Here is a 144,179-nt window from a genome sequence, read left to right on the forward strand (position 1 = left end):
TTCAATTTAAACCTAGATTATAAATGTGATATGGCATAGGTCATCCTTCGATCCATTGTAGAACTTGGAAACCCATTCAGGGAATATTCGTTCACATTTTTGTTGAACGCAGTTGGTTTTTATCATCCTGTATTAAAACATTTCCTTTTATCAATAGTGCAATTTATAAACAATGTTTTGTGAGTAGAATAAAATTTCCAATGGTAAACTTAACTGCTTTTTCGACGTTATTTTACCAGCTAACTAAAAATAGGAAAGCCTTGAACCCCATCCACTAAATTTAGTTAGTATTAAGATTCTTTTACAGGGAGTGCAGTGGAGCTGACGCTGAAATCATTAAGTATTTGGTTATATCATCGCTAGTCTCACTGAACTCTTCTGAACTCTACATCTCATGTGTGGTCTGGCGTCTCCTTACCAGCAACAGGTCCCAGGTTCAAACTAGTCAATTCCCTAAAAAACACGCTCAGAGCGTCGTTGCGCGAAAGTGATAGGGAGACACGACATAGAACAACAGACACTACGCAGAATGTTAGAACAGATAATTCAAAAACGTCTCTCACACAATTTCGCCCTGCGCGTATTTCGGGCAGTAAATGGACATTAAAGATTGGCACTGTGCCAACATTGTAATCACATGTTCAGTAACTAACTCTGACAGCAAACGTAACAGCACTGTGTAGTTCGTGCAGTGGATAGGGTGTTAGGTTAGCATACAAGCGAGGGCTTGATTCTGGGTCGAGGCTTATTTGTTTTTATTGTAATGTGCGTGGTAAGGTTGCTGGCGACTTAATTGTCGTTTTCATTGGTTAGCTTTTAAGGAAGCATTTTGCACGTCGTGATCGTGAGTTGTTTCGCGCCACTGCATCTACTAAATTCCAAACCTATTTTCTGTATACGCTCCCCCAATGGTCCCGTCGCAATTATTTGCAAGGCACTGGTGACGTAATGCCGTAACAGAATGTAATGGACCTGAAATTGGCAAGAATAATAGTTGGTATTAATCTATGGGACCACTGGGGGGAGGGTACACACGAAAGAAGTTTGGAATCTAGTAGATTCAGTGGTGGGAAACAATTCGCGACCACCACGTGCAAAAGGTTTCTTTAAAAGATGACCAATGAAAACAATGGTACTCGTATTTCTATTTCTGTGTTTGTAGTACGTAACTGCAAGTGTTTTGTTAAAGAATAGTAGATGTAGAAGAGGAAGTTACTGTACACGTGATTACTGTGTTGCCAGTTTGCCAGACATTAACGTCCATTTACTGCCCCAAATATGCTCAGGACGAAATTTTGAGAGACATTTTTGTATTGCTAGTACGTGGGGAATCGCACTGCAAAGTCAGAGTGCGCGAATTTTTCTTCACCCTGTATATACTGATAATACCTTGATTATTCTTAGGTACCTCCCGAAAATGAGCCATACTCGAAACTAGTAGCAATAAATAAAAAATATATATTGATAAGAACAGCTCTGGTGGCATATCATTACAATGCATTTTATCCAGTGATTTTCTACATCATACAACCCCGAACAGAGTATGCGCTATGTTTCTAATGTCTTCGCCATTGTTAAATCTTATTCTTCCCTTCTTCAGGAGGCAGGAATTATTTGATCTGGTACTTCTGATAGAACGACCTTGATCCTGCCAGCAAAACTTGCTTGTAGGTCCATGGACGGAAAATTTCTCTCTGAAGTTCAAAAGAGGAAGAAGAAAGAAAGGGTTTAGCGCTCCAGGAAAGACGGGGTCCTTAGAAATGGAGCACGGACTCTGATTGGTGAAGGATACAGTAAGAAGCCAATCGTGTTCTGTCCAGTGGAACAATCCGCAAATTTGCCTTACTCGATTTAGGTGTGGCCGGAAGGGGAATGAATCGGCGATCTCCCGAATGCGGCGCTGTCTAAAAGTTGAGCACAATCTTGGCCTTTGTTTCTCACGTTGCCGCATAGTTCCTAATTGTTGCGCGACTACCGTGACCCGTGGCAGCGCGACAACATTTTACATTCAAAATATATCACATTCCTGTACCACTCTAATTTTTGTAATTTGACTTATGTATGTGCTGTCAGACGATGAACCGTAGACATGGTGGAGAATCGTGAATCAATTATGCCACACTAGTGTTAAGGATCATACTTCAAACACTGGGATCGAATTTCTTAGTTACACGCGCTTTTTAAGGTAATGATTTTCAGATCTGTTCCTGAACAAACACGTTAGCAACTTCACTACATTTAACAAGGCAGCAAGAAAAATTGCAAGTGCAGAGATGGATGGCGTTTGATACGTATGATGAAAAAAAAAAATGTGATAGGATCAGAACACCTTTTGCTTCAAGAAAGTCTTACGACGGTAGCGGTCACTCTTCGTTCTCTTTCTTCACATGATAGACTGAATGCTGCCACACGCCTATACTAGTTTGTAGAGTGAAGAAGCAGTTATAACATGGTAAAGTGGTAGACTTGTGCTATCTGGACGTAAAAAGACTGCATCTGATATGCTGTTATCGGGAAAAATGTCAGAGAAAGGGATATTTACTTTGTCAGTATTAACTTCCAATGGATTTTCCCATTCCGTATGTCACACAAGAGTCGCATACATGTAGGATACGAGGTACTGGCAGAAGTAAAGCTGTGAGGACGGGGCGTGAGTCGTGCTTGGGTAGCTCAGCTGGTAGAGCACTTGCCCGCGAAAAGCAAAGGTCCCGAGTTCGAGTCTCGGTCCGACACACAGTTTTAATCTGCCAGGAAGTTTCATTTCAGCGCACACTCCGCTGTAGAGTGAAAATTTCATTCTAGAAACATCCCCCAGGCTGTGGCTAAGCCACGTCTCCGCAATATCCATTCTTTCAGGAGTGCTAGTTCTGCAAGGTTCGCAGGAGAGCTTCTGTAAAGTTTGGAATGTAGGATACGAGGTACTGGGAGAAGTAAAGCTGTGAGGACGGGGCGTGAGTCGTGCTTGGGTAGCTCAGTTGGTAGAGCACTTGCCCGCGAAAGGCAAAGGTCCCGAGTTCGAGTCTCGGTCCGGCACACAGTTTTAATCTGCCAGGAAGTTTCATTCTTGTCGTTACTGATTTCCATCATTGTCTATGTCACATTTTTTTAGTTTTAAGGCAGGTTGACAATAGCAGAGAAAACTTACACTTCCTAGTTTTCATTGCATAAATAGTTCAATTACTTTGTCCATATTCCAAATAACACTCTCCATATCGACAAGTCACGAGTTATTCATTGCTCCATGGTACTACAACATTTAATTATTCACTTCAGATCGCCAGTTACCCCGGTACACCGTCTCCCATAGTTCCATACTTTCCTACTTCACAACAAGATACCGATCAATAATATTACCGCAGCCTCCGCACCACTCGACAAATGTTATTTACATTTACAATATTCTTACGGTTCGGAAACAGTACTTCAATTAATTTCTTAAAACTAATGCACTAAACATAAACACAAAATAGGAAATAACATTTTGTACCAATACTATTAATCAGTACTTCGGTAGGTTAAAAAACGCTTTGACACCACTGTCGATTCTTGCTTCCTCAATGTGTTTTGCCCACATTACCTGTCGACACTTCTTTCTGTGCTACTTGTCAATACCACTCCTGTAAAGCTGAAAATTCAGCTTACCGTTACAGGCGATCTAGCGACATAAAACAAAACTTCAACGGCCTATTGCGACAAGCATTGGTCACGCAGCACGTGAGATCATATCGAGCACTTTTACTTTGGATGGTTATAGCCGTTGGCGAGGTCTGCTCTGGCGAGGTTGCAGCGTGCGACATTTTCCTCTCACAACCCGTTAGGCAATGAACTGGCAAACGCTCGTGCCAATTCCTATCGGATACTGCCGGAATTACGTATGTGTGTTAAGGGCGTGTTGCCAAGCAGAAATTTTCAAACAAGTTCTGCTGTCCAGAAAAGTAGTTTCACAAGAAACGAGAACTTCTATTGCCTACAAATACTTTGCCTTTGATGGTATTGGGAACTGTTTTCTAGCTATTTAACGATTGTGTTACAGAGAAAGGACATACCAGCTGTCTTTCCTAAGAGTCGTCTGGCGCATTTTCTCTTCTGTTTCGGCAGATGTTCGCAATATCGTTTCTGCACTGAGTAGATCGAGTCGGCTCAAACAAATACTACTTATCGCGTTACAAACAAAATGATTATTAAAGCAGAATTTTACGTGTCTTCGAAAGAGCGGACCCAAATCAGTCTAGTGAGATATCTTTTGTATTGTACACTCATGCTCATAAATTAAGGACAATGCTGATACATGGCGAAACAACGCTCTGGTGGGCGGTTTGCAGGTTTAAATCACTTCGGGGTATGACCATGCGGTGCATTTGACCTGCGGTCGTTGCACGGTGGCGCTGGCAGCAGTCCACATACGCAAAGGTGTGTTGGTGCATGTCAGAGTACGGTGCAGCGAGTAAGTGCGCAGACGTTTGCAGATGTGCTAATGGTGACTGTGTGTTGAAAATGGCTCAAAGAACACATATTGATGACGTTATGAGAGGTAGAATACTAGGGCGACTGGAGGCTGGTCAAACACAGAAGGTCGTAGCACGGACCCTCCGTGTGCCACAAAGTGTGATCTCAAGATTATGGCAACGATTCCAGCAGACAGGAAACATGCCCAGGCGCTACAGTACGGGACGTCCACAGTGTACAACACCACAAGAAGACCGATATCTCACCATCAGTGCCCGCAGACGGCCACGGAGTACTGCAGGTAGCCTTGCTCGGGACCTTACCGCAGCCACTGGAACAGTTGTCTCCAGACACAGTCTACAGACGACTGAACAGACATGGTTTATTCGCCCGGAGACCTGCAAGGTGCATTCCACTGACCCCTGGTTACAGGAGCAGCCCGTAAAGCCTGGTGTCAAGATCACAGTACATACTCATTCGAACAGTGGTCCCAGGTTATGCTCACGGACGAGTACAGGTGCAGTCTGAACAGTGATTCTCGCCGGGTTTTCATCTGGCGTGAACCAGGAACCCCTTAATGTCCTTGAAAGGGAGCTGTATGGAGGTCGTGGTTTGATGATGTGGGGTGGGATTATGATTGGTGCACGTACACCCCTGCATGTGTTTGACAGAGGAACTGTAACAGGTCAGGTGTATCGGGACGTCATTTTGCACCAGTATGTCCGCCTTTTCAGGGGTGCAGTGGGTCCCACCTTCCTCCTGATGGATGATAATGCACGGCCCCACCGAGCTGCCATCGTGGAGGAGTACCTTGAAACAGAAGATATCAGGCGAATGGAGTGGCCTGCCTGTTCTACAGACCTAAACCCCATCGAGTACGTCTGAGATGCTCTCGGTCGACGTATCGCTGCCCGTCTTCAAACCCCTACGACACTTCAGGAGCTCCGACAGGCACTGGTGCAAGAATGGGAGGCTATACCCCAGCAGCTTGTCGACCACCTGATCCAGACTATGCCAACCCGTTGTGCGGTCTGTGTACGTGTCCGTGGTGATCATATCCCTTATTGATTTCGGGGTACATGCGCAGGAAACAGTGGCGTTTTGTAGCACATGTGTTTCGGGACGGTTTTCTCAACTTATCACCAATGCCGTGGACTTACAGATCTGTGTCCTACGTGTTCCCTATGTCCATATGCTATTAGCACCAGTTTTGTGTAGTTCCACGTTGTGTGGCACCACATTCTGCAATTATCCTTAATTTATGAGCATGAGTGTACTAACAGTGACAGTAGAACATGAAGAATAATCAGTACTCCAGCTGGGACTCGTGTGTCGCCCTGGCCTGCGCTGACTGCAATCGCCATGCAGCAGCGCTACCCAATCACTGCTGGAGCACTGGCTATTTTTCCAGTTTTACTGCACCTGTTAATACATATCCATAAACCTAATATTGTGCGAGACTAATTTGCGACGGCTCTATCGAATGGACGTGTGCAATTCCACTTTAAAAATAACTTTGTTTGTAACGGTAAACAAACCGACGCTATCCGTCGACACTGGGCGTCAGTAGAGAAATGTGATGAGCAGTGTTTGTTTGGGCCAATTCCATCTACACAATGCAAAAACGAAATTGCGAGTATTTGCCGAAACACCAGAGAAAATGCGTCTGACGACTGTTAAGAGGGGCACCCTGTATATGAGCCAATGTGTGGATGGATTTGTTAGCTGAACTTCCTCAATTTTTATTTCATAACACATAGATTGTACATTTGAAAACTGTAGAAACTTATTAAACAGCAAAAGTAAGAAAAGGAAAAGGACATTGATTCAGTTGATTGTTAGCGAAGAAACTCTTCTGCCCTCACCCCATGCGACTATAATTAGGCAGATTGAGGCAGAGAACTCTGCACCCTTCCCCTTGATTCACTGAATGATGAGCTGTGAGTACCAGTGCTCTCTACTCTCATTCTGCTTAAGGCTGGACCTGTAACGCGACCGCTCATTAACTGTCATTGGGTGACCAGTCGTGGGAACGCGGATGCGTTAGTCGCTTACAGATTCAATTGCATTCAATTGCACCTCCACTTCACACAGAATAAAAGCTAGAATTACAGCCGGGAATCTAATTTTACTAAATGGTGAAGAACGTTCTATTTAAAATGAGTGTTTATTGCTACGGAATCGCTACTGTTGACTAGAGATCCAAGCAGTCCACTGCCCGAACCGAAGTTAACGTACAGGCTTGCACTTCGTGTGTTGGAATTTTTAGTAAAGTCTGAATATTACTGTATAAACGACAACAAATGTAAAAATTATGAACTCTGATTGTCCCAAAAAGACAGTAGACGACTATCCGCTAAATAAATAGAAGTACTCACTGTGGCTAAAATCGACACTACATTGCTAAGTTCCTCCACTCTGCAGTCTTCACCATTGTATATTTTCTGAGTTTGAATAAGCTGCGAATGTAAAATCGGCTCCAGTCTATGTTTACAATTTTCGAATAATAAAGATACACAAATCTAATAATAGTGTTAGATGTACTCTTGCACGTTGATTCTTTTGATATACATTTATTAGTTCGGTCACAGTCAATAAAAAGGTAATCAGCTTAATCATCCATTTTTCCAATCTTGCGATTTATGCTGAACATATACTATTTATAAGGTAGTGGTACATCATTCTTGTAGGAAACTGCATCACCTTTCCCGCTGGTGTAATCATATTTAACGTGAGTCCAAACAAATTTGAAAGAGGGTCAATCAGTTTATAACAAAGTTAAATGGTTAAAGAAATATACAGGTTGTTACAAAAAGGTACGGCCAAACTTTCAGGAAACATTCCTCACACACAAATAAAGAAAAGATGTTTTGTGGACATGTGTTCGGAAACGCTTAATTTCCATGTTACAGCTCATTTTAGTTTGGTCAGTATGTACTGTACTTCCTCGATTCACCGCCTGTTGGCCCAATTGAAGGAAGGTAATGTTGACTTCGGTGCCTGTATTGACATGCGACTCATTGCTCTACAGTACTAGCATCAAGCACATCAGTACGTAGCATCAACAGGTTAGTGTTCATCACGAACGTGGTTTTGCAGTCACTGCAATGTTTACAAATGCCGAGTTGGCAGATGCCCATTTGATGTACGGATTAGCACGGGACAATAGCCGTGGCGCGGAACGTTTGTATCGAGACAGATTTCCAGAACGAAGGTGTCCCGACAGGAAGACGTTCGAAGAAATTGATCGGCGTCTTAGGGAGCACGGAAAATTCCAGCCTATGACTCGCGACTGGGGAAGACCTAGAACGACGAGGACACCTGCAATGGTAGAGGCAATTCTTCGAGCAGTTGACGATAACCCTAATGCCAGCGTCAGAGAAGTTGCTGCTGTACAAGGTAACGTTGACCACTTCACTGTATGGAGAGTGCTACGGGAGAACCAGTTGTTTCCGTACCATGTACAGCGTGTGCAGGCAATATCAGCAGCTGATTGGCCTCCACGGGTACACTTCTGCGAATGCTTCATCCAACAATGTGTCACTCCTTATGTCAGTGCAAATGTTCTCTTTACGGATGAGGCTTCATTCCAACGTGATCAAATTGTAAATTTTCACAATCAACATGTGTGGGCTGACGAGAATCCGCACGCAATTGTGCAATCACGTCATCAAAACAGATTTTCTGTGAACGTTTGGGCAGGCATTGTTGGTGATGTCTTGATTAGGCCCCATGTTCTTCCACCTACGCTCAATGGAGCACGTTATCATGATTTCATACGGGATACTCTACCTGTGCTGCTAGAACATGTGCCTTTACAAGTACGACACGACACGTGGTTCATGCACGATGGAGCCCCTGCACATTTCAGTCGAAGTGTTCGTACGCTTCTCAACAACAGATTCGTTGACCGATGAATTGGTAGAGGCTGACCAATTCCATGGCCTCCACGCTCTCCTGACCTCAACCCTCTTGACTTTCATTTATGGGGGCATTTGAAAGCTCTTGTCTACGCAACCCCGGTACCAAATGTAGAGGCTCTTCGTGCTCGTATTGTGGACGGCTGTGATACAATACGCCATTCTCCAGGGCTGCATCAGCGCATCAGGGATTCCATGCGACGGAAGGTGGATGCATGTATCCTCGCTAACGGAGGACATTTTGAACATTTCCTGTAACAAAGTGTTTGAAGTCACGCTGGTACATTCTGTTGCTGTGTGTTTCCATTCCATAATTAATGTGATTTGAAGAGAAGTAATAAAATGAGCTCTAACATGGAACGTAAGCGTTTCCGGACACATGTCCACATAACATATTTTCTTTCTTTGTGTGTGAGGAATATTTCCTGAAAGTTTGCAGTACCTTTTTGTAACACCCTGTACATATTTGATTAAAACTACTTTATTAGGCCAAAAGACAATTACACATAATAGCTTGACAGTATGTGCTAAATGTTGTGCGACTGACATTTGCAGGCACATGGCTAGACGCTTCTTGTCAGCTCTTTAATTTGACTTACCGGCCGTCTTTGTTTTCGTTTCAAAGAGACATAATTAATTTTATGAGATATGACCATTACTCTCTGCTTTATTGCTAAAATACGTTCTTTATCTAAGTCATAAATGTATGCTCTTGATATGAGCATGTCATCATCTTCAAAACAGAATTACGAGTTTTTCTGTGTCCTGTATGGAAGTTGAGACACAAACAAATAAGTGAAAAACTGCGAAAATTGGCGGAACACACGCTCAAACGGCTGGCAAACCAGAATTTCTCATCACGCCTAAGCTTGACAATTCTACAGGTAAGCTGGCTGCTTCTTGTTGATGACTATTCTCCTACACTATGCAACATAGTCTCGAATTTTACTGAAAAAACTGTATCCATCTCTCTGTAGCTTGAGAGATCCAGTCTGTCCAAACTTTCTATCCATGGTGGTAAATTACCTCCAATTAGGATGACTCCTGTTGCAAAATTTTACCGGTTTTACGGCCACTACATGCAGCTGGAACATAGGTTAAATACATGGGTACAAGCTCTTTTAACGACCAACGCTCAATCGTCGCTAACTGTGACCCTCGTAAGCTCCACCGTGCTTGCAACACAGACCACTGAGCCTTGTTTTGCAAGGTCAGTGCAGCAGGCAGCTGTTTCTAATGCAACATAAGCAATTTACACTCACTAACTGATCAACCAAGACCTCCGATCGCGTGAAATATTTACCTCCACTCATTATTTCGTCTGTTGATTCTAATGGTTTGAGACGCGTAGTGTATCGTTTTGTGATCTCATCGTCTCACACAATCATGTACGAGGTGGCGTAGCAAATACCATTATATACACTACTGGCTATTAAAATTGCTACACCAAGAAGAAATGCGGATGATAAACGGGTATTCATTGGACAAATATATTATACTAGAACTGACATGTGAATACATTTTCACGCAGTTTGGGTGCATAGATCCTGAGAAATCAGTACCTAGAACAACCACCTCTGGCCGTAATAACGGCCTTGATACGCCTGGGCATTGAGTCAAACAGAGCTTGGATGGCGTGTACAGGCACAGCGGTCCATGCAGCTTCAACACGATACCACAGTTCATCAAAAGTAGTGACTGGCGTATTGTGACGAGCCAGTTGCTCGGCCACCATTGACCAGACGTTTTTCAGTTGGTGAGAGATCTGGAGAATGTGCTGGCCAGGGCAGCAGTCGAACATTTTCTGTATCCAGAAAGGCCCGTACAGGACCTGCAACATGCGGTCGTGCCTTATCCTGCTGAAATGTAGGACTTCGCAGGGTTCGAATGAAGGGTGGAGCCACGGGTCGTAGCACATCTGGAATGTAACGTCCACTGTTCAAAGTGCAGTCCGGAACCGCGGGACTGCTACGGTCGCAGGTTCGAATCCTGCCTCGGGCATGGATGTGTGTGATGTCCTTAGGTTCGTTAGGTTTAAGTAGTTCTAAGTTCTAGGGGACTGATGACCACAGAAGTTAAGTCCCATAGTGCTCAGAGCCATTTGAACAATTTGAATTTGTTCAAAGTGCCGTCAATGCGAACAAGAGGTGACCGAGACGTGTAACCAATGGCACCCCATACCATCGCGCCGGGTGATGCGCCAGTATGGCGATGACGAATACACGCTTCCAATGTGCGTTCACCGCGATATCGCCAAACACGGATGCGACCATCATGATGCTGTAAACAGAACCCAGATTCATCAGAAAAAATGACGTTTTGCCATTCGTGCACCCAAGTTCGTCGTTGAGTACACCATCGCAGGCGCTCCTGTCTGTGATGCAGCGTCAAGGGTAACCGCAGCCATGGTCTCCTAGCTGATAGTCCATGCTGCTGCAAACTTCGTCGAACTGTTGGTGCAGATGGTTGTTGCCTTGCAAACGTCCCCATCTGTTGACTCATGGATCGAGACGTGGCTGCACGATCCGTTATAGCCATGCTGATAAGATGCCTGTCATCTCGACTGCTAGTGATACGAGGCCGTTGGGATCCAGCACGGCGTTCCGTATTACCCACCTGAACCCACCGATTCCATATTCTGCTAAAAGTCATTGGATCTCGGCCAACGCGAGCAGCAATTTCGCGATACGATAAACCGCAATCGCGATAGGCTACAATCCGACCTTTATCAAAGTCGGAAACGTGATGGTACGCATTTCTCCTCCTTACACGAGGCATCACAACAACGTTTCACCAGGCAACGCCTGTCAACTGCTGCTTGTGTATGAGAAATCGGTTGGAAACTTTCCTCATGTCAGCACGTTGTAGGTGTCGCCACCGGCGCCAACCTTGTGTGAATGCTCTGAAAAGCTAATCATTTGCATATCACAGCATCTTCTTCCTGTCGGTTAAATTTCGCGTCTGTAGCACGTCATCTTCGTGGTATAGCAATTTTAATGGCCAGTAGTGTATGTAGCAGTTCAACAAAAAATTATCTCACAATTGCCTTACATTTAGAACAAGGACTATGTCTAGCAGGATTCCACGGTGCGTTGATGTAATAAAATCATCTCGGGATACGATCTGCGTTCAAGCGGGAGGTTACTCGCGATGGCTATGCATCGCTCACATACGGAATGCGGCGTCATGTCATCCCCGCCTGAACTGTTTGTACCAAGTAACACCGAGGGCAAACTCCTTATCCATATCAACGAGATGAGCACGCTTGCAGCCTAATATCGTTAATGGCGTCCAATCATACCGCCAGAGAAGTGCGGCAGCAACTTTGCAGGGTGCGGTGTGGCGGCAGCCGAGCCAGACGGCGACTGAGTCAGCGACCTCGTCCTCCGCATGGTCAAGGTCCCCGCCAGGCGCGCGCTGTGCGGAAGTGACCCACATGCCGCCGTTCCCGTCACTACACACCAGCTGCCACGTACCTTGCATAGCGTTATGTATGTTAGCCACGAAATGTACTTATGCGTCACGCATGAACCTGCGACAACATGTAAAAATAAGCTGAATGTAGACTAACAGAACTATGTAACTGTTGTAATACTGTGCGAATTTCTGTTCTATTATATTTGTGAAATCCTTTCCGGTTTTAAAAGCAAAGCAATACTTTGAGGCCAAAGACTTTCTGGTAATAGTCCAAGTTCCAAGAAATTAAAAGAGCTCTTAGTGGCTTTTTTAAAAAATTAGTGTAAAATTGTATTTCATTTTTCTCTGGTGAAGATCAGGCGCATTTCTCGTCCAACTTTTGTAACGTAAACAACTATGTTTTTACGGTATCTCGTTTTACCTTAAATGGAGAATATTCTAATAACAGTGTATGTGCAATTTATTTCGTAGTGTTTTACCTGATTAATTCCCTCACTGATAAAGATAATTTCTATCTAATACTGTACTTTTTCCTTTACAGACGAATGGACGAAGGGAAAAACCGGTAGAAGCCGACCTCGGGGAAGATCAGTTTGGATTCCGTAGAAATATTGGAACACGTGAGGCAATACTGACCTTACGACTTATCTTAGAAGAAAGATTAAGGAAAGGAAACCTACGTTTCTAGCATTTGTATACTTAGAGAAAGCTTTTGACAATGTTGACTGGAATACTCTCTTTCAAATTCTAAAGGTGGCAGGGGTAAAATACAGGTAGCGAAAGGCTATTTACAATTTGTACAGAAACCAGATGGCAGTTATAAGAGTCGAGGGGCATGAAAGGGAAGTAGTGGTTGGGAAGGGAGTGAGACAGGGTTGTAGCCTCTCCACGATGTTATTCAATCTGTATATTGAGCAAGCAGTAAAAGAACAAAAGAAAAATTCGGAGTAGGTATTAAAATCCATGGAGAAGAAATAAAAACTTTGAGATTCGCCGATGACATTGTAATTCTGTCAGAGTCAGCAAAGGACTGCGAAGAGCAGTTGAACGGAAAGGACAGTGTCTTGAAAGGAGGATATAAGATGAACATCAACAAAAGAAAAACGAGGATAATGGAATGTAGTCGAATTAAGTCGGGTGATGCTGAGGAAATTAGATTAGGAAATGAGACACTTAAAGTAGTAAAGGAGTTTTCCTATTTGGGGAGCAAAATAACTGATGATGGTCGAAGTAGAGAAGATATAAAATGTAGACTGGCAATGACAAGGAAAGCGTTTCTGAAGAAGAGAAATTTGTTAACATCGAGTATAGATTTAAGTGTCAGGAAGTCGTTTCTGAAAGTATTTGTATGGAGTGTAGCCATGTATGGAAGTGAAACATGGACGATAAATAGTTTAGACAAGAAGAGAATAGAAGCTTTCGAAATGTGGTGCTACAGAAGAATGCTGAAGATTAGATGGGTAGATCACATAACTAATGAGGAGGTATTGAATAGAATTGGGGAGAAGAGGAGTTTGTGGCGCAACTTGACAAGAAAAAGGGACCGGTTGGTAGGACATGTTCTGAGGCATCAAGGGGTCACAAATTTAGTATTGGAGGGCAGCGTGGAGGGTAAAAATCGTAGAGGGAGACCAAGAGATGAATAAATAAGCAGATTCAAAAGGATGTAGGTTGCAGTAAGTACTGGGAGATGAAGAATCTTGCACAGGATAGGGTAGCATGGAGAGCTGCATCAAACCAGTCTCAGGATTGAAGCAACAACAACAACAACAACAAAAACAACTGTACTTTTTCATAATTCTTGGAGAAAAGGTTAGAGACGAATTGTTCGGTGGGACAACGACCAAACGCATTACGTGTTCTTTTGTTATTTGTGCATCGTCGCTAACAAGGGGACCGTACAAACTTCCCCTCACTGGCTGGATTCGTATTGACAGAGTATGTAGGGCACGACGAACACTACAACCAATGAAAACAGGAAGACGCAACTCTCATTCGCTTCCGAAAAAATCGAGTTTAAACATTTCAGACGTGTCTTGTATGCTTTGTGTGATCGCCCTGAACCAAGGAGTCCGCAGCTCAGCGAGTAAGTGATTAGTTTCATAAGTGCGAGGTCTGTGGCTCATATCCCCCTGCTGGTTCATCATTTTTTTATTCTCACTTAATTCTGACAACAGATTTATCGTGACTGTGCAAATTATCAATATTTAATTATTCATTTATTATTTTCGTCATCTTTATCTTGGGCAAAGGAGAAAAATTTTACTGATAATGTTCATAGAAACTTAGAAAACAATTGTTACGACATACGGCACATATAATCAAAGCCGAATTTTGCACGGCCGTGCTGTGTTAAATGTTTATCTTTTCTGGTTCATCTTTTTTTTATTCTCACTTAATTCTGACAACAGATTTATCGTGACTGTGCAAATTATCAATATTTAATTATTCATTTATTTTTTCGTCATCTTTATCTTGGGCAAAGGAGAAAAATTTTACTGATAATGTTCATAGAAACTTAGAAAACAATTATTGTTACGACATATATAATCAAAGCCGAATTTTGCACGGGCGTGCTGTGTTAAATGTTTATATTGCAAAACGAACTTGTTTTACATTGATAAACGGTTCGTCGTCATCCCAAAATTTCATCGCGTACCGCGCATATCTGTTATCAGAATTACAGGGCAATGAAAGACGAAAAAATATTGGAAGCGAAATTCGATCCAAATACCTCCCGTTTATGGAACTAAGGGCTTACTCGCTTAGCTGCGGACTCCTTACATACTAGAAACCATAGCGGATATATAAGCACGCCTAAAATTTTTAACGTCGATTTTTGCGAAAACGGTATAGAGTTGCGTCTCGCTGTATACGTATGTCGAAGCGCTAGTCATGCCCTACACACACTGTCAGCATGAATGAAATTGGTGAGGGAAAGTTGGAACGGTCCGCTTGTAAACAGAACCTCCCTGAGATCGATTTGCTGACAGTTTATTTCAGTTTCTTGCATAAGAGCTCTGTCCAAAAAATTCCAGAACTTTGTCCACAAAATTTTTCTACGCTTCCCCTTCACTTACTGTGCATGGCCTCCTTCGAAATACCCTCCTCCGCAATTAATACACCGCTCCCCACGCCGTTTCCACTTCCGAAAGCATTCTTTATACGCCTTTTACTGGATCACACGAAACGCCGCCTGTGAATTTTCTTTTATCTCGTTTATCGTTGCATATCTTCGTCGTTTCAATGGGATTTTCAACTTTGGAAATGAGAAAAGTCCGCAGGGGCAAGGTCTGGAGAGTACCGAGGATGAAGCAGCACAGTGATTTCTTTTTTTCTGCAATAGTCACGTACCAACAGGGATGACAGTGAGGGTGCGTTATCGTTATGTAAGAGCCATGAATTGTCTCTCCACATTTCAGGCCGTTTACTTCTCACATTTTCTCGCAGGCGTCGCTACATGTCCCGACAGTACCATCGATTCACAGTTTGTCCTTGTGGCACGAATTCGTGATGAACAAACCCACAAAGTCAAAGAAAACTATCAGCATGGCTTTGATATTTGATTTGATCTGACTAGCTTTTTTGGTCTTGGAGAACCTTCCCCGACACGTTGTGAAGACTCAACCTCGGTCTCAACATCAGAGTCGCAGACCCACGTCTCATCACCAGTTATGGTTCTCTTAAGGAACATCTCGTTCCAGTTTGTGCGATCCAAAAGCTCTTCATAGATTACGAGGCGAAGGTCTTTCTGGTCTTGACTCGTGAGCCGTGGGACGAACTTGGTGGCAACACGATGCATTCCAAGATACTGTGTCAAGATTTCATGACATGATCCAACTGAAATCTTACATTCTTCTTCAATCTCTCGGACAGTATAATTAAAAATAATGTAAGTATATTTCATCAAAATATTGGGAGTTTAAAGAATAAAATAGATGAGCTTTTGGTTTGTTTAGAAGATTTAGAAGCTGAGGATGAAATAGATATACTATGCCTGTCTGAGCATCACATTGTTACTGATATGGATAAGGTAAATGTAAGTGGATACAAGCTCTATGCACATGTAATTAAAGAAAATATGGAGAAAGGAGGAGTTGCCATATATGTCAAAAGTTATCATTGTGCATAAAGTATAGAAACAAAAAAGTTTTGTGTAGAGAAACATATAGAAGCATGGGCCTGTGATCTTAAATTAAATAAAGGCACATTTATAATTGTAACTGTATATAGGTCCCCATCGGGAAATTTTCATCTATTTCTGAAAAAATTGGGCTCCTTGTTGTGCTATCTGTCAGACAGGGGGAAGCAAATTATTATTCGTGGGGACTTCAATGTAGATTGTCTGAAGGAGGGTGATAGGAAAAATGACCTTGAAATACTACTCGGTTCTTTCAATTTGATTCCCGTTATTGATTTTCCTACTCGGGTGGTAAAGGATGGCAGTTCACTGATAGATAACTTCTTTATAGACAAAGATAAGTTTAACCAGATAAATCCTCAGCCTGTTGAGAATGGTCTTTCTGATCATGGTGCACAGCTAGTTACAATATATGACATAGCTCCATTCAGCAGTACTAAACAGTCCTCCAAAGTAGTACGTTCAGTCAACGATTTAACAATTGCAAATTTCAGGGAAAGCCTACAGCAGTTAGACTGGGATGAGGCGTACCGTGAAACTGATGCCAATTTAAAATATAATTTATTTCATGACACTTTTGTAAATGCATTTGAAAACTGCTTCCTTAAGAAAGTAGTTAAATATACTCGTAAGAAACCATGTGACAAACCATGGCTTACTAAGGGTATAAAAATATCTTGTAACCGGAAAAGGGAAATGTATCTGACAGCAAGAAAGAGTAGTGACCCAGAAACTATCAAACATTATAAAAACTACTGTGCTATATTAAGAAAAGTTATTAAAAGTCCAGAAGAATGTGTATCATGTCTGAAATCAGCAACTCTGATAATAAAATTAAAACAATTTGGAATATTATTAAAAGAGAAACAGGTCAGCCAAGAGCACAGGAAGACAGTATTGTCATCAGATTGAATGAAAACTTTACGAATAAAAAGTCAGAAGTTGAAAATATTCTTAATAATCATTTTGTAAATGTTGTGGATATAGTAGGATCCAGGTGTTAATTAGAAGATGCTAGGCTGTTAATGGAAGAGGCCGTACCTATGCAATTTGATACAATTGAAATCTCACCCACTTCTCCCACTGAAATTAGGAAAATAATAAACTTGCTTAAAAGCAAAAACTCACATGGAATTGGTGGCATTTCCAGCAAAATTCTAAAAGCTTGTTCTCAACAGATAAGTAAGATTCTTAGCCACCTGTGTAATAGCTCTCTGGAACAGGGCATTTTCCCTGATAGACTGAAATATGCTATTGTTATACCTTTACATAAAAATGGGGATAGATCTGATGTCAACAATTACCGTCCAATCTCCCTTCTAAAAGCTTTATCCAAAATTTTTGAGAAAGTAATGTATTCAAGAGTAGCTTCACATATCTGTAAAAATGAAGTACTAACAAAATGTCAGTTTGGTTTGCAGAAAGGTTTTTCAACACAAAATGCCATATATGCTTTCACCAATCAAATTTTGAATGATCTGAATAACCGAACACCACCAATTGGAATTTTTTGTGATCTCTCAAAGGCTTTTGATTGTGTAGATCATGAAATTCTGCTAGACAAGCTCAAGTATTGTGGCATGAGTGGGACAGTGCACAAATGGTTTAATTCGTTCCTAACTGGAAGAGTGCAGAAAGTTGAAATAAGCAGTTCTCATAATATGTAAAGATCAGCACATTCCTCAAACTGGGGGACTATCAAGAATGGGGTTCCACAAGGGTTGGTCTTGGGTCCTTTGTTGTTCTTAATATATACACTCCTGGAAATTGAAATTAGAACACCGTGAAACCATTGTCCCAGGAAGGGGAAACTTTATTGACACATTCCTGGGGTCAGATACATCACATGATCACACTGACAGAACCACAGGCACATAGACACAGGCAACAGAGCATGCACAATGTCGGCACTAGTACAGTGTATATCCACCTTTCGCAGCAATGCAGGCTGCTATTCTCCCATGGAGACGATCGTAGAGATGCTGGATGTAGTCCTGTGGAACGGCTTGCCATGCCATTTCCACCTGGCGCCTCAGTTGGACCAGCGTTCGTGCTGGACGTGCAGACCGCGTGAGACGACGCTTCATCCTGTCCCAAACATGCTCAATGGGGGACAGATCCGGAGATCTTGCTGGCCAGGGTAGTTGACTTACACCTTCTAGAGCACGTTGGGTGGCACGGGATACATGCGGACGTGCATTGTCCTGTTGAAACAGCAAGTTCCCTTGCCGGTCTAGGAATGGTAGAACGATGGGTTCGATGACGGTTTGGATGTACCGTGCACTATTCAGTGTCCCCTCGACGATCACCAGTGGTGTACGGCCAGTGTAGGAGATCGCTCCCCACACCATGATGCCGGGTGTTGGCCCTGTGTGCCTCGGTCGTATGCAGCCCTGATTGTGGCGCTCACCTGCACGGCGCCAAACACGCATACGACCATCATTGGCACCAAGGCAGAAGCGACTCTCATCGCTGAAGACGACACGTCTCCATTCGTCCCTCCATTCACGCCTGTCGCGACACCACTGGAGGCGGGCTGCACGATGTTGGGGCGTGAGCGGAAGACGGCCTAACGGTGTACGGGACCGTAGCCCAGCTTCATGGAGACGGTTGCGAATGGTCCTCGCCGATACCCCAGGAGCAACAGTGTCCCTAATTTGCTGGGAAGTGGCGATGCGGTCCCCTACGGCACTGCGTAGGATCCTACGGTCTTGGCGTGCATCCGTGCGTCGCTGCGGTCCGGTCCCAGGTCGACGGGCACGTGCACCTTCCGCCGACCACTGGCGACAACATCGATGTACTGTGGAGACCTCACGCCCCACGTGTTGAGCAATTCGGCGGTACGTCCACCCGGCCCCCCGCATGCCCACTATACGCCCTCGCTCAAAGTCCGTCAACTGCACATACGGTTCACGTCCACGCTGTCGCGGCATGCTACCAGTGTTAAAGACTGCGATGGAGCTCCGTATGCCACGGCAAACTGGCTGACACTGACGGCGGCGGTGCACAAATGCTGCGCAGCTAGCGCCATTCGACGGCCAACACCGCGCTTCCTGGCGTGTCCGCTGTGCCGTGCGTGTGATCATTGCTTGTACAGCCCTCTCGCAGTGTCCGGAGGAAGTATGGTGGGTCTGACACACCGGTGTCAATGTGTTCTTTTTTCCATTTCCAGGAGTGTATTAATGACTTGCCATTCTATATTCATGAAGAGGCAAAGTTAGTTCTCTTTGCTGATGATACAAGTGTAGTAATCACACCTGACAAACAAGAATTAACTGATGAAATTGTCAATAATGACTTTCAGAAAATTACCAAGTGGTTCCTTGTAAACGGACTCTCACTGAATTTTGATAAGACACAGTACATACAGTTCTGTACAGTAAATGGTACGACGCCATTAATAAATATAGACCTTAATCAGAAGCATATAGCTAAGGTAGAATATTCAAAATTTTTAAGTGTGTCCATTGATGAGAGATTAAATTGGAAGAAACACATTGATGATCTGCTGAAACGTTTGAGTTCAGCTACTCATGCAATAAGGGTCATTGCAAATTTTGGTGATAAACATCTTGGTAAATTAGCTTACTACGCCTATTTTCACTCATTGCTTGCATATGGCATCATATTTTGGGGTAATTCATCACTGAGGAATAAAGTATTTATTGCACAAAAGCGTATAATCAGAATAATAGCTGGAGTCCACCCAAGATCATCCTGCAGACATTTATTTAAGGGTCTAGGGATATTCACAGTAGCTTCTCAGTATATATACTCTCTTATAAAATTTGTTATTAACAACCAAACCCAATTCAAAAGTAATAGCAGTGTGGATAACTACAATACTAGGAGAAAGGATTATCTTCACTATTCAAGATTAAATCTAACTTTGGCACAGAAAGGGGTGAATTATACTGCCACTAAAGTCTTTGGTCACTTACCAAATAGTATCAAAAGTCTGACAGATAACCAAGAAGTATTTAAGAAGAAATTAAAAGAATTTCTGAATGACAACTCCTTCTACTCAATAGAGGAATTTTTAGATATAAATTAAGAAAAAAAAGAAAAAACAAAAAAAATTATATAAATTAAAAAAAACAAAAAATAAAAAAGTTGTTATATTAACTTAATTATGTTGTTCAATTAACTTAATTATGTCATGTATTGGAAAATTTGACTCGTTCCACATCATTACGAAACACCGTATTCATGATCCATGGAACTAGCATTAATCTAATCTAATCTCATCTACAGTCAGTCTTCGATTAGCACCTTCAATTTCGTTGACGTTTCAAACACGAGAGTCGTCGGTAGACGTCGAAGGGCGTCCTGAACGACGGTCATCTTTAACTTCCGGCAGGCCATTTTCTAAAAGTGTAAACCATTCGTAACACCTAGTACTGCTTAAGCGCTCATCACCGTAGGCTTCCTGCATGATTTGGCGTGTCTCTGTAAAGGTTTTCTTGAGTTTCATGCAAAATTCAGTGCAGGCGCGCTGCTCTTCGAAGTCTGCCATCTCGAAATTCGCAAACTGTGCGACACAACGTTCTACTCAATACAGCTCTGAACAGTAAGTAACAGACATACGACAATAAAACTTCGGGTGGTTACACATTAAACACAGGTGTGTGCAGGGATGCCAACCACATTTCGCTCCAACACTCCATTAGCACGAAATTTCGAATGTTCCGGAATTTTTTCAGTGGACCTACGTAAGAATTTTGTAAGGTTGATCGGGCAACTGCCATCGAACAATGACAGCGGCAGCCGCTTTACTGACTTGATGTCTCGAGCCCCACAAAACGAATCAGATGGTGAACTGAAGTATTACGCTAATACGTCATTATCTGGTTTGATCGGTAATTATTACTTTCCTTTATCTGAAATTTTGGATCAGTTTCGCCGTCATTGGGGGCTTCTCTCTATCGTCGCGGGATTATACTGCAAAAAGTGCTTTGATAATCATATTCTATTATCGCCGTGACTTACTAAGAAAACTTCCATTTAAAACATCTCAGCTTTTAAAGAGAGAGAGAGAGAGAGAGAGAGACAGAAACACTTCCATCGGCGCCCAACGTCGGGCTTGATAAATGAAAAATTTCATTGTGTATGCCTACAAAGCCGCAACCAGTCACGATGAGGTAAGGGCACCACTGTCATATGCTTGCTCTTTACACTGCAGCGACTTTCAGACAGCGCCATACGCAGCCCATGTTCACTTCTGCATTCGCAAATATTTTATATTTTTCTTAAATAAAAAAACTGAATATTTATAAAGTCCGTTGTTGTAGAGAAAGGAGTCGTGCACAACATGACTGCTATCAAACTGTGTGAGAACAAGATGGATGGAGGTTGTATGTCGTAAGTTTAAATTTGAGGCATCCATCATATTGTGTATTAATTTAGCATGCTGCGTTCCATTGGTTTAAGCTATTTTCCTATGATGTGTGCCAACATATTCCAGAAATATTTATTATTTCGTAGTGTGACAAAAATAGGAAAAGTCGAAATCTCAGATGACATAGAAAACATTGCAACTAATTCAAATGTCGATGGAGATGATATGGTCAAACTGACAACGCGTGGTGTAGATTCAGATAATGTAGTGTGTGAAATAAATACGCAAGCTGAATTAACTGAGGAACTTCTGCAAGCGAGTGTTGCCCACGATCCATTCATTGCACTACATAATAAATTAGCTGATGTGATGATAGACAGTTTGCAATCCTTGGCAGCAAAACAGACCGAACAAACAAATACAACACTTGAACGACACCAGTTCGAGCAATTAGCATCCGATTTTGATAAGCTCTCACAACAACAACCCATGAAAATTAACACCACCCTCTAACATGTGTCTAGGGAACAGTCCGACAGCTGTGAGAAAATTTTCTACAGGTTCCCAAGTAACAAGCCGGACACATAAATATGAGCCTTGATCGAATTTTCAGAGAACAAGCAGCTAAGATTTATGAGAATTTTGGTGCGATACATACCGAAATAAATGAATTAAAAAATGCTTATAAGAGAATAACAGAAGCAATGGAAAGGTTATCGGTCAATGTCGGCACGCTAAAAACTGCGCAAGACACACTACAGGGAAATGTTACTCAAATTACACAGCATTTGAATGAATTAACAGTCAATCAGGAACGAAAAATCTGTGAGGGATTCGCAGGACAAAGTACGAAACGTTCAAAAAATGTGTGTGAAATCTTATGGGACTTAACTGCTTAGGTCATCAGTCCCTAAGCTTACTCACTACTTAACCTAAATTATCCTAAGGACAAACACACACACCCATGCCCGAGGGAGGACTCGAACCTCCGCCGGGACCAGCCGCACAGCCCACGACTGCAGCGCCTCAGACTGCTCGGCTAATCCTGCGCGGCAAACAAAGTACGAAATTTGAGTTTAATCGCTGGGTAGGGGAGAAGGATACTCTGATAAACGAAAAAATCGATATCGAATTACATATTGCTGCGCAATCTGTATCAGGCGCCGCGTGGTACAGAGTAAGCGGATATTAAAGAGCGAGTTGGCAAACTGGCGCAATAGCGTAAACGCACAGCTCAGTGAATTGTGTCGCGAGGTTGCTGTCATTAAAAATGGAGCAGAAATGAGAAGTATCCGATAAATTCACCTGGACGTTAAGTGTATGGGAATGCAAATCAGTATAACCGAATTTGCGGAGATGGACAGGATGAGGCAAGTCCATACGCGAATTACTCAACCGAATTGGTGGGGACAGCCCCGACTTTGACAATCGTAGTGTTAGAGGAAAGCTTCTTAAAACACCGATAGTTTAAGTCCCCCTCCCCGTAGAGGAAATCTCCTCACCCGGTAGTATTTATAAAAGCTTTTAGGGGAGTATTACCAAAGTCGTGGAATAAGAGACAGGAAATTCAGTTTGCAATCTCTCATATTCAGAGCCTTGTGGGTAACCGAGGCAGTTGAAACTTGTACAACCTATAATGAATTTGAGAAGGCTTTCCTCACCAAGTTTTGGTCGATACGCGTTCAAGAGAGACTGAAGAAATACGTTTTCCGTCTGGAAACTTACAACCCAAAACAAAGAAGTCTTCGGAAATATTTTGAAAGATATATTGCAAAATCCCACTTTCAGGATGAATCGATAGTGAAAAAGGACCTTTTTCGAATACTCAAAACTAAGTTACCCATACCAGTACATGAAAAATATATCAATGTGCCGGATATGAATACGGCAAATTTCTTACCTGTCTTGGATTCAATCGATTTGACCCAGGAGCACTTAAGAGTCGCAGCAGCAACGCTGGTAGAGGAAGGGGCGGGAGGACAACCTCTGCAGGCCAACGACCGCAACAACAAAACAACAATCAGATCCACTCAGCAGGGCAGTGTGGCAACGGCACAGCGCCATATCCCACAACGACAGCAAAATATGCATAGTCCGTCGAACTCAGCCAGGTGACAAAGACATAAAGGTAACGGACATCGTTTCACTCCAGAGTACAACACCCATCGAAATCTATAAATGTTATACACTGACGATCCAAATAAAATGGTACACCTCCCTAATATCGTGTAGGGCCCTCGCGAGCACGCAAAAGTACCGCAACACGACGTGGCATGGATTCGACTAATGCCTGAAGTAGTGCTGAAGGGAACTGATACCATGAATCTTGCGGGGCAGTCCATAAATCCGTAAGAGTACGAGGGGGTGGCGATATCTTCTGAACAACACGTTACATGCATTCCAGATATGATCGATAATGTTCATGTCTGGGGAATTTGACGGTCCACGGAAATGTGTAAACTCATAAGAGTGTTCCTGGAGGCACTTTGTAGCAATCGTGGACGTGTGAGGTGTCTCATTATCCTGCTGGAACTGCCCAAGCCCGTCGGAATGCACAATGGACATGAATGGATGCAGGTAGTCAGACAGGATGCTTACGTACGTGTCACCTATCCGAGTCATATCTAGACTTATCGGCAGTCCCATTCACTCCAACTGCACACGCCCCACGCCATTACAGAGCCTCCCCCAGCTCGAACAGTCCCCTGCTGACATAGAGGGTCCATGGATCCATGAGGTTGTCTCCATACCCGTACACGTCCATCCGCTCGATACAATCTGAAATGAGACCCGTCCGATCAGGCTGCATGTTTCAAGTCATCAACAGTTCAATGTCGGTGTTGACCGGCCCTGGCGAGGCTCACAGCTTTGTGTCGTGCAGTCACCAAGGGTACACGAGTGTGCCTTCGGCTCCAAAAGCCCATATCGATAATGTTTCGTTGAACGGTTCGGACGCTGACACTTGTTGATGGCCCAGCATTGAAATCTGCAGAAATCTTCGGAGGGTTGCACTTCTGTCACGTTGAACGATTCTCTTCAGTCGTCGTTGGTCCCGTTCTTGCAGGATCTTTTTCCGGCCGCAGCGCTGTAGGAAATTTGATGTTTCACCGGATTCCTGATATTCACGGTACACTCGTGAAATGGTTGTACGGGAAAATCCCAACTTCAACGCTACCTCGGCGATGCTGTGTACCATCGCTCATGCGCCAACTAAAACAGCACGATCAAACTCACTTAAATCTTGATATGCTTCCGTTGTAGCAGCAGCTACCAATCTAACAACTGGCCAGACACTTGTTGTCTTATATAGGCCTTGCCGATCACAGCGCCACATTCTGCGTATTTGAATACGCATACCTATACCAGTTTCTTTGGCGCTTCAGTGTAAAAATGGATGCATGTATGCCTGTGTTTCTATTTTCCACAATCCTCCTAAACCAGTAAACGGATTTCAACCAACCTTGATACACACATAACTCACCGTCAGTCAACAATTGCTGTGTGGTTAATAACTACCTACCTATTAGAGGGCTGAGGGTGGGCGTGAAAAAGAAGCGTAACCCATGACGAGTTATTTCCCACACTTTTTCCCCCAGTATTTGGGAACGAGATTACTTAGCGACTTGCAACAAACTTTACGCATAATGTCAACCCTTCATGAAATTTTCCCTCGCTGACAACCCCTTGAAAAAAGTTTATCTCTCTCTACTTTTCCGATGTTCAAGCACTGAAAGTACAGCATGAGGCATGTCATTATTTATTACGTCTTTACTAGTAATTATATTCGTGATAAATTCTGCAGACAGTTGCACGTACATCATTGAATGTAACTGTAAAATTATATCGTTGTACGACACATAGTTTAGGAGTTATGATATCATATATCATAAACAGTGAGGTGCGTGGAAAACTGCCGCATCTTGCGTGACGTTTAAATTTATTATTTCGTTGCTAGTAGCTCCATTCACAACACATTTTTAAGGCAGTATCCACATATGCCGCTGAATGTACTTACCAAATTATATCATTGTAGGAGACACACTTCAGGGGATATGGTGTCATGAACATTAGACGTTGCGTGGTACAGGCGTGGACGTACAGCTACAAGTAAATAGCCAGGCAACGCCTGATTTCTCTGCTAGTAATAATAACAACAACAATGATAGTTTCTAAATCTACAGAGCCAGAACCAACTTGTTTTGCTAACTTTGTTTTTCATTAAGGAACCTACAATAAACTACCAACAGTAACACACTCTTCAAAACAAAACAAAAAAAACAAACAATAATGATCCCTTCTGCGGATCAAGGAAATAACGACTAATTTCCTATAATCACAGTTCTCTTCGACTCTATACCCGTACAACTGTTCCACGTCGAAGTCGGCTGTTGGCAGCTGGTAGATAGCATACTACGACGGAAGCGACGTCTCACAATCGTTGCGAAAGAGAGGATTGTAGAGATGGCACACCGCTAGACCGGCCGATCTTCTCCGCACTTGGCGTGTCGAGAAATGCCTGCTGAACGACCGGGCGCCGGCTTATCTAGCCCCGGGCGGAAGTGTATTTCTGGGACTGTTTGCACGCACGTGATCGCCAGGAAATCGTCGGGCCCCCTTCCTCTGCTGCTGGTTGATGCCCTCTGATGAACGTTGGCCGTACCTACGTGTTTGTTGTCAACTGTGGTACTTGCTTGTAAACACTCTTGCGCCGGCCAGACTTCGCAGCGGAGTCGGCAACCCGCATCGCTGGTCTGTCTGCAGAGTTGCCGCTGCAGTAGGCGTCTATGGTGACTGTAGCAATAGTTATTATTATTATAGAACTGCCCCAGGTATACCTATGCAAAACGTAGGACATCCGCCTGATTGGGCGCCACCTACGCACAATCAGGCAGTAAGAATAGTTTAGTTTAGGTGTCTGAGGAATTGCCATCAACTAACACCGACACGTCAAACTAAAACCTACCCGGTCGGGCTCCCTAATGATGGTCAGAAAGGGATGGAATGGGAGTAATGATCAGTGTGAACAAATTCACAGGTTAAGATACAATGAGGAAGTCGACATTTGAGAAGAGCTTTGTGGCGATTTTGACTTGTGCACTGAACCTAAAGAAGACCAAGTTCAGACAACAGTAAATGCTGTAGTGGGAGGTATACCTAAGACCTTGGTGCTACACACAAGTACGAGTGTAAATGTTATTTAATCAAATTTCTTCAAGAGAATGACTGACAAAACTCGAGTACCGACGTTGCCTGTCCAGAAAGGCATAGTCTCTGGTGCTATTGGCGGCAAGGGACCATTAGTTAAATGGCAAGCACAGATAAGGGTTGCATCTGAGGGCAGAACAATAGAATGTACGTTCCTCGATGTTTGTATGTTCAAATGGTTCAAATGGCTCTGAGGACTATGAGACTTAACGTCGGAGGTCATCATTCCCCTAGAACTAAGAACTACTTAAACCTAACTAACCTAAAGACATCACACACATCCATGCCCGAGGCAGGATTCGAACCTGCGACCGCAGCGGTCGCGCGGTTCCGGACTGAAGCATCTAGAACCGCTCGGCTACTCCGGCCGGCGAAGTTTGTATGTGTTCTGTTTGTTAGGTATGGAGTTCCTGTGATGAGGGGAAAATGTCATTTAATAATAGGTGGTACTAAGTTAATTTGTAATTTGACAAAGGCGAAGGCACATGACTGCAGGTACTGTGAGAAGGTAAAAGTGAAATTATTAAAATATCAAATGCACGTAGCCCCATATATAATTATCACTTAGTGCACTGTTCAGAGTTCAGACGTTTCTCCAGTATGAAATGGTACAAATGGCTCTAAGCACTATGGGACTTATCATCTGAGGTCATCAGTCCCCTAGACTTAGAACTAAGTAAACCTAATTAACCTAAGGACATCACACACATCCATACCCGAGGCAGGATTCGAACCTTCGACAATAGCAACCGCGTGGTTCCGGACTGAAGCGCCTAGAACCGCTCAGCCACTGTGGCCAGCTTCCTCCAGTATGAAGTTTTTCTCATAGCAAGAACTAAAATACGAGCAGTATATGGTTATTCGATCATATTCACAATTAATATGTAATATAGTTTGTTAAGTTAAAGTTCCATAGTGTATAAATCAGCATGCTACACTATACTCACCTCTGCTGCAATTTAATGTGAAAGTAATCGCGTGACGTATCCACGAACACTTTTAATCCTGTATCTTTAATAAGAGATGTTGCCCAACGAATAAACACATGTCATGAACGTGATTCTGCTTCAAAGAACTGATGCCTGTTACCGTAATGGTAGCCTGCAACACTGTTGATTACAGCCATTATTGTTGCCGTATGTAGTCGTGCTTGTGTAACGTCCAAAAACATTAAGAATGTGCAAAAAAAACTGTACCCTGCCAGAACGCTTTATCAGTGTCTTTGGAGGACTCTTTTATAAATGCTATACACATTGTGGTGTCACCGCCAGACACCACACTTGCTAGGTGGTAGCTTTAAATCGGCCGCGGTCCATTAGTACATGTCGGACCCGCGTGTCGCCACTGTGTGATCGCAGACCGAGCGCCACCACAAGGCAGGTCTCGAGATACGGACTAGCACTCGCCCCAGTTGTACGGACGACTTTGCTAGCGACTACATGGACGAAGCATTGCTCACTAGCCGAGCCAATAGTTAGAATAGCCTTCAGCTAAGTCAATGGCTACGACCTAGCAAGGCGCCATTAGTAACATTGCATGTATCTAAAGAGTCTCACTTGTATCGCCACAATCTCCAGATGTACCAAAAGGATGGATTAAAGTTAAGTATTCCAGACGCTACGTACTTTTCTTTATAGCATTCATTACGTATCCTGTTACAGACCTATCTCGTGCCTGCGTAAACTAAACGCGTGCCTTTGGGCTACTTCCGTGGCGTGACTGTCTTGCTACGCCACAACAGTTGGCGACGAGTCAACGAAAAGGGTCTTGTTCTTTCTAATTGCTTACATTTACTTGTCATGGCTTCGCCAGATGTACTGTCCGAATTTTATCGCTTGCAGAATCAGCAGACGCAGGCGTTATTGGATGCCCTTGGACAGCTCGTCCAGGGTCTACGTGCACTGCAAAACGAGGCGGCAGCCGCCGCTCCACCGCTACCGCAGCCACAACTTGCAGTTGCACCGCCTTTTAGGCCGTTTGACCCAGCTACGGAAACATGGACGGAGTTGTCACGCCAGTTTGGATTTCATCTCGCCGCCTACAGAATTCAAGGTAACGAGCGGCAGCCTCATTTAATGGCGTGTGTAGGGGTGCAAACGTACCGTGTGATAGTGAAATTATTTCCCCGACGTGACGTAGCAACTCTGTCCTACGAAGAAATTTTGTCTGCTTTAGATGACTATTTCAAGGAAACAGTTAATGTAGTTGCAAAACGGTATACGTTCTTTCATACAAAACGTACGGCCGGTCAGACTAATAGGGAGTGGGTTGCAACTTTGCAAGGCCTTACAAGGGATTGTGCTTTTGAGTGTGAATGTGGACTCCCTTATTCGGATACTATGGTATGTGATGCAATAGCACAGAACGTTTCTGATGTTCGTATACGGGAGCAAATTTTGAAACTAGTCAATCCCTCCCTTCAACAAGTGATAGACATATTAGATAGACAAGACACACTTGACTTTGCACAGGAATCATTTGAAACTTCGCCAGCCGTGTGTAACATTAACCGGCCCGCCGGGCGCGCTGCACGGCCCGGTAAACTGCCCTCGCACACGCCCGCGCAGCTGCTGCCACCCTCTAAACCAGGTGTGCCGCGGCAGCATACAACTGCAGTGAAATCATGCCCGCGGTGTGCTACTAGACATTTGCGTGACAATTGCCCGTCACGCCAAGTTATTTGTTTTTACTGTAATAAAAAAGGACATGTTCAAAGTGTTTGCCAGAAAAAGCTCAGATCAGACAATCACAACCATTCCAGGCCCTTTGCTTCGCGCCAGAATCGAACCAAGAATGCTCAGGCTCGTGAACCTTCGCCCATGGACATTCATGTCGTTAATTCCACTTCGTCCAGTGCCTCTGTCTCTAACAATGACTGTGTTCGTCCCACACACACTGTGCGTCGACGTCGCCGGAAATCACGTCACTTAGCAAGTGATGCTGTACCTGTATCAGTTCAAATTGCACGGGACAGTCGCTCTTGTCGTCAGCAGGACAATAAACTTTTTGTAGATTTGGACTTTAATGGCAAGGTCATACCATTCCAGCTCGATACCGGAGCTGCAGTTTCATTGCTCAATCACGACACGTACAAACAACTGGGCAAACCTCCGTTGCATGCCGCAAATGTTCAGTTAAATAGTTATTCAGGTCAAAATATCCCTGTGTTAGGACAGTGCACTCTTCTTGCAACATACAAGGGACAAACAAAACTTGTGTCATTTTACGTTCTTCGTTCTTCTTCTGCAGTGAACTTGTTTGGTTTAGATTTATTTCAATTGTTTAACATGTCTATAGTAAATCAGATCCTATCAGTGAATCAGACTGTGCCTTCAGACAGTGTTTCTCGTCTGTGTGAAGAATTTGCAGACATTTTTGCACCAGGCTTAGGTTGCGCTCAGAACTATGAAGCACATTTGGAACTGAAAGTAAACGTGCAACCGAAATTTTTCAGAGCGCACAATGTTCCTCACGCATTGCGTGATGAGGTCGCAAGAACATTAAACGATTTAGAATCACAAGGTGTAATTGAACGTGTGCAAGCTTCTCTCTGGGCCTCACCCTTAGTAATTTTGCCAAAACCTTCCGGAAAACTGAGACTTTGTGTGGACTTCAAGGCAAACAGTGAATCCACAACTCGTGATTGCAACTTTTCCCTTACCCCGCCCGGAAGATCTTTTTGATAAACTGTGCCCGGGTAAATACTTTTCGAAGTTGGACCTAGCAGATGCGTACTTGCAAATCCCAGTGGACGCCGAATCCCAGTGCGTCTTGGTGGTTAACACTCATCTTGGTTTGTACCGATTCAAAAGACTGCCATTCGGGTGTGCATCCGCCCCTGCATTGTTTCAGCAATATTTACAAACTGTTTGTGCGTCGGTCCCTACTGCTGCGAACTATCTGGACGATATTGTGATCTCCGGAAAGACAGCAGACGAGCATTTAGCACATCTACGAACATTATTTCAGGTATTGCGACAAAATGGTCTTCGCTTGCGGAAGGACAAATGTGTGTTTTTTGCTCGTGACTTACCGTACCTGGGACATGTAATTAATGCCCAAGGCATACATCCGAGTCCAGAGCACCTCCGTGCCATACAAGACTTGCCTTCGCCTCAGAATTTGAAGCAGCTACAGAGTGTGTTGGGTAAAATTAACTATTATCATAGCTTTCTGCGCAATGCCTCTTCCATTTCAGCTCCGCTTCATAGCTTACGCCGTAAGGGTGTTCCGTTCGTCTGGACGACGGAATGCGAACGCGCCCTTCGCCAGTTGAAATCGGCGTTGCTTTCTAATACTTGCCTTACGCCATTCGATCCCCAGAAACCCCTTTTGTTGATGGTAGATGCATCGGATTTCGGGATCGGTGCTGTGCTTGCGCACAAAGATGGGTCGCATGATCGCCCTATTGCCTTTGCGTCCAAATTGCTCTCGTCTGCGCAAAGAAATTATTCACAGATAGAGAATGAAGCTTTGGCTCTCGTGTTTGGTGTTACTAAGTTCCATGATTCCTTGTATGGTCGTCACTTTACCATCATCACAGACCACAAACCTTTGACGTCGCTTTTTCATCCGAACAAGCCTGTACCTCCGCGTACAGCGCAGAAATTCATTCGCTGGTCTATTTTCCTCTCGCAGTACCGCTACGATATCTTGTATCGGTCCACTGCTAAGCACGGAAACGCCGATGCGTTGTCCCGTTTGCCTGTTGCTGAAGATAGAGCATTCGATTCTTCCGAACTTGCTTGCATGTTCATTGATGCGGAAACCGATGACGTGGTCGAATCGTTTCCGATTGATTTTCGTCGTGTAGCTACAGCCACAGCTGCTGACCCTGTCCTTGCTACCGTTTTGCGTTTTGTTGCTACGCAATGGCCTTTGTCAAAGTCTCGGATCGAGGATCCGTTGGTTCGCCGATTTTTTGCTCACAAGGAGAGACTTTTTGTACGACGTGGTGTTTTGTTGTTGCGTTCTGATAATGATCAGTCCAGAGTCGTGGTCCCACGTTCGTTACAGTCCTCTGTTTTACGGCTTCTTCACCAAGGACATTGGGGTATAGTGCGAACGAAACAACTTGCTCGTCAGCAGTGTACTTGGTTCGGAATCGATGCTGCGATTACGAATATGTGTTCTTCTTGCATGGCGTGTGCCGAACAACACTCCGCACCGCCGCGGAAAGTCTTTGCATGGCCAAAAGCCACTTCCCCTTGGCAACGCTTGCACATCGATTTTGCTGGTCCATTCTGGAATGCTCGATGGTTGGTTCTGGTAGATGCCTTCAGTAATTTTCTTCTTGTTGTCCGGATGTCTTCCACGACGTCCTCTGCCACCATCCAAGCGTTGTCTGCTATCTTTTGCATTGAAGGTCTTCCACACACTATTGTTTCCGACAATGGCCCGCAATTCATGTCTGCAGAATTTCAGTCATTCTGCAAGGCCAATGGTATTCAACATCTGACATCCGCGCCGTTTTCGCCTCAGTCAAACGGTGCCGCTGAACGATTGGTCCGGACTTTCAAGACACAGATGTTGAAGTTGAAAGAGTCGCATTCTCGGGAGGACGCGTTGTTGCTCTTTTTGTCATCGTATCGCTCTCAGCCCCGAGATGGTCGCTCGCCGGTTGAGTTGCTCCACGGTCGTCCTCATCGAACCTTGCTGTCTTTGCTGCATCCGCCGCATCAAGTTCCTGTGCAGCGGCAGACTTCTGCTTTTGCTCCAGGCGACGTTGTATTCAATCGCAACTTTCGCGGTTCACGGCGTTGGCTCGCAGGGCGTATTCTTCGCTGCCTCGGCCGCGCGATGTATTTGGTTTTGGGGGCCTCTGGTAAGGTGCGTCGGCATCTCAATCAGCTGCGCCTCTGTCGTCGCACGGGTTCTGCCGCTCCCCGTCTGCTTTCAGCGACGGTGCCGTCCGGTCAGCGCCCTGGGGACCCATCTACTGGCTCGCCTCATCCCCAGGTGTTACCGACGATGCCTTCCATTTTGCCCCATGGCGACGCGCCGCTGCCACCTCCGCCGCCGCCGCCTGTCCTCCAGCCGGCGCCGCCCGCAGTGGACGCTTCGCTGCAGCCGCCAAGCGCCTCCCTGGGTCACGCGCCGCCGATCGCTTCCCGTGACCAGCCGTCCTCCGCCATGGAACTCTTGCCCGCTCCGGACCACATGGCGTCTTCGCGCGTCGGGTACCCCGACGCAATGGAGGTCGACCCTTCGGCCCCTCCTGTCTCTTTACGGGCGCATACACCGCATGTTGACGTGCACCCTGGAGTAGGTTTTCAGGCGTTTCGTAGATCCCCTCGGACCGAATGGCCGGGTGCGGGTGGCACAGCCTCGCCTGTTGTTAGGCTCCCCACCTCATCGCATACGTCAACGTGGGGTCCTCCCCACGGCGGGCGGAAGCCTTATAACACGACCGTTCGCCGATTTGCGGGGGAGGAATGTGGTGTCACCGCCAGACACCACACTTGCTAGGTGGTAGCTTTAAATCGGCCGCGGTCCATTAGTACATGTCGGACCCGCGTGTCGCCACTGTGTGATCGCAGACCGAGCGCCACCACAAGGCAGGTCTCGAGATACGGACTAGCACTCGCCCCAGTTGTACGGACGACTTTGCTAGCGACTACATGGACGAAGCATTGCTCACTAGCCGAGCCAATAGTTAGAATAGCCTTCAGCTGAGTCAATGGCTACGACCTAGCAAAGCGCCATTAGTAACATTGCATGTATCTAAAGAGTCTCACTTGTATCGCCACAATCTCCAGATGTACCAAAAGGATGGATTAAAGTTAAGTATTCCAGACGCTACGTACTTTTCTTTATAGCATTCATTACGTATCCTGTTTCAGACCTCACGCCATCCTGCTTTAACTTAGCGCGTGCCTTTCGGCTTCCTCTCATTGTGTCTAGGCTGTCTTGTCTAGACACAACACACATCATACTAACAGTTACTGTTTGATTGAAGCTACCTACACAACAGCCTAGCAACAGTATTACCAATATAAAGTGAGTGAGAAACACAATTTCCCACTTCTTACAGATCGGATAATTGATAGCGATACATGAACCCATGAAACTTCTAACAACATGAATGTATTAATCAAAATTCCTTTCTGGGCCGAATAGCAAGAAGCAAAGGTATTTTTGTATCTCTGAAGCTTCCATTTAAGGAGCGCTTACCAATGTGTTGTCTGTCCTTCAGTACAGATGCACACCACGCTGGAACTCTTACGGAAATCGGCGAAACGCCGCGAGTTATGAGCATAATGGGCAGGGGCACTACGTCAGTAGTGTGGGGATATGTTGAGAATTTGGGTAAGACGGGACGCGTGCTAGGTTAGTCCGTGCAGGTGCGGTGCCCGTTGTCTACAGATGGCTTAGTGGTCAAAGCATCTGCCGAGCGAGCAGGAGACCTGAGTTCGAATCCCGGTGTGGCACAAATTGTTAACTTTCCTCACTGACTTAAATCTATGCCCACTAGCAGGTAAGTTGTTAATAATGTCTTTGTATCTTTTTTATGCCTTTAAAAAACCTAACTTCTTACTATACTACAAAGCTGAACCAAGATTTTAATGTGAAATGAATATAAGATGGGAATTTTATCCCCCACTGTGGTTTTTTTAGGCTCTTTTTCCTATTAGTTGTGCCCAAATGGAGTGGGGTGTAACTGAATTATATACAGGGTAGTCGGAAATTCCTGTTACAGACTTCTAGGACTTGTAGAGGGGAGTGAGTACATCGTATTTTGAATAGGAACCCATGTCCGGAAACGTCATACAACGACACTACAGAGCGTCAAAGTTATAGGCACGGGCGACTGTAAACGTACGTGTACACGGGATGATTCCGTGGTGATGTTACAGACTTTCTAGGATGGTGGAGAACGATAAATGTATTATTTTGAAGCAAGGATCCCTGTACCGGAAACGAACGAGCTGTAAGTTATAAACGAAAACCGTTCTGATACCTCTGACAGTTGAATACATGTACTGGTTCTTGTGTTGCGAAGAGTGTAGGGCTGGTAACTTTCAGTGGTGGTAGTGTGGACGAAAACGAGGAAAAGTGTCCAATAAACGTGGGCCCTAAGTTGCATACCTGAGGAGCTATGACCATTTGTGTGAAACACATCTCCTCTATTGAGCAAGTGTTCATAGCTGTTAAGTTAAGCACTTTAGAGCCCACGTTTATTGGACATTTTTTCTCGGTTGTGTCCACATACCACCACTGAAAATTACCAGCCCTACACTCTTCGCAACACAAGAACCGGTACATGAATTCGACTGTCAGAGGTATCAGAACGGTTTTCGTTTATAGCTTTCGACTCGTTCGTTCCCGGTAAAGGGATCCTTACTTCAAACTAATACATTTATCGTTCTCCATCATCCTAGAAAGTCTGTAACATCATCACGGAATCACTCCGTGCATACGTACATTTACAGACGCCCGCGCCTATAACTTTGACGCTCTGTAGTCTCGTTGGGTGACGTTCCCGGACATGGATTCCTATTCAAAATACGATGTACTCACTCCCTTCTACAGGTCCTGGAAGTCTGTAACGGGAATTTCCGACCACCCTGTGAAATGGTATTGTAATGGTTGACCACTCCTCGGCTGGAAACCCGTACTGTCTTGCCGGGATGAAAGCTGAGGCACCTGTGTGGCGCGGCTAGACGCTGGTGGCTTAGCAAGCCGGCGAAGAATCTGCAGAACCCAGCGGGTGGCTCAGGCTGCCGTAGTTCGCTGCAGCCGCCGGCGATTTCTAGCATGCAAGTTGCCACACGTGGTGTGGTAGGCACGCCCCGTGAGATGCTCTGCGTCGAGATGTCAGTGGCCAAGGTGCCTGTGTGTTGTGTTTCACACGCCATTCTGGAGTACTCTGTCTCTCCCAGGTCACTGTTCATGTTGTCCCCTCAGATGTACCACAATGTCGGATAAAGTGAGGTCGTGCTGAATGCTGATCCTAGCAACCGGTTCCGTATGCCATCTGTCCTAAACGACGCTGAAGCTTAGAGCAGTTTGTGCCGCATGTTGGAACGGCGTTGGTAGACCCCTGGACTGCCCATCCTCTGGTACTGGAGGCTGTCTTCTGTCATCCGTGGCTACGGATCAGTGGTCATCTCTTCAGGCGGCTGGATCATGACCGGTACTGGAACACTCTTGTACACATGAGGTTACAGTACAATAATCAGAGAGTCGAGTTTGAACGACATGAACGCCATCGATCCTACTGATCGACTGACTCTAGCCCAGCTAGGTGGAGTATTCAAGGCGTTGAGAAAAGGCTCTGCTTTTCGACATTATTCGTCATGACCAAATCGATTCTATTCTTTACAAGCTGTCGGTGGTCTTCTGTTCTGTTACATTTGCTTAACCAATTTGTTTCAATGTCTTAAATGCTTTGTCAAACTCCTGATATGTGTTGTTGTGTCCTCCTTAGCGTTTATTAGGTAATATTTTGAGAGTAACGGAGGCAGTTTGGTCAGTACTCGTCTAACAATTTTCCATTGAGTTCGCTCTCATCATACACAGAAGTGTTGATGTCGCACTCTTGTGGCTGACTAACCGTGACGAAATGTTTACTGCTAACGGCTACTTTGTGTTGATACTTTCGTGTGCTTAAGCATTGCCATTTTATTCGGACTCTGAAAATTTCATTCTCTTGTTTCCTTACTTTCTTGATGTGTAACACTCCCCTCCACTTTAGTAAAATTCATCCTGAATTTTACTCTTTCTTAGCCTACCAGTGAACTATCTTACATATTTACATTTGCTCTGAATCTTTGGTTCCTTTAACTACAAAAAATCTTATCTTAGTCTTAATACTATCTTACCAGTTTGCTTTTTAGTACATTGTATGCTGTCAAATCTGTTATTTACTGGTACGAACCCACTCCATGGGAATTTCGTGAACAGTTGCTTGTTTTGCTTGAGTGACTCTCCTTATTCGACGAAAATTAACAGCACAAATAAATGCTAGCATCCATGTAACAATAGTTCAAATGGTTCTAATGGCTCTGAGCACTATGCGACTTAACTTCTGAGGTCATCAGTCGCCTAGAACTTAGAACTAATTAAACCTAACTAACCTAAGGACATCACACACATCCATGCCCGAGGCAGGATTCGAACCTGCGACCGTAGCGGTCGCTCGGCTCCAGACTGTAGCGCCTAGAACCGTACGGCCACTCCGGCCGGCTATAACAATAGTGGTTGACACACTGATGGTAATATTCCATCTACATTTCTCTCGATATTTCCGTACATGCTGTAACATTTAATCTATCGAAATTTTTCCTTTCTCTGAAATCATTAATGCATCTATTGCTGTAGTAAAGTGGGATACAAGTTACTGTTCAGGTAGGGTTTTTTTTTCTTTTTGAATAACACATTCAGAGGGTTCTCCGGCCAATACAACATTAGTCGAGTTCTTGTAATTATTGTGATACTTGTAATTGCAGCAGGAAAGTGGGACTGAGTTCTGGCTGTGTCACACTTGGATCTATTAACTAATAACCCACTCTGCCTCACCTCTAGTTCTGTCATACTCATAAATGTTTTTTTGTTGGAGAACGTAGAAAAAAGTCCAGTGACTGGCAACCCGCTGGAAGGGGGGTGTGGCATTGATGCTGCCATTTTGCATGCTTGTGTTTCTATATTTCCTATGAATAATTGAATTTTATATGATTGGTTGTCGCTATGTACAACGTGAGCTGGACAAATGGGGACTAACTCCTTAATACAATTGCTAACATCTCTTACTGGCATAACAACTAGTGCGTCCCTTTGTTCCGAAACAAGTAACACTTAACCAATTTGAACCTGAACCCATTTACTGATAAGCTTTCATTTGGCTGGATCTTAGTTAGATCCGCTTCAAGTGCGTGTAAACACACTACGTCCCACATGAAATATTTTGCATCATCTTCGAAACCACCTAGTAGAAAGGTGTTAGGATGAAGGTGTGTCCTACCGAAAACTACACATATTGTAGTAAACTAAATAACATAACATTAACTTAGGTAATCCAACACAACATTAAGCACAATATACTGTTACTCTATCATTAACCCCTAGGCCTAAGTCCATGTGGTACATTCTGTGCTACTTTTGTTTCACGTAGTAACTTTTTCTTTTGCGGTAACTGTGATAGTAGTTGCGGTAGCGCATCAATGGTACCGTTAAAAAGTTTTATCCGACTAACATGTACTATCGATGCTTTTGTCGGCAACTGGAATTTGACTGGTGAAGTTATCTGCACTGCCTGATACGGTCGTTGAAACTTGGTCAAAAATTTCTTAGTTTTACTATGTGGGGAAGAGGGATTGGCCAATAGGATACACTGTCCTACTCTGTGCTGAGGTACCTTACTCGTACCCAGCCAAAAGAGTTTTTGACGTTCTAGTGCTTCAGTATTTGCACGTTTTACCCATTGCAACGCTTATTCTAACGTTTTCGCTTATTGCTTTACATATTTGCCCTGTGTATCCATCTTTGGCTAGATCACGTCAAAAGGTGACAGCATTTTTCGCGCATACACTACTTCTTATGGCGAAAGACCTGTTCCTGCGTGGATATTAGAATTGTACGCACACGCCACATGGCTTAAATACATACCCCAGTCTAAGTGTTGGCTTTTCACGTAACGACTTAACATTTTCCATATGGTACAGTGGATTCGCTCTCTACGACCATTTGCTTGTGGGTGAAACGGACTACTACACAATTTCTTCACTTTTAAAAGGCGACGTAACTGCTTCCTCAGAACAGACATACAATTAGTTCCTTGATCTGTGACTGTAGTTTCCAGTACAGAAAATTTAGGTACACAATTGTTAACCATGGCTTGAGCTACAGTGCTCGCTTTATGATCTGGTATTGTTATCATTACTAGGTATCTCGAAAATTGATCGAACATAATCAGTACATACTTATTCCTGATAACCTTCTATTAAAGTTTCCTAACAGGTTAATTACTACCATCTGAAAAAGTTTTTCTGATTCTGGTAATCTCTGGAGTGGTACAGTTAGTGACATAAATCTGTTCGTTGAGCACAAGGAATGCAATTCCTAACGTACTGCTGCACATCACTATATCTGTTTTCCAGGAAAATCTCTCTGCAACATGTCAGTCAGTAGGTCTTTTACCTCCATGTCCCGACAGCACATGGTCATGTGCTTGTCGTAACATTTCGGTTTGGAGTGTTGCCAGAGCGACGATGCATGGTCCTCTTTTGTTGAGCTACACAGTAAACTTTTGTGTATAAGAAACTGTGGTTCCTTGCTGTATAATTGGCGTTCCTTGTCAGCTGCTTGTGCCTTCTTCAAATCCATCAAACTTAACCCCGATACTTATAACACCACAATTTTCCTACTAAGTGTGTCCGTATTTGTGTGTGTGATACCAGGCTTGTGAACTACTTCATATTGAAACTCACTTAATTTCAGTGCCCATCTCAACTTCAAGCGTTCTTTAGTCTCAATAATCACTTCAAGGATTCATGCTTTGTAACTACTTTAAATTGACGTTCTTCTGGGCCTGCAGCATGATATTAGACCTGTAATGACATTATATATATACAGGGTGTCCCATTTATATTGACCAACTTAAATAATTGTTTGTCCAGATGCAAATTACAAAATGTTTCAAGAAAATTTTCTTTAGCAGCCAGGGGGACATCAGTCAGCATGATTGCCATCGTTGTAGCTTTGTTTTTTACAAAGGTGAACAGTGGTATGACTTTTTATTCGGTAATTCATTTCCTCTCCTAAAGACCTATTCAAAAATGTATCACAGTGTACCATTCACTGAAACACAACCGTATTAATTACATAACACAACATGGACTTTGAGCCCGGGATCACAAACTCGTCCATGTGCTGGAGTTGTCAGAAAACAAGTGAAAACCGAGTAAAAACATAACACAAAATTGGCTTTGACTCTCCTGGACCATTGCCCAGGAGTAGAACATTCAAGGTGCTCAAAGTGGTGACCTGGACACCGATACACTGGTGCACTCGGTGAATGAAAGAATTATTTACTGCTTCCAGTGTTGCCTGCTGAAGAGAATTACAAGCAAGCACGATACGTTCCTGCATGTCTTCTGAAGTTGTTGGAATATCGCGACAGACAACGTCTTTAATGCATCCCCAAAGAAAAAAGTCCAGAGGATTTAAATCAGGAGACCTAGCAGTCCAAGTAACTGTTCCTCCTTGACCAATCCATCTGGCAGGATACCTTCGGTTCAGAACACGACGTGCACGCAAGGCAGCCAGGGGGACATCAGTCAGCATGATTGCCATCGTTGTAGCTTTGTTTTTTACAAAGATATGAACAGTGGTATGACATCCACAGTGTTGATACCACATAAGCATTCTGATTCTTAGCGGCACTTCATCCAGAAGAGGAGGAATAATTCGTCTGAGGAAGTTGGCATACGCTGTGCCGTTTAGACTACCATTGATGAAATAAGGGCCAATAATTGTAGTACTAAGCGTTCCACATCAGACGTTAACTCTCCATTGACGCCGATGTTCCACCTGTCTAAGCCATCGTGTGTTGTCGATGGACCAATAATGCTTGTATTTACTTGTTCTTTGTTTGAGGAGGAACATTCATCGGTAAATAGAACATTGGAGAAGAAGTTCGGGTTAGCGATGATTTGCTGCTATGCCCACTAACAGAACTGTACACGATTCTGGAAACCATTCCCATGCAATTCTTGATGTAAGCGTACATGGTAAGGATGGAACCGGTGACGTGTAAGAATACGATGTACCCTGGTTTTAGGCATGCCAATCTCGTGTTCGAGCTGTCGTGTGCTCACACGTGGATTCATAGCAACGGAAGCGAGAACAGTAACTTCGGCAGCTTCGTCTGTACGAGTGCTACGACGATTGCATTGTCGTGGGTTGAAACTTCCCCTTTCCTGAAGCGTCGCAACAAGACGAGAAAACATCCGTCGGGAAGGTGGGTTCTTGTCAGGATATCGCTCTCTGTACAGTTCCGCTGCTTGCGTAGCATCCGCCTATCCTCAAGAAAAACAACAACAAACAACAACAATAAAAGAAACATTATGTCAATGCAGTTTGTAGGAAGGACAGCCTTTACTGTATGTCTACTCTACACAACAGTATTTAAAAGGAATAAACTACTGTACTAAATGTACCCGTTCATAAGAAAACAGTATTGCAGTTACTGTTCTGCTAACTTACATTCCCCATAGATGAGTAGTATTTCTACCTTCTCTTCGTTGGTGTACATTCTACTCACACAACTCTTCAACTGACGATGGTTGACGGAATGACGGGTGTGCATTCTACTTATATTTATATTTGTCCTCTGTCAACGTCAGCACGTGGATGTGATCCATTACCCCGAGTACCTGCAGTAAGCGCTGGGGGCGTCAACGTCAGTGTTGTGTTATGGAATTAATAACGTGTTTCAGTGAATGGTATACTGTGAATTTTTGAATAGGTCTTTAGGAGAGGAAATGAATTGCCGCATATAAAACGCAGGGTGCCATTTAAAAAAAGTCATACCGCTGTTCATATCTTTGCAAAAAAAAAAAAAAAAAAAAAAAAAAAAAAAAAAAAAAAAAAAAAAAAAAAAAAAAAAAAAAAAAGAGCTAGAACGAAGGCAATCATGTTGATTGGTGTCCCCCTGACAGCTAAAGAATATTTGCTTGAAACATTTTGTAATTTACATCAGGACAAACAGTTATTTAGGGTGATCAAGATAAATGGGACACCCTGTATACCGGGCCAAATATCTCACGAAAAAAGCGTCAAACGAGAAAACTACAAAGAACGAAACTTGTCTAGCTTGAACGGGGAAACCAGATGGCGCTATGGTTGGCCCGCTAGATGGCGCTGCCATAGGTCAAACGGATATCAACTGGTTTTTTTTAAATAGGAACCCCCATTTTTTAATACATATTCGTGTAGTACGTAAAGAAATATGAATATTTTCGTTGGACCACTTTTTTCGCTTTGTGATAAATACCGCTGTAAAAGTCACAAACATATGGCTCACAATTTTCGACGAACAGTTGGTAACAGGTAGGTTTTTTAAATTAAAATACAGAGCGTAGGCACGTTTTCTGAACATTTTATTTCGGTTGTTCCAATGTGATACGTGCACCTTTGTGAACTTATCATTTCTGAGATCGCATGCTGTTACAGCGTAAAGACCATATTAATGCAATAAATGCTCAAAATGATGTCCGTCAACCTCAATGCATTTGGCAATACGTGTAGTGACATTCCTCTCAACAGCGAGTAGTTCGCCTTCCGTAATGTTCCCACACGCATTGACAATGCGCAGACGCATGTTGTCAGGCGTTGTCGGTGGATCACGATAGCAAATATCCTTCAACTTTCTCCACAGAAAGAAATCCGGGGACGTCATATCCGGTGAACATGCGGGCCATGCTTCGACGACCATTCCACCTGTCGTGAAATATGCTATTCAATACCGCTTCAACCGCACGCGAGCTATATGCCGGACATCCATCATGTTGGAAGTATATCGCCATTCTGTCATGCAGTGAAACATCTTGTAGTAACATCGGTAGAACATTACGTAGGAAATCAGCATACATTGCATCATTTAGATTGCCATTGATAAAATGGGGGCCAAGTATCCTTCTTCCCATAATGCCGCACCATACATTAACCCGCCAAGGTCGCTGATGTTCCACTTGTCGCAGCCATCGTGGATTTTGCGTTGCCCAATAGTGCATATTATGACGGTTTACGTTACCGCTGTTGGTGAATGACGCTTCGTCACTAAATAGAACGCGTGCAAAAATCTGTCATCGTCCCGTGGCAGAACTGTACACGACGTTCAAAGTCGTCGCCATGCAATTACTGGTGCATAGAAATATGCTACGGGTGCAATCGATGTTGATGTAGCATTCTCAACACCGACGTTTTTGAGATTCCCGATTCTCGCGCAATTTGACTGCTACTGATACGCGGATTAGCCGCGACAGCAGCTAAAACACCTACTTGGGCATCATCATTTGTTGCAGGTCGTGGTTGATGGTACACATGTGGCTGAACACTTCCTGTTTCCTTAAATAACGTAACTATCCGGCGAACGGTCCGGACACTTGGATGATGTCGTCCAGGATACCGAGCAGCACACATAGCACACGCCCGCTGGGCATTTTGATCACAATAGCCATACATCAACACGATATCGACCTTCTCCGCAATTGGTAAACGGTCCATTTTAACACGGGTAATGTATCACGAAGCAAATACCGTCTGCACTGGCGAAATGTTACGTGAAACCACGTGCTTACACGTTTGTGACTATTTCAGCGCCATCTATCACAAAGCGAGAAAAGTGGTCCAACTAAAACATTCATATTTCTTTACGTACTACACGAATATGTAATAAAAAATGGGGGTCCCCATTTAAAAAAACGCAGTTAATATCCGTTTGACCTATAGCGGCGCCATCTAGCGGGCCCTGTATATACAGGGTGGTCGGAAATTCCCGATACAAACTTCTAGGACATGTAGAGTGTAGTGAGTACAGAGCATATTGAATAGGAACCCACGTCCGGAATCGTATCGCTTCCGTTCTACGACAGTTTCATTTCAGATGTGTACCTCGTCAACGTCTGCTTAGGGCAAGAGAAACGTCTCAGAGTTCCCTGTCCTGGTATACAACAGGGTAGACACTATGACGTGTACTACGTCAAACGATCCCCAGATGTCCCTTATTGTCCGCTTTGCTGTGAGACCGAGTCAATACCTGTGCATCACCGATAGAGGAAGGATAGAGGAAGAGTACACGTTTGCGGAATGCACAGCCATGCTCCTTGTGTATGGCGAAGCTGGAGGTAACGGAAGAGCTGCTAGTCGGCTGGATCACGAACGTTTTACACACCGTCACACTCCATCGTACAAGCTGTTTGCCCAAGTTACACAACGACTACGAGAAACGGTTGCCTTCGCCGTGAGGAGGCAGGACTGTGGTGCTCCACGGCGACGCCGCACTCCCGAATTTGAAGAAGGTGTATTGCGTCGCATTGAAGATAGCCCGTCAACGAGTTCGCGAACAATTGCGCGTTCAATGGCTGTTAGTCACAGTACCGTCTTGGACGTCCTGCATGAGCAACAATTACATCCGTACCACTTACAAAGGGTACACGCTATGGGTGCAGCACACTTTCCACAACGCGTCGCATTCTGCACATGGTTCCTGCACCGTTACATCGACGCGCCCCTGTTTCCACGTCGATTTCTCTTCACAGATGAATGTAGGTTCACAAGGAATTGTGTTCTGAATGCTTGAAATAGCCATGTCTGGGCGGACGAAAGCTCTCATGACACGCATGTTCAGGGATTTCAAGACAGGTTTGGAATTAACGTGTGGGCAGGTACTCTGGACGGTCATGTGGTTGGACTGTACGTCCTTCCATCCAAGCTCACGTGTTCCGCATACTTAGTCTTCCGATGACACGTACTGGACCCGTTCTTGGAAGCTGTGCCATTGAATGTCCGCCAGGAAATGTGGTTTCAGCATGATGGAGCACCACCTCGCTTTTCACTGGCTACCCGGAGACGTCTCAACAGACGATATGGTGAAAGATGGATAGGCCGTGGTGGTCCAACCGCGTGGCCGCCACGATCGCCAGATTTAATCCCTATGGACTACTTCTTGTGGGGTCGTATGAAGAGCCTAATTTATGAGCCACCTGTAGAGACAGAGGAAGATCTGCTGGCACGAGTTCTGGCCGCTGCACAAGACACTGAAGAGACACCAGGTGGGATGGAGAGTGTAGCAGAAGATGCTTCGGAGGTACAATGTATGTAACAACGTTGGTGGTCGCCACAACGCTGTTGTAATGCATCGGTACGTTGCGGCTGGTGCCGTAGAAATGGTTCAAATGGCTCGGAGCACTACGGGACTTAACATCTGAGGTCATCAGTCCCCTAGAACTTAGAACTACTTAAACCTAGCTAACCTAAGGATATCACACACATCCATGCCCGAGGCAGGATTCGAACCTGCGACTGTAGCGGTCGGGCAGCTCCAGACTGAAGCGCCTAGAACCGCTCGGCCACTCCGGCCGGCTGTGCCGTAGATGCTAGGTTCTTGTTGTTGTCGACTACTGTAAACCGTAAGGTGTAAGTTGTAATGCAAATGCGTAAGTTATAACGGAACGAGTCAGTATTCTTTTCAAATGTATTGCAACAATTGTACTGGGTCACGCCTAAGTACATTCCTCACGTGGGTGTGGATGAGATAATCATCTGCATTGAAACTGTCGTAGAACGGAAACGATGTCATGTACTCACTACATGTCCTAGAAGTTTGTAACGGGAATTTCCGATCCAAGTTCTCTACTTAAGTTTAATTTCTTTATTGCGATAGCCGGCCGTTGTGACCGAGCGGTTCTAGGATCTTCAGTCTGGAACAGCGCGACCGCTATGGTCGCAGGCTCGAATCCTGCCTCGGGTATCGATGTGTGTGATGTCCTTAGGTTAGTTAGGTTTAAGTAGTTCTGAGTTCTAGGGGACTGATGACCTCAGATGTTAAGTCCCATGGTGCTAAGAACCATTTGAACCATTTTTTATTGCGATACGCCTGTTTCGGCTACAATTCCCATTGTCAAGCTCTTTGCAAATAATACATACAATTTTATCATGTAAATATAAAATATTAAGCAAATACAGGGCGATTCAAAAAGAATAACCTGATTTCAAAACTCCATATATATTGACAAAAACATACTAAAAACAGGAGATAGATTGCAAAATACTCACAAAATCTTAAAGTTTCAGTTATGCTATTACAAATTCTCAATGTGACCACCAGCAGCTGCAAGAACAACACCTAGACTATAGCTAAATTCGTCATAAATTGTACGCAGTGTATCTGTGTAACTGGCGGCTATTATTCTGTTCTTCACGAGTTAAGGGGAAAATGAACACATTTTCCTTCAAATATCCCCACAAGAAAAAATCGCCTGGCGTCATAACTGGCGATCTTGCAGGCCAAGAATGCAGGGCAGTGCCTCGTGGTCCCATGCGCCCTATACAGTGGTGGGCTATCTTCAAATGCCGCAGAACTGTTTTTTTCCAGAACTTCAGGAGGACTCCAGTTACTTCATTTTCTAACAGGATGGAGCTCCAACATGCTGGCACAACAACATACGTCAGTTCCTCAGTGATACTCGTCCTCAGTGCTGGCCGGCCGGGGTGGCCGAGTGGTTCCAGGCGCTACAGTCTGGAACCGCGCGACCGCTACGGAATCCTGCCTCGGGCATGGATGTGTGTGATGTCCTTAGGTTAGTTAGGTTTAAGTAGTTCTAAGTATAGGGGACTGATGACCTCAGATGTTAAGTCTCATAGTGCTTAGAGCCATTTGAACCTCAGTGCTGGATAGGAACTGTCAATCGTCAGTGCCATCTTCCATGGCAACGATGCATTTCTCGACACATGTTCATGGGACCCTTTCCCTCCATTATTAGTCAGGAATCAGTCCTTGCAGTTTGTCGGTTTTATTAATGCTCACCCTGTATATATACCCAGGTTATCTGGAAAAATTGTTCCAATATTTACAGAGGATGTAGCATGCATCAAGGGAAGGGAAAAAGATCCTATAAACATTGGTCCTAAACCTCATATCTTCAGAGTTGCGGCCTGTGTTTGTACGAGACGCATATCTTACACACTGAACACTTTGCATGAGACAAATGAGGAAACAGGTTACGTTCTACATATGCAGCACAACGTGTTTGCGTTGGTATCAAGCATGCACCCAACACAAGAACATGTATAGTATCTCACAGTGTACTACAGTATGCAGTGTGTCTGTCAGGTATGTTATTCTATCTGGTGTACCTGTAGTGTTCATATGGTACACTGTTTGTTGTGGCACAGCAGTACATTACTGTAGTTTGTTTCCCTGTCCATCACTGGATGTATAACTCCCAGTTCAACACGTGAGATTGTAGATATGGTCTTCTGCTACAAGAAAGCATATGGAAGCAGAGAGTGCATGTTTGATGTCTGCGATACAATCCAGCAACAAACTGTCATGTTCTAGTGAAAGTGTCATCCCATCAGAAGGCTGCATTGCAGCGGATAGCAGTCACATTGAGCACATGATGTAAAGAGTAGCGCAGAGACCTTGTGATCATTGACAGTAGTGGCAGTAGACAATAACTCCGAAAATATGAGGTTTACAACCGCTATTTATAGGAAGTTTTTCCTTCCCTTGTTTCATACTACTTCCTATATAAATATTGTAACCACTTGCCCAGACACCCAACATATATAAACGGGTATTCATTGGGCAAATATATTATACTAGAACTGACATGTGATTATATTTTCATGCAGTTTGGGTGCATAGATCCTGAGAAATCAGTACCCAGAACAAACACCTCTGACTGTAATAATGGCCTTGATACGCCTGGGCATTGAGTCAAAGAGAGCTTGGATGGCGTGTACAGGTACAGCTGCCCACGGAGCTTAAACACGATACCACAGTTCATCAAGGGTAGTGACTGGCGTATTGTGACGAGCCAGTTGCTCGGCCACCATTGACCAGACGTTTTCAATTGCTGAGAGATCTGGAGAATGTGCTGGCCAGGGCAGCAGTCGAACATTTTCTGTATCCAGAAAGGCCCGTACAGGACCTGCAACATGCGGTCGTGCATTAGGTCGTGCATTATCCTCTTGAAATGTAGGGTTTCGCAGGGATCGAATGAAGGGTATTGCCACGGGTCGTAACACATCTGAGATGTAACGTCCACTGTTCAAAGTGCCGTCAATGCGAACAAGAGGTGACCGAGACGTGTAATCAATGGCACCCCATACCATCACGCCGGGTGATACTCCGGTATGGCGATGACGAATACACGCTTCCAATGTGCGTTCACCGCGATATCGCCAAACACGGATGCGACCATCATGATGCTGTAAACAGAACCTGGATTCATCAGAAAAAATGACGTTTTGCCATTCGTGCACCCGAGTTCGTCGTTGAGTACACCATCGCAGGCGCTCCTGTCTGTGATGCAGCGTCAAGGGTAACCGCAGCCATGGTCTCCGAGCTGATAGTCCATGCTGCTGCAAACGTCGTCGAAATGTTCGTGCAGATGGTTGTTGTCGTGCAAACGTTCCCATCTGTTGACTCAGGGATCGAGACGTGGCTGCACGATCCGTTATAGCCATGCGGATAAGATGCCTGTCATCTCGACTGCTAGTGATACGAGGCCGTTGGGATCCAGCACGGCGTTCCGTATTACCCTCCTGAACCCCCCGATTCCATATTCTGCTAACAGTCATTGGATCTCAACCAACGCGAGCAGCAATGTCGCGATACGATAAACCGTAATTACGATAGGCTACAATCCGACCTTTATCAAAGTCGGAAACGTGATGGTACGCATTTCTCCTCCTTACACGAGGCATCACAACAACTTTCCACCAGGCCACGCCGGTCAACTGCTGCTTGTGTATGAGAAATCGGTTGGAAACTTTCCTCATGTCAGTACGTTGTAGGTGTCGCCACCGGCGCCAACCTTGTGTGAATGCTCTGACAAGCTAATCATTTGCATATCACAGCATCTTCTTCCTGTCGGTTAAATTTCGCGTCTGTAGCTTGTCATCTTCGTGGTGTGGCAATTTTAATGGCCAGTAGTGCACATAGGGTGATTTTTTCCACCGTGTACAAACTCTAGAGATTGATCGATGAGAAGGTACAGAACAAAAAAGGTCTAATGGACTTTTGTTTGGATATGCCATACTAGAGACCGCTTATTCAGTCATACCCTCTTACAGAGACTGCGGTCTAATACGCACTATACCATGCAGTCACAGTTACATTATGCATGGTTTCCTCCTAGAGGGTGGTACTGTTCCTCGTACGTTATGCCCTAGCACCCTCTGTTGCCATATTTTTGGTAATGTTGTGTCCGATTCATTCCTATTGCTGACTTACCTTGTAGTGGATGTGATACAGTGTCGTACAGAATGGTTTAGAATCGAGGGCTTGTCGACATGGTGTTTAATTATGGAAAGGCAAATGGCAACAGGTGGCGGGCGGCAAGGTTGTATCAGGAGACCTATCCCCGCCGACAACACTCTCAGCGTTCAATGTGTGCAACAGTATTTCGCCGTTTGTCTGAGGCAGGCTTGTTTCAGGGAGTAGGAAATCATGAAGGACGTATCCGTAACGTTTGGACACAAATGTGATTATCCATGTGGAAGGCGACTGCCGTGTCAGTAGCAGGCAGTTGGCCCTCCAATACAGCTTAAGCCAGACGACCATGTGGAACATTCCCCATGACAACTGTTACTATCCTTACCACTTACAGGGTGTGCAGGGCTTACTAGAGACAAACTTTCCACTACGGGAACAGTTTTGTCACTGATTTCTTCACCGGGAAACCACAATTCTGAGATTTATGTCATCCATCCTATTCAACTGTACGTGGTGTGGTATCCTCAAATGGTTCCAATGGCTTTGAGCACTATGGGACTTAACATCTGTGGTCATCAGTCCCCTAGAACTTAGAACTACTTAAACCTAACTAACCTAAGGACATCAGACACATCCATGCCCGAGGCAGGATTCGAACCTGCGACCGTAGCGGTCACGCGGTTCCAAACTGAAGCGCCTAGACCCGCACGGCCACACCGGCCGGCAGTGGTATCCTCAACTTTCATAACAGTCATCTGTGGGAAGACATGCAGAACTCCTATGGTATGGTGAGAGCGAATCATCAGCATCCGTGGAGCCGGAATATGTGGGCCAGGATAATTAGAGACCGTATTTTGTGATCAGTCTTCCTTCCACGTCGCCTAACAGCCCGGAACTATCGGCGTTTCTTACGGGTGAAGAAGTATCATTGATGACTCAAGACTTTATGTGGCTGCTACGTGATGGTGCTCCAGCCCACTTCTCCGTTAACATCCGGAGGCATCTCAATCGTGTCTTTCCTGGTCTACGGAACGGATGAGGGGGTCTAGTTGCATGGCCTGCTTGTTCACCGGATCTCAGCCCGTGCGATTTCTTGTTATGGGGCCATCTCAAAAGTATCGTGTATGCAGAGTTCATTCCAGATGTGGTGACACTGGAGCAGCGTATTTATGCTGCCTTTAATACTGTTCGGATGCAGCTGTACAAGGTGGAAAGAATCACAGAAATATGAAGTACCATATATTAAAGCTGGGTCCTCTTTTTCAACAGTCAAATAGTTGCACGCAGCCTTATTTTACTGATGACACGCATATGTTAGTGAATGTTCCTGACCCTAAATTTTGGCTTCTAATACGGGGTCTGAAATTAATATTTCTTTTAAATTTTGTAATGCCGTCTGACGCTCTGATGACCAATGGGATTTAATTCCATTTTTCAGTACTGTGGTCAATGGTTGTGAAACTTCTGCAAACCCTTCTACAAATTTTCGGTAATAATTTTCTAATCCAAGGAATGATTGTATCTATTTTACTGTCAGTGGAACCACAAAATCACTCACCGCTGAGTGAGACGAGGATCTATCCTTGCTCAGTCTTGGCTAATAATAAGCCCAAGGCAATTAACTAGTGGACGAGACAAAGGACATTTTTCAATGCTCAGTATGAGACAAACTGTTCTTAATCTATCAGATACACGGTATTCCATTTGTTCTCACCCATTTCATGCAAGGAGATGCTGGAACTGCCTGCCATTGTTTCCCACGCATTTCTGACATTTATTCAGGAAATTATTTATCACATGATGTAATTCTCTTTGAGAAATTGAATTAATTGACTATCAGGTATTATTCTTGAGTTCTTGTAATGTGTGCATATTTGATTTGTATATTTTATCCTTTAGTGCTCCCCACAAATAGGATTTTTATGAGGTTAAATTAGGACTTTGAGCAAGCCAGATGCTGTTGCTAATGACTCTGTCACGGAATACATCGTGAACTGCGTGCAAAGAACCATTGGCCGTATAAACCCTTGTTGAATCTTGCTGAAAAAAAGTCAAGTTTCGTTCTCTTTCATCCATTTCATTAAAAAGCAGTTGCAAAACGTTTTGCACGTGTCTTTCACTGTTAACTGTGTCATTAAAAAAATTGGGCCTATCATTCCGTCACCACTTACTGCACACCGAACTCCCATTTGCTGATCATGAAGCGGTTTCTCATGAAGCTGAACAGGTTTATCGGTGCTCCAATGTTCACAGTTTTTTGAATTAATGTACCCATGCAAATGAAACCAAGCCTCTTCTCAAAACGGAATCATTTCACTGTCATGCACTTGTTCCAAAACCCATTCGCAAAACCTGACCCCGTGTGCAGGATCGCCAGGTTTAAGTTCCTTCAGTACTGATACTTTATAAGGCGTTAGCCCAAGTAACTTAGCAGCTCTTTGTGCAGAACTGCAAGAAGTTTGCATTTGCAGTGAAAAATGTCTAAGAGACTTTTAAGGGGAATTTTCCAGGTGGGATACAATGTTATAAAGATGAGCTTCTGTGAGTACTGTACATTATCGTTTATACTTCTTGTCATGAACACTTTCTATTTCACGGAATTTATTTACTAATATGTGAATTGCATCACGACTTGGAATTCAAACACCTCGAAACTTCCGTTTAAAAAGTCTCTGGATGCCGCCCGGGGTGGCCGAGCGGTTCTAGGCGCTACAGTCTGGACCGCGCGACCGCTACGGCCGCAGTTTCGAATCCTGCTACGGACAGGGATGTGTGTGATGTCCTTAGGTTAGTTAGGTTTAAGTAGTTCTAAGTTCTAGGGGACAAGTGACCTCAGAAGTTAAGTCCCATAGTGCTCAGAGCCATTTGATTTTGTCCTTAGGTTAGCTAGGTTTAAGTAGTTCTAAATTCTAGGGGACTGATGACCTCAGAAGTTAAGTCCCATAGTGCTCAGAGCCATTTGAACCAACTCTCTGGATAATATAAGCGGACTCTGTATGCGTACACGAATCGTAAGTAAACAATCGTTGTGGAATGGAATAATTCGGTCTTGTCATTGTTGCATTTGCAGACTTCACTCTTACGCTCGCAGTGTTTGTTCCACTGTTCGAATGACACTGGCTGGAAAGGCGCACAGTGCAGCATTAACAGACAGACGCAGGACCAACTCGACCGGCTTATGTGGCTCTGGTATGTGGTATGAGGTGAGCAGATAAATGGTACATCCTGTAAGTCTCTCAGGGGTTTCATGTGTTCATTTAAATCCTTATCAGAAATTATGATTTAATCCCATATGACAATTCATTTTTTGGTTTATTTTTGTTTTGTTTTAAAACCTCGAAGGGCTCCATCTAAGAAATGCTGTAATGTGGCAGGCGCGTTCTTTTATCCAAAAAGCGGAAAGCGATATTGGTAGTGATCAGATGGTGCTGTAAACGCTGTCTTAGTTTTGTGATAACCACTCCTTAAATCTACTGTCGAAAAGAATTTACACTGCCCCAGGGTATCCAAATTATCCGTAATATTAGGAATTAGATACACATCGGTTACTGTAGGTTCATTTCAGAATCTGTAATCACAACAGAATCGATACTTCCTAGTTCAGTCAGATGATCCTTGAGTACAATTACTCCAGTTGCTGAGCAAGGACTATCACTATGTCAGGCTCGTCAGAACTTTGCCCCTGGGGCGCTAGCGCCCGCGATCGCCCGAGGCCAGCGCCCCGGGCGAATTCGTATGTTGTCGCAATGGCCGAGCCGTGTCGCTTAGCTGACCGTGCGGTCCGCCCGCCACGTCTCGCCATGCCGCTGTACGCGCGCTTCGTACAAAGCCACTGATACGACTCAAAGCTGTTAGTCAACAGACGTAAGGCTACAGTGGATCGAGATGGATGATCAACAGCAGCAGACAAAAAAAATTTAAAAAAAGAGGAGGAGCGGCGCGTCCGTACAAAAACCTCCATCCCTGTTTACAAGCCTGCTCGCTAATTTAATGTCAACTGCTTCCTTAATAACACTATCCCAATAGTTGGACATGCATGCCAATATCTCGGTGTTGTTGTATAACATAGGGTGACCAGTATCCAAGCAATGTTCGGCAACAGCAGATCTACTTGGCTACTGTAATCGTGTGTGCCGTTTATGCTCAGTACATCGGTCCTCCACGGCCGTGACAGTTTGACGAATATATGCCATGCCACAGCTACAAGGAATGCGATATACACCCGCTTTACGCAAACCAAGATCATCCTTAACGGAACCCAAAAGCACTCTAACTTTACATGGAAGTCTGAAAACACATTTCACATCGTATTTCCGTAAAATACGACCGATCTTGTTGGAAGTGCTCCCTACGTACGGCAAAAAGGCAATAGACTTAGGTGTCGACTCAGTATTATCATCAATCACCCGATGCACAGTTGGTCGATAGCGCAACGCACGTTTAATCTGTCTTTCACTATAACCATTTTGACGAAACATAGTTTCAAGATGGGACATCTCAGCTGGCAAAGTCTCAGTGTCGGAAATGACATGTGTCCTGTGTACCAAGGTACGAAGTACCCCTTCACGCTGAGCCGGATAGTGACAACTATTAGCCTGTAGATACAACACCGAGATATTGGCATGCACATCGAACTATTGGGACAGCAATCTTGTAAACAGGGACGGAGATTTTTTTAAACTCTGTTTGGAATCCTGCTCTCTCCCTTGTCAAAAAACAGGGAGCAGAGTCATTGTTACCTCACCTGCTAGTTCGTAGTCTCACTATCAATATCTCTGACTTTGATCATCTTTGGTGGCGCTAGTGTTCAGTATGTGTCTTATCTTTCCTGCATTAGTCCGAGAACCGAGGTTTTAAATTTGTCTGTACATCGCCTGTGCGTTGCAGTTTGCCTTGAAAATGGCGGGGTGTTCTCCGCCGAAATATCGGCGGTCGCTGTTAATACTACCTGGCTGAATTCCCGTAAGTTGTTTGAAAATTGTATACGCAAGGAGAAACTCAGGTGTCACATCCTCAAACATGTTTCATCTGACCTGCTACTTAACGAGGCCATGGCTAACACGTCGTTTATAAACACGGTAACGTTCTTTTTTGTTTTCCAGAGAAGGGTCAGCGGATGAAGTGGGAACATTCACTACAGTTTTGACTTTATTCAGACCTCATTGTCGCTGCTGTTTCTGCCAATAAAGCTTTTAATTGCTATCTTATCTTTCTATTGTTCACTACTCTCCACCTTGCCCGCATCTCGTGGTCGTGCGGTAGCGTTCTCGCTTCCCACGCCCGGGTTCCCGGGTTCGATTCCCGGCGGGGTCAGGGATTTTCTCTGCCTCGTGATGGCTGGGTGTTGTGTGCTGTCCTTAGGTTAGTTAGGTTTAAGTAGTTCTAAGTTCTAGGGGACTTATGACCACAGCAGTTGAGTCCCATAGTGCTCAGAGCCATTTGAACTACTCTCCAAAAATTGAGAAATTTGATCCACAACAGCGGTTATCGTATCACTAATACTAGCTGACCGTGTCTGGCCCATTTTTGTGCAATTTACTCCCCCCCCCCTTTTTTACAAGAACAAACTAATAACACTTCCAAACAGAAACTCAATAACTACAGTTGCGAATCAAAACAATTACACATAATATTTATTCTTAATCATTACCCAACGCTACTCTGAGCAGTCATCCGCTATGTGCCAGTATCTTCTACATGTAGTACATATCGAAGGTATAAATTTATCACACGGTGCACTATGACCCTTTAAATCACAAATTTGACAGCATTTCGGAACAAGGTAGCCTTGCCGACTACTACCCTCAAATTGAGATAAACCAGCTGGCTGACTAGGCCTACAGAAAGTAGCTTTGCAGTCTTCAAATCATATCCTGGTCATGCCAACAAATGCAGTTCCTCCGAAAACAAGTTACAATGTTTCTTTTTCCGACTCATCCTATGTGATTGTTGCGGACGTTGGTGTGTCGGATCGGAAGTGGTTCCGAAATTTTCATCCTCCAATTCCTATTGGTGCTGGGTTGCAACACTTTCAGTTCGTAGGCTCGAACACTTCTGACAATCAGTATGTAGAGATCGCCCAGTCCCGGGGTGGAGACCCCTACTGTTTTGTCAGGATGAAGGCCGAGGAACAGTGCGGGCCGCTAGATGCAATAAAACACAATTGCATATTACTTTATTTATCTGTCTGTGTGCAACTCGTTGCCGTATCTTCGGCGGCGGCTGGTGGTTTAGCAAGCCAGCGAAGAATCTGCTGAACCAGCAGCTGGCTCAGGCTGCCGTAGTTCGCTGCATGAGCCCTATGCCCAGGCCGGTGACTTCTACGAGGTGCATTCAAGTTCTAAGGCCTCCGACTTTTTTTTTCTCCGGACTGGAAAGAGATAGAAACATGCGCATTGTTTTAAAATGAGGCCGCGTTCATTGTCAATACGTCCCAGAGATGGCAGCACCGTACGGCAGATGGAATTTTACTGCCAGAGGCGAGAATGAGAACTATTTTAAATACTTAAAATGGCGACGTTTTCCTTACTTGAACAGCATGCAATCATTCGTTTTCTGAATTTGCGTGGTGTGAAACCAATTGAAATTCATCGACAGTTGAAGGAGACATGTGGTGATGGAGTTATGGATGTGTTGAAAGTGCGTTCGTGGGTGCTACAGTGTAATGAAGGCAGAACATCGTGTGACAACAAACCGAAACAACCTCGGGCTCGCACAAGCCGGTCTGACGACATGATCGAGAAAGTGGAGAGAATTGTTTTGGGGGATCGCCGAATGACTGTTGGACAGATCGCCTCCAGAGTTGGCATTTCTGTGGGTTCTGTGCACACAATCCTGCATGACGACCTGAAAATGCGAAAAGTGTCATCCAGGTGGGTGCCACAAATGCTGACGGACGACCACATTGCTGCCCGTGTGGCATGTTGCCAAGCAATGTTGACACGCAACGACAGCATCAATGGGACTTTCTTTTCGTCGGTTGTGACAATGGATGAGACGTGGTGCCATTTTTCAATCCGGAAACAAAGTGCCAGTCAGCTCAATGGAAGCACACACATTCACCGCCACCAAAAAAATTTCGGGTAACCGCCAGTGCGGAAAAAATGATGGTGTCCATGTTCTGGGACAGCGAGGACGTAATCCTTAACCATTGCGTTCCAAAGGGCACTACGGTAACAGGTGCATCCTACGAAAATGTTTTGAAGAACAAATTCCTTCCCGCACTGCAACAAAAACGTCCGGGAAGGGCTGCGCATGTGCTGTTTCACCAAGAAAACGCACCCGCACATCGAGCTAACGTTACGCAACAGTTTCTTCGTGATAACAACTTTGAAGTGATTCCTCATGCTCCCTACTCACCTGAGCTGGCTCCTAGTGACTTTTGGCTTTTTCCAACAATGAAAGACCCTCTCCGTGGCCGCGCATTCACCAGCCGTGCTGCTATTGCCTCAGCGATTTTCCAGTGGTCAAAATAGACTCCCAAAGAAGCCTTAGCCGTTGCCATGGAATCATGGCGTCAGCGTTGTGAAAAATGTGTACGTCTGCAGGGCGATTACGTCGAGAAGTAACGCCAGTTTCATCGATTTCGGGTGAGCAGTTAACTAGAAAAAAAATCGGAGGCCTTAGAACTTGAATGCACCTCGTAGTACGCGGGTTGCCGCTGGTGCTGTGGAAGGCACGCCCCGTCGGAAGCTCTGAGTGGAGATGGCGGTATCCATGCGTGGGTATGTTGTGGCTCACACGCCGTTCTGGGAGTACTCTGTCCCTTCCAGGTCACTGCCCGTCTTGTCCCATCAGATGGATCGCGACGTCGGATGCCGTAAGGTCATGTTGAATGCTAATCTGAGTTATTAACGCTTGAGCTGTAACAAAAGATTGTAAATTTACGGTTTTCAGCCCAGGAAAGTCGTTGCACGTGAAAATCGCATCTAATCTCGTCCTTTAAATAGCGGTTTACGAGTTCTAGCCACTACTGGTCTCGTAAGAGGAGACCTAGAAGCATGCCTCTTCCCTAGCTCTGTGGAAACGTGCTAACCTTAGAGAAAGCGTCTGTTATGGTTTCCGGTTCCAGTCATGCTATCTGTAACGTTTTTATCCCTTCTGTGAAAGAGCTGCAAGCAGTCAGGTCACACGTCGATAAGGAAATCGCAAGAAAATACTTTCGGCTCATAGTGCAATGGTGAAAAACTTACAATGCTGCACAACAGGTAACGCCTCATTCCGCTGCTGACAAACAAATTTTGGATTTCTAGGAATACATAACTTTATTTATGAAATGCCACATTTGCATACCACTTGAGTATGACACAGCATACCAATCAAATACAGACCCAATCGAAATCTAAGTGATTAGTATTTTACTAATTCGTGCCGATAGAAGCACGCTTGTGTACAGATACGCAGTTTTATTGAAACAGACTTTCGTCGTAAGGTTATCGTGGGTAGTTTTTTTTTCATTTCTTACAGTACAGTGCACAATATTCGTACGGTTTCTTTTAGTGTTGTTAAAACATTAGTTAACATGAGAGAGAAATTAATTATTAACGATATATGCGAATTCTCTGATGTTATCTATAACAGTCTGACAATGCACGTGCAGTTTATTGATTACATGCATGTAGAAAACTTGTTCTGAGTTGAAGCTGTCAAACAAGGTTTTATGAAGAATAAAATGCCACTGCCACACGACAGCTAATGTAGAAAATACTTTTCTGGCGCATTTTGGCACGATGCGCTCTCCCCATACATAATACAAAAGTTTCGAGATGCATCTGCAGCCTGGCCATCTATTAAACCTGAAAAGAAAAAAATGTCGCAGAAGTTAGCCCTTTTCCCACACGTGACTATTTTGGGTTGAGAAGTGAAGGGAATTATGTTCAAAGTTCTATTAGATCGATAACTTCAGCAGACAGCAGTATGGCGTTTTAAAAAATGTAGCAGTGAATGTACCCAAACTCGCGACGTCTTATCAATAGTGCGCGACGCTTACCGTTACGCTACTAGCTAACACATAGCTTCAACACCTCCAGAACTCAACAACAATTCCTCCAGAACTTGCGCATTGCACAGTGCTGTGAGATAATGCATATGGCCGGATCTATACTTCTGAGAGACAGACAGTTACAGCTTTTCTTTTGCACTGCACGACGTTTGTAACAAACAGATAGCGCAATAGAACAGCTCAAGTCGAAAGGAACACTTCCTGTTTAAATCTCCGCATCCTACACTGTTGGCAGTTCTGTGTAGGTGTCAGTTACGTGATTTCATTTCGGTGATTACAAAATAGAGTCGAATGTATGCACTGGGTAGCCGAGGCAGCTAGTTCATGGCGATTCAGTCAACCAAGTAAATGAATATACGCTTGTAAGCTCACATTTATTACAATAAATGACATACATGAAATGTTACCACTCTCATTATTACGCCAGATAGGTAATTCACATAGTAAGTTCGGCGTATTCATGATTTCCTCTTCAAAATAACATACCGTACTTATTATTTAACACAAAATAACATTAAAAATTTAAGTTATTCACGAGAAGCTAGTTGAGAATATGTATGAACTTCAAATGACACGACGAACCGTCTCGTTCTGCATATGGATTCAAACCCAGATCATGCAGACTAAGCAAAGACTTCGTGACTGACGGAAACTAGCAGTCATTCCTGACTAGGCATACAGAGAGTGATATACCTAGATTTTAGACAGTATCAGTTAGCAAATATCAACTTTAAATTACATAACGTAAACATTGTTAACGGACGCGAATTCCTACCCAGCATCTATTGTCCTTGTTAACGAACTATGAGAGATGTTAAATATTGCTTCTTCACAAGTAACTTACTTGAAATGCCGTGAGGTTAAGCTTTGTGTTGGGCAGGGATTCGAACCCAGAACCTAATTGGATTGTCATCGAAGCACAATCAAATGTGACGTATCGGATTTTCTCGGCAGTAGCTAGATGTTTTAACTGAAATCATGAGACGAAACATTAATTTTTTCTTTCCCAGGACTCCAACCTGGCACCTATCGCTGTTATATTCTAGAGAAAACGAACGTTAAAAATGGGTTTGTTACACCAGCAGTGACATGTGAGTATGTTTCAAGTATAAATAATATGACGTAGAGTTCAGTGCTGACTGGGAATCGAGCCCCACACATATCGTTGTTGACTGCACACAAAGAGACGTCAGCTACCGAATTTTTCTCCATCAGCAGCTCGGAATGGCATCCTTGAATTTACAATGATATCGCAAGCAGTCCTGTGTCTCACTGGGACTCAAAAACGTCAGATACCGTTAGTGTTGACAACGAATGAAAATACATTAAAAATCAAAATTATTACCCACCAGCAGATAGGTGTTCTCATGCTAGAGCTTCATAATACATAATGAAAGCTTTAGTGCTGGCCGAGATTCGAACCCCTTCACGCGCAATATGTGGAGATGTTGAGGAATCTGCAGTTTTGAACAAACAACAAATTGCAGTCGAGCTGTATTGTCACGAAAGGATCAAACTCCGCGTTAAGGGCGGTCTGAGTTGCATTCCCAGATCAGAACCAATTTTATCGATATACAGAAGCTCAAATAAAAGATGGAATAAGTGTCCTGTGACCCTACATAGCGTTTGTTTCGTCACTAGAAATAAATAACTAGTATAAGAGAGGTTACTGTTGATAGAGTTTCTACATGTCGCGACTCCTGACTTTATTGTGGTTCAACCTAACGTCTACTTGGTAGGGAAGGAATATCATGTTCAACATGAATGTCAGACCGCAATGCCATTATACCTTCTTCACTTGGCGTAGCCAGAAGAGAACAGAATCTGTCTCTCCTTATCAAAAATCATCAGCAGAAGTTGGAATCGAACCAAGACCATAAATACATGAACCTAGCATCAATTCAAGAGACCACCAAATTCTCTTCTGTATCACTCATTTTTCGATCATAACAATGTTGCGCCACACTGGATGAGAATTGTCACACACAGACTCCCTGTAATGGTTTGCAGCGTGTTCCGTACATTCATTTAGTTGTTTGACCGAATCGCCATGAACTAGCTGCCTCGGCTACCCAGTGCATACATTCGATTCTATTTTGTAATCACCGAAATGAAATCACGTAACTGACACCTACACAGAACTGCCAACAGTGTAGGATGCAGAAATTTACACGCTACAAACCACTACAGAGGGTCTGTGTGTGAGAATTCTCATCCAGTGTGGCACAACATTGTTATGATTGAAAAATGAGTGATACAGAAGAGAATTTGGTGGTCTCTTGAACTGATGCTAGGTTCATGTATTTATGGTCTTGGTTCGATTCCAACTTCTGCTGATGATTTTTGATAAGGAGAGACAGATTCTGTTCTCTTCTGGCTACGCCAAGTGAAGAAGGTACTAGCTACTGCCGAGAAAATCCGATACGTCACATTTGATTGTGCTTCGATGACAATCCAATTAGGTTCTGGGTTCGAATCCCTGCCCAACACAAAGCTTAACCTCACGGCATTTCAAGTAAGTTACTTGAGAAGAAGCAATATTTAACATCTCTCATAGTTCGTTAACAAGGACAATAGATGCTGGGTAGGAATTCGCGTCCGTTAACAATGTTTACGTTATGTAATTTAAAGTTGATATTTGCTAACTGATACTGTCTAAAATCTAGGTATATCACTCTCTGTATGCCTAGTCAGGAATGACTGTTAGTTTCCGTCAGTCACGAAGTCTTTGCTTAGTCTGCATGATCTGGGTTTGAATCCATATGCAGAACGAGACGGTTCGTCGTGTCATTTGAAGTTCATACATATTCTCAACTAGCTTCTCGTGAATAACTTAAATTTTTAATGTTATTTTGTGTTATTAATAAGTACGGTATGTTATTTTGAAGAGGAAATCATGAATACGCCGAACTTACTATGTGAATTACCTATCTGGCGTAATAATGAGAGTGGTAACATTTCATGTATGTCATTTATTGTAATAAATGTGAGCTTACAAGCCTGAAGAACCGTTTTATCTGTGATAAGATGTTCCCTGATATTTGTAGTACCTTGGTATTACTTTACATATTGAGTTATTGCGATACAGAGCAATGTTTTCTAGTGGTGACTTGTTGGAACTATTTTCAATAGTCAAACGACTGTACCGAGGGGAGATTAGAGGACCTGCTAGACAGCTGCGGTATGTGGGTTGCATTCGAATCAGGCGAAGTGCAATTCAGGTCGTTCGGATACTTTTGAGCACGACTGTACATATTATACATCTTATCACCACGCTTTCCATCACATACCGGTGTGCTACAGACACAGTGTTTCAGCTGGAGTATTAACTTAAATACAGATAACCATATACAAGAACTATTATGAAAAACAAAATACGAGCTTACAGAGTTTCGGACTAAATTTTTGCCTGGATTCAGGACTTGTTGCTGATCGAAGTCAACCCGTCGCTCTTAAAGGCACAAAATCGATAAATGTAAAGCCAATTTCAGGAGTACCATTAAAGGAGGATCGTTACTGTTTACAATATACACTGAGATGACTGTTCCTTTTATTGGAAATACCATCACGATCAAATGAGGCCTCGTCAATAAATAGTACGATTTGGAGGAAATCTGGTCGATCAGTCCATTGTTGGAGCAACCACTGACACAGAGCGATCCTTGGTGCAAAGTCAGTCACAAGCATTGCATGGACTCGTTGTGGGTGATATGGGATTCGTAGAGCACTCGCCACACACTATGTGTCTGCAGTACCACGAACACTTGTAGTGGGGTTCGCTGCAACGCGTTCCAGCACCTCCTCTTTAAAATCGGGTGTGGGAGTGGACCTCATATTGTCAGATCCCCCGTTTCTTCTTTCCAATGAACCAGTCTGCCGCATCTATTGATTGAGAGAAATAAAAACTCGTCGTGACGGATGGTGCCTGTTAGGAAATAGTTCCCTGTACAGCCTTTCAGCAGCGAGAGCATTGCAACGTACTTCCCCATAGACAAGATGCGTGTCAGGGAGTTCTGGGAAATTATACCGGTACTGCCCCATCGTATTGTACTGTACGTCTCTGAATAGCACTGAGTAATGAGTGGGTCTTTCTATGACTTATAGCACGTTCTGTCATGGGATAATGTAAATACGATTCAACACAGCTACCTTATGGACAAGTAAAGTGAACAAAACCTGCATCATGACTTCCTAGTAATCAGGCTCGTCCTCCTTGATTTCTTGCAGGAAGTAAAGAATATACATGTAAATAAACAACACAGTATGTATAAATTTGTATGCATATTAGTTGTAAATAAGCTGGAAAACAGTAATACTCGACAAAGTGGTAGACAAGTTTACTTCCATACTCCTTAAACTACCTTCTCCGACCCCAGGTTCTCTCCCTCAAATTGTTCAGCGGAGCATTCTCTACGATCTCTTAAATTTTTGCACGCTCTTACGGAAACACTCTGTATAGACCCCCAGGATTCCAAAAGCGTTGCCGGTGGAGGAGTTTGTGCACGAGTTGACCTTTCGATTGAGTCCCATAAATGTTAGGTGGGATTCATGTATGGCGCTCTGAGTGGCCCAATCACTCGCATCGAATTGTCCGGCCCGGTGACATGGTGTATTGTCATCTATACAAATGCCATCGTTGTTTGGGAACATGAAGCCCATGAAAGCCTGTAAATGGTCCCCAAATAGCCGAACATAATTATTTCCAGTCAGTGACCGGCTGCGTTGATCAGAGGACCCAGTCAGTCCATGTAAACACAGCCCAGACCATTATGGAGCCACCACCAGTTTGCGCAATGCCTTGCTGACAACTTGGGTCCATAGCTTCGTGGGGTTCGCAGCACACTCTAACTCTACCAGAAGCTCTTAGCAACTGATATCGGGACTCATCTGACCAGGCCACGGTTTTGCAGTCGTCTGCCATAGGCCAATAACACGAATTTCGCCACACTGTCCTAATGGACACGTTCGTCGTACGTCCCACATTGATTTCTGCTGTTATTTCACGCAGTGTTGCTTGTCTGTTAGCACTGACAACTCTACGCTACCGCCGCTGCTCTCAGTCGTTAAATAAAGGCTGTCGGCCTCTGCGTTGTCTGTGGTGAGAGGTATTGCCTGAAATTTGGTGCAAAAATGGTTCAAATGGCGCTAAGCACTATGGGACTTAACATCTGAGGTCATCAGTCCCCTAGACTTAGAACTACTTCAACCTAACTAACCTAAGGACATCACACACATCCATGTCCGAAGCAGGATTCAAACCACAGTGGCCGGCCTGAAATTTGGTATCCCTGGCACACTCTTGACACTGGATCTCGGAAAATTGAATTCCCAACGATTTACAAAATGGAATGTCCTATGCGTCTAGATCCAACTACCATTCCGCGTTCAAAGTCTATTAATTCCTGTCGTGCAGTCACAGTCACTTCGGAAATCTTTTCATGTGAATCACCTGAGTAAAAACGACTCCACCGCCGATACACTGGCCTTGTTTACGTGATACCACCGTCATCTGTGTATGTGTACCTCACCATCCCGTGACTTTTGTCACCTCAGTCTATGCAAGTGATCTAGTGGATAACTTCAGAAACTCCATCTGTTGACGTATGATACGGTTGTCTTGCAAGAAGGCTGCAAAGCCAGAAACTGCTTCAAATTGCAGAAAGATCTGCAGAGGATCGACGATTGGTGCAAGGACTGGCAGTTTACCTTGAAATTAAGTAACTGTAACACGTTTTACATAGACACATGAAGAAATTGACTACTGTGCGATTACGCTGTTGGCGAAAGATCAGTGGAAACAACTACTTGTAAATTACCTACGACTGACCATCTGGAGCGACGTAAAGTGAAATAACCCCATTGTGACATAACGAGCAGTCGGCTCACGGAATGAGAGCTGGCGGAGAGGACATTAACTGAATGTGGAGCAGACGGGAAGGCTGGCCCAGATAATCAGAATGACCAGTGCACATGGGATTTTGCCCGGCAGGCCGAAGCAGACATGACTGAGGAGGTTGCGGAAGACAAAACAGCGAGTTCAGTGAACGAAATATAAGATGGATATTGTATGTTAGGAAAACTACGTTATAGACCTTACAAACATGGCAGGACAGAACAAAATGTATCATAAAATCGCGACGACGAGATGATCTCATTGCAACTTCAAGTATTATGCTACGATAAATATTAAGAAAGTTACAACTACTTTTAATCGTAAGTATTGTGCTGGACAAAGGAAATTAATAATAATTAAACCGTGGGAACGATGACATCGCACGGAGTGTCAAATGAAAGCCGTCGACATCTGCAAATATCACAATAGGCTACAATTCAAATCCTGCATGTATATCAAAAGTTAAAGACGATTATATAAAAGAAGCAATGTAAATGTGCCACAGTCATAAATCCCTAACAGCTACACGTAGTATGAAGGCAGTATGAATCACTTATTTCTGCACCTAATCGTCTCAGATAATTTAAACTTACGATTAACTACACTGGTGTGCAAAACGTAAGGACGAAAGTAACTTTCTCATGATCTGTTACTGCCTGCCAAGTAACATAGCTCGACGAAAGGTGGACCATACATAGAAATAACTGCTGCAGTATAGTACAGAAGGTAACTAAAAGAAACATGTAATGAAACTAACAGAAATGACACTTTTATTCAAAGACAATAATTAGATTGAAGTCACTGCCATTCGTGATGGTTCCCTGGATATTACAAATGGCGGGACATGGTTCTTAATATTTTTTTCCTTAAGGAAGTTATTTCCTGTCTTCGCCATTACTTTGTTTTGAAACAAACACTTTATTTTATTATTTATCAATCAGCTATTTTCGGCTCCTTTGGCATTGTCTAGCTACATCGCAATAAAAATTGTTATGTGGGCTTGTATACCATGATATATTCCACACATATCTGTGTCGAGGAAGCAATAATTGATGGCATGCCCAATAAAGTGTTTCGCACAACCGTAGTAGATAGAGGCACAACAGTCCTAGATGTGAATTCCATGTGTAAAATGGAAAAACCGCAACTGTTATGCGAGCTTTGTCACCGTGTCAGCATGTATAACACATTAAAATACGTTAGTGCAACTTGCTAACGGGGCAACAATCCAACACATTCTGTATCGAGTAGAGCAGGACAGCGCGGGCAATATGCAGTCTGCTCTCTTTTCAGTTCACTGGCTAAAAATTCTCCAGTTCTCTTATCCGATCTTTTCTGTTTACACAATGAAGTTATTTCCACTTCATTGAGTACCTATTTGCATTTGTTAAGTGAGCTGTTATGTGAAATACATTCCTGTCAACAATGTCTGACCTATGTGTTGCTGGTGAGAAAAGGATTGGCTTGGCAAATATGGCACAATGCTACTCTCTACCGTTGTCGACATATTACAAAGCCACACAACCATATTGCAGTCACTTGGTGCTGAATTAATGAATCACCAGAAAGTTACTACATTTTTCTAACCATTAATTGTGTTACCGGTAAAATGCAAAATCTCTTCCATTCAGGGATTGCTGGCACTTGTAGCGTGGGCTGCATTGAGTAGAGGCAGTTATCACACATCCACAGCATATCTTGCAAGGTGAGTGTGAATGTGTCCGATATAATGAGGCTGAGCATGTTCAGGTTTAGAACAGTAATCTGCTGAAATACACTGCTTGACTTACGTTGAAATATCTGAAGTTCTAAAGCACATTAGTGACCAACTTCTGTTTCAGAGGGAGCCAATATAACCCTCTGGCCCTCTACATGTGTTGTAAGATCTGAGGTTGTTAATCCTCATGCTGCGAAAAGTATTTCAGCCATTGATAGAAAAGACAATGAAATAGACTTCGTTGAATACATATTGACAGCAAGTTACACTCTTCAGTGTGACTGGCAGTTGACTATTCTAACACTGAGCTTCATTTACATAACAGATCACTGAACAACTACCTGTAAGTACTCACTTACCCTGGTTCAACAACAAAGTTAGGAAACTACTGCGAAAGCAAAGAGAGCTTCACTCCAGGTTTAAACGCAGCCAAAACCTCTCAGACAAACAGAAGCTAAACGATGTCAAAGTTAGCGTAAGGAGGGCTATGTGTGAAGCGTTCAGTGAATTCGAAAGTAAAATTCTATGTACCGACTTGACAGAAAATCGTAGGAAGTTCTGGTCTTACGTTAAATCAGTAAGTGGCTCGAAACAGCATATCCAGACACTCCGGGATGATGATGGCATTGAAACAGAGGATGACACGCGTAAAGCTGAAATACTAAACACCTTTTTCCAACGCTGTTTCACAGAGGAAGACCGCACTGCAGTTCCTTCTCTAAATCCTCGCACAAACGAAAAAATGGCTGACATCGAAATAAGTGTCCAAGGAATAGAAAAGCAACTGGAATCACTCAACAGAGGAAAGTCCACTGCACCTGACGGGATACCAATTCGATTCTACGCAGAGTACGCGAAAGAACTTGCCCCCCTTCTAACAGCCGTGTACTGCAAGTCTCTAGAGGAACGGAAGGTTCCAAATGATTGGAAAAGAGCACAGGTGGTCCCAGTCTTCAAGAAGGGTCGTTGAGCAGATGCGCAAAACTGTAGACCCATATCTCTGACATCGATCTGTTGTAGTATTTTAGAACATGTTTTTTGCTCAAGTATCATGTCGTTTTTGGAAACCCAGAATCTACTATGTAGGAATCAACATGGATTCCGGAAACAGCGATCGTGTGAGACCCAACTCGCTTTATTTGTTCACGAGACCCGGAAAATATTAGATACAGGCTCCCAGGTAGATGCCATTTTCCTTGCCTTCCGGAAGGCGTTCGATACAGTTCCGCACTGTCGCCTGATAAAGTGAGAGCCTACAGAATATCAGACCAGCTGTGTGGCTGGATTGAAGAGTTTTTAGCAAACAGAACACAGCATGTTGTTATCAATGGAGAGACGTCTACAGACGTTAAAGTAACCTCTGGCGTGCCACAGGGGAGTGTTATGGGACCATTGCTTTTCACATAATATATAAATGACCTAGTAGATAGTGTCGGAAGTTCCATGTGGCTTTTCGCGGATGATGCTGTAGTATACAGAGAAGTTGCAGCATTAGAAAATTGTAGTGAAATGCAGGAAGATCTGCAGCGGATAGGCACTTGGTGCAGGGAGTGGCAACTGACCCTTAACATAGACAAATGTAATGTACTGCGAATACATAGAAAGAAGGATCCTTTATTGTATGATTAGATGATAGCGGAACAAACACTGGTAGCAGTTACTTCTGTAAAATATCTGGGAGTATGCGTGCGGAACGATTTGAAGTGGAATGATCATATAAAATTAATTGTTGGTAAGGCGGGTACCAGGTTGAGATTCATTGGGAGAGTCCTTAGAAAATTTAGTCCATCAACAAAGGAGGTGGCTTACAAAACACTCGTTCGACCTATACTTGAGTATTGCTCATCATTGTGGGATCCGTACCAGATCGGGTTGACAGAGGAGATAGAGAAGATCCTAAGAAGAGCGGCGCGTTTCGTCACAGGGTTATTTGGTAACCGTGATAGCGTTACGGAGATGTTTAGCCAACTCAAGTGGCAGACTCTGCAAGAGAGGCGCTCTGCATCGCGGTGTGCTTGCTCGCCAGGTTTCGAGAGGGTGCGTTTCTGGATGAGGTATCGAATATATTGCTTCCCCCTACTTATACCTCCCGAGGAGATCACGAATGTAAAATTAGAGAGATTCGAGCGCGCACGTAGGCTTTCAGACAGTCGTTCTTCCCGCGAACCATACGCGACTAGAACAGAAAAGGGAGGTAATGACAGTGGCACGTAAAGTGCCCTCTGCCACACACCGTTGGGTGGCTTGCGGAGTATAAATTTAGATGTAGAACTAAAAATAACTTCACAATGTAAACACAGGTTCAGTGAAATTATTTTCTCTATTCAAGTAAGAGTACCGGAGAGGAAGTGCTGTAGAGGCACTGTCTGTCTGTAAAGTGAAAAAAGGGCAGCGCGCGTTGTGGAGGAAGATGCGTTTCCGGGAAGAACACTACAGGTGCTGTACAGGACGACTATGAACCAGTTTCCCTTCTAGTGGTGTAGAACAGTGTGTAAATATGTATATAGGTTATGTCCATATGTCTTTCTTGCGTTAGTATTATCAGTAACTGATATTTGTATTCCACTTTGTGTTAACGCACTTTGTGGAAAATAAGCTCCACCTTCATCCGGACAGGTCGCGCGTGGTAGCCGCGCTGTCTAAGGGCGCCTTGTCACTGTTCGCGCCCCCCCCCCTCCCCCCCCCCCCCCCCCCCCCCCCCGTCGGAGGTTCGAGTCCTCCCTCGGCCATGGGTGTGTGTATGTTGTCCTTAGCGTAAGCTAGCTTAAGTTAGATTAAGTAGTGTGTAAGCCGAGGGACCGATGACCTCAGCAGTTTGATACCATAGGAACTTACCACAGATTTCCAAATTTTTTCCACCCGGACATGTCTGTGCACTTCGTCGCCAGTGACTAATAAGACCCTACTCACAAGGGTTTGTATAACTTTGTGAACCACCTTGTAGTTGTTTCTTGTGACGTAGTGGGGTAAAGAGACTGGGGACATGCCTACTCGCTTTTCAGTTTACAGATCTATGAAGGAGGGACGTGCATGATCAGAAACACGGCCGAATCACCTTCCCTACCCTCCACTCAACCCCCCCCCCCCCCCCACAATCTACTTTCTCACAGCCCCAGAACACAATTTATCCCTAGGAAATTTGGAAATTTGTGGTAAGGTCCTATGGGACCAAACTGCTGAGCTCATCGATCCCTAGGCTTACACACTATTTAATTTAACTTAAACTAACTTACTCGAAAGACAACACACACACCCATGCCCGAGGGAGGACTCGAACCTCCGACGGGAAGCACCGTAAGCGCCGCGCGAACCGTGGCAAGTCGCCCTAGACCACGTGGCTACCCCTCGCGGCCAATTTATCCCTTAATAGGGTTCTACTGCACGTAGATGTGGTGCACGCAGTTATTATTTACTCTAAACATACTTCATTTAACAATAAACATTACTTTTACACCATTAAAACACCATTTGTAATAATCATCGATTTTTCAGTCCCCTACAACGTATTAACTATTAGTCCTCGAGAAAAAATGAATGGGTTCTTTTTTGTAGGAAATTGTATGTAGTTTAATTTTGTACTGGGAAATATTTTCGCTAGAAGCTGCAGTTTTAGAGCTAGTAAAGAGAAACAAAAAAAGTTACCTATAAACACTGATCTCCTCTTGCCTCCACGCTCACAACCAACCGGTCACGATTTTTAGTATGTTGTTCGTAACACTACCTCCTACCACTGTACAAAAATTTGCGACTACACAAAATTTTACCATAATTTTCCTTCGTTGACAGGACGCCGTTCTGCAGTCCATGGTGCACCAGACATCTTCCTACTGTACGCGCAGATACTTGTCTTGCATATCCAAGCATGTACCTACTATAATTCCTGACATTTTCACGTTAATTACAGGCCGCCTTTTTGTACGTATAAATAACGTGGCTAATAATGTATATAGCCTCATAAGACTGTTCGGCTATGATGCAGTTGTGTACAGGGAAGTGACATTCTTAATAACTTACTAGGGAAGTACCCAACGGCTACATACTAATAAAATTTTAAAATGCAGTTTTTTCTACCATCCATCCATTTCGGTTATCTGTACAACTCTGCATTTGTGTACAATCGATATTGGTAACTTAAGTGGGCCTTGTCACGGTTCGCGCGGCTTCCCCCGTCGGAAGTTCGAGTCCTCCCTCGGGCATGGATGTGTGTGTTGTCCTTACCGTTAGTTTGAGTTAGATTAAGTAGTGTGTAAGTCTATGGACCGATGACCTCAGCAGTTTGGTCCCAGAGAAGCTTTCCGCAAATTAATTAAATTGTAACTCAAGTAATAAGTACTGAAATAAAGAGTACTGAGTACCAAGTACCGAAGAAACATTACTCTGTAGCGGACAATAATGACCAGCAAATTCACGAAAGTCACAAATGAGGTATTATTTGGAAACATCTAATATATCTTAACACAAGCAATATTTACGGAGTCATATTTCCCAAAACAGAAGCTGCCTTGTCGTCGCATCTTGCCCCTTTTTCATCATAAAACTATCAGTGTGGAATTTCAACAAAGTGATTAAAACAGAGCAGAATGGAACCTCTTGTGGCAAAGATGATGGCACTGTAATCACAGTGACGTTTGATCTTAGACTACTACAATCTAGAGATATCACAAATGATTTAGCACGATCACATATTGCTCTTGACAAATGTGCATACTGTGTTTTCATCCTTCTTGGAACTTCACTTCCCCATCACTTTTTTGCGATTAAAGGAAGAACGTAACACAACATGGCAACATAGTAATTTTTGCTATGTGATATATGATTTTGTAAGAACTGCATGTTGAGATTTGACGTATAACCGACACGCCTACCACCCTGCCCGACCCACCATCATTAGTTTCTCAAATGCCCAACTTCCATGGACATGCTTATCTTGTTGTTATTGTTTTGTCCATGGTCTCTAGTCCATGGTTGCTGGTCCACGGCTTCATAAAGTGTATGAGGTGTTCTTAAATGTTCGAATAACAACCAGCAGTGCCCCCACCATACTTTCACTCAAAGATGAAAATGCAGTTCCATCCCTGCTAGTGAGTTCCATAGTTGCTGAACGTGGCGAGACAGCTGCTTTTACGATCGGCGCTTTTTAATCAAATTATTACTTACACAATTTCAAAAAATGTTCAAATGTGTGTGAAATCTTATGGGACTTGACTGCTAAGGTCATCAGGCCCTAAGGTTACACACTACTTGTTGTTGTTGTTGTGGTCTTCAGTCCTGAGACTGGTTTGATGCAGCTCTCCATGCTACTCTATGCTGTGCAAGCTTCTTCATCTCCCAGTACCTACTGCAGCCTACATCCTTCTGAACCTGCTTAGTGTATTCATCTCTTGGTCTCCCTCTACGATTTTTACCCTCCACGCTGCCTTCCAGTACCAAATTCATGATCCCTTGATGCCTCAGAACATGTCCTACCAACAGATCCCTTCTTCTATCAAGTTCTGCCACAAACTCCTCTTATTCCCAATTCTATTCAATACCTCCTCATTAGTTATGTGATCTACCCATCTAATCTTCAGCATTCTTCTGTAGCACCACATTTCGAAAGCTTCTATTCTCTTCTTGTCTAAACTATTTATCGTCCATGTTTCACTTCCATACATAGCTACACTCCATACAAACACTTTCAGAAACGACTTTCTGACACTTAAATCAATACTCGATGTTAACAAATTTCTCTTCTTCAGAAACGCTTTCCTTGCCATTGCCAGTCTACATTTTATATCCTCTCTACTTCGACCATCATCAATTATTTTGCTCCCCAAATAGCAAAACTCCTTTACTACTTTAAGTGTCTCATTTCCTAATCTAATTCCCTCAGCATCACCCGACTTAATTCGACTACATTCCATTATCCTCGTTTTGCTTTTGTTGGTGTTCATCTTATATCCTCCTTTAAGACACTGTCCATTCCGTTCAACTGCTCTTCCAAGGCCTTTGCTGTCTGACAGAATTACAATGTCATCGGCGAACCTCAACGTTTTTATTTCTTCTCCATGAATTTTAATACCTACTCAGAATTTTTCTTTTGTTTCCTTTACTGCTTGCTCAATATACAGATTGAATAGCATCGGGGAGAGGCTACAACCCTGTCTCACTCCCTTCCCAACCACTGCTTTCCTTTCATGTCCCTCGGCACTACTTAACCTAAATTATTCTAAGCGCAAACACACACACCCATGCCCTAGGGAGCACTCGAACCTCCGCCGGGACCAGCCGCACAGTCCATGACTACAGCGCCCTAGACCGCTCGTCTAATCCCGCGTGGCTATACAATTTCAAATGGCGCTTATAGCCCATTTTAAGACTCATTCCTTCAAAATATAATTCGGGGACCTGTCGCAGACTGGCAGTGCTGATCACATTAAAATCCCGTTTATAATACATTGACTGAATCAGGCTGTCGTGTGGAAAGAACGGCGAGAAACATAAGAAAACGAAAATCATTCAAGAAATACCGAAATAAAAACTAAACAGTATGTGGATGATATATACGGGGGTGCAACGAAAAATAATGCCTCCGAATTTTTTATGCGAAACCTCTTAAAGCCTTTTAAATAAAACAAACTTTATTAACATTCTGCATCTTTATTTTTAATGTTTACATATTTGTTTCTCACCATAGTGACCATGATGACGATCATATTTCTTCCAACGGGAGACCAGTTTGTTAATACCGTAATTGAAGAATGTTTGCGTTTTGTTGACGGAGCCTCAGCCTCACCTCACTTGTTTCGTTTCGTCACTATCTAAGTGTAGTCCTCGAAAGTGTTGTTTAAGTCTTGGAAACAGATGATCAGACGGGCTCAAGTCGAGACTATATGGAGGATGATCGATGACAGAACCCAAGGCGTCGGATACTTGCAGACGTCGCAGCGCTCGTGTGTGGTGTGGCACTGAAGGAGAGGGTGCTCCACGTATGGACGAACTCTTCGATTTCGAAACTTTGTTTCTCATGCATCGACATAGTTACGTTACACACCTACATGTTACACGCTACAATTCAGAACCCCATAGCGACAGAGGGCTGCAAATACTAGACATGAAGAATGAAGACGCAGAATGTTAATGAGGTTTGTTTTCTTTAAAAAGGTTTATGAGTTTTCTATAAAAAAATTGAGAGGAATAATTTTGCAGCACGCTCTCGTATATCAAAAAAATTGCATTTCACTAGTAGATTTCGTCACGGAAAATTGTCTTGGACTTTATCGATGTTTTAATTAATCAACAGTAATTGAAACATCGTCTTTGAGATGAAATAATTTGCTTGTAACGAGGTATTTTTACATCCTACTTCGACTGAGATACCACAATTACTTTAAAATTTTCTTTAAAAAAGTCTCAAAAAATAAGCTGGCCAGTGCTCTTGTGACAGCGATTCATTTTTGGAAGATATGACCCAAAAAACTGCGAATAAGAGGTGGTTCAGATTTTCAACAAGAAAGCGGATATTTCTAGTAATTTTATGTTGTAAGCGAAAGCGTCGATTATGTTACTGAAGAATCAATTTTTATTACGTGAAATTTTAGGTTATGATAAAGAGTTTTCCGTTTCAGATATCGGTTTGGTGTAGATCTAGTGCTTGCAGTCAATCTTAGATTAACAAAAAAGGGAATAATTCTACAGAAATGTAACACAATGTGTTTACATGTGTAGTTTCAAGCAAAGTTTTAGCTTTTTCCAAAACAATACCTCATGTATTGCTCTCGGGAATCTGCTGGTCATAATTGTGTACAAAGGATATTCTTTCTTCAGAAATTAGAAACATTCGTGCTAATACACAGTGGCACCGACAGTGTGATCATGAAGGGCGATATCCTCTACCGCAAGTCATATGGTGACTTACAGATACGGATCTATAGATTGTCATGGCATGTGTACGACATCGGTGCACTGGTTGAACAGCAGAATTAGTGATTTGATGAAACAAAAAGGAAAATTTATCTTATGAGGTAACTAGCGTCCATTGTTCTGTAATCCGATCACAGTATTACTGTATGCATTTGAATTGTAGCTAATGAAGTCGTTTGTTCAATAAGAAAGCAAATGTAGTGCTCATGAAAGGATCAGACGAGATGTCACTCTTCAATCGACGTCTTTTATACACTGCCGAAAAAAAATAGTATACCCTTTTAGAGGTTTCAATACACTCAAGATTTATTGCTTCAACAGTCCATATGTTGTTGTTGTGGTCTTCAGTCCTGAGACTGATTAGATGCAGCTCTCCATGCTACCCTGTCCTGTGCAAGTTTCTTCATCTCCCAGTACCTACTGCAACCTACATCCTTCTGAATCTGCTTAGTGTATTCATCTCTTGGTCTCCCTCTACGATTTTTACCCTCCACGCTGCCCTCCAATGCTAAATTTGTGATCCCTTGATGTCTCAGAACATGTCCTACCAACCGGTCCCTTCTTCTCGTCAAGTTGTGCCACAAACTCCTCTTCTTCCCAATTCTATTCAATACCTCCTCATTAGTTGTGTGATCTACCCATCTAATCTTCAGCATTCTTCTGTAGCACCACATTTCGAAAGCTTCTATTCTCCTCCTGTCCGTACTATTTATCGTCCATCTTTCACTTCCATGGCTGGAGTACATTAAATAGTTACGTTTACAGATCAATAGCACAAGCGGCTCTGAGGCACCAGGTATGCCGGAACACCCATATTAGTCTGTGGTGTAGCCTCCACAGGCGGCGATGGAGGCGCTGACTCTGGTATCAGCTGGTCGTACAGATAGCGAGTACTGTCCTGGGATACTTTATCTTATGACTGGAAAAACTGGTAGAAGCCGACCTCGGGGAAGATCAGTTTGGATTCCGCAGAAATGTTGGAACACATGAGGCAATACTGACCCTACGACTTATCTTAGAAAGTAGATTAAGGAAAGGCAAACCTACGTTTCTAGCATTTGTAGACTTGGAGAAAGCTTTAGACAATGTTGACTGGAATACTCTCTTTCAAATTCTAAAGGTGGCAGGGGTAAAATACAGGGAGCGAAAGGCTATTTACAATTTGTACAAAAACCAGATGGCAGTTATGAGTCGAGAGGCATGAAAGGGAAGCAGTGGTTGGGAAGGGAGTGAGACAGGGTTGTAGCCTCTCCCCGATGTTATTCAATCTGTATATTGAGCAAGCAGTAAAGGAAACAAAAGAAAAATTCTGAGTAGGTATTAAAATTCATGGAGAAGAAATAAAAACGTTGAGGTTCGCCGATGACATTGTAATTCTGTCAGACAGCAAAGGCCTTGGAAGAGCAGTTGAACGGAATGGACAGTGTCTTAAAGGAGGATATAAGATGAACACCAACAAAAGCAAAACGAGGATAATGGAATGTAGTCGAATTAAGTCGGGTGATGCTGAGGGAATTAGATTAGGAAATGAGACACTTAAAGTAGTAAAGGAGTTTTGTTATTTGGGGAGCAAAATAATTGATGATGGTCGAAGTAGAGAAGATATAATATGTAGACTGGCAATGGCAAAGAAAGCGTTTCTGAAGAAGAGAAATTTGTTAACATCGCGTATAGATTTAAGTGTCAGGAAGTCGTTTCTGAAAGTGTTTGTGTGGAGTGTAGCCATGTATGGAAGAGAGACATGGACGATAAATAGTGTCGACAAAAAGAGAATAGAAGCTTTCGAAATGTGGTGCTACAAAAGAATGCAGAAGATGTGGAAGAGAAACATGGACGATAAATAGTTTGGACAAGAAGAGAATAGAAGCTTTCGAAATGTGGTGCTACAAAAGAATGCTGCAGATTAGATGGGTAGATCACATAACTAATGAGGAGGTATTGAACAGAATTGGGGAGAAGAGGAGTTTGTGGCACAACTTGACTAGAAGAAGGGATCGGTTGGTAGGACATGTTCTGAGGCATCAAGGGATCACAAATTTATCATTGGATGGCAGCGTGGAGGGAAAAAATCGTAGAGGGCGACCAAGAGATGAATACACTAAGCAGATTCAGAAGGATGTAGGTTGCAGTAAGTACTGGGAGATGAAGAAGCTTGCACAGGATAGAGTGACATGGAGAGCTGCATCGAATCAGTCTAAGGACTGAAGACAACAACAACAGTATGACTGTTTTATCTGTTCGTGTAGTTCTGTATGAGTTGTTGGTTGACGAGTCGTACGAGTCACGTCTTGTTCCTTCATATCCCACACATGCTCGATTAGAGACGAGTACAGAGATCATGCTGCCCAGGGAAGTTGTTGTATGTCTTGCAGAGCACGTTGAGTTTCACGGGCAGCGTGTGGCCGAGCATTATCCTTTTGGAACAACACATCATCTTCCTGCTAAAAAAAAAAAAAAACAGCAAAAAAAACGGGTCCAACAAGGTTCTTCACGTACCGAGTGCTGGTTAGCTTCCCCTCCAGAAATACCAACGTTGAACGCGAGTTGCAGGTTATCGCACCCCAGATCGTAAGACCTGGAATAGGGCCAGTGTGTCTTCGACCAATGCACTCTATGAGACAGTGCTCACCAGGTCTATGTCGTATGTGCAGACGACCCTCTGTTTCGTGCAGGCAGAATCTGCTTTATCGCTGAAGACCACAGGGCGCCATTCCGTCTTCCAAGTGATCCTCTGACGGCGCCGGTCGAGCCGTGCACGTCGATGCTGTGGCGTGAGTGGAAGAGGGCTAGAGGTGTGCGTGCCCGTAGTCCCACTGCTAATAACCAGTTCGCAGCAGTTCCTGTTGAGATGTCTGAGCTCACAAGCCCTCTTGTCTCTGCTGTGGAAGCTGTACAATCAGCCACTACTGCCCTTTGAATACGACGATCCAGTCGGGAGTCTGTGTTGGTGGACCTCCAGAGCCTCATCTATGGGTGTGAGAATGTTCACGTGACCACTGATACCAGTATTGTCTCACAATTGAAGCAACACGTTCAACTTGTGTGGCTATTCTCAAAAAGGACGATCCCCCGACTCCTCGGATGGCCACAATTTGACCCGTTTCAGACCCACTCAGTTGGATGTATGAAGCCCAGGTGCGTCTCCGTTGCATGGTTGCCTGCTTGCTACACACATTTGCACCACACTCAGCCCTCTGACTGTGAGTTTCCCTAATAAAGGACACCGAGCGAGGTGGCGCAGTGGTTAGCACACTGGACTCGCATTCGGGAGGACGACGGTTCAATCCCGTCTCCGGCCATCCTGTTTTAGGCTTTCCGTGATTTCCCTATGCCGAGATGGTTCCTTTGAAAGGGTACGGCCGATTTCCTTCCCAATCCTTCCCTAACCCGAGCTTGCGCTCCGTCTCTAATGACCTCGTTGTCGACGGGACGTTAAACACTAACCACCACCACCACCACTAAAGGGCAGACACGGATCGCTCACTACTAGCTATGCCACTGTGTTATCTGTTGGCGGACGATGCTATAAACAGTATCAGTACGGCTATTATCCCCCAGGCGGCATATGCCGTCATCAAAATCGAAGTCATCTTTCCAGGTGTATTAATTTTTCTTTTCCGGCAGGTCATGGACTGTGCGGCTGATCCCGGCGGAGGTTGAGTGCTCCCTCGGGCATGGGTGTGTGTGTTTGTCCTTAGGATTATTTAGGTTAAGTAGTGTGTAAGCTTAGGGATTGATGAGCTTAGCAGTTAAGTCCCATAAGATTTCACACACATATGGACATTTTTCCGGCAGTGTAAATAAATTTCTCAGAATTTTTGGAATAATCGAGCTCTTTGACTGCAAGAGGGAACAATGGGGCAGATTGCTTGCGTAAGTGAATCAAGATTTCAAGCTGAATCAGGGTACAATATCATCCCTGAGAACGTCTGCACGACGAACGTAAGCCATAATGGTTTTACTGATCTACAGAGAAAATTTACATGGGCTTGTCTGATACCTGTGGTAAGTTACAGAATGATACGTGAAAGATATGTAATATGGCATGTTATTGCTGACTGCTTGCGTAATGTGGCTAATGTCTTCCTTACGGGATATCCCATTTCATAACTGGACAACTACACATACCATAATCGCGCTTTAATTGTTTGAGAAGCATCACGATGAATTTTAGCTTATGTGCGAACCGTAATTTTGACTGCTCTCCCGAACCCTACTTAAAACTTCTAGAACATAATATTGGCTGAAACGCTGTTACTGTAGTGTCGAAAACGGACCAACAGCCCATTACATAGGTGGTAATTACTTTTCTCGTGTCAGCGTATACGTAAATCCTATTGAACTCGCAGTAGTCTAAAAGTAATGATAGACCAAGTAAAGAGGTAAATGCTTTTGAGACTGCAAGGAAAGTTTTAAACCGATCCATGCACTCTTAAATTTGCTCCGTAAAAGTCCAACATCGAAACTCATGTTTCAAGTTCCACTCAGTAGGTTGTTATTGTCAGCTAGCACAATTAATGTGTTGTTGTGAATGAGTGTGCTGTCAACCAGTCTGGGGGCTAAGAGCATTCAAGAGCAGTGGGGCAGTTATGACTGCGAGGAAGGATCGTTTTACGCCGAGTGCAAGCAGAGTCTAACGTAGCGAGCTGTCTTAATTGAAGTATGACTGTACATTTTAAAGAAGCTAGACATATACAAATAAAAGTATTTCTCATCTTTCAGGTATTCAGCGTTTGCCCTTTAGGTCCTTTTGTTATATGCCTCCATTGATGATGATGATGAGGTCCCATACCATACTCCGAGAAGCGTAGTGGACGATGCGGGAGACCCGCACCGCTGTACTAGGCAAGGTCCTAACGTAGGTGGTTTTCCATTGCCTTCCTGCGACCGTAATGGGGATGAATGGAAAAATCCCTGACACCGCCGGGAATCGAACCCGGGACCCAGTGCACGGGAAGCGAGAACGCTATCACAAGAACACGAGCTGCGGACTATACCTCCATTACGATTGGTTTATTGCTTTTTTGGTATCTTCACCTCTTCCTTGTTCTACCTAATGATCTTTTGCATACTTTACTAGTTTCGGAATTATGTTTTCTTTGATTCTTACGTCAACATTTATTTCTATTGATGTTAATCCGTCCATTAATACTTTCAACGCCAAATTCATCTCTGATTGCTGTACCCCGGATTCCCTCTGATAACCAGTAACCAGTACTCTTTTAGAAATCCTTGTCTCCGTACCTTTTTCCTATGATAATTTCTATGCACCGCTGTCACTCGTAAGCTCACCAGATTATTTGTTAGTCAATCCATCAACACCGTGCGTTCCCTACACTAAGCGTTGCCGACGAGGAAATAGCTACGCTCGCAGTGACGTAATAAAACACACAGAAAACAAACTACTGGCTGTACTCGCAGTTAGTGTGTTTCGTTACACAGCTTGATGGTTTAGTTATGCGAAAAATACGCTAGATAGCAGCACAAATAGGAGAAGTTTTCGTGTCTTTAGATTCTGACACATCTACGAGTAAGTAGTGCAGGCAAGATGTCGCAATACATACGATCACTTACAAATCAAGAAATTTTGGATGATCTATTCAATGATTCGGGGTCTGAAGAAGAATTTTTTGACGATTTTGAAAATGACAGAGATGTTGCAGGTAATTATAACGTATTTACTGGAATTCGACTTTGTGATATGTTGAAACATGTAAGAAATAGGAGGCTGTTTGAACACGTTTGTTATGTATATTTCATATAATATATTTTAGAATTCTAACGATAATACAGTTTATCCAGTTGTACATATGACTTATTTATTTACAGAAGAAGAGGTTCAGAACGATACTGACATGACGTCTCAACAGGAAACGCGTCCAATAGATCGCGAATTTCGGAATGGTAATTACTCTAATCCCATTTCTATGATTATAGATAACATATAGACTGTAAAAAAGTAAACAGTTTTGGTCAGTGTTATGTAATAACTTGTTTATGTATTGAAGTAAAGCGTGAATTTCGTTTTGAATTATTTGAAACTTGTAAGAATAATTAGTAATTGCCAATACCTAATTCAAACAAATAATTCGTGCACTTGTCGTGCATGACATATCAGACTGTAAACAATACAAAACATGTTAGCAACTCCTACATACGACTTACTTATTTACAGAATCTGAAGATCAGGGTGGCGATGTGCAGACACCCAGGTAAATGGTAATTATTCTCAACCTCATCTTTCTCATTATCAATAAGAATATTGTTGATTTAGAGCAAAATCATGGTACCTAATTTTACAAATATAGTTTCACGTTGTCATTTTAGTTCATCAACCGAAACTTCAACCTGTACGTCAAGTACGTTAACTAAGAAGACCCAAGGCAGACAGTGATGCTGACTTGGGATGGAAGACATTCCTGTGTCTGCATCTCCTGTAATGAACATTGTTTATGGAGAAGTTACGAGAATTAAAGTACCACTTGATGCCACATCAACTGAATTTGCCTTTTTTAAAACAATTTCAAAAGAAATGTTGTGAAGCTTCTGAAACAGAAACAAACAGGTATGCTGCAAATACCATTGCAAAACTGAGATGTACCAATCAGATCAAGGAACACAGTTCGCGGTCGCATTGGAAACCTGTTACCTTGGCAGAGGTTTATAACTTTTTTTTTCTATAGTAATTCACATATGCCTGGTGAAGAAGTCATCCATAGCAGATTACTGGTCCACAGCTCCCATTCTGCACTCCACATCTTCAGCTAGACTGACGTCGCGAGATTGTTTCAAGTCCATTTTGGTAATGCTGCATATAAATAATAACGAAGCATACATTCCATGTGGTCAGCCAAATCATGATCCTTTGCATAAAATCAGATCATATTTTCATTATCTGGTGCACAGCTTCAGAGACTCGGTAGTGCCAAATGAGAATTTGACCATAAATGAAGGAATGTGTGCCTTTAGAGGTAGGATACATTTTAGAGTCTACATGAAGAACAAACCAGAGAAGCATGGCATCAAACTGTTCTTTGTGTGTGACTCACACTCTGGATATGTTCTAAATATGGCGGTTTACACAGACAAATGTGATGACTTCACAATTATTCCATTGTTTGAATGTCTACTTTCACCCAACTTATCTAAAGGCCTCACTGTTTACATGGGCTGGTTTTATGCTAGCCGTAAAGTTATTGACTTTTCATAAAGCAAATACACTTTAGGTGTTGGCACTGTTATGCTAAACAGGAAAGAAATGCCTAAGAGTTTGAAAACAGCTGTGCTGAAGAAAGGTGAAATCACAATCAGATACAGACCACAAACAATGACTTTTAAGTGGAAGGGCACCAGGAATGTGGTAGTGTTGTCTTCAAATCATGGGGTAACAGTGTCTGAAGTAATTGTCAGGGCGGGCTAAAGGGGGAAATGTAAGCAAAATCTAGCCTGATGCAGTCCTTGAGTATAATATAAACAAGATCGACGCGCAAGTCGCCGAAGTGGCGTCAAATCGAAGACTTGCACCTGGCGAGAGGTCTACCCGACAGGAGGCCCTAGTCACACGACATTTTTTTTTATATAAGCAGGACAGGTGTCGATCAGTGTGATCAACTTGATGCTTTCTATCCCTTCAAAAAGAAAAGTATGAAATGGTGGAAGACGCTTTTCTTCCATCTTTTCATTCAGGGAATAGTAAACAGTTATATTATGTATAAAGTGTCACATAGGTAATTAGGTTCTGTACATAAATTCATGACTGTTATTGGAGAAACGCTGGCCATGATGGCAGGTGAGGAACAAGTACGAGCAAACCCTTCGATTGTAGGTGACAGACAAAGGGCGACATTTTAGAAGAAAAATTCCTCCAACTGGCAGTAAAGCGAGGCCATGCGGGTCCTGTAAATTGTGTGGTGACAAAGCTAAAAAAGAAACTGGAAACTGGGAAAGGAAAGAAACAACATACTATTGTCCTATGTGTGATGTTGCGCTGTGCATGCTAGAACGCTTTGAACTATTTCACACGAAAGCCAATTACGTATAGAAATGATTTATAAAAAATAGTAATGTAACTTAGTTGTGTATGTGGTCTTTTTAAATAAATACCTTTCAGTTTGTTTTTATAAAACATAAACAAGTGCAATATTCTATCTACAATAAACCCTACTATAAAACTTTTTTATTTTCCGTGTTTCAGCTACAAATTTGTGATAACAGGGTACATTTAAGTGAAGTTAGTAACTATAGTGTGTTACTTCATTTTAAAGATTAAAACACATTGGTAAAACATAAAATCTGCAATGATTTATCTGTAACCGCTCCTGAATTATGATTTTTTGAACAAGACAAAAAAAAAAAAAAACAATCTGGTGTGCTAGAACGTCGTACTACTTCCGAAACCTTTAAATGTTAAAGAGCCACACTGGTCACTTTGTAGAGATGTAGATGGAGTAGTACTTGTTCCAGACGGTCACGTGATTCTCCACCGCAAATGATTGTGATAGTCAAGTGCCGAGTATGTTCCAGTCAGTTGTGTGGAATCCGGGCAGTAAAGTGGAACGACAGGAAGACATGACAGAATGCCAAAAGGAGCCACCGAGTTTGGACGTGCCCATGACCACACCGTGGATGAGCCGCTCGATATGTTTGTGTATCAAGGCGGACGGTCTAACGTCTACGAGGGTAAGCCAATTAACATCTAAGCTTTCGTTCTAATCGTCTTTAGATTGACAGTGCAATTATTGCGATCGCCAGTCGCTAGATGGCACCGTTCCCTTCCCCTGTGGTAGATTCAGCCTTTGTGCGAAGTAATCACGGGCGCGTCAATTTCCGTTTACACCAATAAAACACAGTGTTCTGTTCCTTTTTTTTTTTCAGCACAATACGGGAACAAAGTTACCATGGCGAAGTGTTTAGCACTGGATTTTGCAATTCGAAAGCGGATTAATCAGCCTGAAGGACGAAGAAAGAGAAGGACGTTCAGTCAGATGCATTATTGATGCATATGGCAGTACCAAGAGCACTGCGAGACAGGTCCCCGCCAAAGACGCAGATACAGAGGGGACACAACATCTTACCAGTTTAAAAAAAATGCTGTTTAACTGTTAACCGAGAGAAGTAAGTAATTTCTCATACCCACTGAGTTCCAATCGTCTACCTAAAAAAAGAATCCTTTCCCTATACCGGTTGGTATAAATGCATGCTATTGTCATAGTGTCATGTCTGTAATGACATTTCGTTCATTCGTCCAGGCAGCTGATGAAGAGACGTCTATCGCTAACATGGTTCAAATCGCAACAGTGTTCTTGGTTCACGCAGCTGCCACCTACATAACTCACTCGTGATCAACGATGACCTCTTTCTGCAACTTCGCTACGGTATTGTAGGATCTCAAACGTTGGCGAGCTGATGTTGAAGCAAATACACTACTCGACTGAAGGCATCCGATTTTTGCCGAATGAGGACTGGAGGGAGAGCGTTCGAGCTAGAGTGATTTAAAATATTTAATAGTATAATAAGTATAATGGAAAATAGTTCTCACATATATCAAAATATTACATCTAACTTTAAATTAACATCAGAAAACATCTTAAATGAAAGCTCTGTGTCTTAAATTGAAAAGTGTACAGCTGATTTTGAAGCCAAATATAGAAGAGATATTGAGACAGCGTAGTAATAACTGCCTTGTTTCTACGGAAAGAGCAAATTAAGAGCACGGAAACGGATTCCCATTAGGATATTATGGAAGTTTTTCATAGTATTGATTAGGAGATGCTTATCTAAACGTTGAAATAACTTTGCCAGGAACTGCAGAATCTTGGGGGATAGTAAACGATCATTTCTAACATCATGCCCATAGACACGACACAGCTGAAGTAGATAAGCAGTACCAGTACGAGCTGAAATAATGATCTTATCTCAAGGGCACTGATAAGCACTTCTGGTGTCAGTTTACACACTTGCACTAGTTATATTCAACGTCAGCCCCACTCCCATCCCCCCTGAGGAATCACCAGCAGTTGATCAAGGTCACCCAAGGGAACTCCTGTCCTACTTACACGCCTTAGGCAAGTGACATAGGTCATGACGTAACTTCATACTACTCTTGTGATCTTGTGTGATATAAAACTGGTGAATCTCTCAGCCTATGGGAGTACATAAAATGGTGGAAATCCCCTCCCCATCCCCCATGAAGCAATAAGATCCAAGCTCCCCCTCCTCTTATTAGACGTAGGGCAAAACGCATTATTGTACTTAAACATACATAGCTCCAAAAATATTACAGCTCAAATAGTAAAACTTTAGACTATTATGTACAACATAATGCTTGATATTCTGTGAAAATTTTGTTTGAAAATGATCGTCGACATACATTTTATAAGGATTAGAATTTTTAATTACCATTGTTTCTATTATGTACCTTTTCTAGGGAACTAATCAAGCAATAAAACTGAAATTTCACAGTTTACATCTGCATAAGAGGCTAATAAAACGTACGGGACAGATTTTTGTTGAAGGTCATAGTTGCTTTGAAATTAATTTTCCAGTTTTGTGTTACCCAGGACTGCTCTATTTTTCTCAAATTTTGAAGGAGGACTTTTCTCAGAGAAAAGATAATGGAAAAGTGCTGCACAGGATTATTCAGCAAGTAATTCTTAAGAACAGTGCCAAAGTTCAGGATGGTAACCTTTATAGTTCCCGAGAAAAAGTACATTATAGCTCAAAAAAGTCGGTTTGTAGCAATTCGCATTTACAGTTTTTATTTCAGTTTTTGACAATATTGTTATAGCTCCTGTGCTGTCTACATCCATAATCTTTAGTCTCTTCCTCGTCTTCCTGGAATAAGCTCTTCCCCTGCCTCCCTTGCCTAGCCAACTTTTGCATTTTTCCTTTGTTGTCTGAGCTATGTCCAGTCGCGCTTCATCGATGCTTCCTAGTATCTTCAGTGTGAATGCACCTAGATTGAAGCCTAGTCTCTGCAGGCACTTAATCCTACCCACATTTCCACTATTGAACACTAGACAGGCATCACATGCAGCTAGCTTCACAACAATTGAGGACACAAATACTGCTTTTGGACAATGCATCACTATAATGTGATTGTAGCTCTCATTTGTGTTCTGTGTGGGTTTTTTTCCATCTTCACATTTTTTCAGCAGTTCAGGATTGACTACGTACCTGAAATTTGGTTTTACAACATCTAAAACAGCAAGTGGCAAACCATATTTCTAGGTGTATGGCTTTCCACTGGCTTATGCCTGAAGATACGAGTATTTGCACCATGATATGTCACAAAGGGAAGTCATCTGTGGAAAGTTTGGGAAAGAATATTGCCCACACGGCTTGCTGTGTTGTTTCCACACTACGTAAGTTATCGCTGATAGCTTTCCATAATATACTTGTACACAAGTTGACATGTGAAAAACTAAAAACTTGAATGAGTTTGTAGCACGTAAAATTAAAAAAACCCATTGTAAGTAATGGAACAAGCAAATATAATCATTTCACAGCCTTCTAGATTCATATGCAGTTCGTTTCGATTGTGTGAACGAAAAATTAACACACAGAAAGATTCTAGTGTAGAGAAGATGTAGATCACAGCGCAGAAAGAGGGGGCGTGGCAGGAGTAGCCACCCAAACAAACTTTTTTAAAACATATTTGTAGTCAGAATTCGATTATGAAACTTTGCAGCGTTATTCTTAAAGAGTCAATCTAATAAATTACGCAATAAAAATTTATGTTTTTCGCAGTTGTGCCACAAATCTCCTGTTAAGTACACGACAATCAGGTATATTTATTTACATTATAACTAGTAGGCAGAAGAACAACTTAAGTGCTACGTTTCCCATTTTGTTTGTGTCAGTTTCTATATAGGCTTGTAAGTACAATATTTATGTTTTAATCATTTTCTTTGTGATTGTTTTGATGATTCTACATACAATATACTTCATTTTTGATCGTATCTTTATGTTCATTTTTCTATATACATTTAAGTCGTTTTCATTCCATATATATGGGAAACGAGGAGTAGCAGCAGCTGCCAAAGAAAAACCACACACGTTGGCTGAAATGTGTTCATTACCAGGGTGACGATGATGAGAAATAAATACGTAGACATGAAGAATAAAGATGTAGAACGTTAATAACGTTCATTTTATTTAAAAAAACTTCAAGTGTTTTCACATAAAAAATCCGGGACATAATTTTTCAGCATGCCCTTGTAGAAAAATGTTGTGAAGGTACATTTTGATTTGCTTCTATACAAGGTATGGCGTACGGTTTTCAGCCATGCAATACAGCGTGAGAACAGTGGTCACAAAAAGATCCTAACCCATGGGCAACAGATACAAATGCCACTTCTTGTCAATGACAATCGGTTTCAAACTAAACAGAAATTGCTTGTCAGCGAATGCAAGTCTAGCTCATCCATTTTAGCAGTAAACATTAGGATGCAATGGACATTTGGAGTCGTTTACCTCGCAAAAGACGAATACTTACGGTGGCACAGAAGGCTACACGTTTTCAGAGGCCCAAATAACACAGAAACTGGACAGCAGCTAACTGGTGGCGTCTATTGTGGTGATATTTTGGCTTTTTTAAACAATACAAGGCCTCCAGCTCACCGACCACGTCGTGAGGCGTGTAACTCGCAGTGTGTGAAGAGCGTAGGTCAGGTTAAAGGTGCTTCTTTGGCGCTTTGGGATTTTTTTGGCACTACGATAATTATTTCCACTTTCTCAGTGAGCAATGTTCAAATGTCTCTGAGCTCTATGGGACTTAACATCTGAGGTCATCAGTTCCCTAGAACTTAGAACTACTTAAACCTAACTAACCTAAGGACATCACACACATCCATGCCCGAGGCAGGATTCGAACCTGCGACCGTAGCGGTCGCGCGGTTCCAGACTGAAGCGCCTAGAACCGCTCGGCCACTACGGCCCGCTGTGAGCAAGTGTTGGTCTTTTTTCTACTTCTTCATAATGAGTATGCTGTAGACAGTTTTTGTCTTCTGAGATGACAGCAGCCATGTTCACATAGCTGCACACACAAGTATGTTCCTGGCATGCTAAATCACCCAATGTTAATCCCACAGACAATGTCTGAGACTATTTGGAACAGAGGATTAAGGAGGAGGAGTGGAGCACAAGTTCGGATTAGGGAAGGATTGGGAAGGAAATCTACCGTGCCCTTTCAAAGGAACCAACCTGGCATTTGCTTGAAGTGATTTTGGGAAATTACGGAAAACCTAAACCAGGATGGCCAGAGACGGATTTGAACTGTCGTCCTCTCGAATGCGAGTACAGTGTGCTAACCGCTGCGCCACCTCGCTCCGTAACAGCAGATAAAACATAGCAGTAAACATGCCCTAAACTCTACGGGATCTACTTATTAATGAGTGGCGTCAACCGTACTTGCACTTGCGAAGAAACATCTGGACTCTCTTCCTGGTTAACAGAAAGCACCATCAAGGCTAGAGGTGATGATATTCGATATTAACTTCCTATCTCTTAGGTATGACTAACTTTTTGTGTGATGTTCTTGTGAACGGTCCTCTCATCGGTTTGAAGAACTTCATTAAGATTTATTTCTTCACCTTTTTATTTGGTTTTTGTACACGATTTCTTTGATATAGTTTATCTATACTACTATGTAAAGACAAGTTTTGATTTAACATTGATACCAAAAATTTCGAAACGTTCTTGACCAATTCACTTCAGTTTGTACACAGTACTCTAATAAACTTTGAGACAGACGTAGGCTACACATTTTTAGTATATGTGATATATAAATATATACTACATAAAGGGGGAAGGTGGTTAGCGAAAACTCGAAACGTTCCTGACCGATTTACTTCATAATTTTGCATGTCACTCTAAAAGACCTTCGGACGGATATGGACTACGCTTTTTTAATTATATGTGGTGTATAAAAAGCTGTATCTACACTACTGTATAAAAATAAGTAGTTGTTTACCGTTGTTAACAAAATTCTCGGATAGTTCTTAACCAAATTTCATCAAATTTGTACACAATAGTCAATTAATGCTGTGATGGACATAGGCTACATATTTTTCAATACGTAAGGAATAGTAAAATATATATAATACATATACAGAAAACATTGTTGACAAAAATGTCGAAAAATTCCTGGCAGATTTAGTTCAAATTTTTACATTGTGCTCCAATATACTTTCGGATGTACATAAGCTACATATTTCTTTAATATACGCGATAATTAAACGTACATACATTACATAAAGGGGAAATGTTGTTAGAAAAAACCTGAAAAAGATCTTTAGTGATTTACTTCAAATTTTACTTTATATCCAAGAAAACATTCGGACAGACATAGGCTATATGTTTTAATACATATGGTACATAAATATACCTGTACTACATAAAGAGGAAAAGTTGTTATTAAATATCTCGAAAAGTTCATGAGCGATTTTTTTCCTGTTTTTACGTTATACTCCAATAAACTTTCAGACAGACATAGGCTACATATTGTTTAACTATATATATATATATATATATATATATATATATATATATATATATATATATACTTTATGTATTACCAATATATATATATAGGTAATACATAAAGGGGAAGCGTTGCTCGCAAAAATCTCGAAAAGTTCTTGACCATTTTACTTGAAATTGTTACACGATACTCTACTAGCATTCAGACTTAAGCTGTATGTTGTTTTTAACAATAACGTTCAGATTTTCAGTTAAAAGCGACCGTGAGAAAGAAAATGCTGTGCTATGAGAATGTGTGGTTTCGTTTTCTTTCTTGGAATGAGTTTTCATTTGGATAACAGGGCATTTAATCCATTAAACAAATTGTCACTTCCACATATTTTTTCTCCTTATACATAACTTAAAACAAAAATTATATACACATCTGTGTGCTATTTTGTTTTTTGTCGCAGTCACTTTAAAGAGGGAAGAATAATGTTGTATTTATGACTTGTCGGCTTATGATTAGAATACTGCTATGGAATCTGAATAATCTGATACTTTGCATTCCTATCCCTTCGCAGGTTAAAACTATGAGAAATACTGCCACTGAACACATCCAGCAACTGGAGAACTCTCTCCTGTTCCCCTCACATTAATGATCCCAAACGATTTACCCATTCATTTTAAGTGACTTCATTTCCCAGTCGAGGTTTCGTTTGCAGTAGCAGTAAACAAAAATCAAGGTTAGAGGGAAAGATGGGAAAGCAGATGGTCAGAGGGGAGAGGAAGAAAATGGAAGAGGGGTGGGGGGAATGAGGAGATGCACACAGAGTGGGGTGAGAGGGAGACAGAGAGAGATTATGGGGGTAAGGAGGAGATACACAATGAGAGGGCAGAAGAGGAGGAGACGGATAAAGAGAGGGAGTAGAAGATTAGGACGCATATTAAATTACCAGTAATTCGAAGCATTGTCGCGTTTGCTAGTTTATATATTTTCTTCGGTATGTCTCTTTAGTTTGTGAAATAAGTGACAGTTCTAAAGAGTTGATCTCATCCACAAAATCTATTCTCTGATTATTTACTGCAATTTCGATTTAAATCGGTTCCTGACCTTTAGAAGTAATAAAATTTGTTCTTAGGAGTTACGCCTCATTTATAAATGTTTTTGGAGGGTTTTATAGCTATCAGTAACAAGTAGCTGATCGTCAGCAAAAAGTGTTTTTATTAAATTATTTTCGAATGGATGGACGTCTACAGGTTTGGAGCCAACCTAATGAATCCATGGACCCTACATGTCAACGGGGGAGTGTTCAAGCTGATGGAGGCTTTAAAATGGTGTGGAACGTGTGCAGTTCGAGTGATATGGGACCCATGATACATCTAGATACGACTCTGATAGGTGAAACGTATGTAAGCATCCTGTATGATCAGCTGCATCCATTTATGTCCATTGTGCATTCCGACTGACGTGGACAATTCCAACAGGACAATGCGACACCCCACACGTCTAGAATTGCTGCAGAGTGGCTCCAGGAACACTCTTTTGAGTTTAAATACTTGCGCTGTCCACCAAATTCCCCAGACATGAACATTATTGAGTATATCTGGGATGACTTGCAACGTAATGTTCAGAAAGGATCTCCACCCCCTCGTAGTCTTACGGATTTATGGACAGCCCTGCAGGGTTCATGGTGTTAGTTCCCTCCAACACTACTTCAGACATTAGTCGAGTCCATGCCACGTCATGTTGCGGCACTTCTGCGTGCTCGCGGGGGCTCTACACGATATTAGGCAGGTGTACTAGTTTCTTTGGCTCTTTAGTGTATCTGTGTATTTGAATACGCATGCCCATACCAGTTTCTTTCATGCTTCACTGAATATACTTTAAAACTCTATATGCCACTCAATTATTTATCTTATAACATATATGTTTTCTGTACCGAAACCCATACGATGAACTTAGGCATTTGTAAACGCAACGCCATCAGAATTTTAGTCGGTTTGTGGTTATTCTCGATTTAATATGTCAACTTACAAGTCCAGTTCTCGTCATCTGAGGGAAGTCTTAATTTTCTGCTTTAACATGAAGAAATCTGCGTCTGAGGCTCGCAAAAGTTGGATGAGACCCACGGTGTGGCATCTGTTAGTGAAAGAACGTGCAGAGAAGGGTTTCAACGCTGCAAGAACGGTGAATTTGACGCCGAAGACTGGCATGGCGGTGGGATAGAGAAGGTTTTCGGAGTTATTGTAACTGACAGAAACAGTCACAGGAGATCATTATCGAAAGTAATTGATGCGTTTGAACAGGGCACTGAAAGGCAAACGTCCACAACATAGTGACAGACACGAAAAAGTGATTTTGGAACAAGACGATGTTCGACCCCATGTCGCAAAACCTGTAAATACATACTTGGAAACGTTGTAATTGGAAGTCCTACTCCACCCACAGTACTGTCCAGACATTGCTCCCTATGACTACTACCTTTTCCAGTCAATAGCACACGGCCTGGCTGACCAGAACATCCGGTCATACGAACGAATGCAAAATTGGATCGATTCATGTATCTCCTAAAAGATGCCCAGTTCTACCGACGCGGGAGTCGTATGCTGGCCAAAAGATGGGAGTAAGTAGTCCACAACGCCTCACAGATGAGGCATATCCGCACTTCATGCTGATGATACTGCCTGGCCAGCTTGGAGTACGTTTGGTGGTACGTATGGTAACGTGGGCTGAAATGCTAGTACAAGTAGAACATTACCAGTACTTTGAATCATAATTTTTTGTACGTTTTTCACAGTAGAGTCTCGAACTTCGAGAAAAGACAGGGGAAGCAAAGTTGTAGACCTAATAAATAAATAAATAAAATAAATGAGTGACCTCTCGAAGTAATAATCGAAGAAGTTGTGTATAAGAAATAAACCACTACAACCTGTTAGAAATAAATGGAGGAGGTATTATTGTGAATACACATCAACAGAAGTGGCGTTGAGGTACTGGAGCAAAGCGCTAACCGTGAAAAGTGAAGCGAGGACGCCAAATACTGTTGTTACGTGACGGTACTGCAGTTTCGTGAGATAGAACAGGCGGTATCTTATCAGTAACGGGCAAAGACTCAGACAAGGAAAATGAGAAATCCTGCCAGTAGCACGGGAGTACACAATCTCTTCTGATAGGTGGAGTTGAGCAAAGGATGAGAGCTTACCTACGTGATTGTTCGTAGCCTGCAAATGTCTGCAGCATTGTTTGCAGCCACAGTGTCGCAGCTGTGAACACGGTGTAACTTATCCCGTTCAGCTTAATTGTTTATTACACAGCTGTAAAGAAGCGTTCAAAAGAGACGCATCAAGTTTTTCGAGCTTTAATGTTCATTTTAGGAACGTAAGAGGTTAGCGCTCCCTACAGTTTACATCTACAAGTGCATGTGTAGCCCGCCACCAACGTACGGCCAGTGCTGGAAGTAACATAAAAAATACCAGCATTATTTCTCCCCTTCTTTTTCTGCTGGTGGTTAAAAGGTGTCAGTACCCTTCTGTATGAGTCAGAATTCCACTACTTTTTCAGTCATGGTCATTACGGGAGTTAATCACATTGTGGAGAAAGTTATATGGTTCTAAGGTGGCTCTTTGAATTTTGTAAGTTAGTTAGTTCTTCAGATCATCTGAACGATTTTTTTTCTCGCAGTGATGCGGAGCGAGTCAATTTACAGCGTATGTACAAATGATTAGTGTTAACATTAACGAACACATTGCCGCGAGGGGTAGCCGCGCGGTCTGGGGCGCATTGTCACGGTCCGCGCGGCTCCCCCCGTCGGAGGTTCGAGTCCTCCCTCGGGCATGGGTGTGTGTGTTGTACTTACCGTAAGTTATTTTAAGTTAGATGAAGTAGTGCGTAAGTTCAGGGACCGATGACCTCAGCAGTTTGGTCCCATAAGACCTTACCACAAATTTCCGAATTTTTCCAACGAACACATTATTATTTTAGTCCTGCTCATGCTACACTTATTTTTTTATTTTTTTATTGGCTACCAGTTGTAGGTAGGAATTCGTCGGTGGAGTAGAATGTTGTATCCACGAGAAATGATTTAAATTAGATTTAAAATTACTTCGCTACCTGTCAGACATGTTATGTTGTTGGGCAAATGATCGAAACATTTTGTTGTTGCACATTGAACTCCCTTCTGAGCCACAGATAGCTTTGACAATGGATAATAAAGGTTATGTTTTCCTATAGTGTTGTAGGTATGGACATCACTGTTCTTCTCAAATTGTGATGGCTCATTTATGACTAATTTCATAAGCGAAAATATATATTGTGACGACGTATTTGAAATGTCTAGTTTCCTAAAGAGGTACCTACATGACGTCCGCGGGTGAACACCACATATTATTCTTACTACTGCTTTTGTGCAATCAGTACAGTCTAAGTGTTGTGTTACCCCCGAAAATTGGTTGGTTGGTTGGTTGTTTTTGGGGAAGGAGACCAGACAGCGTGGTCATCGGTCTCATCAGATTAGGGAAGGATGGGGAAGGAAGTCGGCCGTGCCCTTTCACAGGAACCATCCCGGCATTTGCCTGGAGTGATTTTAGGGAAATCACGGAAAACCTAAATCAGGATGGCCGGACGCGGGATTGAACCGTCGTCCTCCCGAATGCGAGTCCAGTGTCTAACCACTGCGCCACCTCGCTCGGTCCCCCCAAAAATTATTCCATAAGACATTGCTGAGTGGAAATACGCAAAATATGTTAAGAGACTGATACGTTTGTTTTCAAGATTAGCAATGATACGAAGAACAGAAGTAGCTGAGCTTAATTATTAGAGAAGTTCTGTAATATGGGTCTTCCAGTTCAAGTTTCCATGAATATGTACACCCAAAAACTTGAAGCATTCTACACGGCTACCGCTCATGTGATACTCATTTTATTGGTATGCCTCTGTTTGTCGTACAGAACTGAATGTGGTGTGTTTTTCTTTTTTTTTTTCAAAATTTAGGGAGAGTCCATTTTCAGAAAACCACTTAATAAATCTTTGGGAAATATCATTTACCAACTCTTCTGTTACTTTCTCTCTAATGGGATTTATTATAACACCCGTATAGTCTGCAAAAAGCACCAGTTTTGCTTGGGGAATGTTAAGTGGAAGATCATTCACATATATAAGGAATAAGAGTTGATCCAAAATTTAGCCCTGTGGCACTCCCTTTGTGCGTAACTAAAGCTCTTTGCGATGAACTTCGTCTTTCTTGTAACGTCTTCGCCTGCTGTTCGTTGAACATTTCTGCGAGATCTCATGCGCGCTAAACAAGCCCACTACGAATCGAGCTACCATTCTTTTAATCTTCTTGAATTTTCTTTCTCTTCCGCTAATGCAACTTGATAAGGGTCTCAGATCGACAAACAATACTCAAGAATGGGTTTAGCAAGCATTTTGAAAGGGAAGTCTTTAGTGCTTGAATTATACTCTCTTGGGATTCATCCAACAAATCCGAATCTGACGGTTAAACTTATACAAGGTGATTTTGCTATATGGGAACAAACTGTGGGAAACGATACGTGAGAAGATAAGGAGCAAAAAGGTCATATGGACATACAGTGGAAATGCGTTCAATGTGAGGTACCCCTACTCGAAGATGGAAACAAAAGGTCTTTCACAGTGGCCCCGGTACACGTACCAGGCAGGTGGCCAAGCAGCATAGGGTAAGCCAGACGACAGTGTGGAACATTCTACACGAAAACGCTACTATCCGTATCATTTCCAGCGCGTGCTGGCCTTATTATCTAAGGCCTTGCTTCCACGGCGACAGTTATTTCACAGGCCACCACAGTTCTGCATTTTCTGTCAACCATTCCGTTCATATGTGGGGCTACCTTTATGGGGACGTTATCGTAACCTTCACAACACCCACCTGCCAGCTACAGAGAATCCCCACATTATCGTGGTAGCGAAACATCAGCCCCAGTTTAGCCCTAGTATGTGGCGGGGCATTACTGGGGATGTCGACCAGTCATCCCTCCACAAGGATAAGGCATATCTGCACGTCATTTGAGTGACCTTGCCCCCACTGCTGGAAGACATACTTTTGGTGGTAAGGCGTGTAATCTGGCTATCATATAACAGTGCTCCAGTTCAATGCCTTCTTGTGTGTGGAGCTGAAGCAACAGTACAGACAGAAAATTCCCACTTGCCTGGTGTGTTCTCATGTGTGCTTTCAACCACTGAAGCCTACACTACCAAAGATCTTCTGTGTCCACCTTCAAGTCGGTGTACCTACCTTGGAATGCATTTCCAATTATATGACTATATTATCTTCTTTGCTCCTTATCCTCCCAGGAATATTTTTCTGCGGTTTGTCCCCATTTATAAAAACCACCCTGTACGGTAAATCCACATTAAACCACTATGGGCAGATACTCCTAGATACTTAAAAGCTGTTACTGATTCCAGTGACTGATAGCCGATCTCATAGTCAAACGATACCGGAGCCTTGTGTCTATTTACGCTCATTACTTTACATTTATTGATGTTAAAGACCGGCTAATAAGCTTGCCTCCAGGCACTCATCGTCCATAAGTCTCTCTGCATTTCATAGACAGCTTCTAACAAAGTTGCCTTCCTGTATACAACTGCAAACAGTCTCACAGACACATATACACTATTCGCCATTAAAATTGCCACACCAAGAAGGAATGCAGATGATAAACGGGTATTCATAGACAAATATATTATACTAGAATTGACATGTGATTACATATTCACGCAATTTGGGTGCATAGATCCTGAGAAATCAGTACCTAGAACAACCACCTCTGGCCGTAATAACGGCCTTGATACGCCTGGGCATTGAGTTAAACAGAGCTTGGATGGCGTGTACAAGTACAGCTGCTCATGCAACTTCAACACGATAACACAGTTCATCAAGAGTAGTGACTGGCGTATTGTGACGAGCCAGTTGCTCGGCCACCATTGACCAGCCGTTTTCAATTGGTGAGAGATCTGGAGAATGTGCTGGCCAGGGCAGCAGTCGAACATTTTCTGTATCCAGAAAGGCCCGTATAGGACCTGCAACATGCGGTCGTGCGTTATCCTGCTGAAATGTAGGGTTTCGCTGGGATAGAACGAAGGGTAGAGCCACGGGTCGTAACACATCTGAAATGTAACGTCCACTGTTCAAAGTACCGCCAATGCGAACAAGAGGTGACCGAGGTAACCAATGCCACCCCATACCATCTCGCCGGGTGATACGCCAGTATGGCGATGACGAATACACGCTTCCAATGTGTGTTCACCGCGATGTCGCCAAACACGGATGCGAACATCATGATGGTGTAAACAAAACCGAGATTCATCCGAAAAAATGACGTTTTGCCATACGTGCACCCAGGTTCGTCGTTGAGTACACCATCGCAGGCGCTCCTGTCTGTGATGCAGCGTCAAGGGTAACCGCAGCCATGGTCTCCGAGCTGATAGTCCATGCTGCTGCAAACGTCGCCGAACTGTTCGTGCAGATGGTTGTTGTCTTGCAAACGTCCCCATCTGTTGACTCAGGGATCGAGACGTGGCTGCACGATCCATTATAGCCATGCTGATAAGATGCCTATCATCTCGATTGCTAGTGATACGAGGCCGTTGGGATCCAGCACGGCGTTCCGTATTACCCTCCTGAACCCACCGATTCCATATTCTGCTAACAGTCATTGGATCTCGACCAACACGAGCAGCAATGTCGCGATACGATAAACCGCAATCGCGATAGGCTACAATCCGACCTTTATCAAAGTCGGAAACGTGATGGTACGCATTGCTCCTCCTTACACGAGGCATCACAACACCGTTTCACCAGGCAACCCAGGTGAACTGCTATTTGTGTATGAGAAATCGGTTGGAAACTTTCCTCATGTCAGCACGTTGTTGGTGTCGCCACCGGCGCCAACCTTGTGTGAATGCTCTGAAAAGCTAATCATTTGCATATCACAGCATCTTCTTCCTGTCGGTTAAATTTCGTGTCTGTAGCACGTCATCTTCGTGGTGTAGCAATGTTAATGACCAGTAGTGTACTTTATTCGTCAGGTCACTGATATGGTTTATACTGCGAACAGCAGTTACCCTCCGGAATGGCTGCATGCGTTAGCATGCCACTTTCAGAATTCGAGGAGGAGGGATGGCACTGGACCGAATCCGCCCCGCGGATTCACGACTGTAGGAATACCGGCCAGCCTTGAAGAGGTTTTCAGCCGGTTTCCCACATCGCTCTGGTACCCACGACCTACCTCAGATCCACGTTTGGCAAACATTTCGAAACGCTTTTTCACATTTTCACATGGGATAACACTAACGTTAACAGTCGGGGTGCACTAATTCCGTGCTATGGGAAAGGAAGAGGCGGCGGTGTGGTGTCAGGAAGAGCATCGGGCCACCCTCTACAAATAACGTTCCCAAATCTACAAATTAACATATTGACCGCGTGTAGATACAGGATAAAGGACAGGACAAAGAAGAAATGTATCGTGAACAGCAATGGCACCATAGCACTTCCCTGAGGTATGCCAGACTCTAAGTGCGATTCTGACTACGCTTGTGCATTAAGAACAATACATTCAATTCTGTTCACAACGAAGTCTTCAATCGCATATCTTTTCCAATATTACATAAGCATATACTGTGTTGTAAGAAAATTACTACTGCAAATGTGTGTTCTTCTGGATAATCTAATACTTAAGTACAGGTCCGTTGATCATCCAGTTTAGTAATCGTAACTGACATTTAACAACGTTTGGCACTTACTGAAAGCTCTCTGCCTTCGATTTTCCAGTCTTATTTCAGCGCGGGCACTCACGGATATAACCGTCGTTACACAATAAATTAACTGTGGGATACTTTTTAGGATAGCATATATCAGTTTTACTTTCCACATCGGCATCTACATAGATACTCTGCAAGTCACATTAACATATGTAGCGTTTAGTATTTTAGGTACCACTGTTATTTTTCTCCTTTGCTGCTATATTCGTAAATGGTGAGCGGAAACAACGCCTTGAGTAAGCCTATGTTGGAAACGGAATTTCTCTTATTTCCCCGTCATGAGCACTTAACAATACTTACCGCATATGAGAGTATTTAATACGTTGCTTCACTGTCTTGGAACGGACGAAATTCAAATGGCACTGAGCACTATGGGACTTAACAGCTGTGGTCATCAGTCCCCTAGAACGTAGAACTACTTAAACCTAACTAACCTAAGGACATCACACACATCCATGCCCGAGGCAGGATTCGAACCTGCGACCGTGGCAGTCGCACGGTTCCGGACTGCGCGCCTAGAACCGCGAGACCACCGCGGCCGGCCGGAACGGACGCTTCCGAAATTTTAACAGTCGAACTGTCCATAATGACAATGTCTCTTTTACAGTGTCTGCCACTCAAGTTTGATGAACAATACCGAAACGCTTTCACTTTCACGAAAAAAACCTATCACTTCCACAATGAAACGGATAGGAACCAGAAGAAGAGGACGAACAAGTAGTACAGAATCGATCTAGTAGAGTTTATAAAAACGATACCTGATGCACTAAATAAGAATAAGTGTCACAGGTATACTTTCGATCTATCAAAAGCCTTTGCTAATGTTGACCAGAAAATTCTGCTAAAATAGCTAGAATAGTTAGCAATGAGAGAAACTGCATATTCCCATTTCTTATCAGATCTAAAAAGCAGGGTACAATAGATAGATGTAGCACAGGCTTCAGATAAAACAAAATTTCTGGTGGAACGTTTGTCAGATCCAGAATATATGAACACACGAGTCCCTCAGGGGAGCATCTTAAGACCAACATACGTTTCGATGTGCATGTACAAATTTCTAAACAATGTGAGACACGGGCGAAAAAATTATTTTTGTAGATGACAGCAGTGTTGCTAGAAGACATGAAACATCTGAACTCCTAGCAGAAAAGCAAATGAAACCTTAAAGAATCTTTATAATGGGTCATCATGCATTAAATCTACACACTACTTTTTTAAGAATTAATACTGACTGCGCCTCGAAGTGGAACGAATACACAAATACAGTAGAAAAAGATCATCATCAGTGTGTAACAGACAATGACTTATATTTATACACTGTTCCAGTATGCACTCCATCTTTAGCTAAGGAATGTTTTTTGGGGGCACCATACATAAAACATGGACACATATTTCTAACTACAAAATAGAGCCATTAGATTAGTAATTAAAGTTAGTAACCGAGCTCCCTGTAAAGATTTGTTTCAACATTTCGGGATTATAATTCCACCATGTGAGTAGGCCACAATTGCCAATCTGAAGAACGACAGCCGTTACCTCACAAAGAGGCTCATGATCATGGAACAGGAGTAAGACTGAACTTACATTTGCCAAGCGTAAACAAACAAAAGCACAAGACAACACTTTCTGAAAGAGAATTAAATTATACAATAAACTGCCTGAGAAGGTTAAAGAGACGATTAAACTCAAAATATTTAAGAAGTAAATTAAAGCTTGCCTCTTAAATATATCATACTACAAAGGCAAGGCTTCTTTAGATGAGGCAGAGTAGGGAATGGTAAAAAATCAATATTATTTAACTGTCATTCTGTAGTAACGTGCCATAGTTTAAAGAGACTTACTGTATAGTCCTACGCTCAGGATCTGAAATGGATAATTCTGACTTCTTTCCGTTATTTGGAGTTCAACATTTCATTAATTGTGGCGACGTGCTGACTCAACTATTCCAAACGCGCCAAGGAGCAACATGAAGAATTTAGTAAAATTCCGGAAATATTATCAAGGTCCTGATGCCAGCCAAAGTATTAGTTCATGGGTTTGTGTGCAGTTGCACCGCATAGGGTAGCGTGTGTCTGCGTGTAGGGAAACAAATGAATACCATAAAAATATTTTTTGAGTAAGTGAAAACTTGTTCGCTAATATGTGTAATAAACACTATACACAACATAATTAACAACAGAACATGTTAATCTATACCTACATGAAATTATATTACAGTATCGATGAATTAGCTTTCTTTTAAATGTTGTTTCCTTTTTCGTTTAAGATTATATGTCTGATATCATTTTGTAAATAATCTGTTGATGAATAAACAGCGAAAGCCACGTATCAGTACTGTACTACATCTACCTGTAGTGTAAATAAGAAAACATTTTTGTAATTACTGACTGCCAACTTGAATTTTCCACATATGAGTAAAGTTTTTATCTTCTTTTCGTTGGTGTACATTTTATTCAAACATACGATCTGTAAACGGTTGGCTAAATGACCAGTGTACGTTTTCCTTGTGTTTACATTTGTTTACTGTCAATTCCAGCAAGTGGACTTGTTACGTTACTCCGGCTACATGTCGAAGTCAGTTTTGTGTTTCGTTTTTAATAATGCCATATTTACGTGAATAGAACGCTGTGATTCGTTTTTAACAGCTCCTAAAGAGAGTAAGTGGGCAGCCGAATAAAAAATTATATTATTATTTGAAGAACATGTACTGCTGTACATATCTTCGTGACGAACAATGTTACACGAAAGACAGACATTTTGGTTAATATCCACCTGTTAATTAAACAACATCTGCTTGATGCATTTTTTATTTCTACGCTGGAAAAACGTCATTTGGGGTGGTCAAGATAAGTGGAACAGCCTGTAAAACAATGAGAAAAACGAAGCAATGATAGGAGTGGCGTGCTGCATTCCGTTATCAGGCGCTGTGTCACCGACAAATTCGCGTTCACCACTGGTGATGCAAGTTCGCAAAATTCCCCGGAGGCGGCTTTGAGGGCTACTGGATTGAGCAAGGGGAATCTTCTACGACAATGACTCTCATTGGCAGTCATTTATTACGCTCAAAACTACTCTTTCGTGAGCCTCCGTCAGGAGGTGAAATACTTAACATCAGGACTAGCAGTTCAGCGTTGCATAATAGGAGCAGCAATCCGTCAATTGCATCCTCTGGTCTTCTGCAAAATTCACAGTGGACTTTTCAGATTCTTTGTTCTGCTAATCGAGTATATTTTGTTAGCAATTTTCGTTGCTGTTACATAACGCACTCTTTTTCCACGCTAAAGGAAACACTCACTTGCCAAAAGAATATCCATGATAAAAGCATTCCATTCTTGACTATAATTTATTTGCTGATATATGTCGAAAACCGTAAACATCGAGTTGTAAATATTCAAAGGGTGTGACACTGGCGGCTGCATTGAGTAAATATAGTCTACCTTCAACACAACAGTGTGATGTCCGTAAGGTATATACTATGGTGGTTGGAGTATCTTTAGTGGCGTGACAACGCAGATCCTGCAGTTTTCTGCGTCTCTGGTCGACTCGCTGTCCTCTCATAAAGAAGCATTACGATGTCGTTTGTTTAGTTAACCACAGCCATCTCTTTCGATATGGTGTTAAGTGCAACCGCAACTCTCTTGTGTTCCCAGTCTTCCATGACCATTTTTGAGTCTGTTCCTTGTTTAGCTTGTTTTCTAAATGTGAGATTTTGGGTGCTATTGTTGCATCTCTTACTTCAAAAAATGTCTTTTGAACTCTTTGTTGTCATAGCAAAACTGGTATCGCGTGTGAAAGTTTGATACAGCCATCTATCGCTGAACATTTTGTAAACATTGTAGGGAACGTTTTCATATATATTGCATATTAGGTAGGTAATGTTAGTTTTCTGCTTTAATTGCCCATTCACTTTTATTTTTACCCACTCATATAGTTTTAGCTGGTTTATGAGAGTTTTTAGTTAAAGCTCATCTCGTTCATGACCTCTATGAAACTGTTTCTGTTCTGCCATAAGCTTTGTGAAAAACCAACTGAAGCTTAAGCAATTCTGATGCGGCACGTCCACAGTAGATAAATAATATATCTGTGCTCTGCTAAAATGTTGCACGAATTTGTGGCTGTTACTCTGGTAACCTGATACGCAACAGCTTCTTTTATTAGTAGTGATGTTACTTTGACGTTATTCTACGCGCAGGTATCTTGAAACCCCTATTTAACAATGCGGTAATTCTGTAAACCTGCGTGGTACCCCGGGATATGTTCTTGGTAATCACAGCAACCACCCGTTGCATATATTTTGACGACTACCTTATGTCGGACAGCGACTCATTACACTTGGCGGTGAGCTCTTCGCCGATAATGTCCGAAAAGAAGTGATAAAATTATGAAGGAAGATCCTTTCTCCCTGACGAGTTACTTTTTCTAGGATAACTCAACAATTACTTCCTCTTCTCTCTTTGTTGTTTCCTATTTTTGCAGTATTTGTTCATCTCCACGCCGTGCTGTCTTTTCCTTTCTTCTGTCCTTTCTACTTTCCAGAGATTCCTAAAGTTAGTATACAACTCTTCAAAATGTTTCCTTGTTCATTTCTTTTTACAAAAATACAGGCATATTTGTTTCGTTAGCCTGTTTTTCATTCTTTCAATAGACGTGTCGCAAGACGATTAGCCTTTACTTTGCCAATACTTTTGATACTTTCTGTATATTTTGGTAGATCACATTACTTCTCATTTTCCAATAATCTTCAGTTTGTACTGAAATCATTATTTTTCAAATAATTCATCTTTCACCTCTCTCTGTTCTGTCCAGCTTGTAGTTCACCATTAAGCATTCACATACATTTAGGCCTAAACATTCTCGTCTTTCGATTATGGTAAAACGTTTTAGTTTCGTATTTCTAGATATGTATATCTTGTTTTGGATATTTTTTGACAAACCATATGCTCTTTCCTTTTTATTAACTCCTAAACCAGCTGCAAATTTATTTATTTCATTTTGCTTTATGGTTTCACCAAGGTATTTTAGTTTACCAACTCGCTCTATTTTAGCTACTCATGTTTCTGTGTATAATGGTGCATTATTATATTCGTCATGAATTTTGTATTTTCATTCGAAATTCTGAGACCAGCTCTATTCACTATTCCTTTCAGAAACTTTATTTAAATAAGTACTTCTGTCAGATCTTCTGATAGTATCGCACTATTTTTAGAGAATTTTTTTATTGTTTCAAAAATATCGTGATCATTTATCTTTTCCGCCAGTGTCTCATTATTCTCTCTATCTGTTTCTGCCTCTATAAAGGTTAAAATAAATTTGCAAAGTATTTTTGACTCGATACTGACAAGGGGAGGTCACAACGTTGGAATCACTGATTTACTCCAAACGTTGTACACTTTTAGTAGACCATTAAAAAACCATAACGTACAAGTATTAAGATGCACTCCTCTGGCAATTCCGAAAAAATCGCAAGAGAAGAGTCATTTGCCTATTATGTGGATTATGTATCTGTGTGTAGATGTCAGACGTCGGAGTTCGTTGTGGTCAAGTGTTTAGCGTTAGAATTGCGTAAGCCGCGCGTGTGTGGAACAACGCTTCGGTTCCTGCTCCAACGTAACTTTTAATCATATATCGGAAGAAGGAGAAATTTTTCAAAACAGTATTTTCCCTTAGCAACTCTGAACATTCCCTGTAAAAGTGGGAAAATTGGATTCATTCGCTGTAGTAAATGGCGTTTCAATTTATGTTTTCCATGTCTGTAAGAAAAATACAATCCTACAACCTGACATCTCAAGAGCACATCCGACGAGTAATTATACATTACTCTTGTGGCCTGGCACATTATAACTCAATAACGTCATTCGCATAATTGTTTATCGATGTTTGGCTTGGGTTTTCCAAGCCTGTCCCTCGTCCTTCAATATGTAATTTAAAATATTAAATAGCAAAATAACATAATAAATTCACTGCAACTTCATGAAAATGAGCGTGGTTTTTTTTCATTATATTATCTCTTAAATGTCACATAAATTAAATAATGTGATAAAAAAAATAGATAAAAAAAAAGAAGCGTTCGGAAGGATTCGAACCGTCGCCTCGTTCACGACATTATTGCTCAGCGCGAACGCATCCACTTCACCGCAACCATGCGGTAGAGCTAGTGTTTTCGCACAGATATATCAGTTACATAATAGACGCGAAAAACTTCTCTTGCTATTTTCTCAGAGTTACCAGAATAGTGCACGTTACCTCTTGCGCATTTTCTTGTTTTCATTGCCTACTAAAGGTGTACAAAGTTTGATGTGAAGCTGTGATCCCAATGTCGTGACCTCCCCTTTTCCCCTTGTGAGTTGTATTTTACGAGTCCACTCGTGGCTCTCCTTCATCTACTCTCTGCTTTAATGACCCTTTTTTTTTTTTTTTTTTGCTCTTTTTTCTCATGATACGGAATAATGATGTCCTTTCACTTCTTTAAGTGGTAGTCATCGTAGGTTCTGTATTTCTAGCATTGTAGTCTTTGTCATGTTAGATCTGTTATTACTGTCTGACAGGTTTTTTTTAAGTGTGTTTCGTGACAAGTTTGTGTGCCTTGTATGTATGTATTTTAGCTAACTGATACGATATTCTGTGATTAGTTTGTTGTCCGCCGCCTTATGTATTTGCACATAACGTTTTGGCTCTTTTCATTTATGGTCAGCGTTTCTCAGCCTCCATTCTATGCGGTTCTATTTGTGTTTGTTTCTTACACCAGCTGTATAAGTTGAGTTTATTTCAGCTTTTAGAGCGGGGTAATGAAAGAGCGAAGCATTCGCCTGCTATGTGTCTCTTCCATAAAGGTTTTCCATGTCGTTAACTTTGTCAGAATAGGGCACGTGTTATGTCCAGAGGAGCACCCTATTATGTGTGGGTGTAAAAAGTACCACATGTTTGTCATATTCATTCCTTCGAGTAAGTTCGTTAATTCTTCGTAGTTCGTTAAGTGTTCCGATACACACATAACAAGTCGGATGATGGCAACAGCAAGCCACGTCCATAATAATTTTTCACAAGACAGTGTGTGAAATAATGTCACGATGTCCCGAACATTCATTGACCAGTTTTGCACAGACTTCGTCGTTGTATCTTTAGCGGAAGAAACTGCAACCAGCGATATGACCAAAATTAGATTGACACGTCCGTCCTAGAGATCCCGTATGTTTTGAATACACAGTAAAGTATACCAACCTTGTGCCATGGCTTCAAGAAATGACACAGAAGACGCGAGAAAAACTGGTTTCGACGCTTACAGCATTTCTCCACACAGTTAAGACTCCCTGTTTCGCGTGCATATTTACAATGCGCTGATAACAACGAGAAAAAGTCTGACTCACAGAGTGACGCATGAGTTTTCTGCATGATCGTGTTTGTGAAGGGCATCGTCTAATTAGCGTTACAACCTTTCTGCAGTTTCAGGAACAGAACAATAAAGCATATATTGCAGAATAAAATTCAGTCAATAGTTGGACAGTTATTTTTATTATTTTTATTTTTCTTTGCCGTTTTCGACAGTTCAATCCGTCATCTTCAGAAGCCTGTAAAATTTGGGATAATGTAAATTATGTTAACTTGGTCTTACGTTAAGTATAAGAAGTGTATTACAAAAACTTACTTAATATTCGTTTAGCGGACGTCAACATCTTTTTCACAGAAGCATAATGCTTGACATGTCTAAAATGTACACATTGCATGTGCGAATTATAAGCACTGATTGATAATTTATAGTAAAAATATATGAAATTTATGTACGTAGCCGATTTGTTGTGCTATCAGATTATATAAAAGCATATAAAAAGAATAAGTAGTGTATGTAAGGGAAATTGTATGTAATACAATTGAAAGACATTTCACATTGTTCTACATAAGCTGTTGGTGACATTATTATTTAAAAAGAAAGGGTTAATTTTTACCATTTTACAGTCGAAATAGTGTCTGTTTTTCAATGCAAGCTGGTCATTCAACAAATTTTTGGATTTTAGGTAGGGTCTATGTGAAATGTCTTTCAGATGTATTGTATATAACATGGTTTATATACCTTAGTTAGACTTATAATATAATATTATATACGAGTATGTTCCTAGCTACTGGCACAACAACTTGAGTATGTACATAACTGTAATACATTTACGGTAAGTTATCAACCGTGGTTATAATTATCCCATACAATATGCACATTTTTGGACATGTCATGGCACAGCGCTTCTATGAAGAAGATACCGACATATGCTAAATCATATTAAGTTACTTTTTATAATACAGTTCTTATACTTAACATAAATGTATGGCCAAGTTGTTATGATTTATATTAGCCGCCGCTTTGTAGGCTTCCGAAGATGACAGGTAAATCTTTCGAAACCGGTAAAGCAAAATAAAAATAACTGTGGAACTGAAGACTGAATTTTATTCTGAAATACATACCATACTACAGTCGCAAAGAAAATAACAGCTGTAAATAAAATCACAATAAAACATCTTTGTTAGCGGTTCTGCTAATGGTATAGTACCAATTCAAATGAATACTAAAGCTAAAGAAAAAGAAAAAAGTTACAGTTTGATAGATGACAACATTATTAGACACAAAGATGAGGAAGGAAATCAGCTGTGATTCTTTCAAAGGAACTATTGCAGCGTTGCGTCTGAAATAATTTAAGAAAACCCACGAAGCATTTACATCAGAATGGCCAAACAGGTATATGAACTTGATGCATCCCAAATGCGAGTCCCTTTCGCCACTGTTATGTGTCATTTCTTTATTATGATTTCATTAGACAGTTGGGCTCCTCAGCTGTGCAGGTTTCTAAAAATAACGCTATAATTAAATCAAAGTAGAAAAACACACAGGTGGTGTTACTAAAACAGGCAGTCTTGATGTGGTAGTTACATGGAAGTTTCTTAGCAGAGTATTCGACGTATACGGTCGTTATGTATCACGTCACCATGAATAATGAGTAATGAAGATTCTAAAAATGCACAGACATCAGATATGGGGCCAGAGTTTTTGCATATGTTGCGAGCTTTCGGGATCTGGCTATCAGGACTGGTTTTAGGTTCCAACTTGTCATCTTTGGCTGTGATCTCTGGGCCTGCACCCTTGATTTGATTACAGCAGTCAAGATCGGTAGGTGGCATGGGTGGCTGAGGTTGTTTGGAACGCGGGGAAACAAGAGGATGAAAGGCTGCTTGGATACCAAAGGGTATGGGGGAAGTTCGTATTATTCGTGCAAGGCAAGCTGACACTCGACACGGTGGCTGTGCTGTATTTAATCTATCCTTTCTGAACACCGTTACGTCCTTTGTAAAAATTTCAGCTGAACTTATCTCCAGTTTAGCCGGCTTTCAGTACCAATACCGATTTGTGCTGCAGTGCTTTCTATTACGGCCTTCAGCTCTGGTTCTTTCCAAACACAGCTACGACAATTTACTGCTAGAATATCTATAGTTCGTCGGTCTACTCTTGTCCTCTGTCTGTGCTGCGTCCTTTGGGGTATTCATTTGGTAGATAACACGCATTTCAATAAAAAAGAAGGAAGTGGGAGGAACAGACGATGTAACTTGGGAGGGGCTTTGTGATGGTACTATACTTTCGTAAATCAAGGAAGAATCACAATGGTAACGGTGTGATAAAAGCTATATGGCCATGGTTTTACTATTTTTTTGTCAGAAAAAGAAATATTACTAGCATTTCTGGCAGCATCCAAAAACTGACTGTTGAGAAACTTATAGCTTACGTGCTGTAAATTTTGTCTTCCTCAGTTCCTTCCACCTTTGCTACAACAATTTATTTTCCAGTTTTCGTATACAACTAGCGACTATATTTTTGTCTGTGATGATTTTGAATGTGTCCCCTTTTCTTCCGTCTAAAAAGGAAAGACATTAGTGAATATTCATTGTTCGTTTCTGTTGTACATAATTTCCGATGCAGAACCATTCTTTGATGTTAATAAAAATAAATTAAACACTACATGTGAAGCGCTACAACCACAACGTCATTCCACCTCAGAAAGTTGAGAAAGATCTGTCAGATCCCTCTCATATCTTTTTGCTTTTGTAAACTGTTCACTGGATTTTGCCACTTGCTAAATGTTTTCGAATATAACCCAATCTCTCAGAAATAAGTGTGCCATTATATTCTTTAGGCCTGCATGTTTGATAAATGATAATCTGGGTCCGCACTCCAGACTATATTCCTAATCCGGCTAATGTGAAAATCCAGTCCGACAACGGACAACAAAGGGATAGATTAATAAAAGGGACATGGGAAGGTGTTATCGTGTGTCTCACAACTTGCATTTTGACCGAAATAACCGTCTGCTGTGATTAAAAATCGGTTTAGACCGGTTTCCGCTAGTAATTTCATGCGAGCTTATGTAAACCAGAAGCAGCGGCAGAATTTGATACTCCTCTGAACAGCTCATGGAAAACGCAACTCAGACCTTACTGAAGTAACATTTTTACTTTCGCATGAGGTGATATTCGGACAGCACAGATTAAAACGCGAGTCTCGCAAAATACGGCAAGATGGTCCGCGTGCCCTGTGGACAAGAAATAGCTCATGTTATATATATATATATATATATATATATATATATATATATATATATATATATATATATATATACAACAAAGGTTGTGTCCTGGACAATGGCTCTGCACGCCCGGCGTGGGTTCGTCATGGTTCGTCTTATGCGGTACGCACCGGGGACGACACTTCAGTGATTAACGGTGCAGACACTCCTCTTGCAGCCACGATGGCCCCAACAGCAAAGAGACACTTCAGAAACAGACGATCGTTTACGTTTCCAAGTAGCATGCTGTCACCAGTCGAGGATTGACAATCCACTGATGAAGTAGTAAGTTACGCCCCTGCCAGGTGTACCGATGTCAAAGATGTTTACCAAAGCTGTGAGAAGAGTTATGATACTTTCGGAAAATTGTTGGAATGGTACGGGGAGAAACGAGTATTTGCTCATGTCTCATAAGCTCAGGCCAAGACTAGATCTCTCATTGGCTGCTAATATGTGGCGTGGATCTTTCTGAGATTCATAAGATGAGAGGAGGAGAGTCGTGTGGAAAATTTTCTCTCCTCCAGTAGGTCAACAATTAAGCACGGGCATTGACTGACTGATGCGGGTTTTCGGTGGAATTAATTTTTTGAGACGCCAGAGTTAGAAAAACTAAAAGCATGAAGAACATTCGGTTTTGGCGAGCAGCGGAGAGTACTTTCAGTGTCAGAGATCGGTAGAGAATGGCATCTTTCTGGTTCTGAGATCGAAGGAGAGCAGTTGGTGTTCGTTCGAGAAGCAAGGCGGTAGCCAGAATGGTGTGTTCGAATTTAAGAGATCTAATTAGAGTGGTTTCACAGCCGTAGTCATAGTTACAGTGAATCTTGTGGACCCAATATACGTTTATTACTTGCAATGAGACAGTTTAATACTTCATGTATTCCTTGTTATTTTCAATGAAGATATTCGTCATACTTCGTTTTTCCCATGTGTTTAAATCTCTGTAAAATAAATGTGCAGTAATCGAATTCCTCTGAATATAATTTCGGTGGTTAGTTAATCCTATGTCATTTGAATATAGATTAAACAAGGCCATCAACCATACCGATACTTCTTTTTGTGAGGGACATTGTTGTCTTCACTCCTTCCAATCTGATCATGTAAGAACAGAAAAAATGTTTAATGATTTCAAAGAGATAGTATCGACCGTAATTGAGAGATGTACATGGTGAGTCACTAACTATTGCCACCCAGATTAACTCTGAAAGTATGATAGCAACTGAAAAGTTTGTGGGACAAAAGTTACATGGGACAATGGGGGCCATAATATGACGTTTTGCTAGTCGGGGTCACTTCAGAGATATGAAGGTCAACTTTGTTTTTTTAAATGGGATGCTATAGTTTGGAACTTATTTTCTGATAGCAGCTATCGAGACGAATTCAATGACGTGTAAAAATAAGGTCTTTGAAGGTCAGCGAAGGTCACAAAGGCGGCATGAACGTCCATTTACAGAAGCTGTTCGAAGTGATGACCATTGGTATCAATGCACTGCTGCAATCTTCTTATCATCGATTGAGTGGTATTCCTTATCACATCGGCACTTATCGAAGCACATGCTCTGACAGTTCTCTCTCGCATATCTCCAGGTGTAGTTGGAACGTCTTTATAAACAATGTCTTTTACGAATCCCCACAAGAAAAAATCCAGAGGCAAGTCTGGCGAACGAGACGGCCACGACACATCTCTTCAACGTCCAGTCCAACGAGCTGGTAGTTGACTCTGCAACTCGTTTCTAGCCATCAGCGAAAAATGTGCCCGACACCCATCGCGTTGGTACCACATTCTGTTCTCTGTTCCTAAAGGTATTTCTTCCAATAACAGACCTAATGTTTCTTGCAAGAATGTGGTGTAGTTTCTACCATTAAGATTTTCTTCGATGAAATAGGGGCCTATAATTCTGTCCTCCAGAATCCCACACCATACGTTCACCGCCCACGGTGTTTGATGTGCAACTTGCCGCAGCCAACAAAGATTTTCAGCTGCCCAATAATGCATGTTATGCAGATTAACATTTCCATCGTTCGTGAATGTAGCCTCATCAGTAAATAAAATCAAATTAATAAATCTGTCATCCCTCTGAATCTGAAGTTGAGCCCATCGGCAGAATTCAATGTGACGCATACAATCCGTAAGAGTTAATTCTTTGTGGAGACTGATATGGTAAGGATGATATCTATGGCGATGCAGAACACAAACAACACTACTCTGGCTCATCCCAGATTTTCTTGCGATTTAACCCAAACTAACACAAAGGTCTCGAATCACAGTGACAAGAGTACCAAATTCCGTTTCCTCGTTAGCAACTTTCCTTTGCCGGATATGTTTCCGATGCGTTAAAGATCCAGTTGTTCTCAATTTATCGTACACATTTTTAAATGTACGACGTGTAGGGTGAGTCCGTAGAGGATATCGTTCAGCGTATAAGTCTCTAGCTCCCACTGAATTTCGTAAAGGAGAAACATATCGACTTGTTCTTCTAAGGCAGGGCTTCCCAACGTGTGGTCCGCGGTTGGGGGTCCGCCGGCTCTTTCTAGGGGGTCCGCGGCCACCTTTCACTAAATCGTGTAAAATAATGAGTAAAATTATTGAATAAAAATGTGAAAATCAAATTCATTACTTTTTTGTGTGAAAAACATGTGTACTTTTACTTCAGGTCGTATTCCCAAGCAGCCTATGCGGTTCCTAAGTGAGAACGCATACACAGTATAGTGCCGGAGAATGCGGCTTCTCTGATCGTCTGTTTCGCAACAAATCGGGGGTCGTTTGTGCGCCGGCTCACGGCTACAGATGCGCTGAAACCTTTCACGCATGCGGGGAGCGAGCTTTGTCGACCAATCACTGCGCTCGCTGGCACTTGCGCGGCCCCAGGCATACTTAAACGTTAAACTTGCTTTGTCAGTGCACTAACTATTCCATAAGCCGATTTTTGACCGGTTTATTACTTCTAACATGGATCGGTGGCTGAAGTCAGGATCATTGAAGAAGGGTGCAGTGTCTCCATCGCCTTCACAACAAGGAGAGTTTCCAGTTGAAATGAATGAGGAGGGAGGACGACCAAAGGAAGAACAATCACAAGAAGCTCCACAGCCGGATTTATTATGTGAAAACGCTACAAGTACTCCATTGGTTGCAACATCCTGTGGAAGTGGAATAACAAAGAATCGTAAGTACAACGAAAGCTATTTAGAAATGGGCTTTATGGAGACAAAGGAGGGTAAAGCTCAGATTGTGATTTGTGAACGAGTCCTTCCGAACAGTTCAATGGTTCCAGTTAAATGGCGAAGTCATTTTGAAGGTACTCACCCGGATTTCCAGGCTAAAGACATCGTTTTTTTTTGTTTCTTTTCAAAAGGAAGAGTGCTGAACTAGCTGCTGCTCAACATTGCATGAAAACTCATGCAAAAACAATTAATGAAAATTCATTAAAAGCTTCTTTCTTGGTTAGTTATCGAGTGGCAAAAACAGGCAAAGCTCATACCATTGCAGAAAATCTCATAAAGCCGTATGTTAATGATATTGTTTCTTGCATGCTAGACGAAAATGCAGTAAAGCTTGTATCCTCGGTGTCATTATCAAAAAATAATGTCAAGAGACGCATTGTTGACAAGTCAAATAATGTGAAAGACACTCTTGTTTCTCGCATCCAACACATTTCATTTTCTCTGCAGATAGATGAATCCACTGATGTTGCAGGATTAGCGATTTTATTGGCTTTTGTCCGTTATGAATATTCTGGATGTTTTGAGGAGGACCTCTTATTGTGCCACTACCTGCCAACACAACAGGTGCTGAAATATTCCGTCTGTTGGATGATTTTTTAAAGACTAACGAAGTTTCATTGTCTAATTGCATAGATGTGTGCACAGATGGTGCAAAAGCTATGACGGGTTCTACAGTCGGAGAAATAACGAAAATAAAAGAAAACGCTAATAATTGCAGCAGTAGTCATTGTGCTCTCCACAGATGCGCATCAGCTACGAAACCAATGCCTGTTTCGTTCAAGAAAGTTTTAGAGGAATCCATTCAGATCATTAACTACATAAAATCAAGGCCGTTGAAGTCAAGACTTTTCGCAATACTGTGTGAAGATATGGGAAGCCTTCATCGTTCCCTGCTTCTCCACACAGAAGTGAGGTGACTCTCACGTAGGAATGCACTCTCTCGGTTGTACGAATTAAGATTGGAAGTCTTAGCTTTCCTTTTGGAGCATAACACCAAATTAACAGACCTTATTAATGACGAAAATTGGCGGTGTATACTTGCCTGTTTGTCAGATATTGTCTCCAAAATGAACGAAATGAATATTTCACTCCAAGGGCAAAATGAAACAAAGGTCACTGCTATTGACAAAGTACGAGCATTCAAGAGGAAAATCAATTTTTGGGCAGAGAGTATCGAGCAGGGGGAGGTCGAGTGTTTTCCTCTTCTCAAGGAGTTTTTGAAAAACAAAACAATGGTGCTTGGGCAGAATTTGTTTCATCAAATCCTGGAACATCTCCGAAGCTTGATGTCACTGTTGGAGCATTATTTCCCAACAGCTGAAGATGAGAAGCTGCAGAAATACGAATGGGTGGTCAACCCATTCACTGTATCCAAAAAGCCGAACATTCTATAATTAAATGAATATGGGTTGTTGATAGAAATTGCCACAGACCCTACCTTGAAATCAAGATTTGACATTGACGGTTACTCACACTTTTGGATCCGTTTGGATAACAATAAATACTACCCCCCTTGTTAAAAAGGCAAACCGTGTACTTCTTCCGTTTGCCACAACATACATGTGTGAATCTTGATTTTCGATCTATGCTGCCCACAAAACTAAGTACTGAAGCTGTTTAGGTGCGGAACCAGACATCCGTCTCCAGTTGTCAAGAACTGAACACAACTTTTCAAAATTGTGTCAGCAGAAGCACCCTAGCCATCACATTAGGATTCCATTATTATCCCTACAGACTCATCTATAGTAAAGAAGAAAGCATTTTTCTTCGTAGATGCTCAGTGAACGTACCTGAACTATAACTCTGTAGGAATTTTGTTTCTGTCTTCTATCATATACAAAATAATTATTAATTGAATTCTGTTGGCATTGACATTTTTGTTACGAAAATTAAAATGATGTCTAAAGCTAATTTCTTTTCTTTATAATATTTTCCGTCCTCTCAGTTAAAAATATGGCCTGCCTATACTACAATTACAATTACTTGCTATTACTCTGACACTATATTGTGGCAACTGGCTGCGAGTGTAAACAAATGAGGACTTTCCATGCGCCACCTTGTAAAAGGTAAACCTCCTCTGCCAGAATTGTTTCCTTTGAGAAAAAAAAGTCTTAGGTTCTGTGAAATGCTTTCCCTTCTTATATAGAAAAAAAAGAGAGTCTGTGCCGGCTATGGACTGACAGCTGCCGTTCAGTAGATACGCAAAGACGTAAAAATAACTAGACTTTCCGAGCTGTTTACATGGGCACGAAAATCGATTGTGGAACTGGTAAACGGCTTTAAAAAAGCAAATTTCCAGAATCGATTTTGAAGTGTTTACCTGACCAACCAAAAGTGGAACTGGGACATCGGCTTACGAAATCCAGTTTTGGAAACTCATGTAAACTGGGTGAATGTATTCCCACACATTGCACAACAGATGTCACAATAGTCCTTTAAAGGCAATTACTTGGCCTCTTCTCTTTAGCGATGTGTTTGTATCCAGAATCATGGGTCTGCCTCTTTTCTTCACAGCCGCGCCTAATGGCCGTGCAGTCTAAGGCGCCATGTCGTCGTGGATTGCGCGGCTGCTCTCCCGCCGGAGGTTCGAGTCGTCCCTCGGGCATGTGTGTGTGTGTGTGTGTGTGTGTGTGTGTGTGTGTGTGTTGTCCTTAGCGGAAGTTAAACTTAGGTTAATAGTGTGTAAGACTAAGGACTGGTGACCTCAGCAGTTAAGTCCCATAGACTTTACATACATTTGAACATTTTTCTTCAGATTTCACGAAAAACCACACACACACACACACACACACACACACACACACGTGACTGTTACGAAATATGCATGCTTCTTACACAACAGTAGCCAAACAGTGGAAGTGAACAGACCACAAGCGGCAGCTTGTCAACAGCGAATAGTTTGGACATGACGTTGATTGCTCTTGGAGGAAGACAGCTCCAACGTGTGAAATGTCAATTACCAAGTAATATTTATCAGACTATAGTGTGTTGAACAAAGGGAGTAAATCCACTAGTAAATGTCTGGATACAGCGGGAATTCAAATTGGATCGTTAATTTCAAGTTGTTTTCTTTCATCTCTAAACCAGACTATTGATACTTCGGGGGGTGTGGGGGGTCATTGGGAACATGCCACTTGCTCTAAGAAGCTTTCAGTTCCCATGCGTTTCGCTCTGAAATTTAAAGTTACTGTGCTCTTGACTGACTAGGGGTCCGCCATGGATTATGGATTTTGGACTGAAGAAGGGGTCCGCCAGCTGAGAAGGTTGGGAAGCCCTGTTCTAAGGAATACATCATTCATATTCGCTTGATTCGACTATACTAGTCTTGCCGTTCCTATTAGTCTTGTATTGCGAAACCGTCGAATGGTGTTTACATGTCAATGGCACATTAGATGGATACGCCGTATTCGGCGAATATTTACTATTTGCAATATATATGAGAAAGAATTGTCAGAGGATGTGCTTCGATAAGTGCCGAAGTGATAAGGAATACCACCACACAATCCATGATAAGAAGACTGCAGCAGTGCATTGATACCCAAGGTCATCACTTCGAACATCTTCTGTAAATGGACGTTCATGCCACCTTTTTGACCTTCGTTGACATTCAAAGACCTTACGGTTATACCATTGGATTCGTCTCGATAGCCGCTGTCAGAAAATAAGCACTAAACTGTAGCATCCCATTTAAAAAAACAAAGTCGACCTTCATATCTCTGGCGCGAACCCACCTAGCGACACAAAACCAACGTCATATTATGGCCCCCATTGTCCCATGCAACATTTGTCCCACAAACTTTTCAGCTACTATCGTACATTCGGAGTTATTCTAGGTGGTAATAGTTAGTGACTCACTCTGTATACCACATCAATTAATAAGTGATGGTACTGATTCTCCATGGTACACAAAAAGGGTCAAATCGCTGTTGCAGAAGCAACGAAAAAAGCATCCAAAATTTAAAAGAACGCAAAATCCCCAAGATTGGCAAAGCTTTGCAGTAGTTCGAAATACAGCGCGTGCTTCAATGCGAGATGCTTTTAATAATTTCCACAGCGAAACTCTGTCTCGGAATCGGGCACAAAACCCAAAGAGATTCTGATCATACACAAAGCACACCAGTTCCAAGACGAAATCAATACCTTCACTGCGGGATAACAACGGTGAAGTCACTGATGACAGTGCCACGAAAGTAGAGTTATTAAACATGGTTTCTCGAAAGTCCTTCACCAAAGAAGACGAATTAGATATTCCTGAATTCCAATCAAGAACAACTGCCAAGATAAGAAACATAGAAGTAGATATCATCGGTGTAGCAAAGCAGCTTAAATCACTTAATAGAGGGAGGGCCCCCGATCCAGATCGTATACTACTCATGTTCCTATTAGAGTATGCTGATACAATAGCCCCATATTTAGCAACTATATAGAACCGTTCCCTAAAAGTAAGATCCGTGAAGACTGGAAAATTGCTCAAGTCACACCAATACCCAAAGAGGGAAATATGAGTAATCCGCTGAATTACAGGCCCATATTACTAACGTCGATTTGCAGTAGGGTCTTGGAACATATATTGAGTTCGAACATTACGAGTTAACTCGAAGAATACGATTTATTGACACAAAGTTATTACGGATTCAGAAAATACCGTTCTTGTGAAACACAGTTAACTCTTTATACTCATGAAGTAATGAGTGCTATCGACAGGGGATGTCAAATTGATTCCATATTTTTAGATTTCCAGAAGGCTTTCGACACCGTTCCTCACAAGCGTTTTCTAACCAAACTACGTGCCTATGGAATATCGCCTCAGTTGTGCGACTGGGTTCGAGATTTCCTGTCAGGAAGGACGCAGTTCGTTGTAATAGATGGAAAGTCATCGAGTAAAACAGAAGTAATATCCGGCGTTCCCCAAGCATGTGTTATAGGCCCTCTATTATTCCTGATCTATATTAACGACACAGGAGACAATCTGAGTAGCCTTCTTAGATAGTTTGCAGACGATGCTGGTTTACCTGTAAAGTCATCATATGACCAAAACGAGTTGCAAAATGATTTAGATAAGATATCTGTATGATGCGAAAAGTGGCAATTGACCCTGAATAAAGAAAAGTGTGAAGTTATTCACATGAGTACTAAAAGAAATCCGCTAAATTTCGATTACACGATAAGTCACACAAATTTGAAGGCTGTAAATTCAACTAATACTTAGGGAGTACAATTACAAATAACATAAATTGGAACCATCACATAGATAACGTTGTGGGCACAGCAAACCAAAGACTGTGACTCATTGGCAGAACACTCAGAGGTGCAACAGGTCTACTAAAGAGACTGCTTACACCACGTTTGTGCGCTCTATTCTGGAGTACTGCTGTTCTTTGTGGGATTCGCATCAGGTGGGACTGACGGATGACATCGAAAAAGTTCAAGAAAGGCAGCTCGCTTTGTATTATCGCCAAATAGGGGAGATAGTACCACAGACATGATACGCGAATTGGAGTGGCAATCATTAAAACAAAGGCGTTTTTCATTGCGACGGGATCTTCTCATGAAATTTCAATCACTAGTTTTCTCCTCCGATTGCGAAACATTCTGTTGGCACCCAGTTACGTAGGGAGAAATAAGAGAAATCAGGGCTGACACAGAAAAACTTAAGTGCTCGTTTTACCCTCACGCCGTTCGAGAGTGGAACGGTAGAGAGACAGCTTGAAGGTAAGGTTAATCGAACCGACTGCCAGGCCCTTTATTGTGAATAGCAGGGTAATCACGTAGATGTAGATGTAGAGGTCTTCACGTCATTGTTGCAATCTCTCGACGTAGGTATACGTTCTGCTGAGATATTATTAGTGATAACCAGAGTTTTGAAGAGAGTCGTCTGCTCATGAATTTTCAATTTGTACAGTTCAGGTCAGCATGTGATGTTGTTCTAGATTTGATTAACTTCTGATACCACTTCTGTCATATAATCTCTACAATTACTCCTGATGTTTCACCTTAATGTCCGGCGATTCCGATCACTAAGGATTAGTGTTTTTGTTCTTCACATATGTCTTCGAACGAACTTGGTATGTGATCATCAACTGGTATACTTTTTCTCAATACAAACCTGCGGCGGGAGGGGCCGTGCAATCCGTGACATGCCGCCTCAAACCGCGCAGCCACTCCGCGCGGCTCAGAGGTTCGAGTCCTCCCTCGGGCATGGGTGTGTGTGTTGTCCATGACTTCAGCAGTTTGGTCACATGGAAAATTAGCACACAGTGAATGTATTTTTTTTTTTTCGTGAAATAGTCTCACATCAAAGTCTCTATTCCTGTTCTAGTTTTACTTTTATCAAATGAGACTCGCCACCGTCGAAAGGCAATAATTTGATGAATCTGAAGAATGCGTGAGTTATTTTAGTCACCTTGCATCCAGCAGGGTGCAATCGTTCTACCCCATTTCAGTTGGTTTGGGTAGGTGTTTTGAAGTCCCTTCTGTTACCGGTGTTTCAACATATTACTCTATTGTACATAGACAGAACGCTTTAACAGAATAATGATTTAATATGTTGAAAGTGAAATGCTGCTTTTCTGGACATTCAAATTTTGCTAAATTCAGATTCTGGTACCATGATGATACAAAACATTATGGCCACTGCCCATCGCTAGATTGAGTGCCACCTGGTGGCCTAGCGCGCATGTGACGCGGTTAGAAAAGTGTATAAGCAGAACAGAGACGAGTAGGGAATCATTCTAGCGACGATATCGGTCACAAATGAGGAAACCCATTGCCGTAAGTAACTTCGACAAAGGACAAATAGTTATGGCTCGGTGCCTGGGAACGAGCATCTCGGCAACGGTGGATACTGTAGGCTGTTCGTTTGATACTGTCGTGATCATCTACGGAAAGTAAATGAAGGACGGTGAAACCTCGAGTAGGCGACACGGTGTTTGACGTCCGCGCCTCATCACAGAACGTGAAGGTCGAAGGCTTGCCTGCTCTGTAACCTACGATCTGCGACAGATCTCACGACAGGGTACACTGCCGGTGCAGACTCAAATGTTTCAACGTGCACCGTTCTACGAAAATCAGTGAACATGGGGCTTTACAGTAAACGACCTCTACGTGTTCACATGTTAAACCAACAAAATTGTCAATTAAAATTCCATGGGGTACGGCCTTATAGCGACCGGACAGGTGGTCCGTGGATACGTGTCGCTTTGTGGGCTGAATCAGATTTCTTGTTACACTAGGTCGATGTTCGTGTCCGAATATGGCTTCATCAAGCCGAAAGGCTGCTCGAAATACGCACCACGCCACGGACGTAGGCCGGTAGGGTCAGTATTATGCTTTGCGAGACATTCACTTGGGTTTCCTTGGGACCTGTGGTATTAATCGAAGGCACCGTGGCAGCTGTGGGTGACGTGAACACTATTGTGGGAGATCTGCGGTTCTTCACGCTCGATGTATTCCCTGAATGCGAAGGCATCTTACAACAGGATAGCTGTCTTGTTTCATAAGACTAGAATCGTCCTGCATGTTGAGGAGCACGCTAGTGAAATCACGCTGATTTCTTGGCCGCCAAATTTACCTGATCTGAACCCGCTGGAACACAATTGGGACGCTTTCGGGCGCCAGCGCCTCGTACGCAGTTACCAGCCAGTGGTTTACGGAAATTGCGTGACCTGTGCGTAGACATCTGTTGTCACTTACATCTGAAAACCTACTAAGAACGCACTGAATTCGTGCCATCCAGAATCGCTGCAGTATTGCGTTCCGAAAGTGGATCAACACTATCTTAAGCAGGTGATCGTCGTTTTTTGGCTCATCAGTGTAGATAATATCAATGAGTAATGTTACAATGTTGTGTAATGTTCAACAGAAAACATTTGCACCAACAGACGTTATTTAATCTTAAATCTTTTATATGTATAGTACACTGTGATTTCGAACGAAAAATTGGTTGACATGGCATCAAATTGTAGCAAATTTTAGCAAGGGAAGTGGATACACATCCAAAGTGGTTTCCGGGTGGATGCTATCCAACTCATCCCATTTAATCAGCCTGCTGTAGAGGCACGAGAGTGGAATGTTTTGTGTCAGAAGATAAGCACACTGAACAAAATATTGAAAGGGGAGTGCTTTATAGTTACTGTACATGTCAAACTATGTAGGGACGCCGGATTAAAATGGGGATGGATGCCTTGTACCGCCTACGCTCACGAGCTGCAATCGTGATCATGATTAGAAGATTAGACTAGATGTATTTTTCGTTCCAATCGACCCATAGTGACGATATCCTCCAGGATGTAGAATATGCCAGAAAAAAAACAAGAATAGACAATAAATATTACAATGAAAAACAAAAATGTTAATGTACCTTCCACAGATCCCAAGTGGAATGATCGTCATGGATGTGGAGTGAGTAAAAACAAAAAAAAATTAAACATATAGACTAAACAGAAAAATCGTTCTACAGCATTTATTTACAATGATCAAACTACTGCTCGCCCGCATCTCGTGGTCGTGCGGTAGCGTTCTCGCTTCCCACGCCCGGGTTCCCGGGTTCGATTCCCGGCGGGGTCAGGGATTTTCCCTGCCTCGTGATGGCTGGGTGTTGTGTGATGTCCTTAGGTTAGTTAGGTTTAAGTAGTTCTAAGTTCTAGGGGACTGATGACCATAGATGTTAAGTCCCATAGTGCTCAGAGCCATTTGAACCATTTTGAACCAAACTACTGCTCTGACTTCGTATAGAAGCCATATTTTACTAATATTCACATTATTTGTGTTCTGGCGTAACATCAAGTGCCGGCACATCGGCCTGACCGATACAGCAGAGAAGGCTGTGAGAGGACGTCAGCCAATAGAACGCAGACTAGGACGACACCACAACAGGAGCGGCACCTATACGAAGAGAACGTAAGCGCCGCTCCAGCAAGCCTCGGCCGCTCAAGAAGACGCACCAGAAGATCCGGAATAGAAGACGAGCAGTGATATAAACTCTATAGCAGTGACATGAACTCGAGTGATTTGCTTGCACGGAAATTGTATATATCGAAGGACATTGATTATTTGCATGTCGCCAATTGCTTGCGACCCATCTTGTACATACGCAGGTTAAGTATTGTCAATTTAATTTACCGTAATAAACTCCATTAATAAGATTTGCTTAAATGTTGTTTAGCTATCCGAGAAAACAACTTCCAAGGTACCCTATATTAGGTGAGTGGGCAGGATCCCACAATTTGATACTACTAGTAACATATACAAGAAATTCATCAATGGAGTAGAAGGATATGACCACCAGTAAATCCTTTAGGTTCCTCTTCAACTGAACTTTATTGGTAATTAAGCTTTATGTGACTGCTGACAAGTTATTGAAAATGTGTGTTCCCGAATAATGGAGGCCTTCTGGACCAAAGTAAGTGACTTTAAATCTTTGAGAAGATTATTCCTATTTCTAGTATTGACTCTATGAACTGAGCTATTGGCTTGATGAAGAGATATATTTTAAGGACAAATTTCATTAAGGAATAAAGATATTGCGAAGCAGTAGTTAATATCCCTAGTTCCCTAAACAGGTCTCTGCAGGATATTCTTGACTTCACAACACAAATAATTCTTAATACACGTTTTTGGACCCAGAAAACTTTAGCTTGGCATACCCGAAAAATAACCCATATGGCATAATTGAATGAGAGTAAGCATAGTATGTCAGATTTTTCGTTTTCATGGTGTGCGTTCGGTAAGTAATGCAACACATTCTTTTCTCAAAACAAATTGATTTTATTTAGGGTTCCAATACACCGTATTATTCCCCACTCTTTTAGCAACAAAGCCCTATTTTCAACATAATCTCCGTTCAATGTGAGAACATTATGCTCCCTTAGTCGAAGTCGGAGCCAACTTCTTACTGCGTCAATAACCCCTGCTTTTTACGATTTACATAAACAATCTGGTTGATGGTATTGACAGCAGCATTACACTGTTTGCCGATGATGCTGTAGTCTACAGGAAAGTAGTATCACACGAAAGTTGTGAATAAATCAATAAGGATTTGCAGAAAATAAATGCCTGCTGTGATGACGGGCAGTTATCTCTCAATATTAGTAAGTGTAACCTACTGCGTATAACAAGGCGAAAATCCCCATTAGTGTACGAGTACAAAATAAATTCCCAGTCTTTGGAAGCGGTAACATCCGTAAAGTACCTGGATGTGATTATTCGAAATAATCTCAAATGGAATGATCAGATTACACAAGTAACGGGTAAGGCGAACTCTAGATTGCTGTTTATTGGTAGAATCCTGAAGCGATGCAGTCCTTCAACAAAGGAAATAGATTACGATACGTTAGTTCGTCCAGTCTTAAGAGTATTGTTCGTCTGTATGGGACCCTTACCAGTTGGGTCTAATTCAAGAGATTGAGAAGGTCCAAAGAAGAGCGGAAAGATTCGTGACTGTTACATTTAGCCATCGCGAAAACGTTACAAATCTCATAGAAAGTTTGAAATGGGACACATTTGCAGATAGACGACGCGCTAAACGAAAGGGGCTGCTCACTAAATTACGAAATTCGATCTTCACCGAGGATGTATAGCGTATATTATCTCCACCAACTTTCCAATCGCGCAATGATTACCATTCAAAGATAAGGGAAATTAGAACTCGTACTGAGGCTTTCAGACAGTCGTTTTTCCCTCCGCCACACACCGCTAGGTGGCTAGCGGAGTACAAATGTAGATGTAGATGTAGATGTAGAACCCCCCATCACCCGCGTACCGCTTCCCGCGATTTCCATCCTTCATTGTCCCAAAGAGACGGAAGTCGGATGGTGCGAGATCCAGGTTATAGGGTGGATGAGGAAGAGCAGTCCAATGAAGTTTTGTGAACTCCTCTCGGGTGCGCAGACTTGTGCGAGGCCTTGCTTTGTCGTGCAGAGGGAGAAGCTGGTTTACATTTTTGTGGCGACGAACAAACTCGTTTCCTCAGTTTCCCGAGGGTAGTACAGTTCACTTACGAGCTCATCGTTGCACCATGAGGGAGGACATCCAACAGAATTACCACTTCAGAGACACAGAAGACCGTCGCCATGACTTTACCGGCTGAGGGTGCAGCTTTGAACTTTTTCTTCGTTGGCGCCACTCCATTTATTGCCGTTTTGTTTCCGATTCGAGGTGATGAACTGATGTTTCATCTCCTGTGACGATGTTCGACAGCAAATTGTCGCTATCAACCTCGTAACGCGCAAGCAGTTCCGCACAGATGGTCCTTCGTTCCTCTTAATGGTCTTCCGTTAGGCGACGAGGAATCCAGCGGGCAAACACATTTTACTCCAACTGGTGGACGAGTGTGTCAGCGCTACCAACAAAGACGTCCAGTTGTGCAGCCAAGTCTCCACAGACGTTCTGCATGCGCCAATGAATATTTGTGATGCTCTGGTTTTCCGCCAAAAGATACTCAATGGCATCTCTCTGCGTGGAAATCACTTCCGCTACAGACGCCATTTTGAAGTATCCATATAAGGTCAGTACTTTATTAATAAAAGTGTTGTATATTTCATTCGTGCCATGAGCGCTCAAATCTTCTTTCCTGTTAACAGTATCACTCTGCTCACGTCACGTTCATCACACGAATTTTTTGTGTTAAATACGGCCAATAAACAAGGTTAAAAATGATGTTTTGCGCAACGGATAACTTAGATAAATTAAGACAAGCTCGTAGTGGAAGGTGATGTAGCAGATTTAGTCTTAGGACCCATTCCCATAAACATTGTTTAAACTCATCTCATTCTCTTCTCAGAGCATACGTACATTCAGTTTTCATGATTTGGTGTTGGCAAGGCTAATGGGTGGGGATAGGAATTACTCGATAAAAAATTAAGAAAAAGAAGTTTATCAGTCGTAAAAAGTCAAAATTTATTTTAAATGGGCATGAAGTTGCCACAGATAATACAGAGCGTTCATGTTTTAGCTAGGATCACGTTGTTCACGGCTCAGTTCCCTCTCGTAACGAATAATTAAATACAGGCTTCCAAAACGCACATCAAGGCTGGATACAATGAAAACATTAGCTCTACTGCAAACAGGGCTAGCCTCGCGTTCGAGACAGTGAAATAATCTGGTGAATGGGCGAAGGAAAATGAAATTCGCAAATATATTCAAGTACCCAAGTATACTGCAACGAAATAAGAAACATTTACTTCTACAATTTACTACCACTAAAGAATTCAGAGAATAATCGGAGAGAGCAGGGGAGACTGTTGGACTTGAGAACGTACTTGCGTAGAAATGTTAAATTCTATTAACTGAAAACGAGAGGAAATTCCCTAAACGTGTAGGTATTCATTCGGTGCATGGATTCACGTATTACATATCACCGTGTATATTCAGTGTCACGGTATTTGTATGGAAAAAGCACTTCATTCGGAGGTAATGCCATACCTCGATTTATAAAGCCAGTATAGCTTTTAAAATGTATACTTGTATGCACCTGTAGAACCAAGGCTGCCTGCGACAGTAACATAAGCTGGTTGTCGCAATCGTGTTTTTTAACATCTGTCAGTTAGTAAGACGATTACGCCCCTCTTTCTAAGACACAGTGGTACCACTCACAAGAAAAACTTATGAGACATGTCCACCCATTGTTGATTTTCGGTCAATATTATTTCGTATCGCCAGCAATCAGTTATTGGCGAAGTATTGTACTTAGTAGCGTCCGCAGCTCGTGGTCTTGCGGTAGCGTTCTCGCTTTCCGCGCACGGCGTCCCGGGTTCGATTCCCGGCGTGGTCGGGGATTTTCTGTGCCTCGAGATGACTGGGTGTTCTGTGTCTTTCATCATCATCATTGACTCGCAAGTTGCCGAAGTGGCGTCAGCTAAAAAAGGACTTGCAATACGGCGGCCGAACAACACCGCATGGGGTCTCCCGGCCAACAATGCCATACGATCATTACATTTCATACTTAGTAGCAGGGGATGCGTGATAGGTTCGCCTTAAGCATCAGGCTTATAAAGTATGTGTTTGTACTCCGACATGTGCAATGGAAATGACTATGTCCAGTCATAAGGAAGGTGTGGATTTTTCGAGGAATACTGTGATAGCAAAGGGAAGAGTATGTCCAGTCATAAGAATGGTACAGATATTTCTATTTCCGGAGCCACAGCCTTCAGCAGGGTGTATTTCCGATACTTTGCTCATTGTCGAATGTCGTTCAACTGAAAACGCAATCGTAGCATTTAAGTGTAAGTATAGCGATCAAATATATAAGTGGCCGATTTCGTAGGACGATTCTGTCTATGCGTGCTTGGCGCGGCGTCGGCGGTGGCCTGTGGCAGGAGCCATCCGAATGGAGAGGCCTGTTGGGATACTGTAATGTAGTCGACTTAACCAGGTCGTCCTCTAGACGGCCGAATAGCGCACTAACACTTACAGTTAGTATGTGTTGGACAGCTTTCGTGATCGCGTCGAAATTTGAAAAGATTCAATATGGACATGTGTTTGCACTGGATCATTATTCCCTCCCATGAAAATTGTCCGAGTGACTGCTTCTTCACATTTTCTGTCTTTATTAGGTTGCGAGAAGGTCGATTGTGGTGTGTGTTAAGTGCATCTAGCAGGTGAACGACGGGTTGAGGATACGTTTGCTGGATCTCTAGAAATGAGAAACACCTTAGTTGACTTCGTAAATTATAAGGATGATCTGGAATCTGTTATATCACCGACATCGATATTCGCGAGTAGAAATATCAGTTTCCTCTACTTTTTTTTTTTCGAGTTTTCACGTAAAGGTCTAGGCAGATGGGATAAGTTTCTAGTTACTCAATGGCTCACAATGATTTCTTAGTCAGAGGAAAATTGTGTGATCTAGATAGTGGAGCTATGCATGGAATGCACTATATATAATTCTGAGCCATATGTTTATGACTATTACAGCGGAAAAAATGGTTCAACTAAAACATTCGTATTTCTTTACGTACTACACGAATATGTAATAAAAAATGGGGATTCCTATTTTAAAAAACGCAGTTGATATCCTTTTGACCTATGGCAGCGCCATCTAGCGGGCCAACCATAGCGCCATCTGGTTTCCCCCTTTGTAGTTTTTTCGTTTGACGCTTATTTCGTGAGATGTTTGGCCCGGCCACTATCAATGGACCACCCTATATATATAAGACGCCATTGTGTGTTGGCGGGATTTTCGAGTATCGGAAATACCAAATGGTTTCGTGGAAGTAGTGAAATCGATGAACCGAATAGACTCTAGGGTTTTTTGTTTTTTGAAATTGTAATTACATCCTTTATTCATCGACAAATACGTAATGGTGGGAGACTTTTTTGCAGTGCGAAAATGACACCCAGCTGGTGCAAGTGTGGACATATCATTTTTTTATGCACCTATAATTAATAGTCAGAAATGTTATGCTGCTGCTTGAACGTAAAGGTACCGTGGCTTGTGTTCCGACATACGTTTGTGGGAAGTAATCAAGGTACTATTCACGTAAAAACAAAACAAAAAATTACGGATGTCTACTCGTAATGGAAGGATACATTGGACATGGTGAGTTGTCATTTCAACGCACTGAGGAGTATATCCGAATCTAAGTGATGATAGATTCATTTCGTAAACAGCTGCACAATACAGGATTGCAAGTGTCGAACTGGACCTGCTATAGTATACAAACAGGATGGGCAATACGGCTGTAACAATACGTCCCCTCATCGGCACACCTAAGCGTAGCCTCGCATCTTCCTTGTTGCTCTATCGATAGTGATGTTGATTACAGTACACCAACCCGCGTTGGTGATGTCTTTCCAAGCATTACGTCCGCGGGTGCGGTATTCTTTATCACATAGGGCCGGACGCCTGTGCTTTGCAACACTTGTTTGAGAGAGTCTTGTCAGGATGCAGCACCTTCCGGAAGCGCTTGCTCGAAAACGTATCGTCAAATAACTTCCTAGAACTGAAGAGAATCGAGACTCGTAAGGTGCTGTACAGATATAAATGATAACTGGACTGTTTGTCTGAAATGCGCATATGTCTAAAGTTACTGTGGCTTATGTTCAGTCATGTTCAGAGAAAATGACTGTGTGTCCTATCGTGAGGGAGGTATAGATTCAACACGTCGGTAGTCGTAAGGGGAGTAGTAGATTTTTTTTCATGAAAAATTATGTGCGCTATAGATACTGAGATTTGTTCCAGAATCACAGTCGTAAAGAGGAGGCGTATCCAGTACAATGCTGGGTGTCAGACTGCGGCAGCAATCCTAATACTTAATTGTAGTTACACCAAACTGATTCGAACTAGATGGAGGCAAAGTATCTAAGGAAAGTTCTGAGAAAGCAAGAGTTCAAAGACAAGCTGAAGCCGACCATTCATCTCTGATGGGGATGCCATCACTCACCCGCCACTGTGGCATTGGGACATCTCCAGACCAGTAGCTGTAGGACACCGAAAATTCCAGCCATTTTTCTCTTCTGTAGGACAGTGCTTCGAATTCTGTTTGGGTAATTGTTGCGATTTCCCCGTCTGTGCTTAGACAGTGCTCTCTTTCCAAACAACAAGAATGCTTTTATGATTAACGGAGTTCTCGCGAGCGTGCACCGACACGATTAGGGCTTTTAGCGGTGAGAACGTTTACCGTTTCTGAGACGAATGTTGAAAGCAGGACGTCATGATTTCCAGGAAGTGAACACGTGGTGTCTCGTTAGGACCACCAGGAAGAATGCATTCGGTGTTATTCTGGGCTGTATTAATAAATGAAAAGCACCAGTTTGCTTTTGTTCTACGATATTACTTTTATTGTACTGGGCTGTATTCGTAAACAGGTTCTGTTAGGGCACGCATTTGCATACAGGCAAGCTGAGACATCACGAAAGCTCCCACAAAAGCTATAGTTAACTATTTCGCAGCACTTTACGAATTCCGGGAAGGGACTGATAAGTAATGGACGGGCTGTCCCGTTACATCTCTCGCAGTGCTGGACCCACAGCTCTGCGTCATCGCGCCAGCAACGGTGCCTAGGTGAACATGTATTTCGACAGGTATTTCTCAGGTGTCATCAAAGGGATGCCACAGCCTCATCCTTGCTGGACCCAAACTGACATCTGCACGTGGTTCGGCAGCTGACGGCCGCGTGTACATTTCGCGGGGGCCGCCAGTGCATCCCGACTCCTGGGAGCGTGTGCGGAAGCGTCCTGTGCGGTGCAGTGGACAGGGGACGGCGGGCAGTGCGTGCTTCGCGACTGAAAGATTTTTAACTGTGTGTAATTACCTGTGATGTGTGTTTCATGACGGTATTCCTTGCGCAGTCGGAATAAAAAAGGAAATGAGAACGATGTAATTACTTCTCACAAGACCTGCATCTTTCCAAACAGCAGAGCATGATGAGCGAGTGAAATTCAAGAACCGTAAAACTGATTTTTTTTTTAAGTAAAGAACAATATACCATTGAATTTCCCTTCGTGAGATCCTTCCTTTCCACCGCAGAGCCGCCAATTTTCAGGTAGAGGGGTGGAGGGGGGAGGGCAGGAGTGGCGAGGGGGGTGGGGATGGGGTGGCAGGGGTAGTGATCGATATCCTGAAAATTCTTTAAATAAATAAATAAACAATATTCCATACACTGCCTTAAATCCCCTAAATTGTTTAAATAAACAAGTATTTCACACATTGTTTAAATTGTTTAAACAATATTCCATACACAGCAGTCGACTTCCAGACAAATTCTTTAACTGAATAAATGAACTAAATTCCATACACTGCCATAAATAACTAAACAATATTCTATACATTCTCTAAATTGTTTAAACAATATTCCATACACTACAATAGAATTCTCTCCAAATGACCGATCGACTGAGTCTTTTTGCCGCCAATTTCTGGTAGGGAAGGTGGAGGAGGAGGGGGTTTACCAGAGGGTGAGAGGTTAAGTAATTGAGCAATTTAATTAAGTAGACAATCAAATTGATGAGAGTGAGAGGAGCTATTCCAATAACTCAGACCTGAAAGTGTACCTGTAGCGGTGAGGGGGGTGGTTTACTGAGGGAGTGGGGAAAGGGGGGTTGGGTGGGGGAGGGGTTGGGGGAACAATAGGTTAAGAACCTGTCAATCAAAAGGAAGCAGAACAATAGGTTAAGGACCAGTCTATCAAAGGAGAACAGTAGGTTAATTACTTGTCAACCCAAGGAGAACGATAGGTTTGCCCCTGCTTGCATACCTGCCCCTGTAGTAAGCAACCCACATTAACAAAATGCACCAGCAGCACTGTTGTCCCCCTACTGAAGTTCAGTCTTAAAATTTAGCGTAAGATCTTCATATATTCTCTGATATTCTAAGATAAATGTAGTCTAGGTCTTCTGTGAGGAGTCTGTTATTGAGGACATACTTTACATACTTGGAAAATTTTGCTATAGAGAGTCGAAGTGAGGATCCAGTTTAACGTTTGATTTGCTGTTTGGCCCTCTGTATAAATCACCGACCTCTGTGTCTCTCGATAGTCTCCACTCTGCTGTGGTCGTACCTTAGCTTCTGTCAAATACCTTCCTTGAAATTTTCCTTGTGTAGATTTTTATTTTCGCCTCTTCTTATTTTGTATATGTGTATCTTTGAAGTTGTTGCAACAAGTTTACTTTTTCTTACGTCCAGCAAAGCATAAGAACGTATATTTACTGAATGTATTGTACCATTTTTTTCGTCTTTGATACTGTTGTTTGTAACTAAAATTGCTTCACGGAAACTGATTCACTTTTTAGATTTTTTCGGTCCCAGTGTTTAACATTCATTATATTTCTACAAGGCGATGAAGTATTATATCTTACTGGTGTTAATTTATAGTCCTGTTCCATGTACATCAGTGCATAATATTGTGGTGACTTAATTAATACCTTTCTCATTTTCACCCAGAACTGCTTTATCACCTGCATATGTCAGTATGTTAAATCCATGTTCAAAATTTTTGTCAGATATTTCTTCAGTTTTCTTATAATCTGCTTTATAACTAGGTTGGGTAGAGAAAGCAACAAAGCACCTTCGTGTTTGACTTTAGGAGTAACAAAAACATTTCTGAGACTCTATTTTCTACTTAAATTCTGAATTCTTATTTTTTATCAGATGTCAAAAACTGTCATTGTCGTCCATAAGTAATTTCTGTCAGTGCTACAAAATGCTTTCTTGAAGTCAATGAAAACTGTGTGAACGTCAAAAACATATTTAAATTCTTTTTCAAGTACGATGCAGAAAAAGAAAATACCACTTTTGATCCATTTCTTTAACCAGCTTGTGTATCTTCAAGGATTTCTTCCAGATATGGCTGCAGTCTGATAAAGTTAAACGTTTATAAGCGACCAGGTCGTAGAACTAAAAAATTCAACTTTAGTTAGTGCACGTACATGGAAATCTTATTTAATGTATTTGGTACATTAAACCATCATTCCACTCTTGTAGATTCCAAATTTTGGTACTTACAAGGGTCATTCAATAATTAAAGAGACAAATTGGTCTGGGCAAAAAATTGTTTGTAGGACAAGTTTGGTACCTACTTTTATGGCTTTAAGTTGACATCACTGGGATGAGCCCTGATCAGCTGATATATCAACATTGTAGAGAAGTTCGAAAATGGTCGCGACTCAGTGCCTGACAAACACCGTTCCGGCCGACCAGTTGCAGTTTCAACTCCCTCACTTGAAAATCGAGTCGATGACATTATTCGTGCCGACCGCCGTGTGACTGTAGAAATGATAGTTGATAAGGTTTAAGTTAGTACTGGTACAGTTTATAACATTATCTGTAAGAAGCTGAAGTACCGCAAAACATGTGCAAGATGGGTCCAAAAGGAGTTGACAACAAGGTTGAGAATGTTCAAAAATGGTTCAAATGGCTCTGAGCACTATGGGACTTAACATCTGAGGTCATCAGTCCCCTAACTAACCTAAGGACATCACAAACATCCATGCCCGAGGCAGGATTCGAACCTGCGACCGTACGGTCGCGCGGTTCCAGACTGAAGCGCCCGGAACCGCTCGGCCACACCGGCCGGCCGGTTGAGAATGTGCACAGAGCTAAAGGAACGTTATGAAAGAGAAGGTGAGCGCTTCCTCAACAAAATTTTAACTTGTGATGAAACTTGGGTTCACTATTATGAGCCAGAATCAAAAAGACAAAGCATGGAGTGGAATCACACCAACTCACTTGTTAAGAAAAAATTTAAAACACAAGCATCAGTAGGAAAAGTCATGTTGATGGTGTTTTGGGATGCTGAAGGTCCAGTTTTCTGTGATTAACTCGAAGAGCAGCGTACAATGAACAGCCCATTCTACTCGGATTTGCTTTTAAACAAGTTGAAGCCATCCGTAAGAGATAGACGTGGAACTCAGAGGAGAGGCGTGATTCTTCAGCAAGACACCTCATATTGCCCAACTAACCCGTGAAACCATCGACAAAATGGGCTGGGAAGTAGTGCCTCATCCCCCTTACAGTCCTGATTTAGCACCTATGATTTCCATTTGTTTGGTGCACCGAAGGAGGCATTACGTGGGAGGAAGTTCCAGAACAACGAGGACGTGAAAATGTTTGTGGGAAATTGGTTCAAACATCAAGATAAAGAGTTCTTTGCAGCCGGAATAAAATAGCTTGTAGCCCGTTGGAACAAGTGCATAAATGTTCAAGGGGATTATGTTGAAAAGTATAAAAAGGATTGTTTCGTGAAAATAAACGCTTTTTTCACCAGACCAATTTGTCTCTTTAATTATTGAATGACCGTCGTAAATTATAAAGTTTTCCATGTAAAATCAATTTGCTTATTTTATAAATGTCCCCTGGTATTTAGTTCCTCGAACAAATTTGAGTAGACGGAGAGATCTAAGACAAATTTACAAACTATACAAGGATCAAAAAGTAAAACTACGTCTAAACAAACGGTATCGATATTAGAATAGGAGAGAGACAAGGTTATAATTCAGTGGGTATGACAATTCTGAATGACAGAGGCATTGGTAGTATTCAGGGACGTGAAGGCAGAAGGGCGAATCATTAATGAAATGAAATATTCCGATGATACAGTGGTTATAGCCAAAACGGAAAAAAATGTTAAGATATGATGGCGACAGTATTTCTACGTCTACATCTACATGACTAATCTGCGATTGACACTAAAGTACATTGTGGAGGGTTCATCGAACCACCTTCAGACTGTTTCTCTACCGTTCCATTCTCGAAAACGAGCACTTAAATATTTTCGTACGAGCTCTGATTTCTCTTATTTTACTATGGTGATCACTTCTTCCTATTTGTGTTGTCAAATTATATGACTTGGAAATGAATGCAGAAAGATAAAGGTCAGGAAAATATGTCACACTAATATAAAAGCGAAATCTGTCGATCTGTATCCGGTTTAACAGTTCAGGTATCTGGTAAGCCTCCTAAAAGAGCTGTGTATTGAACCAACGAAATCCTTTATCGAAATTTCGTGGGCAATGAGGCCTTCACAAAAAAATATCTCTGCTAAAAAGATGGGAAAATAATGGAGTGAAGAAAAACAACTGCACTACTGCCGTCAGAAATGCAGACTTAAGGAAAAGCGGTAGATAATACGTAGTATTTAGGGACTATTACGACGTGTTCGAGAAGGGCAGAAAAGCGAAAATGAGCAGCCAAGGTAACAAAAGAACAGGTGCTGGAATGTGCCGGAGAAACGGATCAGTTTCGGTAAATATAGTTATCATAGCCGTAGTAGACACAGAGGTAACACCCAGCACAGTTGTACATGTTTATGTGACTACTAGCTCTTCAAGTGACGAAGAGAGAGAAAGAGTGAATGGCGAGGTAAAGATTTTTTTTTTTTTTTGTATACTTACGGGGCACGAAAAGTAAACTGCAATGAGGGAATACAGCTCGGTAGCAGGAAAAGAAAGGGAAGGAATAGTAGTAGGAGAATATATACCGGAAGAAACTAATGAAAGGGGAAGCCACTTCGTAGAATACTGCACAGAGCACAGATAAATTATTGCTAACAGTTTGTTCAAGAATCATGAAATACGATTATATACGTGAAAGGGATCTGAGGGAATCGGGAGGTATCAGATAGATTATATAATTTTCAGGGGCTGGTGTGGACTCTAACCATAATTTTTTGGTTATAAACTGCAAATTAAAACTGAAGAAGCTGCTGAGAGATATAAAATTAAATATAAAGATTCAGCGGTGGTTGGACGTTTCAAAGTACGCATTAGGCAACTATTGACTATAACAGAACAAAGAATACAATGGAAGACGAATGGATAGCATTGAGACACGATATAACGATGGCAGAACAGAAGTTGTTTCTGTGCTGCCTTCACTAAATCAGAATAATGTACGACTATGGAAAAGATAGACGCGTTCTATAGGAAAATTAAAGAAACCGTTGGAGAAAAGAGAAGCACCTGTTAGAAAATCGAGAGCTTAGATGGCAAGCCAGTACTAGGAATAGATGGGAACGGCGGAATTCCAAGACAATATCGTGGAAAGAGAAGAGGAAGAATATGAGGATGAGATAAGACATATTACACTGCGAGAAGAATTTGACAGAGAACAAAAGGACGTAAACCGAAACAGCGCACCAATAGAAGAGAACATTCTTTAAGAATTATAGAGATCCTTGGGAGAATAACGCGTGACAAAACTAATTGATCTAATATCTAAGAATATGAAATAGGTGTGTGTATTACAGAATTATTAGTTTACTTATTCTACGTTGCAACATAATAACACAAATTATTGTCCGCCCCGATAGCTGAGTGGTCAGCGTGGCGGATTGCCGTCCTACGGGCCCGTGTACGATTCCGGGCTGGGTCGAAGATTTTCTCCGCTCAAGGACGGGGTGTTGTGTTGTCTTCATCGTCATTTCATCCCCATCCGGCGCGCAGGTCGCCCAGTGTGGCGTCGAATGTAATAAGACCTGCACCAAGGCGACCGGACCTGCCACGCAAGGGGCCTCCCGGCCAATGACGCCAAACGCTCATTTTCATTTCATCTCCAACACAAATTATTTATAGAAAAGTGCAAAGACTGGTAAAAGCCGACCTCAGGAAACAATGGTTTGGGTTGCTGGGAAATAAACGAACGTGTGCGGCAACATTGACCCTGTGACTTATCATAGAAGACAGACAAATTTACGTTTATAGCTTCTGTATACTTAGATAAAGTTTTGATAATGTTGACTGGAGTTCACTCTTTGAAATTCTGAAGGTAGCAAGAATGTAATAAAGGTAGCGAAAGGTTATCTATTAGTTGTATAGAAACCAGACTGCAATTATAAGAATCGAAGAGCATGAAAGGAAAGCAGTGGTTGAGAAGGGAATGGGCCAACTCTGAAGCCTATCCCTGATATTACAGTCAATCTTTAGTATGAGGAAGAAGTAACAGAAACCAAAGACAAAGCTGGAAAGTGAATTAAAATTCCGAGAGAAGATATAAAAGCTTTGAAGTTTGCCGATAACATTGTAATTCACATAGATTTTAACAAGGAAGGTTTGTTTGTGTAATTTATAAATACACTGGAGTGCAAAATTTAAGCACTAAAGTAACTTTCGCGTGATGTATCAGTTCCAAGTAACATAGTTCGATGAACCTTGAACCATACATGGAAAGAACTAATGCAACATAGTCCAGTAGATGTTGTTGTTGTTGTGGTCTTCAGTCCTGAGACTGGTTTGATGCAGCTCTCCATGCTACTCTATCCTGTGCAAGCTTTTTCATCTCCCAGTACCTATTGCAACCTACATCCTTCTGAATCTGCTTAGTGTATTCATCTCTTGGTCTCCCTCTACGATTTTTACCCTCCACGCTGCCCTCCAATACTAAATTGGTGATCCCTTGATGCCTCAGAACATGTCCTACCAACCGATCCCTTCTTCTGGTCAAGTTGTGCCACAAACTTCTCTTCTCCCCAATCCTATTCAATACTTCCTCATTAGTTATGTGATCTACCCATCTAATCTTCAGCATTCTTCTGTAGCACCACATTTCAAAAGCTTCTATTCTCTTCTTGTCCAAACTATTTATCGTCCATGTTTCACTTCCATACATGGCTACACTCCATACAAATACTTTCAGAAATGACTTCCTGACACTTAAATCAATACTGGATGTTAACAAATTTCTCTTCTTCAGAAACGCTTTCCTTGCCATTGCCAGCCTACATTTTATATCCTCTCTACTTCGACCATCATCAGTTATTTTGCTCCCCAAATAGCAAAACTCCTTTACTACTTTAAGTGCCTCATTTCCTAATCTAATTCCCTCAGCATCACCCGACTTAATTAGACCACATTCCATTATCCTTGTTTTGCTTTTGTTGATGTTCATCTTATACCCTCCTTTCAAGACACTGTCCATTCCATTCAACTGCTCTTCCAAGTCCTTTGCTGTCTCTGACAGAATTACAATGTCATCGGCGAACCTCAAAGTTTTTATTTCTTCTCCATGAATTTTAATACCTACCCCGAATTTTTCTTTTGTTTCCTTTACTGCTTGCTCAATATACAGATTGAACAACATCGGGGAGAGGCTACAACCCTGTCTTACTCCCTTCCCAACCACTGCTTCCCTTTCATGTCCCTCGACTCTTATAACTGCCATCTGGTTTCTGTACAAATTGTAAATAGCCTTTCGCTTCCTGTATTTTACCCCTGCCACCTTCAGAATTTGAAAGAGAGTATTCCAGTCAACATTGTCAAAAGCTTTCTCTAAGTCTACAAATGCTAGAAACGTAGGTTTGCCTTTCCTTAATCTTTCTTCTAAGATAAGTCGTAAGGTCAGTATTGCCTCACGTGTTCCAGTGTTTCTACGGAATCCAAACTGATCTTCCCCGAGGTTGGCTTCTACTAGTTTTTCCATTCGTCTGTAAAGAATTCGTGTTAGTATTTTGCAGCTGTGGCTTATTAAACTGATTGTTCGGTAATTTTCACATCTGTCAACACCTGCTTTCTTTGGGATTGGAATTATTATATTCTTCTTGAAGTCTGAGGGTATTTCGCCTGTTTCATACATCTTGCTCACCAGATGGTAGAGTTTTGTCAGGACTGGCTCTCCCACGGCCGTCAGTAGTTCCAATGGAATATTGTCTACTCCGGGGGCCTTGTTTCGACTCAGGTCTTTCAGTGCTCTGTCAAACTCTTCACGCAGTATCGTATCTCCCATTTCATCTTCATCTACATCCTCTTCCATTTCCATAATATTGTCCTCAAGTACATCGCCCTTGTATAGACCCTCTATATACTCCTTCCACCTTTCTGCTTTCCCTTCTTTGCTTAGAACTGGGTTTCCATCTGAGCTCTTGATATTCATACAAGTCGTTCTCTTATCTCCAAAGGTCTCTTTAATTTTCCTGTAGGCGGTATCTATCTTACCCCTAGTGAGATAGGCCGCTACATCCTTACATTTGTCCTCTAGCCATCCCTGTTTAGCCATTTTGCACTTCCTGTCGATCTCGTTTTTGAGACGTTTGTATTCCTTTTTGCCTGTTTCACTTACCGCATTTTTATATTTTCTCCTTTCATCAATTAAATTCAATATTTCTTCTGTTACCCAAGGATTTCTACTAGCCCTCGTCTTTTTACCTACTTGATCCTCTGCTGCCTTCACTACTTCATCCCTCAAAGCTACCCATTCTTCTTCTACTGTATTTATTTCCCCTATTCCTGTCAATTGCTCCCTTATGCTCTCCCTGAATCTCTGTACAACATCTGGTTCTTTCAGTTTATCCAGGTCCCATCTCCTTAAATTCCCACCTTTTTGCAGTATCTTCAGTTTTAATCTACAGGTCATAACCAATAGATTGTGGTCAGAGTCCACATCTGCCCCTGGAAATGTCTTACAATTTAAAACCTGGTTCCTAAATCTCTGTCTTACCATTATATAATCTATCTGATACCTTTTAGTATCTCCAGGGTTCTTCCATGTATACAACCTTCTTTCATGATTCTTAAACCAAGTGTTAGTTATGATTATGTTGTGCTCTGTGCAAAATTCTACCAGGCGGCTTCCTCTTTCATTTCTGTCCCCCAATCCATATTCACCTACTATGTTTCCTTCTCTCCCTTTTCCTACACTCGAATTCCAGTCACCCATGACTATTAAATTTTCGTCTCCCTTCACAATCTGAATAATTTCTTTTATTTCATCATACATTTCTTCAATTTCTTCGTCATCTGCAGAGCTAGTTGGCATATAAACTTGTACTACTGTAGTAGGTGTGGGCTTCGTATCTATCTTGGCCACAATAATGCGTTCACTATGCTGTTTGTAGTAGCTTACCCGCATTCCTATTTTCCTATTCATTATTAAACCTACTCCTGCATTACCCCTATTTGATTTTGTGTTTATAACCCTGTAGTCACCTGACCAGAAGTCTTGTTCCTCCTGCCACCGAACTTCACTAATTCCCACTATATCTAACTTCAACCTATCCATTTCCCTTTTTAAATTTTCTAACCTACCTGCCCGATTAAGGGATCTGACATTCCACGCTCCGATCCGTAGAACGCCAGTTTTCTTTCTCCTGATAACGACATCCTCTTGAGTAGTCCCCGCCCGGAGATCCGAATGGGGGACTATTTTACCTCCGGAATATTTTACCCAAGAGGACGCCATCATCATGTAATCATACAGTAAAGCTGCATGCCCTCGGGAAAAATTACGGCTGTAGTTTCCCCTTGCTTTCAGCCGTTCGCAGTACCAGCACAGCAAGGCCGTTTTGGTTATTGTTACAAGGCCAGATCAGTCAATCATCCAGACTGTTGCCCTTGCAACTACTGAAAAGGCTGCTGCCCCTCTTCAGGAACCACACGTTTGTCTGGCCTCTCAACAGATACCCCTCCGTTGTGGTTGCACCTACGGTACGGCTATCTGTATCGCTGAGGCACGCAAGCCTCCCCACCATCGGCAAGGTCCATGGTTCATGGGGGGGGAGTCCAGTAGATAACTGGTAGAAATACGCAAAGGGACGAACAGAAACGACACTTGTATTCACAGACAATAATTACACTGAAATCACCGCGATTCGTGATGGTCCCCTGGACGTTAAGAAAGGAGGCCATGGTTCTTAATAGGGTGTGTGATCAGCGCGGGGAGCAATGCCTGTTCCGCAACGTGTTGAAATGCTGACCACATGGTTGGTAAGGAGTTCTTGTGGTAGGGTGTTCTGTTCCTCCACCTGTGCGATTGGAAACTGCTGGATGATCGTTGGTGCGAGAGGAAGTGCTAAGTCTCCCCAACGCACCCCACACTTGCTGGGTGGAATTTAAGTCAAGGGAACGGGCAGTCCGTTCGCCGAATATTCTCTCGTTGGTGCAGGTGTCTATTTCCATTGACAAACAAGTTATTCTAATTGCATGATAAAAGTGGTATGTTATTCACCACCTGCGCTTTTCGGTGCGGTCGCGCATAGTCACCCATAAAAATTGAGACAGACTTGGTTGCACACCACCAAAAAGATGTACATGGGGAAGGAGTATAGTGCCACAATAACGTTGACCGGTGAGTGAGCCGTGTTCAAAGAATTGGAGGTCAGTTCGCCCATTCAACATCATGCCTCTCCATACCAGACATGTTCCTGGCTGCATTAAGTGTTCCCACCTCTCACCGTATGAGGGTCCGTCGAGTATTGTAGAACAAGTTGGAATGTAGACAATAAACATTTGAGACAATGAGAGAATAAAGGCTTTTGAGGTATGGTGCTGCAGAAGAATGTTCAAGATTGATTCGGTGGATCGAATAACTAATGAAGATGCACTGAATCGAACGGGGAAAAGGAATTTATGGCAAGACCTGTCTAAAAGAAAGGATCGGTTGACAGGATACGTCCTAAGGCATCAAACAATCATGGTAATGGTGGATAGTGTATATGAGGAACTCGGGTATGTTAATAACAGAACTATACCTTTTAATAAGGTCGAGCCACTCCACGCCCGCACTGACATGGCGGTCATCACAAAAGTTCTACTGTCACCTCTACGTCTGTTAGCTTTAACCGAGGGGTTCACAAGATGCAGGTCTGTGATGTTGTCCGTGCTTCTGGTAGGATTACCTACTAACACGGGACCCTCGAGGTGATAGAAAATGGACGAAAGCGAATGCAGAGTAACGGTTTTGAGGGAAGTGGGGGAGGGGGGGGGGGAATGTACCGAGGCAACGGCCAAAGGGAAAGAACCTCTGCTACAGACTGGACTGGATGCTATTATCAGTTAATGAGTATCGTGCAAAGTTCGGTACCGATGTCATAGCTTAGGTTCGTCATAAAGTGTATCAGTCCTAATCGATGATAGGTACTGGTCAGACTGGGCACTGGCGATGTCTCCTAGGCCAGCTGCAGCGTCTGTGTACCTGTAACATGTCATGGTTATCATATGACTAGTCGATTGCTCATAAATCGATCGCACTATGTGAAGGTTGTGTGGGTTTTGTTTGTGTTCAGTGTGCAAACCGGCTTCCCAGCTGATCCCGGTTGTGCGGCTTTGTTTATTCATCTCGTAGTTCCAGCTTTGCTGAGATACAAGGGTTCGCCAATGTTTGCGCTGTTTGTGTTTCTTGAGCTTACCATAGGTGGTTAAGCGTAAGTAAGGACGAATACAGTAAGCAGGTTCAAATGGACGTAGGCTACAGTACGTATGCAGAGATGAAGAGACTTGCACAGGGTGGACCAGCGCCAAGAGCTGCATCAAACCTGTATCAAGACCACGACAACAACAAACAGCTGGTTTTTATTTATTTGATGGATATCCACTCTCGAGAACAATTTCTCCACTGCCTCGAGAAGTAGTGTGTAACTACGACGTCACATGTACAAGGCAGCGATGCACCGGAAAATCGTTTGACAGTCCATTCTTCATACGAATGATGTCCGTTCCGCAGAGCTCTAACAGGCTGGCTGGGCGGGGAGGCCAGTGGTGGGCCCCGGCGCGGATACAATGAACGTCAATGTGTCTGCCGGTCGCTGTTTAATAAATCGGCCCACCAGCAGCGACGGCGTTTAAAGCTGACAACTTGGCTTGCTCATCCGCAGTCGTCTGCCTAGTGACATTCACAACTTCATCGCGTTTCGAGCCGTCTGGCTCGGTCTCAGCTACAACCGAGTCACTCAGACCTTTCTGTCGCTTCAGGCACGAACTAATGTAGGAGGCACCTACCATTTTCTCATATTCTGAGCTCTTAACAAATAATGAGCCTCGGGTGTAAATCTTGCTTTTATGATATTCTTCACATTTGGACAATAACACATCACGGACGACGCAAAGATAACACAAGAAGCAGTTTACCATTGACAGACGGCACATTAGTCGCCTACTTTATAATTCACACTGAAGTGCCTGGCAGATGATTCACCGAATCACCTTCAAACAATTTCTCTACCGTTCCATTCTCGAACAACACACGGAGAAAACGAACACATATCTTTCCGTGTGAGCTCTAATTTCTCTTATTTCATTACTATGATCATTTCTCCTAGGTGGGTTAGCGCCAACAAAATATTTTCACATTCGGAGGAGACAGTTGTTGATGGAAATTTTGTGAAAATGTCTCTCCCCAACGAAAACCGACTTTGTTTTAATTTATTGCCATCCCATCTCGCGTATCATAGCCGTGACACTATCTCCCCTATTTCGTGATAATGCAAAACGAGCTGCCCTTCTTCGAAATTTCTCGACGTCCTCCGTCAAGACTATCTAGTTCGGATCCCATATCGTGTAGCAGTACCACAGAAGAGAAAGGACGACTGTAGTGTAGGTAGGTTCTATAGTAGATCTTTTGCATATTCTACGTGTTGTAACTGGACATCATCCTCTAACATTATTTTTCCCCAACAGTAGTTGTCGATATCAGTATTATTTTTCGAATTTTGTACAGGTCAATATTATCTCAGTTGCTTTTCTGAAAACTTTTATATATTTTATACACAGTATGTTACATTTCAAGCTAAAATTTATGAAAATGAATTACTTCATAAAATGTTTTAGTCACGATATTATAATCGATAAGTACTAGTTCTGAATGTACAGTTAAAATTATTTTTTTTAGAAACATTTGAAATTGCGAATTATTGGCACACTTAAAATTTCTGTTGTTAATTTCGCAATACTATGTTTATTTCTGGATTCATTTATGAAATAATAATCGAAAGTAATAATGTAACAGAGACTAGTAGAAGTTCATTTGTTTAGGAAAACTGTAAACCCTTTGGAATACGGTTATTTCCGCATAGTGTCGGAGTCGTAAGCATACCTCTGATGTGATCGGACATATTTTTGTATTTTGAGCGGACAATGTAATTTCGGCATTGATAATGTGAAAAACCAAAGGAATGTATGATATACTAAAACGTGAGAAAATATATTAACGTAAGATCAAATATTCTGCAACAACAATTTTAAAATTTATTTCGATCAATCTAACCGTGAGGACCTAAAATGTGACATTTTCAGCGTCAAGAATCAGACTTCTAGACAAGTAGAACTGGAGCTAACTCTAAATGAGAAGCCAAGAAAACTAGAAAGTTCAATGTAATCCTCGCTCATCTCAAATCTTCGTAAAAGGCTAATGTGGACAATAGATGGAATTAGGAAGGAGGGGGGAGATTACAGTGTTCTGCCAGCAAAACCCAGTCTTTGGTTCGCTTTCTCCACAACGTTATCTGCGCAAGTCACCGTATGGTGCGTGAAGGTGCTACCCTGTACCACTACTACTCATTTCCGCTCGCAAATAGCCTATATGGCTCCGTATGAGCCCTAGGTATTTAACTGAACTGATAGCTTTTAGATTAGTGCGACTTCCCTGTAACTGAAATTTACGTATTCCTTTTAGTAGTCATGCAGATGACATCACACTTTTCATTATTTAGAATCACTTTCCATTTTTCGCACCATACAGATATCTTGCCTAAATAACTTTGCATTTGGTTTTGATCTTATGATGACTTTACTGGACGGTAAATGGCAGCATCACCTGCAAACACTCTGAAGACTGCTCACATTGCCTTCTAAATCATTTATGTAGATTATGAACAGCTGTGAGTCTGTAACGCTTCCTTGGGGAACGCCAGATATCGCATCTATTTTACTCAGTGCTGAAAATTAAGTGTACTCGTAAAACAAAAAATGAGTAGCATCTCAGTAGAATTAGCGAAGAAAGAAATCTGTGGAAAAGAACAAGTAGAAGAAAGGACAGGGTGCCTAGGTATACGTTAAGGCATAAGTGACTACATGGAACCAGAAGGAGCCTTAGATGACTAATGGCAAATATTGTGAAGAGGGGAGAGACAGATATAGAATTATATGTAACAAAGAACTGAAGACGTTGAGTGTCAATGCTGCTCTGAGGCAAAGAGGTCGGGAAACCCGTCAGACGGCATTACGTTACTACGCCATCATCCGATCTGCGGTATAAGGCAAGAACAACTTGAATCATACCTAATGCGACAATGTACCCACGTATCACGGAGGTTCACATACTAAAATAAATTGGACAAATCAATTCGTACAATGTCATAACGGGCGCTCTAGTGTTCTTTAGGAAAACTTTTTGTTTGCCGAGATCGCAAGGATGAATGTGTCGATTACTAGCTTCGACCAGTTAAGTGACCATCTTCGGATCTGGCGGTATACAGACGGCTACAGGCCAGTATTCCTAAAACAATGAATAGACGGGATTAATGATTTCATAATAGTTGTAAGATTGCATATCACATGTTGTGTCTAGGAATCTTGCCTACTCGGTTCGCTAGGCAAACAATCAAACAACTCGTATTAATGAGTTTTATTACAATTCATCAAACACAATACTTAACTTGGCAATTACACAGACGTGTCGTAAGTAAAGGGCGACATACGAAGTAATGAGTCTTTGCAGTGACAGCTGATCTCTAACTGACAAAAGTCTTTCTTGAGCTGCAATCGACGTTGCTATCGTCGACGCTGCTATCCAAGTGGTTAATCTTGAAGCTGCTATTGAATTGGGCCGTCACCAGTCGATCTCGGCGTTTATGTCCTCTCCACATAGGGGTCGCTGCTGTTACGTTGTCGTCCTGGAGGGAGGTCGTGTCAGCGTGCGATTGGCTGACTTCTTCTCGTAGCCTTCTTTTCCCTGTCGCTTCCAACTGGCGTGCCGGCTCTTGACTTTACGCCGTAACGTTCCTCCCTCGTAAAGCGACAGACCGTGGTCGTATATGGAGAACGACAACGGGAGGGGAGGCAGGAGCGTGGACGCTCCGATGGATCTCAAGCTGTGGAAGCAGGGGACGTCGTACTTCCGGACGTATCCCGCCATCTGACCTGCACTCTGGTGGAAACATCCCCCGAAAAACGCACAGAAAGGTGCGCGTCCCTCTCCGGAGGTCCATACCAAACAGTAGAAGGCGTCGGCCGCTGCAGCATGGGCGGGTCCAGCTCCACCAGTAGGACGAGAGGAGGCAGCGGAGGCGAAGCCACCTTCTCCATGGGGTCGTCCCACGGTGTCGTGATGACCACCTCTGGCGGCTGCTGTGGCCGCGCTGCCCTCGGGATCCGTGAATCTGGGGAATGAGATACAGAAGCATCACCGTACACATGACAGTGGCGAATTTGATTGTGATGTCGGCATTGCAATCCGTCTGGGCCTGAAATGAGATACATGCATGCTCCAAGTCGACGAAGAATCTCGCCTCGCGGAAACCGTCTGCTGCCGCTAAAAACCCTGAAAAACACAGTACCATGCGGCGGAAGCGATACTTGCAGCCTTCTTCCGTTCTTCCGGCGCCGGATGCTGAGGAGGGTGGAGCAAGTTGAGCGGAGTCCGATAGCGGCGGCCGTGAAGCAATTTCGCCGGCGATGGTCCATCTCGTGGATGCTCGATCCCTGATGTGTGCGGTGCTAAGTCTGGCCATTTGCTGCTTGAAGGTTCTAACAAACCGTTTGACTATGGATGGAACGGTGCACTAGTTACATGCTGTATGCCATTGTATTCACAGAATTTTCAAATTCATTTGACGTGAAATGAGGGGTGTTGACCGACACTATGACTTCAGGCAAACCTTCGAGGCAAAACACAGAGGACAACACCTGAACTGTGCTACGTGACGTCGTCGAGTTCATTGGGATAGCAAAAGGAAACTTGCTATAAGAGTCTACCACAATCAATGAAAGTGTGTTCCAAAAAGGTCTATGTGCATAAGTTGCCATGGTGATTGTGACTTAGGCCAAGCAGAGAATTTTTGTGGTGGAGCGGACTGATTTTCCGCACATGAGTGACACTATGACGTCATCTGTTCTATTTGGGCGTCCACACCCTGCCAAGTACAGTGTCGACGCTCTAACTGTTACGTACGAAAAATCCCCCAGTGTCCTAGGTGAAGTAACTGCAACACTTCTTTTTGCAAAACTTTAGGGAATCAACACACATGACTGTCCACTGTCATTTTGAACAAGAATCACACCTTGCTGTATAGCGAGGCTATGCCGATGTGCAAAATATCGGTGCACTACAGAGTTCTTTATGCTATGCAACGAGCGAGGCCAAGACGTATGAATGTATTTTAGCTAAGCGTTCAAATCGCAATCAGCTTCCGTGGCCCGTGCAATTTTCCTTTAGTTCAGAGGAAAGGAGAGAAGCAATTCAGAATCCTGAGCATCAATGTGGCAACAAGATGCAGTAGAAGCATCAACATCTGTATCAGGACAAATCGGAAGACGTAAAAGTGCGTCCTCATTACCATGTTGAGCTGTCGGACGATACACAATCTCGTACTGATATTGAGACAACAACAAAACCCATCTTTGCAATTTTTGGGCAGTTCGTACAGGAACCGGCCTCATCAGATGAATCAAGGACTGCAATGGCTTGTGATGCGTTACTAAGTAGAATTTTCTTCCGTATAGATAGTGGTGGAATTTGGTGACACCATACAATAGCCAATACCTCTTTCTCTATCTGAGAATAGTTACACTGAACTTTTGACAACACTGTTGATTCGAAAGCAATAGGCCAGTCTTTATCACCAATTCCGTAAGAGGAAGCGTCAACTTGCAAGACCACTGGTTTATCAGGATCAAAGTGAATCAAACATCGATCACTGAGCAACGTATCTTTAAGTTTTTGAAAAGCATATTGGCGCTCATCTGTCCAAACAAAGGGGACATTCTTGCGACGCAAGCGATGCAATGGAGCTGCGATTTATGCAGCATTACGTATGAACCGAATGTGATAGTCCATTTTCCCTAAGACTGACTGCTATTCTGTGACATTTCGAGGAACTGGCAGGTCACGTATGGCTAACAAATATGACTGAAGAGGATGTACACCTTAATTGTTTATGACATGACCAAGATACTGCAACTCAGCTTTCAAAAGTTCATACTTGTCTAGTCCTACATCAGATAACACACGAAACAAAGCACGCAAATTTTCAATGTGTTCTTCAGGTTGACGACCTGCTACGACAATATCGTCCAAATAGTTCGAACAGTTTGGTAATTGAGCAGTCAGCTGTTCCAGATAGCGTTGGAAAATGGCGAGTGCCGAAGCACTGCCAAAAGGCAAACACAAATATTTAAACAAGCCTAAATGAGTGTTCACAACACACGCGGTTTGAGATTCTTCATCTAATGGTACTTGAAGTTCTGTCACGCAAATCAATTTTTGAAAAGTAGAGACCAGCGCCTAATCCGTCCATGAGATCCTCTGGGCATGGGAATGGATACGTATAGATCACAGTTTGTGGGTTGACTGTAGACTTAAAGTCAACACAGAGGCGAATGCGACCTGAAGGTTTGGGGAGCAAAACCAGCGAACTTGGCCACTGTCTAACTTCTATGGGCGCAATAGCTATGCTACCTTGCAATTCTTTTAAGTTCAGCAGCTACCTTGTCCCGTAATGAAATGGGAACAGGTCCGGCCCGGCAAAATTTCGGCTGAGAATTGTCTTACATAGTAATAAGTGCAACAAAATTATTAGTCTTGCCTAAACCTTCAGAAAAGAGTTCAGGGAATTCTTTCAGCAAGTTAGCTACACTGTCTTTGGCATTGAGTGCGGTTACTGGCAACACATTGTCCTCAATTTGAAAACCAAACAAATCAAACGAATCAAGATTAGTGATTGTAGCACAGTGAAAGTCACAGTTCCCGTATGTGAGCAACACAGGGCAGGCAAAGTACATTTTCTAAGAATGGGAATGTGTGCCGGTTTTAGCCAGGTGTGGAGA

Source organism: Schistocerca americana, chromosome X, assembly GCF_021461395.2.
Source record: "Schistocerca americana isolate TAMUIC-IGC-003095 chromosome X, iqSchAmer2.1, whole genome shotgun sequence".
In the NCBI taxonomy this organism is placed as follows: Eukaryota; Metazoa; Arthropoda; class Insecta; order Orthoptera; family Acrididae; genus Schistocerca; species Schistocerca americana.